We start from the raw sequence: 144,179 nt of genomic DNA on the forward strand, positions 1-144,179 counted from the left end.
TTCTCACTGCTGCATTTGTATGTTATACGGATACTAATGGGGCAGATTCTTTGCAGAGACTTAACATGTGTAAAAATGTCAAAATAATAAAGTATAAGAAAGTATATTGCATTACACTGCTGCCTTTTTTGTTGCATAATTTAGTCAACACTGCTGCATCATTTTGTCCCCCATTGCTGCATATTTCCAGTGGCTCCAGAGCAGGTAGCACATGTTAAAAGTGCTTGTGCATGAAGCAGAGAGACTGTGAAGTTTGCAAACTTAGTTTGGTGTGCATGCAAATCCTGCATTGCCGATCCTTAGTGGGTTGCAGCTACTACTGCTGAAACAAGGCCAATGGAGGTACCAATGGGTAAGGCGGACTGGCCTCGATGGCAGGGCCGGCTTTACTGCTGCTGGCGCCCTATGCAACAATGTTGTTTGCTGGTGCCCCCAATGATCACCTACGCCTCGGGGATGTATGACGGTACCACGCGTACTTTTACAATGCGTACCGTTACCACGCTACTTTTACCACGCAAGTCGTTACAACGACTTGCGTGGAGGGGCGCTGGATAGTAAATTATTTAATTTACTATTCCAACTCCAGTCCCCGTGGACTCTAGGGAAAGGAGTTGGATAGTAAATTAAAGTATTTACTATCCTGGAGCGCCCCCCAGCGCATTTCGTTGTAACGACCTGCGTGGTAAAAGTAGCGTGGTAACGGTACCGCGTTGTAAAAAATGCGTGGTAACCGTTGTATACTACGCCTCGGACTCCCTCACTACCACCCTTTAACAGTCCCCCTCAAGTCTCCATACCTACACTCTTTCTCAGATGCATTTAATTTGATTCACAGCGCCACTCATACTAGTGTACGGTGTCAGAGCACTTTACATCACACACTACACAGAGACAATCATTTATACGGGTGTAATTTACTGTATTGGAAATAAGACAAAGGACTACAAGGTGTAGAAGCCACATGACAACCATACTAGTAGGTAGTATAGTTTAATAGCTCACTGTTCAACGTTAGGATTTTAACTTATAAACTGCAAGTAACAAAAGCATCTCTCTGACAAAAGCAGTAACCTACTAACCTAGTTAACATTATGTGCACTTTGTAATCTGCATGGAACATGTTCTTTGCAGCAGGCACATTAACCCTCTGTGCTACCTTTCCAGGAGTCATTTCTTCCACTAGACAAAACTCGGATCTCTCTCCAGGAAGAACATTAATCACCGAAGTTACCATGACATTTGTATTGTTGCTGAAAATTGCTGGAGGCCAGCAAGGAGGCTGCAAGTTTTTGTTAAACCATAATATACTTGCAAACTCTACGCACTCACTCAAAATAGGTACCCAGTGCAGCCACACCGTTCACATCACCCTAACCTGCTCAAGGTTTGGAGGCGGAGCTTGACACGCTGCGAGATGGCGGTATACTAGAAGAGCTCCTCGCAGTAAGCTCGAAATAATGCATCAAAATCCTGAATTTTGAAACTAAACTCTGCCACTGAAACGGGGTCTACCGCTGATAAATGCCCAGTGCCCGTGCCTCAGTAAATTGAGCTTAAATACGCTCAAAATGAGAGGTGCCTAACTCGTCCCGTGTGCAGCCTAGTGAGCAGAAATCGAAATTGAGGTCGGGGACCTGTGATGAGTGCTGTGGCCGCGACGCAAGGCATGCACGCCGGCCTCGCTTGGAGCCTGGGGTCCGCTTGGCCGGGGGTTCGGCGCGGGAGTGAGGTGGGCTCCAGTCGGGACTTAGCCGATAACGAGGCCGGGGAGGGGCCGGTAGAGGACCTTCCATCCTTGGAGCGGGCACTGCCTCTGAAGCCGTACGCTGGTCGGAGCCCTCCAGAAGAACTGCCGAGGTCCCACGCGGGCGCCGGGAGGCTGCCGGGAAGGCGTAGGCGACAGGCCTGACCCCCAGACAGGCGAGGGGGACCTGTGCAGTGGCCCGTACCGGGGCCTGGCGAGACTACGTGGCCCCCATCCTGTGGTGCGACTGAGCGGGTCCCACCCCGCCTCCCTGCCCATCCACGGAGCGATGAGAGGAGGTTGGCAGGGCTCGGCAGGGAAACGGGTGCCCAGCTTCACGGTGGAGAGGATTGCTGGAAAGGCCCGGGGGGACAGCAACTGGTGAGCTCACCTTGCACATCGCCTCTGCCAGGACCATACACACGGTACTACAGGTGAGAAGTGAAGCTGCAGCCCTAGCAGATACATGTGGTGTGGGTGACGGAGGCGAACAACTTGCGCGCAGGATAGAGGACGAGCTCACAACTGCAAACGCGACACGCAGGCGGCCCTCTGAAAGCGCAATTAATAAGTGCAGCTGGACACGGAGCCTGGGTAGACGCCCTTGTGCCATATTATGATCGCGCAGGGACAAAATAGCGACGATAAGGAGGAACGAATCACCTACCAACCTTGGGAATCCAGCGGGCCCAGATAGCCGCCATCATAAATACAGCTTGGCGAGAGGGCCAAAGTTAATCTGAGCATTTTTCATCAAACAACTGCGTCCCGGCCCTGACCGTGGCCAACGATGGGCAAGCCGGATAGAAACCAACCTAAAATTAACTTTGATACTGCTAAAAAACCTTCAGAACAGAATACTGAAGAACAACAACCAGTACAAGGGCACTCGGGCGCGACTAGTGGAGTTCCAACTGGAGACGTGCAGGTAATGTTTGCTACAATCCAAGCGGCACTGACGAATATTGATGGAAAAATAGACTCTCTCACTTATAGGGTCGATAGGATGTCGAAGCGCCTGGTCAAATACACGGAGAGGCTGGATATGGCGGAGCGTCGCATATCCGAGACAGAGGATGCGCACGTATAGATGGATTCCAAACAGGTGCGAATGGATAAGCAGATGGCTGACCTCGCAGCGAAGGCAGAGGATTTGGAAGCGAGGTCACAGAGAAACATTATACGCCTGATGGGTATTTCCGAGACGACGAACACAGGACCCATGGAGAGGTATGTAGAAGAGCTGCTAATCTCGCTGTTTGGAAGAGACGAGTTCCCAGAAGTTTTTATAGTGGAAAGGGCGCATAGATCTCTTGCGCCAAAACCCCTAACTGGTTCGCGTCCGAGCCCGATTATAGCCCGCAAACTCAACTATAGAGATAGAGACGCCGCTCTCCGGAAGGCCCGTGAGAAGCAGAAGTTAACTCATCAAGGCATGGATATATCCATATACCCGGACTTTACGGTGGCGTCCCAAGAGGCCCGGAAGAAATTCCTCACATTGAAACAGAAACTGAGAGAATTAAATGTACCATACGCCATGCTGTACCCTGCACGGCTCAAGATCACGGAGGATGGGAAATCTAAAATCTTCAACGAGCCTAAAGACGTGATGAAATTCATTCAGCAAAGACACAGTGGAGGCCGGAGACGAAAATCCCCGAGGACCGACCAGGATGACCAGGCTGCAACATCGGACACAGCTGAGTGATGGCTGGATCATTGGAGACCCTTTTTCTATATTGGGACGTACACTGAACACGTGAATAGATAAATGTGCGGAAAACCTGAAGACCCTGGAGGCAGTGCGGCAAGACTTTGGACACCGATGAAAGGAATGGATTGATCAAATTCCTGTGAGTTTTTTGAACTAAGAACACACTGGTGCCGCAGTGGCTTCAAGAGAGGAAAAAGCTAAGCAGGGCTCTGAGCAGAAGTGCTCGGAGGCTGAATATCCTCTCCAGATAAGTGTCATTATGGCTGTGGACGGGATGTACAAATGTTTTATGGCCGAAAGGCCACAGACTGTAAAGTTATTCATCTAAATTACTGTTGTCATTTCACTTACACGTGGTAGTCTTGCTCATGTACTTATCAATGCAAGCAGGAGTTTATAGTTTCTAAATATGTTGTGGTTAGTAGGGCATAGGCCTATGTGGTTGGGATCCACAGGAAATGGGCTGGCAGCTCCTGCCCCTTGGTGTGCACCACTTATGCTCTTTCTGTATATGTTTGTTGGGGCTGTTTTGGATACTTATGCGGGGTGGAAGGAAGGGAGAAGAGGGGGAATGGGAATGCTATTTTTGGGAAAGTCTCCGTCTTTAGCAGAGTGGGAGGAGGTGGGACTTAGTTCGGGGTATTCAGAAAATGTCTGGTTGACAAGAGTGGTGATTGGTATAGTGCTTACATCGAACTTGAAGTTAAGCAAACCGGGAGGATTCTCGGTGGACACAGACGCACAGGGGTATGGCTGACTGTTCAACTAGGAAACTGACCTTTATCACATGGAATGTACGGGGGCTACATAACCCACAGAAAGTGCGTAAGGTATTTGCATACTTGGATAGGCATGGGATAGACGTAGCGTGTATACAAGAAACCCACCTTACCCCCAACACAGACATGCGTATAAGCGCCCGATGGGCGGCATACCGAATGGCATCCTCCTATTCCACTTACGCCAGAGGGGTGTTACTGCTGGTTAGATGCAATGTCCCTTTTCAGCTCATACGTGAACTACGAGATGACCAGGGCAGATACGTTATAATACAGGCGAACTTTGAGGGCACAAAATTGACAGTAGTAACCTCGTATGGACCTAATATGGACAACCCTGACTTCTACACAGACGTATGGATGAAACTTAGAGATTTTCCCAGTGCACCTATATTATGGGGAGGGGATTTTAACACCTGCGTAGACCCAACCCTTGATAGATCCATGGGTAATGAGCGTTATGGAAAGCGAGCAGCTAAAGTTCTAAAAGAGGGCATGGAATTGTGGGGAATGACAGATGTATGGAGAATGAGACACAGTGGTAGCAGAGAGGGCACATGGACGTCAACCACGCACAACACGTGGTCAAGAATAGACTACTGGCTACTCACAGCAGAGGCATGCACTTGGACCCCATCGATCACACATTTACCCAAAACCTTATTTGATCACTCTCCGGTATGTATTGCGTTGGAGATCCCCACCCACATCCCTAAACAATTCACATGGCGGTTACAGGGGAGTACCCTGCTGGACCAGGTATTTCACACAGAGCTCCGTCAGGCAATAACAGACTATTTTGATTTGAATGCAGGATCAGTGTCAAGTGCTGGTACTTTATGGGAAGCATTCAAGGTCACTATCAGAGGTCACTGCATTAGTAAACACGCTGGGATTCTAAAAGACATACAACAACAATTGACAATTATAGAAAAAGACATTGGAATGTTAGAGGCGGAACGTACGCAAACCGGTGACCCTACTTTATTAGGAAGAATTAGGGAAAAGATGGATGACTATTCTACATGTGCAAAGGATGAGATAAAATACAAATCAAAGAGATACACAGCACGAAACTATGGTGAGGGTAGACGACCAGGGCGGGCTTTGTCCAGCAAGATCAAACCATCATACACGACTACATACATAACACAAATTAGAGACGATCTAGGTAACACGCAGTATGACACACCTGCCATTCTGGCCCACTTTGTGGAATACTACTCACAACTATATGACACACAAACATGCACTCCTGCAGCAGATATTGATTCCTACTTAGAAGATGTAGCACTGGCCTGGCTATCGGACACTCATAGGAAGTTCTTAAGCCACCACATTACTAAGGACAAACTTAGTGATGCAATCAAGTCATTACCAAACAACAAGGCCCCTGGGGTGAACAGACTCCCAGGTGAGTTCTATAAAACATACCAATACCTCTTGCTGCCACACCTAGCTGCAGTGTATTAAGAGGCCTATGAGACAGGTAAACTCCCTGCTTCACTTAGGGAGGCACTGTTAGTCGCACTTCCTAACCCTGATAAGGACCTAACGAACTGCGACTCTTACCGGCCCCTATCCCTCTTTAATATAGATGTGAAAATCTTGGCGAAGGTGATAGCCACTAGAATACAGCTACTACAAGAAATATTGATTCTGCCTGACCAGGCAGGATTTGTACCAAACAGATCCACTACGTAAAACTTAAGAACCATTTTTGCCCTCTATCACCACTTGGATCCGGAGTTGCCGGCAGCGGCAGTCCTGTTGGATGCTGCAAAAGCCTTTGATTCGGTGGAATGGGAATACATGTTTGTGGTGCTGCGTAGGATGGGCTTCCCGGAGGGCTTTGTAAGATGGATAGCCATCCTGTATACAGACCCGACTGCTAGGATTAGAATCAATGGACAGACATCTGACCCAATACGCATAGGTAGAGGAACGAGACAGGGATGCCCGCTATCACCTATACTATTCACACTGATACTAGAGCCCCTCGCCTGCAAGATTCGCCAACACCTCTCCGAAGTTGCCCTACAGTTGGAACTGTGTCCTCTTAATATATCTCTGTACGCAGACCACATGGTACTGTTCATGCGTGACCCGAATACATACCTGGACGGCATGATCAGGGAATATATTAGCTTTGAACGCTATGCAGGTCTGCGTATAAATCGGTGTTAATTCCTCTAACGCAGTGCACCACACAACCAACGCTGAATTACCCTCTAAAATGGCACACCGACCCGGTCAAGTACCTGGGTGTCTGGATACATAGGGACCCAGACCAAGTATTGAAAGAAAACTATGGTAAAGCGCTAACTAAACTAGATGAGCAGATTACAAGATGGACTAAGCTACCCTTGTCGCTGGCAGATAGGATTGCGCAGCAAAAGATGATAGTACGTCCTAGATTTCTATATCTGTTTATTAACATCCCAATCTGGCTGACGCAGGCATTTTTTTATACTCTACGAAATATGTTACAACAACCCACGTGGGCGGGAAAACAAGCTAGAGTAAGCTGGAAAGTGTTAACGAAACCGTACCACCAGGGAGGTTTTGGTGCACCTGACATGCAATTGTATTTTTATTGCGCGCAGGCGCAGCACGCACATTACTGGAAGACACGTCATGCGTACATCCCACACGCAGAGGTGGAAACTGATAGTGTTCATCCTACTCCACTGATGGCTTTTATATCCAACCCTACAACTTATATACACACAGACACAATCCAACCGGTGCGCTGTACTTCAAAAGCATGGCACACACTAGCGAACAGAGCAGACAAACTACCTATTTAGGCCCAGGCACTTCCTATAGTAAATCACCCAAGACTATCAGTGACGCAAGAGAAACGCATGTCATCGCTATTAGGGGACATGAAGTTGCACACAATGAAAGATATTTTCCAACATGGCAGGTTCAAACAACGGAATGATCCATCACTAAGCATACACAATACCCAATGAAAATATTTGCTCATATGCGCTTACAAATGGCGATAAAGGACATGTACACCACCTACCCGGAGGAGCCGCCGACACTACTTGCATTACAATCATTATTACAAGCACCGACCAAACGGAAGCTAATAACACGTCTATACACTGCCTCGCAATCAGAACAAACAGAGGCTAGCAACACAGCACTAGTTAGATGGGAAGCATTGCTGGGTGAAACTATTGAGGTGCACGCAACTGCAAATATTAACATCAAACTGCAATTTGCTCATTATTAATTTCAAATTTCTGCACCAAATTTACTATTCTCCGACTCAACTACACAGATATGGGCTCAGACCACACGACAAATGTTACAGATGCGACGCTGATCACGCCGATTTTTTGCATATAGCATGAGCGTTTACTGCACTTTCACAAATGCTAGCCGAACAAATACTGAATGCTCCTCTGATATGCCTGCTAGGGATGCCTAAAACAAAATCAGCAAAGAGAAGGAAGTTCCTTGCGGTGTCCCTGTTGCTAGCAAAAAGGAGAGTAGCTATCAGGTGGGGTAGCAGGCGTCCCCCTAGATTTAAGGACTGGCTGGTGGACATGTCCTATTGTAGAGAAACTATGGAGGTTTATGCAGAGGAACTGCTGCGAGCATCGAGACCCAAAGATTTCTGGGAACCGCTAAAACAATATCTTTTAAGCATAGTAACTGAGGATTAAAACAAGGGAATAACGAGTGGTAATGGTTGGAAAAGGCTAACTGGGGGGTGTGTATCTGAGAGGGGGAACAAAATGTACAATGTATATGCTGTGTTGGTCTATGTCTATGTATGCCGGATTAACCTAAAGGGGTAAGATGAGATGTATATACCATAGAGAACCCTAATGTACATTAACGATAATCATTACACCACTGTATATGTGTCCACCGGGAAATGCCTGATGTATAATGTAAAGATCAATTATCTATTTATGTAACATACAATGTAACTCTTTGAAATGTCACTGCGAAATAACATGTCAACCGGACGAAATAAATAAATTTACAAAAAAACCTGCTCAAGATTCATGTGACTTCAGTGATAGAGTCACAGTGACTGGATCACTGTTGCTCTAGGCTAGGGTGTGCTGCTTCATAGGCCTGCCCGCAAAACTGGAGATGAACGTCAGTATGGATTGTGATGGACAGGCCTTCAAGGTTAACCCACATTTGACACCACTAGGTTACACCTGAATGTGCTAAGACATCAGGCCTTCTAAGGTCTAGTGGGGCCTTTTAAGGTCTAGCATGGGAATATGCTCCCACAGTAGAGTGGTCTGGTGGACTGGTCATGAAGGCTGAACCCGGTTCCCCAATTCCAAATTAGACAGCTCTGGCCATAGTGCCACATCCTCTCCGCCAGTGAACACCATACTGCCCCACTGAGAGAAACTCGCACTGCCTTCAGCTACAATCCAATTGTGCCCGCTATAAACACTTGGATGTGGCTCATTCAAATTATGCACTTGATAAGTGTAATATGCTGGCTTAAAAAAATGTAAAATCAAACACTCATAGGGAATGCAAGATTAAGTAAAGCATTTGAAATGTAAGCAAAAACAACATGGTTACCTTTACGATCTCTCACTCACTATTCAGAAATAAGCAAGTGGTTTTTCCTGAAATTAAGGGCATGACTACAGGGCCCTGAAGGGAACCGTTTCAAGGTCCATTGCTTATATCCTTACAAAACGTAAGCAGTATGGTTTAAAAAGACCACATCCGTAAGCACAGAGCCTTCGTACACATTTTGTTTTCAAATCCACCCATAAACCAGGTATTGCAATACATCCAGGAATGCTGTTCAAAGAAAGACGAGAAAACAAAAGTAGTGCTTCACTGCAAAGTCTGTAAAGTGAGGCTGATGTGTTTGGATGTGAATAAAACCAATCTGGCCACTTTGCAACCACTCTGTCTTGCGTTATTTAGTTATGTATTTATTTTTCATATGAAAAACCTTTTATTTTTCTCCATCCCAAGGCTGCACTTTGGAATAGAAACATTTCAGAAATAGGTCTTTTCCTGCAAAAGTATTTTTCTTTTTTATATCCATTTCACAGGAAAGCAACTAAATGAAAGAAGGAAAGAGAGGTTGTAAACAGTTTCTTTAAGTCACAGTTTTCATTAAATGAGGAGCAAGACAGAAAGAGAGGTGGGGGGTGGGGCAGCTGCCAGCACAGAAAAAAAGAGGACATTGTCTGTGTCTTCTCTGGGCAGTAAGGAAGAGACAGAGTAATTTTCCTTCTCTGCCCGTCCCCGAATGCCCACGAAAGCAAGCCGAGCCTTATCTGAATGCCTTTGCTATTTCTGCCGTCCTGGGACACAGTTTTGAAAAGAAAATTAGGGGAACAGAATCTTTTTAATAAAAGAAGTAGGGGCACACCATGCCCTTCTAATCCCGCCCACTTCGAGCACTGATTGGTCCTCCTGGGATTTCTGTCCTTCGCCTACCCGCCAGGTGGGCACACTGAGCACAGCTGGGGTGCAAGGATGGCTGAGCGACCTCCCCAAACACAAAAAGCAGAGACCAGATGGGTTTTTGTCATCTCCCCTCCCTGCTGGGCTGGTTCATTAGTGACCAAGTCAGGCAGTGCGGCCAGACTATGGGCCCGATTCACAGAACTAACTTAAGACAAAATCCTAAACTTACTACTTTTGGTATTCACAGAAGTTAGTATTTTGTCTTAAGACAGACTTAAGACAGACTTAAGACAAAATCCTAACTTAAGTCTGTCTTAAGACAAACTTAAGACAAAATCCTAACTTCTGTGAATACCAAAAGTAGTAAGTTTAGGATTGTGTCTTAAGTTAGTTCTGTGGATCAGGCTCCATGTCCTTACTTCCTTCTTTTTCATGGGCAGACCACTGGACCAGGCTGAAACATGAGCCCACACGGAACAGATGTGGGACGTTATTTTAGCTTTGTTTTATCTGTACTCTGTGTTTAAAGCAGGGACGTAGCTACCAGAGGTGCAGCTGGTTCACAGGGTAAGGGGGAGGGGCAGCCTACTCTGCAGTTACCTCTAATGCTGCTCACTCAGGTATTTATTTGCGAGCTCTCAGCCTGAGGCCTGGCTTAATATTCACTCTTCCTGTGTGAGGAGGAGGTTCCAGGAGGGCTTGAGAGGCCTCAGGCAGGCAGCCTTTCTGAAGACACTAACCCGTCAGTCATCCAATTATAAAGTGCCCTCTACTGGAGCACACTGATCTTAAATGAAGCAAGGCAGAGCAGAGCGGCCTGTGTGCTGCTGTGCTGAGATTGTTTGCAGGCGGGACACGTACTGCACCTGTCCTGAGGCAGATACTGCGGAAAGGACGGTTTAATACTGTGACTAAGAAGCACAGACAATCTTTATCCCATGCCATCACTTGCAGCAGGAGTGACATATTTTTAGGGTATTCACACGACATAAATGTATAGACAGTAAGTGTAAATGGAACTAATTTAAAACATTATTGTTTATGCTGAAAATCTGGTGCATGCCTTGGACATCGCTTACTCACAAAGACATACTCTGAACTAAGGCTACATTCCAGTGCTTCATTTGTAAAATAATAAGTGCCAGGGTTCTGTCAGGAGTTCACTTCCTCCCTGCAGCGCTCATTTCCGGTATCAGCACTGCCAATTACAGTTTCAACACAATTACTAACCCTCACACTTCTACAAGTGTGACAAATCTGACTATTCCAGACCCCCAAAGCTATAAGAATGGCTTTGGCATCGGGTATTAGTCACTTTTAATGTATATGGAATTAATAAACAGCTGTTGTTGTGTTTGGCTCTTAATAAGACTAACATTGCCACCATGTGGCAGCCTGTCATAAGTGCTGATGGTGACAATTACGTGCCCGTGCTGAGCTCAAATTAAGCACTGCTTCATTCTATCTATAAGACTCTTTTCTAAGCCCCTTCCATCAGCAAATTCTTCCCTCTCCTGCGTTCCAAAAATGCCCCAATCACAAGTCTGGGCCTGAATTCAGAAAATATCAGAATTTAGATTTTCACAGCAAACACTTCACCCTCCCAACCCAAAAACTGTACTGGGGTAAATTTTGACGGAGAAAACCTGACCAAATATACCCGGGGAGAAAATGTATTGTTGATTTTAATACTTGGGGAATTGGTGATCTCCACATGAATTTTGCATGCAATTCCCCATTTTTGTGTGCTATACTCGGAGTATAAGTATACGGCGCTTACCACAACCAGTAAACACCTCCCCTTGGGATAATGATATTTAATGAGTTCGGCAAATACCCATCACTATTTTTGGGACTCATAATCTGGGACTAACAGGTTTGTATTCCAACCAGAACTGAACTCTAGGCCAATTGTTTTGTATCAAAATATATAGTTGTTTTATTTTAGAACCAACAAGGTATAAAAATATACTTTCTCAGAATGAGTTACTTTAGTTAAATAATTTCCAAATAGGCAATAGACTTTTTGATTACAATAGTTACAGTTGTTGCAATAGGCAACACAATTTCAAACACAAGGCAACATTGAGCTCAATGGGAATTTCTAGTTAACTCTTTCGCTGCGGCGGCTATTCCGCCGCAGTGCTAACGGGCGCGCGGGTGAGGTCCGCGGGTGACAGAACCGTTCCGTCAAGGCTCGCGGGTGAGCTGTGCTCATGACGAAACGGTTCCGTCACGGCCCCGCCCGCTCAATTTAACGCGCCGCGCAGGCGCGGCGGCCGGGCCGTGACGGAACAGTTCCGTCATGAGCACAGCTCACCCGCGAGCCGTGACGGAACGGTTCCGTCAATAGCCTGGAAGGGGTTAAATGCAACTAGTTACTTTGTAGATTACTTTTCTAATCACAGGACTGGATCCTAGATTCATTCCTGGGACATTTCCTGTAAACAGTTAAGTAAAAGCGTTTTGGTTACAGTAGTGATTTTTAAGAATATTATTGTATTTTAAAAGTTGACAGAAACTTTTTCACATAGAATCACCAATGTTATCCTATGGGAGGAAATTCACTTAGCAGGTAAGTAATGTTCTCGTTACTTTTTCTTACTCCGTGTTGGATCCTAGATCCAGCACTGGTGTATCTCCTGTAAACAATTTAAAGAATGCTTTTAAGTCATACAGGCGATTTTTAAGGAATATTTGTAGTTTTTTAATATATATTGCAGAGACGTGTAAAGAGGCCACGCCCCTTTTTACACCTATCGGCAACGCAGACCCCTGGCGCATACTGGAGGTTCCTAGTGGGCTAGTTGGCCCCCAGGGACCCCTAGTATTCAAGGGGAATTAGTTCCCCCTCTGCAAATGTGCCAGGGGGCTGCCTTGCAGAGACGTGTAAAGAGGCCATGCCCCTTTTTACACCTATCGGCAACGCAGCCCCCTGGCGCATACTGGAGGTTCCTAGTGGGCTAGTTGGCCCCTATGGACCCCCAGTATGCAAGGGGAATTAGTTCCCCCTCTGCAAACGCTCCAGGGGGCTGCGTTGCAGAGAGGTGTAAAAAGGGGTGTGGCCTCAGAACACCTCTCTGCAACGCAGCCCCCTGGTGCATACTGGAGGTTCCTGGTGGGCTAGTTGGCCCCCAGGGACCCCCAGTATGCAAGGGGAATTAGTTCCCCCTCTGCAAACGCACCAGGGGGCTGCCTTGCAGATAGGTGTAAAAAGGGGTGTGGCCTCATTACACCTCTCTGCAACGCAGCCCCCTGGCGCATACTGGAGGTTCCTGGTTGGCTAATTGGCCTCCAGGGACCACCAGTCTGCAAGGGCAATTAGTTCCCCCTCTGCAAACGGCCAGGGGACTGCGTTGCAGAGAGGTGTAAAAAGGGGTGGGGCCTCATTACACCTCTCTACAACACAGCCCCCTGGTGCATACTGGAGGTTCTTGTTGGGCTAGTTGGCCCCCAGGGACCCCTAGTATGCAAGGGGAATTAGTTCCCCCTCTGCAAACGCGCCAGGGGGCAGCGTTGCAGAGAGATGTATTGAGGTCACGCCCCTTTTTACACCTCTCTGCAAAGCAGCCCCCTGGCACATACTTGAGGTTCCTGGTGGGCTAGTTGGCCCCCAGGGACCCCCAGTATGCAAGGGGAATTAGTTCACCCTCTGCAAACGCGCCAGGGGGCTGCGTTGCAGAGAGGTGTAATGAGGCCACGCCCCTTTTTACACCTCTCTGCAACGCAGCATCCTGGCGCATATTGAAAGTTCCTGGTGGGCTAGTGGGCCCCCAGGGACCCCCAGTATGCAAGGAGACTTAATCCCCCAACTTAGAACGTGCTATGGGGCGGGTTTGCACAGTAGTGAAGGTAGGGGGCGGGGCTTGAGGTGATATGTGTGCAAACATGTCCTGTGGCGCCTTTTAAGTTGGGGAATTAATTCCTCTTCAATCCAGAGGTCCCCTAGGGGCCAACTAGTCCAACAGGTACCTCCAGTAAGCGCCACGGAGCTCCCTGGCGCATACTGGAGGTACCTGATGAGCTAGTTGGCTCACAGGGGTCCTCAGGATTGAAGAGGAATTAATTCCCCAAACTAAAACGCGCCTCAGGGCGTGTTTGCACTCATGTCAACTCAAGCCCCGCCCCCTTCCTTCACTATTGAGCACATCACGTGTTATCACAAGAGACGTCAGTGCTGCATCTTTGAACCCAGTACGGACCTTGAAAAGTAAATCTAAGCGTACTTACCAGTAACTTGTATTTCCTTCCATAGGAATCTATTGTGTGGTTTTCACCAGAAAAGTTTTTAAGTGTCTATTTTTGAAATGTACAAATATTCCTGTAAAATCAGCCGAACTACGAATTCCTATTTACTCACCTGTTATCAGGAGAGACCTCAGTGCTGCATCAACCCACTACTGATCCTGAAAAGTAATTATAACCATACTTACAGTAACTTGAATTTCATTCCATAGGCTAATATTGACTAGTTTCACTTGGAAATTCTTCCAAGTGTGGAGTTTTGGAACTTTAAAAAATCCCTCTAAAATCTGCCGAACTACGAATTCCGATTTACTCACCTGTTATCAGGAGAGACCTCAGTGCTGCATCTTTCAGCCCACTACTGATCATGAAAAGTAATTCTAACCATACTTACAGTAACTTGAATTTCCTTCCATGGGCTAACATTTACTGTTTTCACTTGGAAATTCTTCTAAGTGTGGAATTTTGGAACTTTAAAAAATTCCTCTAAAATCAGCCGAACTACGAATTCCGATTTACTCACCTGTTATCAGGAGATACCTCAGTGCTGCATCTTTCAGCCCACTACTGATCATGAAAAGTAATTCTAACCATACTTACAGTAACTTGAATTTCCTTCCATGGGCTAACATTTACTGTTTTCACTTGGAAATTCTTCTAAGTGTGGAATTTTGGAACTTTAAAAAATTCCTCTAAAATCAGTCGAACAACGAATTCTGATTTACTCACCTGTTATCAGGAGAGACCTCAGTGCTGCATCTTTCAGCTCACTACTGTCTCTGAAAAGTAATTTTAACCGTACTTACCAGTAACTTGAATTTCCTTCCATAGGATATCATTGCCTGCTATATAAAATATATATACATATATATATAAAAAAAAGAATTACAATTTCAATATTTTTAAAAACATTTTTTTTCAATTTATATTAAAAATATGTAATGTAATCAAAACAAATTAAATATCTAAAAATAAATACTTTAAAACAATGTAGTAAATCAGTATAAAAAATATATAACAATTAATACATTTAAAAATTGTCATTTACAAAACCTTTGAAATTCACTGAAAAAAACATAGGTTTCAGCCACGTTATAGTTGGGAATTAGCATTTAAAAAACCTTAGAAATTCACTGAAAAAACCATAGGTTTCAGCCACATTATAGTTAGGAATTAGCATATAAAAACCCTAGAAATTCACTGAAAAAAAACATAGGTTTCGCACATGTTATATCTAGATGGACATTTCACTCCTACAAAACCATTGAAATTCCCCCGTTATAGTTAGTTCAGCTAACTATAACTCGCGCGCCCGCAATGCACTGCTGATTACGTCACATATTACATCACTCATGACATGGTCAGTGACATCACTCATGACATCACTGATGACATCTCAATTGGCATCACTGATGACATCACTGATGACATCCTCCAGTGAATGTGTGTCTTTCGGAAAAATATATTTTTTTTATATATGTATATCTAAAGGTCGATGGAAGAATAAATGGGTAAATAAGTGTCTAAATTGATGTTTTTTTATAAAAATGATATGTATATATATATATATCCTACTGGCAGGTGCCAGGAGATAGTTATAGTTAGGACTTAGTTTCCATAGGAAAACCTTTTTTTAGGTTGCCTATAATTTTGGAGCCTTTTGACAAATCTTCACAAAATTTCTACAAAAAAAAGTGTGCGGCTGATTCCAGTTGCACATAGAACGTTTCGTGGGTGCTCTGTCAAGCGGGGGCCAAGAAAAAGGGGATTTTAAAAAAAATGTGTTTCCCATGTTAATTCCAGTAGACATTTTAGACACGACTAGAGCCCGAACCGCTGGATGGAATCACATCAAATTTGGCAGAAGGGTAGCTCTTTGTCCAGAAAGCGCCTTTTTAGGTCTCACCTTGGCAGCGCATGCGCTGCATGTGCTGTCTCAATGAGACTTAAAGTAATCTGTATGTTGGCTGAAACTCCATGTAATTTGTCATGCCGCTTGCGATTGGTTTAACTCTGGCATTGCTGTTGTTATCTTGCTTTCTGTTGGCTGTTGATACCATAAAAAACTTCTGTGTAGTCTGGAAGCAGCAGTGCCTAACTACAGTTTTCGTCCACAGCGCCGGTCTGTGGGGCGCAGGGGGAACTTTCTTTTTAAGGCACCTTGTGGCTTGTAAGGCGGGCGTGCTCTTCCTCCTCACTGCAACGCGTGGAGATCAATCTGCTGCCCTTTTCTTTGGCTTCCCCAGCCCCTACTTAAGGCGAGGAGAATCTCACGCCACAGCTTGTTCTTTTTGTTTAACCAAACTATCACTATGTACTGCTGACGGACAGCCGCAGCTCCCCCGCACTCCCCCTACTGGCAGGGAAACAGATGGAAGGATTGCTCGTGCAAACAGGGAGCAGCATATTAAGCAGATCCATGCATGTGGGAGCAATGCCAGGGACCAGGGGCATTGAGGATCCCTCCAGTTCCCAACCTTCCATACGGGTGCCCTGGGTGGGCTCCAGAGCACCCAGGAGGGCTGGACCCTAGGTGATGGGGTCCTTGGGGCCGAACTCGGTGCAGGGAGGGGGGAGTGCATGGCCCTTATTAAGTTTTGCCTGGGCCGTTCTGACTCTGATGCCTACTTCTCAAAAATTAAACCTGAAAGAGTCACTTACAAATATACGCATAACAGTTTTGTGAAGAACAAAATATACTAACTTCCTGGGTTTGATAAAGACAAAGCAAGTGTGCACTCTCTGCAATGTCACATTGAAAAAATATCTGAAATCCTTGGTGAAGGTGAATATCATGTAGATATATTGGAGTGCAATCTGTAGTTACTGTGACAAATAGGTTATTTTTTGGCCTCTCGGTGAGAGTAGAGTCTATGGTCCTCCCTTTCAATGACTACAAGTTTTCAAGTGTGAAAAATCACCTTAATCTCTGCCCGTTTGGCCCAACGCCCTTCACCTTAGTAGTATACAGTGGTCTTCCCACCGATTGTCAGGATGATGCACACCTAACCAAAAGGCCCACAGCATGTTTCCCACAGATTTTGGGGATGCCTGCTTGATACTGTAGAAAATGAAGACATCTCCACCAAAGAAAGAAGCACTTGCTTTATACACTTAAGAAGAAGTACCCTTGTTTGTTGGAGAGTCACCTCATTGTAGTCTTGTTGTCTTCTATATAGGAGAATTCATGTTATCATAGTTTTCTGGATGAAGACGCACAAGTAACAAACACATTGCAAAATGTACACACGGTTGCTGGAAACATTTCCTCCTGATACATTATGCAGCTGTAGTGTAGAAAATGCACTAGACATTTCCCCAACTAGGTAGCACTTACTAATTAACCAGTAGAAAGTACTCCTGTTGGACAGACTTCTTCTGCGAAACTGTGAACTCTAGTTAAATAAAGGGGAAGGTGATGTTCCGTTCTCGCGCAGTAGCTCACAGTGCTACTGACACACTCACATTGACACTCACATACAGACTGACATACCCATTTAGCCACTCTCACATACACTCATAACCCAAAACACAGGCACTCACACACCAACTCAAACACCCATAGTCCTTAACACACTCACTCACAGACCCACACAGCCACTCACACACCCAAAGAGGCACTCACACACACACTCACATGGACACTTACACACCCACATAACCACTCACACACCCACTCACAGACCCATACAGCCACTCAAACACACACTCATAGACCCAGAAACCTACTCAGCCACTCACAAACCCATACAGCTACTCATATAATCACTTGCAGATCCATATAGCCACTCACAGACCTATACAGCCACTCATACACCCATTTACTGACCTATACAGCCACTCTCACACCCACCAAAACACCCAGTCTCACCCTCAGACCCATACAGCCACTTACAGATCCCCTCACTGACCTATACAGCCATTCACACATCCAATCCTCTTTCAAAGGTTACAGGTTAAAGTTAGGAAATAACATTTTTTTTAACTGTGAAATTTACTAGAAAAAACAAAGGTTAAAGGGATGTTACAGTTAGGAAATAACATTAAAAGACATTAGAAATTCACAAAAACACCAAAGATTATAGAGGCGTTATAGTTAGGCTCAGATTTAACTCCTACAAAACCAGTGAAATACTAGCAGTTATATTTACTTGAGCTAACTATAACTCACGCCCCCGCAATGCACTGCTTATGACCTCACCTATTACATCACTCATGACATGGTCAGTGACATCACTCATGAAATCTCAAATTACATCATGTTACCTTTATATAAAAATGTATATGTGGAGGGAGACTCCCCAATTACTCTGCGGCATGATATATAAAAAAAATGTTTAACCTTAACTCTTCCAAAATGACTGAACGGATTTACACTGGAAAACAATAATCACTCTTTCTGCTCCAAGATCTAGCTTTGTGCCTGATTTGGTGTAAATCCTTAGTGCGGTTTGAGCTGTGGCTGTGTCTAAACTTCCTTGGGAAAATGTGTTTTGGGAACCCTCCACGTTCTATGCTCCTGCTTGACGGATCGCCCCAAAACTTTCCATGTGCAAACTAGTCAAGCAACCAGGGGTATGTGGACATCACTGGATGAGTAAATGGGTCACTTTGAGCCCCCGTGAAGGAACCAAAGGAGGGCGGTAGCCCATTAGGCACACTCCTGCTGACCAAGGTATAACCACAAGCAAAAGCTCTCCATGTGCACTTTCTCTTCTTTCCGTTTCTTGCTCTTTCTTTCACCCCCCACTTTCTATCATTCCTATAGTAGGCCAGGTGTAAGGGGGACATCCGATGATGTAGACAACTTACCTGTATAGTGTCACGAAAAGCAAGATTGTGATGTAACCCCGCGAAGGGAAAGCAATTGTAATTGTATGTGTATAATTTCTTAATAAAATACTTTGAAATTAAAAAAAAAAGTTTTGTGGCGATTTGTCAAATTACGCCAAAGTTAACACAAAAAGGGCATTTCCTATGGAAACACAATCCTAACTATAACTACCCAGAGACAACCACTGTCATTGGATAATAAAATATTCACTGTGAAAACCAAAGGTTAAAGTAACATTAAAGTTATTTGAATATGATAGTGATAACATTAACTTTTTGAACAAAAAAAAACACAGAAATTCACCAGTTATAGTTAGTAGCGCCAACAATAAATTGCGCCTAACCATGCACTGCTTATGACCTCACAACTGGATGACTAATAACTGTCTCCAGTTAAATCCGGGCAAGACGGAAGTCATGCTTCTTGGGAAGGCCGCAGCAGCCTGGTCTAATGACTGGTGGCCAATACAGCTGGGTACCCCCCTGTTCCTAAACAGTGGGTTAACAATCTAGGCATTAAGATAAATCAATCCCTTTCTATGCAGGACAACGTAGCATCCATCTCAGGGGCATGCTACTTTAGGCTAAGACTACTTCGGAAAATGTTCCCATTTATTCCTACAGAGCACCGAAGAACACTGACCCAAGCCATGGTAATCAGTCGCTTGGATTACAGGAACGCCCTACTAGCGGAGGTTGGGATGACATTTCTAAACAAACTGCAGGTCATCCAAAATACAGCCGCCAGGATGATCCTGAACATGCCGGCGGGCTCTGCATCATTGCCGTTGCTGAGAAACCTACATTAGTTACCCATAAAAAAAGATCTTTTATTAAGGTCTGCTGCTTGACTTTTAATGCTCTACAGGGTCAGGGTCCGAAGTATAAGTATTTACAAAAGAAATTGCATAAACATATCCCTGGCCCTCCGCTGAGGTCAAGCTCTTGTCAGTTGCTTCATATACCTTGCATCAGACTCAAACGGTCAGGAGGTATGGCTTTTTCTTACTTGGCCCCTGAATACTGGATTAGCCTGCCAAAAACTCTGCGAGATATTCCATCTCATTCAGGAAACATTTAAAGGCATTTTTGTACTAGGGCTCCCTTTTTCCCGGCTGCCATCTTTGCTGTTGTTAGCTGAGCAGGGCCGAGATGCCCCAGGGTGATTCGAACGCTATATAAGAACGTCTAACATAACATAACATAACAACATATGACTCACTAATAACATGATCTATGACATAATTTATGACATCTCAAATGACATTATTGATGACATCACTGATGGCATCATCAAATGACTGTGTTAATTTATTTTATAGTTTACATAGTTGTAGGTAAGTCCCATATTACTTGTCTACCTAATTTTGTACAGCAAGGGGCCAGCTAATGGCTGTAAGTGTTTACAAAACACATGTGCCCCTAATGCACTATAGGTGTGTAGAGATATTGAACACATTGAACATCTTTGTATTCTGGTGTGTGCAGGTGACAGTTTGTAGGAAGGTGGATATCTGACTATGGTTGCCCCCAACTTTTTGCCTGGTGTTTTGCTGGTTTTTCGACTTAGTTGACCTGGGACCCTGCTATTCAGGGCCCCAGGCCTACTGCTCTCTTTGTAAAATGGATTCCATGTACCGTAGGTGCATATCTAATTGGATACTGAGTCACCTTATCAGTCCCTGTACAGTGTACCTTAGGTATCCAGGGCCTAGGTGTACCCAGGGCCTACCACGGGCTGCAGCATGTATTATGCCACCCTGGCTGGCCATCCAAATCTGCCACAACTGGCTGCACGACAGCTGGGGCAAGGTGGTGTAATCACCCTTTGCTTTAGATATAGTATCTCTATATCTAACCCTAAAATGGACACATATATTCCTATCAGTCACTCCTATGGCAGGCCTTAACAATCCTGAAGGCAGAGTGCTTGGAATTATGTGAGATGGTGCTCTGGCGTGAGCTGAGCCCGTTTGCAGCTTGCGGAACCAAGTCCTAATAGCTGTTCCATGATAACGTGTACCATATACTCTTAAGTGCATTATAATCCTCGCGGTTATTTGCTAACTTTGGTATTGCATTATCAAAACATGTCGAGTAAGGTGTCATACGAATTGGAATACTAATCCCTCGCCAATTCTGGTGACGGGGTTAGCATTCCACCCTTCTAGAGGGACATGACATGTATGTAACTGTGAACCCCGGTTAAAGTTAACTCCAGCCTCAGCATCACAAAATGGATGCTGCCACCACAGACACAAGTCTGACCTCCTTCTGCTGGGAGTCCTTCCAGCGAGGGAGGCTTGGACAAAGGGTTTCCTGCCTCGGGAGGTGCTAGCACCACCCCAGACAGGATTTTGTGTATTAGGTAAGACAGGGCTGAAAGGAATGAGACATGCCTGGGGCACACAAGGTGTCCCTGTGCATATGCCGGTCCAAACCAGTTCCTGGGGCACTCCAGCCCCAGAGCTGGCACAGGACCGGACAAAGGAAAGGGGGTGTAACCACCCCCTTCCTGGTCCCACCCAGGGGAGGGACCTAGTCGCAGTGCAGCCCCCTTTAGCTGAATAAAGGTAGGAGCTGGTCCCATTCCAAATAAGATTATCCTGATCAACTTCACAAGAAGAAACTCTGCACCTCGACGTTCTGCTCCACAGAAGACAGAAGGAATCTCCCTTGTGGGCAAGGAGTGTCCACCCTGCATCTGCAGGCACCATCAGCGTACCGCGACTTCCCTTTGTCGTCTTCCTGCAAAGGATCCAGACTTCAGAGCCCGACGAGACCCGGATTCCCAGACCTCTCCGACCTCAACCCACATCTGAAGCCGAGCTGAGACCTGTGGGTGCGACGAGACACGTGAGACCGGCCATCTTGGAAGAAGCAGCACTTCGCTCCAGCACGACTTCCGAGGCCTCCTCATTCAAGTGCTTTGGGGACTGAGAAGCCCCGACCCAGAGCAGCTCCTGCATCGAAGATCAGCCCTCCAGCATCCACGAGATCTGCGTGGGGCCCTTCTGCCTGTTTGCTGCTCGACGCGTTGTCTGGTCACTTACCGGCTGGCTAGTGACCTCCTAGACGACGAACACCGACAACTTTGCTGCTGGTCTGGTTGCTCCAGACTGGCCCTTGCTCCCTTCCAAAAGAGGTGCACCCCGGACCCTCCTGGTCCACTCCAGATGCCGTTTCCACTCACCGCGTGGGTTGCCTTTGCCAAGGCCTGTTGAACCCGAATCCGGAGACGACACCGCCGACAGCGAGAGCCTGCGTAGGACAGCTCGTGTCTCCATCCTGGTCATCGAAGACACCACCTGGTCCATGTGGCTGCAGAGACAAGCGTCCACCTTCACCTGATCGCAACGACGACATCTGGTTCCACTCCTGGTTCCACTCCAGTCACTGGCTAGTGACTTTGAACATTGTCCCCTCTGCTTTCAGGTTCCTCTCTTCACCAATCCACCCTTGGATTGCACCGGACATCTTCCTTCTGGTCGCCTGCAGCATCTTTCTTCAAGGCTCCATAGACTTCGACGCGGAAACCCGACACGACTTCGCACCTATGCACCCGCAGCCTGTGGGTGAGGTAACACGAGCATTTCGGTGCTCAAGGGTAGCTTGACTATCCTAGTGTCCAGTTCCACTGTCATTTCAGTCCTATCTAGTCAGGAACGTCCATACTCACCTTTTCTTTAAACTGTACTGTCCATAGACGTTTGTACGCATCTCGCGTGTGAGTTCACACTCTGCACACGAGTTCCGTGGGCCTCCTATTACCTACCTCGAGTTAGTATAGCGTGGTCCCAGCGATCCTACAACCTCTGGACAGCTCCATTCTTTTAATTGACTTTCACATTCCACTTACTTAGTATATGGTTTGTCGTGCCCCTAGGGCACCATTGTAAATCGTGCAACTTAAACATATTTTTCCTAAGAGTTTGTCATGTGCTTAGCCCTCTGACCTCATAAAGAGTTCAGAGGTGTATGTTAGTTAATAAATAACTGTTTATTTTCATAACTACCTGTGTGGTGTCCTTTTCATTTGGTATTCAAAGGTTATATGTGGTGAAACAGCTGGCTTCACATGCCATAAAGAGTTTAGCTTAAAGACTGCTTTTGTCCACGCTACTAGGATAGCTGGTCTATAAGGTTGACTTACAACCAATCACCATAAGGGTTGTTTGGACTGATACAAGGTGGTCACTAGAACTAGTGAACATCATATATCAGGCCAACTTCTCACATTGGTGTGCAGCGGTTGGGATTTGAGTTTGCTGTTTTTTTTACCAAATATAATCTTGAGATATCATCTGAAAGATCACAAAAGGTACCATAGGTACATATAACAAGCTTAGAAATACTCTGAGTTCTACTGAACCAGCTGTTGTAGTAGAAAGGGAGTAGCACACCCTGACTACAACTCTTAGCAAGGGATCAGTAGGTAAACCCATAGTGTAGGTAAGTGCACCACTTACATCTCACTAGAAAAGCATGTCTGACACAGGAGAGAACTCAGTGGCTTCCCTTGTGTCAGTTGACCCTCCACAGGTCACGTCAAGATAAGCAGCTCTTAGCTTCCAGGAGATGAGACAATTGTGTACCTCCAGGAAACTAAAACAGGGTTCTAACCCTACCACTCCTTTTCTGATAGGTCTCTTAGGGACATATGATGCCAGAAGGGCTTCTAACACAGGCCCCTCTAATCCAGATGGGAACATGCCCCCCTTAGAGGGGACCTTGGGTGATCCTGACCTTAACCTCCATGAAACAGAAAGTGAAGGGGAGGAAGAGGAAAAGGAGTTATCTGGGATGAGGCAGACAAAGGTCCAGTAGTAGTCAGTAGGCTCACCAGGGCCAACTTAAGCATCCATGAGAATGGAACTGGGGGACCCCCAGGCCCACTCTCAGGCAGGCTTAACATTGGGAATAGACGAGTTAGGTCTCACTCCAGAGGCTCTAACAGATCTGTTCATACCCATGTCTCTCAGGCATCTTCTCAGAGAGGGATGACATCCCCTCAGAGAAGAGAGCATGAAGCCAAGATGAGGGAAGTCAATCTGAGGATTGAGAGGGAAGAACTTGCCCTTGCCAAAGAAAGACTTGCATTTGCCAGAGAGCAGAAATTGAGTGGGGCAGACCCCACTGGTGGCAGCATTATCCCTAGAGATAAAGACAGGAGTTTTGATACTAGACACCTGAGTAAAATAGTGCCCCCCTTTAAACAAGGGGATGACATCCACAAATGGATGACTGCTTTGGAGAGGGCCTGCACTGTCCAGTGCATCACCCAAAGTCAGTGGGCAGCTATACTGTGGCTCTCCTTTGAAGGTAAAGGTAGAGATAAGCTCCTCACTACTAGAGCTGAGGATGCTAACAATTACCAAGTCCTGAAGAATACACTGGTTGATGGCTTTGGCTTAACAACTGAGCAGTACAGGTTGCTGTTCAGAGACACCCAGAAAACTCAGTCTCAGGATTGGGCTGACTTTGTTGATTGTGCCACTAAGGCTCTAGAAGGCTGGCTATTGGGTAGTAAAGTTACTGACTTCACAGGATTGTATAATCTTATTATGAGAGAGCAAGTCTTAAATAATTGTCAGAACGAGTTATTACACCAGCACCTGGTAGACTCTGATCTGACCTCTCCACAAGAATTGGGTAAGCGGGCAGACAAATGGGTCAGAACCAGGATTAGGCCTAAGAACCAGGGTGGTGACCAAAAGAAAGAATCAACCAAGCCTCAAGAGAAGGGTGGGAATAAATCTTCTGATCAAACCACAGGGCCCCAAAAATCCTCTGAAAAGAGTGGGTCTCAGAATCCTTCCAATACCCAAAAGAAACCTTATTGCCATACCTGCAAACAGGTAGGCCACTTGAAAACTGACAGCAGTTGCCCAAGGGCCAACAACAATAAGGAATACATACCCCCAAGTAACACTTCCAAACCTCCTGTTACTACTAGTAGTAATCACCCAGGTGGTGGGAGTGCCCCCAAGAATTTGGGTGCATTTACTTTGGGAGTTCCTGGGGACTCTGGCCTAACCAGGTCCCCTGACTTAGATACTCTTGTCTGTGAGACTGGCATGGGGTTTGCCAACTTCACAGCTTGTCCAAACACTTTGGGCAAGTACAGACAGGAGCCCCTCATCAATGGTTCAAAAGTTGAGGCCTATAGAGATACAGGGGCTAGCATCACCATGGTGACTGAGAGCCTAGTCCCCTCAAGGCAACTTATACCTGGAGCCACATACCAGGTGACCAACATTGATGGAGTGCAGAGAGATCATCCCATAGCAGTGGTCAATCTCAGCTGGGGAGGTGTCACTGGCCCCAAGAGAGTGGCAGTGTCATCAAACTTGCCTGTAGATTGCCTACTGGGGAATGATTTAGAAATCTCAGCCTGGGCTGAGGTAGAGCAAGAAACCCATTTTAAAATGGTAAACCTCCATGGTAAGGTTAGTGGGGCAGTGATAGCCACAGCCCCAGTCCAAGATGTCCTCCCTGAACAGGTCAGGAGGGCTGTGCCAGTCACAGCCCAATCTCAGACAGATTCCTTCCCTGAACAGGTTGGCAAGGCTGTGATGGTCACAGCCCATACCCAAACTGAGTCCCTTCCTGAAAAGGTTGGTGGAGTTGTGATGGCCACAGCTCAAACTCAGACAGATAATAGTGTTGTGAAGCCTGAAACTATGGATCACTCCACTCAGACAGAGAGCATTGAGGAGGAAGAGAAATCTCCCTCCCACCAGACTTTAGGAAAGGATCAGCCTCCTCAGGGAACTGATCTGACCCCTTGTGAAGGAACTGCCCCAGAGGTAGTCAGGCCTAGCCTGGCAGAGCCCCTGATGTCAGTGGACCCTTCCAAGGTGGGACCCAGTCTGGAGCTGGTAACCTGCCCCTCTCTACCCTACCTCAGTCAGCCCAGGGCTGTAGAGGTCAGGGAGGCCAGTGGTGGACCCCAAAGGGCCCCCTGTCCAAAAGAACTCCCCAATCAGCAGATTAAGGGCACTGAAGCTAGTAGTCCTAGCCAAGTGACAATAAAACAAACTCCTGACGGATCCCCCCTTAAATTTAGTTAGGGACCTCCCACAGATGGACACTGTTGGGCACAGCCAAACCTGGGACCTAAAAACCCCAAACCTGACCTGTCCCTCCAGTAAGCCAAACAGAGGGACTCAGCCTCCAGCTTTAGGTAGCCAGAGGTTGACCCTGAGAGCTCACAGCAACTCAGTCCTGAAAAGAAAGGCACATATGGTGGATAGTGATTGGAGGAAGTTGAGCAGAACATTAGTGGAGTCTCACTTCATTACTCCATCTCAGCACCAGCCTTTTACTTTGCCAAAACACACCACAGGTAGAGATTCCCTATGGTGGAGACCCTCAGATACCCTTAGGGTGAGGGATTGCTTAGTGGACCATGATATAGGGGGTAACCATGCCAGTGGATATACCACCTCATATGGCCACTCAGGCAATATAGGCTTACCTGGTCAAGGATAGCCTTATCTCCTTTCGTTTGGGGGGGGGGGGGGGGGGGTTATGTAGGAAGGTGGATATCTGACTATGGTTGCACCCAACTGTTTGCCTGGTGTTTTGCTTGTTTTTCGACTTAGTTGACCTGGGACCCTGCTATTCAGGGCCCCAGGCCTACTGCTCTCTTTGTAAAATGGATTCCATGTACCTTAGGTGCATATCTAATTGGATACTGAGTCACCTTATCAGTCCCTGTACAGTGTACCTTAGGTATCCAGGGCCTAGGTGTACCCAGGGCCTACCAGGGGCTGCAGCATGTATTATGCCACCCTGGCTGGCCATCCAAATCTGACACAACTGGCTGCACGACAGCTGGGGCAAGGTGGTGTAATCACCCTTTGCTTTAGATATAGTATCTCTATATCTAACCCTAAAATGGACACATATATTCCTATCAGTCACTCCTATGGCAGGCCTTAACAATCCTGAAGGCAGAGTGCTTGGAATTATGTGAGATGGTGCTCTGGCATGAGCTGAGCCCGTTTGCAGCTTGCGGAACCAAGTCCTAATAGCTGTTCCATGATAATGCGTACCATATACTCTTAAGTGCATTATAATCCTGGCGGTTATTTGCTAACTTTGGTATCGCATTATCAAAACATGTCGAGTAAGGTGTCATACGAATTGGAATAGTAACCCCTCGCCAATTCTGGCGACGGGGTTAGCATTCCACCCTTCTAGAGGGACACAACATGTATGTAAATGTGAACCCCGGTTAAAGTTAACTCCAGCCTCAGCATCACAAAATGGATGCTGCCACTACAGACACAAGTCTGACCTCCTGCTGCTGGGAGTCCTTCCAGCGAGGGAGGCTTGGACAAAGGGTTTCCTGCCTTGGGAGGTGCTAGCACCACCCCAGACAGGATTTTGTGTATGAGGTAGGACAGGGCTGAAAGGAATGAGACATGCCTGGGGCACACAAGGTGTCCCTGTGCATATGCCGGTCCAAACCAGTTCCTGGGGCACTCCAGCCCCAGAGCTGGCACAGGACCGGACAAAGGAAAGGGGGTGTAACCACCCCCCTTCCTGGTCCCACCCAGGGGAGGGACCTAGTCGCAGTGCAGCCCCCTTTAGCTGAATAAAGGTAGGAGCTGGTCCCATTCCAAATTAGATTATCCTGATCAACTTCACAAGAAGAAACTCTGGACCTCGACGTTCTGCTCCACAGAAGACAGAAGGAATCTCCCTTGTGGGCAAGGAGTGTCCACCCTGCATCTGAAGGCACCATCAGCGTACTGCGACTTCCCTTTGTCGTCTTCCTGCAAAGGATCCAGACTTCAGAGCCCGACGAGACCCGGATTCCCAGACCTCTCCGACTTCAACCCACATCTGCAGCCGAGCTGAGACCTGTGGGTGCGACGAGACACGTGGGACCGGCCATCTTGGAAGAAGCAGCACTTCGCTCCAGCACGACTTCCGAGGCCTCCTCGTTCAAGTGCTTTGGGGACTGAGAAGCCCCGACCCAGAGCAGCTCCTGCATCAAAGATCAGCCCTCCAGCATCCACGAGATCTGCGTGGGGCCCTTCTGCCTGTTTGCTGCTCGACGCGTTGTCTGGTCACTTGCCCGCTGGCTAGTGACCTCCTAGATGACGAACACCGACAACTTTGCTGCTGGTCTGGTTGCTCCAGACTGGCCCTTGCTCCCTTCCAAAAGAGGAGCACCCCGGACCCTCCTGGTCCACTCCAGATGCCGTTTCCACTCACCGCGTGGGTTGCCTTTGCCAAGGCCTGTTGAACCCGAATCCGGAGACGACACCGCCGACAGCGAGAGCCTGCGTGGGATAGCTCGTGCCTCCATCCTGGTCGTCGAAGACACCACCTGGTCCATGTGGCTGCAGAGACAAGCATCCACCTTCACCTGATCGCGACGACGACATCTGGTTCCACTCCTGGTTCCACTCCAGTCACTGGCTAGTGACTTTGAACATTGTCCCCTCTGCTTTCAGGTTCCTCTCTTCACCAATCCACCCTTGGATTGCACCGGACATCTTCCTCCTGGTCGCCTGCAGCATCTTTCTTCAAGGCTCCATAGACTTCGACGCGGAAACCCGACACGACTTCGCACCTATGCACCCGCAGCCTGTGGGTGAGGTAACACGAGCATTTCGGTGCTCAATGGTAGCTTGACTATCCTAGTGTCCAATTCCACTGTCATTTCAGTCCTATCTAGTCAGGAACGTCCGTACTCACCTTTTCTTTAAACTGTACTGTCAATAGACGTTTGTACGCATCTCGCGTGTGAGTTCACACTCTGCACACGCGCTCAGTGGGCCTCCTATTACCTACCTCGAGTTAGTATAGCGTGGTCCCAGCGATCCTACAACCTCTGGACAGCTCCATTCTTTTAATTGACTTTCACATTCCACTTACTTAGTATATGGTTTGTCGTGCCCCTAGGGCACCATTGTAAATCGTGCAACTTAAACATATTTTTCCTAAGAGTTTGTCATGTGCTTAGCCCTCTGACCTCATAAAGAGTTTAGAGGTGTATGTTAGTTAATAAATAACTGTTTATTTTCATAACTACCTGTGTGGTGTCCTTTTCATTTGGTATTCAAAGGTTATATGTGGTGAAACAGCTGGCTTCACATGCCATAAAGAGTTTAGCCTAAAGACTGCTTTTGTCCACGCTACTAGGATAGCTGGTCTATAAGGTTGACTTACAACCAATCACCATAAGGGTTGTTTGGACTGATACAAGGTGGTCACTAGAACTAGTGAACATCATATATCAGGCCAACTTCTCACACAGTTGACAACTTGTGCTCATTAAAGGGGTGATTAGGATGGCGGGCGGACTTTAGTCCGCCTGCCATCCTAGTGGAACCGGGACCGGCCGCCAGAGATGCGGCGGTCCCGCAGCCCTGATTAGGATGCGCCAGCCACCCTGGCGGTCGCTTCCTGCATATTTGACACTGCGCCGGGTGCTGCATATAGCAGCACCCGCTGCAATGCCAAAATGGCATGTTGTGCATGGAAATGGAGGGGGTACCATGGGTAGCCCCAAAGTGCACCCCCCACCCCCCTGGGGCCTGCAGATGGACCCCACAGAACATCCACTCCAGCCTGAAAAGGTCTTCACAAAACACCATCCTAATATGGATGGCGGTGCCTGCTAGGCACCGCCACTATATTAGGAGCCAATTCCGCCCGGCCGGCAATCAGAACGATTGCTGACCGGCGGCAAAAGCGACGGGAGCACTTTGCACCTGCCGCGAAACCGCCGCCATTGAAATATGGTGTGGTTTTACTCGTTACGATATTGTGGCGGTCACCACCACCGGATCGGCGGTGGCAAATGTCATGACATCATAATGAGCCCCTATGTTCCACACACATTTTTGGGTACTGCAGATAAAGGGGCAGATTTAGAAGAAACGTACGCATCTGTAGAGATGCGTCATTTTCCCTGCACTAAGCCTGCGATACACTTGCGCCACCATGGAAGTCCAGTATTTACAATGCGGCGCTCCATGGCGCAAGGATTGACAGATGCATGGTGCAAAAGCCACACATTGCTGGAGTCGTGTCGCAAGCACGACGCAACTCAAGCAATTCATGGGGAGGCCTACACATATTGTACTGAGTCACTCCTTACGCCTGCTTCAAGCAGGCGTAAGGTTTTGACGCAGTGGCGTCCCAGAAGTGGCACAGTGAAATCTTGTAGATTTCACTGCGTCACTTCTACAAGGCTTTCCAGGCGTGGGAATGCCCACCCTGCATACATTATACCTGACGCAGGCATAATGTGACTTAGGGTTTTACAAGGTGACGGATCTCCCTAGATGCATCACATTATAAATTGGCCCCATTTTTTACACTGTCAATGCTTCACAAAATTGACGCAATAGCGGCGCAAAAGTGTCTCATGGGGCTTGTAAATCTGCCCCACAGTTTTTAACAGAAGTAAGATTCAACGTAGTAGATACAAACTTTTGTAAGCAGCCTTGAGTTAGACAGAATTGTGTCAGGCTGGCAGTTTCTACATAACTTAGAAGACTGTGCACCAGGTACTAACCTGCAGCCAGGTTCTGCAGCCAAGAATCCCATGCTGCGCGTGGCCAAAGACCTTGGGCAGTAGGGGCTTGGCCTGAGGACCTGGCCCTGGGGAACCCATCCACCAGGACCATAATTTTTTAATTAAGGGGGAGGAGAGCTGAATGCCCCCCTTCCTGAGTCGTTATTGGCCCAGGGGACCCCATCTCTTGAGGCCACTTTGGCACTGGGAGCTCCATCCCCCAAGTTCACTCTTTGAAATAAAGGTGGCCCCCCTCCCTAAGCCGATTTTGGCCCTGAGGATCCCATCCCCCAGATTTGTATATGGAGGGGGGAATAACTTACCTCCTGGGTGCATTTTGGCCCAGGGAACACCATCCCTAGGGGCCTGGCGCGTTTTATAGGGAGAGGAGGGGTCACGTTCCCACTCCCTGGGCTGATTTTGGCCCGGGGACCCCATCCGACAAATGTCAAAAACGTTTCCCCTTTTGGGCAAATTTATAACACAACAACAGTTATTACCACACCATTTCATACACAATCTAGATTTTTTTAAACAGCTGACAAGAATATAGAAGGAATATAGGTGAACGGTTTTACTAAAAAATGTACATTTTATTACAGGTCATTAAAAACAATAATACATCAAATAAAATACACAGTTAATATATATCAAATCATTACAAGCAGTGGGAAATACACATAAAAGAAAATGGTTCCAATTAAAAGAGTGATGAAAAACGCTGGTTAGAAGAAAAAGAATTAGACTCCAATTCGTACTATTATCGCAAAAGGAGTAGTTGTGTCCATTGACTTAGCGTATCAGAACTCAACATTAGCATCAACGCTTTTCGGTTATGGCGATTGTATTCTATAGCCAACACCTTCTTCAGGATTAAAAATAATTTCCCACACAAATACAGTATATCTTATCAGGGGTTACACACAACCCTCCGAGTATTTCTTGGCTAGATCAGAATGCGATCCCATATAATATGGTTTGAAGGGATGGGCTCATTTATGAAGGTTCAGTGACCATACATATTTCTCAGTTTTCTGATAATCGTTAAAACCGTGCATAAAAATATGCTAAGTGGTTATCAGAAAGAGTCACAAACGTGCTTCTTTACTCAATCCAGTGCGGAACTCTTATCATTGCCCCCTTCCAGCTAGACCGCCCGCAGCCTGCTGTGCAATCAGATCCCGTCAAAGTCTCTCGTACAGGCCTTCTTTCAGTTGCTAATAGATGTATTTATGTGTTGACCTTGGATCAGTGTTTACATGTGTAAAAATGCAAAATAGTGAAGCATTACTACATCAAAATGGGCTACATTATGACACATAATGTGCTTTCTCCTGCCACATAATTTAGTGATCTCTGCCATGTATTTTGGTCCTTCACTGCTGCATAATTCTGGTGGTCTTGCCTCTGACTCTTCATAGCGCATTCTGTCAACTGAGTCATCACGTTTGGGTGAGTTCAGGTTGTTGGTGGGTATTCAAGACAGGGCACGATTCACAGCTCTAGAGATGAGTGGGACGGCAGAGCATATTTTTCGCAGTACTTGTCAGTGGATCATAAATGTCTACACACATCCAATTATTGGCCTCTCTGCTGAGAGCACAGAGCAATACTGAATATTTGTCAATCGTAATTACCATTTTAGGTGAAAGTGCATAAAGTTGGTACACAAATACTGCTGTCAAAACATTAGCACCGAAGGAAAAGAAATACAACATTTCTGTGTATGTGTGGGGAGGAGACGGTAGGGGGAAGCGGAGATGACACAAAGTATGCAGAAGGACTGGGCTTTAAGTGGGCCGGGTCTCACCGGTGCTGAGCACCGGGAGTGTTTTAAATGGGGCCTCGAAACGGGTCTCTATTGGGCTCTGTTTCGTGCCCTGGCACAGGCGGTCTGTTTTTTTCCGGACTGCAGTGACAGAAGGCACATTGATGTGCGCATGCTCACACTGCTCACTTCTCACTAGTGGAGAAGTTATAGCATGACGTCATGCCAGGTGAGCATTGTAGGAGAAGGGAAATCCTTTAAAGAAAGTCATTTTCTCTCTGGATTTCTCTTCTCTTTTTGAGACTCAGGCGCAGCAACATTGTTGTGGTGTCTCCAGGGCTTTAAGTGGAAGCTTTTTCAGTATAATATACAAGCCATAGTTGCAGTTTATTTTTCTTAAACAACTGACAACCATTGACAAAGACAATAGTCCTAGCCTGTTGTAGGTATGATGTTACTTGTTGTATCATATATCTGGATGCAATGACAGAAACCACAAAATACAAGTTGGGCCGCACACTATCCTAAGCACAGATTTTTAGATTATGTATTTTTAAGCCACACTCTAACACCTTCCATGCTTATGACGAGCTCAGCTCGTCATGAGCCACGGTGCTCGTGTGCTCATGACGTCCGGGGCTCTGCGCGCGCCCCCCCTCCCCCGAGCACAGCGGGGGAATATTCCCCGCAGGGAAGGGGCTAATTATATTGGACAAACCCCTTGGAGAGAGCCCCCCCTCCCCCGTTTTTTCATCCCACTTAAAGCCCTGCAGAAGGAGAAAGTGAAAAGAAAGGGCAGACGATTAAGAGTGAGACATGTAGATGGAGATAGACTTCAGAAGGAGATTTGATAGGAAAAAAGTTTAAGTTACTAACACAGAGAGGGAGAGTGGAGCTGAAAGAGATGTGATGGAAAGAATACTACTTTATATGATATTGAATAAAAGTCAGTGCTAACAAACACTGGTACGTCAGGTGGCTTGACTTGATTTATGTGTTCCTTCTGGCATGTACTTGGACTCACTAACAGCAGAGACATTCAAATACTGCATAGGTGACTCACCTTGAAAGCACATGATCTAAGCTCACGTTTTAGGCCACGCCCATAGTTACATTAACTTTTCTCTTGAAAGATTCCAAGTTACATTTCTTTGGCCACAATCAATGTAGAGACCCCAACCATCTCTTTCATCTCACTTAGAGCAATAGTTGAAAGTGAAATGGCCTCTTTAAAAATAATACTATTTTGAACTTTATCATGCGGCACACGTATCTGCTATCAAACTATCTGTCAGTAGGGCCAAGAGATAGAACCTGATCATACTGGGTATTGGCAGTTTATTCTTTTACAATATAAATCTTCAACAATCAACCCTGTGACACTCACAAATAAATGTTTTGTGAAAGGATGCAAACGGTGGATGGAGGACACTTTTTCGGGGTACCCGGGCCTATTTTCAATCCCAATCCGACCCTGGAGCTGGGGGTAGGGCAGGCAGGCACTGCGCTGAAGCAATGTGTTGCCTGTGAGATGGCCTCTGGGGGGGGCACAGTTTAAGAGTAGGGTGGAGTATACCTTAAAGGAGAAGCATTTTTGGTGGAGGCGTTAGCACAGGCAGGTGTGTAGGGTGACCATACCTGTGGGGCAGAGATACGTGAAGAGGAGATATAGACCGACGCAAGGGGTGAGAGAGAGGGGAAGTGACTTGGAAAGGGTTGGGTATTGTTTCCAGAGAGAGAACGAGAGTAGTAAAAGGAGTAGTGTCTCGCAGGGCAGCTGCTCAGCACCTGGAACCACTGGTGGTGCACTACAGAAAAAGCAGCAGCGGTGAATCGTAAACCCAGACGTATTTTGCCTGCGTGATTGAGGACAGCGCTGGCGCGCGCTACACTTTAATTATACCATGCTCTGCCTCTTGTACCCACAGCAGCGACTCTCCTCACATTCGAGGAGGCTCTCTCTCCGTCTGAAGTCTGGCCCTGGAGTGCAAGCCGCCCCGTCGCCTCGTTTCTCTTTCATCCGTGCACAGCGCGAGACCGCCTCCTCCATCAGGCCTCTCACCCTGAGGACTCTCTGGCACCTGCACTAATCGGGGTATCTTTCCGCAGTCCCGCCTCATTCATCACCCAGCCATCCGCAGCACCCCCTCGCCTGCGGAGCACTCTTAACTGAGTCATCTCTTCGCAGACATCTCCGACGGCAGCTTTCCAAGGGGTTTTGGGAGGGGGGAAGGGGTGTCAGGGAATACTTGGGACTGACGGCGACATCCGTCAAGGCGCAGATACGCACTCCCCTCCCGTCGCCCTCGGTGAAAGCGGCCTAATCTGTCTTCATCCACACGTCAATAAGTCATCAGAGAAGGCGCGAGGGGCTGAAGGGTTCGCACATTAATTCTGAGCATCCCTGACTCTGGCCACGTGCGCGGCGGAATGACGCGCTCATGATACAGAGTTATCGGAAGCGCCATCAACTGTCCTGGGTGACGTGTACTGGGGACAGGCCAGCGAAGCTGTGGTCTGTGGACCGAGCGATGTGTTTATCACCGGTCCTAGGATGCTTGTTTCCAGTCCAGGGAGGACCTGGCCTGGCATTTCGGGCTAGACTGTTCCCATTGGGCGCAGGGCCAAGACTGATTTGCATGTGGCTGGGTCCAAACTGGAATGGCAAGGTGAGCAAAAAAAACATGGATTTAGACCCAGATCTCCTTACTGGGGAGAATGTATGATATTGTTCTGCATTCTGTCCAATTGTTGTTTTTCCATAGATCACGGAGTAGAACTATGCCCCCCCCCCCCCCCCCCACTATCAGTGGCTATTATGTAAGGGGAGTCTCCTGGACTTGGAACAATGGGGGTTTGGGAGCAGCCTACTAGGAGGAGATGGGGGGCAGGGGGGGGGGGCTGTCCCCTTGGACAATTTTATGGAGCAGTCCTAACGTCTGCCCTAATATTTGGGCTTCGCTGGGCTATGGTTGGGCTACTATGTAGCCCAGGTATAAAAAGGAGACATCTTGGGTGTCCAGACACCATTTTAACTTGGTACATGGGGGCTAGTACCAGGGTTTAGAGACCTTTTGCTTTTGTTCCTTTGGTAGTGTTCTTTGTGGTAGGCGCTTGCCTTCATTCGGTTTTGTGCACATGGTGATAGCTGAAGATAAAATTGCCCAGGCGCTCTGTACAGCGAGAATGGTAATGAGTTAGGGGAGAAGATGGGAGTATTCAGAGATCTGAGGGCTAAGGTACCATTCATATTTCTGGCCATTCTGAAAGTGATGTGGAGGAATGAGATGTACAACTTAAGGACAAAAGAGGAGGCTGAGGATTCAGTTCATGGAATGCGGGCAGCTTTTAGTGGTTCCAAAGGTGCTTTGTTTTCAATAACTCACAGTCCTAGGAGCTACTCCGACTAATGTCTTGTGGTTGGAGATCTTGGCTGGCCATTGTCTCCTAATTCCTCAGTTTGTTTCCCTTGTGTGCTTAGTTTTCTTTTTTAGGTTTCGTAACCTGGCGAGGGGCGAAGCCCCTCCCAGATCGAAATCTGTTGTTATTAATAGTGAGGTTAGGACAGCCTCTGTTTCCAATTGGATAGCTCCATAAATGGAGACTAGCCATTGGGAGACAGAGGCTGTCAATCGCGCTTTCTCTCGAAAACGCGATTCGGGGGCGTTCCTGGTGCTTTTTTTAAGCCCCGCCCCTTTGTCCCGGGCCGCGCTGCGATTGGCTGCCGGCCCGGGACACCCCGTGACGTCATTCCCGGGCCGCGCTGTGATTGGCTGCCGGCCGGGAAACCCCCGTGACGTCAGCCAATCACAGCGCGGCCCGGGACCTGACTTGTTTTTTTTGGGGGGGACGGTGCGTTGTGATCATTTGTTCGTGGCTGACGAACATCCCTCTATCCTCTATCCCCTTCTCCTGGCATTGTCTGATTGTGTTCGATTGTGTTCGTGAACTGTTTTCAAATCCGACCTCGGTTTCCGTTCCGTTCCCGCCCCCCCTCCTCCCGTTGACGGTGCGCCGTTCCCGGCCCCCCCCTCCCCCCCCCCTCCCGCTGTCCGTGAGTCTAACTGGGATATGCTCTTTTAAGGGAGGCTTTAGTTGTGTTAATAACCAGCAGATGTTAGCTGGAAGGGCGGGGTGTTCCGTGCTTGAAATATGACTTTAATCCCTACTTGTTTGTGTATGCAGCAGCAGTATTCGTTTGAGCCTCGACTTTGTGCACGAGAAACAATCCCAGCTGAGTTGGGCAGCAATATTCCATAGCAGCCACTAGAGGGAGCCCTTGCCCTGACTGTTTTAGAGGCACTTGTAAAAGCCGCGGCCGTGCCAGAGGAGGGGACAAGATGCCTCGGGAAAAGGCGAGCCTGTCTGCACGCTGGCATCGGAAAATCACGACACCTTGGGTGGAACTGGTCTTTGAAATGTAATTTGACTGCGTCATTGTATGTGCTGAAAACTGCAAGTACCAGACTGCCTCACGATGTGACGTAAAGCCCAGAGTTATCTGACATGTAAATAGCGCCAGGCTAGGCATCTAACGTGCACCGTCTGCAACGAGGAGATGTGTCCCTTATCTGGAAAATGCTTCTTACATTCTGGATCGCGTCTAACAGCAAAATATCACAAATAGCAGCTCCCCGGTTCAAATCTCCGGAATTCGCTTTGCCAGATACACACCGACTGCCTCAAATGTCCGTCTTCAACTCAAGCAGGACTCGTTTAACATCGCTATGGATGCGGTGGGACCCACCACCACCACCCGACGCCGTTACCCTCTTAAGGTGGAGTTCTTGTTTGGGTTTGAATGCAGGGGGTGGCAGGTACTTAGTGTGTGTCATGTGGGGGGTGTCAAGCATTCCTCCGCAAGCCTAGACTGAAGATTCCACAGTAAGGTTGGGCAGGGGTGTCCCCGAAATGGGTTGCTCGGTCCGGACCACGCAAATGGAGTGTACATTAACGGGTAGGAGGGCTGCTCTCGATGACGATAATGAGCACATTTATTATCGAGTATGACGGAAGCGGTGCAGTGTGCCATCATGCATATAGCGCTTAATGTACGGGTTCTAAACGCAGCACTAACAAGTGTATGTGTCACTGATCTCGATTGAGCACATTGTATCTACCTAAGAAGGGGCGGAGCATCGCCTTGGGGGTCCTAGCCTTTGATCTGCAGTTTGTACACAGACGTACTTTTAAGTCGAGAGCTGCGTCTCCCACGGAGAATCGATATGTTTGCATACAGGAGCAGCTTGACACCACGGTAGGACAGAGGCAGAAAAATTGGACCGGGTCCCAGAATAAAAGTGGCCTCTATTAGCACGTAGTTTCAAAAATTGGCTCACATTTGAAAATTCAGGGCAGTTTGGAACTTGTAAATACACGCTGCCCAGGTGTTTTGCAAGGTGTGGAAGACTGCATGTGTCTGTGCTTGCTGCAGGAAAGGTTGGTGGTAATAGGGAAACCCACATTAAAATTGAATCACAGACCATAAAACAAGCCCAAAAAGTGGCCCACACACTGTCATGTCAGATCAGCCCTCCGGCCGGATTCCCACACAGGCCTGCCCGACACTGTCTCACCTGAGTGTATTGTGTTCTAGGATGTGATAAGTGATACCTCCCTTGAGGCTTCAGGGACGGCGTGTCTCCTCTCTAGCATAAGAGCATGGCAAATGTGAAGATGGCATTCCGTCACGAGGAACTAAACCACCCCACATGGGGGCGGATGCACAGAGGCATAAAAGCAGCAGGGGTCTGACCGTGAACTACGTGTTATAAAGTCTCCGTGACCTCACAGGAGGTGGGGGCTCCTGGGATATCGGCGCAGACTCGTTAGCCCTGATTTCACCTGAGCCTCTCGGGTAGGCCGTTAGTCCAGAGCTCTGTCTTCCTGAACTCTCACGAGTCTCACTGCTTGGCAGAAAGATCCATGTCTCTTCCCTATTGGCACAGTCCGTCCAGATCGGTACACAGTCAGTCCTCCCTGACTAGTTACTATTGCCCAAACCTCAATGGATAGACGTCGGCAGGATGAAATGCTGAGTTGTGGTGCGGTTTGAGCCTGTCACTGCAGGGAGTTTACAGATTTCAACAGAGATCGTTCAGTTCACAATGTTTCTTCAAATACCATATTGACGTCTATTACTCGATTTTCTGCAGAGCAATTGAATGTTCTGCTGTTTTAATTGAATGTTCTGCAGCGCGCACTGGAGAGGGGTAGGTAAGATAACTTAACTCTTCACGGCCAGAGCTGCTCTGCTGCTCGTATCTTTAGTCTGAAACTGACTCCCCCCCCCCCCCCCCCCCACCCTGTATCACTTGAGGGAAGTGTTAACGCATGCCCGAAAGCATCAGAGCCTCGGTGCCAACGGGGCACACGTGTGTACACCACAAGGCAACTTCTTCATGAAATTGTGAAAATTAGCCATTTCAGAGCTGTGACGCTGTGCAATCCCGCATTGCAAGACATCCGAATTGCAAAGCACGCACCCCCTTTACAAAATAAAGATACGAGAAAATGGACCAGCTGTGCACAGCTGCCCAATGCCAAGGCATGTATTACTTTAAAATGTGTTAATGCAGTTGCTGAAAGCGCATGTACAAGCCAGGCGCTTTATCACCGAAGCCCGTTGCAATGCAAGACGTGCAAGCTATTCTCCAGTGTTACAACTGTGCACATCTGGGGCGCCAGGCACTAGCTCCTAGGTGCTTTATCACCGAAGTACGTTGCAATGCAAGACGTGCAAGCTATTCTCCAGTGTTACAACTGTGCACATCTGGGGCGCCAGGCACTAGCTCCTAGGTGCTTTATCACCGAAGTACGTTGCAATGCAAGACGTGCAAGCTATTCTCCAGTGTTACAACTGTGCACATCTGGGGCGCCAGGCACTAGCTCCTAGGTGCTTTATCACCGAAGTACGTTGCAATGCAAGACGTGCAAGCTATTCTCCAGTGTTACAACTGTGCACATCTGGGGCGCCAGGCACTAGCTCCTAGGTGCTTTATCACCGAAGCCCGTTGCAATGCAAGACGTGCAAGCTATTCTCCAGTGTTACAACTGTGCACATCTGGGGCGCCAGGCACTAGCTCCTAGGTGCTTTATCACCGAAGCCCGTTGCAATGCAAGACATGCAAGATATTCTCCAGTGTTACAACTGTGCACATCTGGGGCGCCAGGCACTAGCTCCTAGGTGCTTTATCACCGAAGTACGTTGCAATGCAAGACGTGCAAGCTATTCTCCAGTGTTACAACTGTGCACATCTGGGGCGCCAGGCACTACCTTCTAGGCGCATTGTCACCGAAGCCCGTTGCAATGCAAGACATGCAAGCTATTCTCCAGTGTTACAACTGTGCACATCTGGGGCGCCAGGCACTAGCTCCTAGGTGCTTTATCAACGAAGTCCGTTGCAATGCAAGACGTGCAAGCCTTGCTCAAGTAGGAGCCTTTTCCTGCCAAATTAAATGGTTTACATCTGTGCACATCTGGGGAGCACAATCAGTGCAGGCCTCTGGGACACAAATGCACCCTGCACTCCGAAGCTGTGCGCGCGGCCGCACGCTGCACGTCCACCCGAGAGAAAGGTGAACTTTAAAAGGGAAACGTGTGAGAAGGGTACCTGCGCCTCGCGTTGGTCTCTCCGAGAAGGCGTAGTACACAACTGAGACAAGCCCTACCTCCCTTACCTTTTTACGTGTTGTCATATTTGTAGGCGCATATCACGCTTGCGTTCTTGTCCCAGAAAGCATTCATAGAGGCTAGATGGTGATGTTTATTTTCGTTATTTAAAAAAATTTACTTGTCAGCGTTGACGATTGGAAATAGGAGGGAATGGGTCTGATACTCTCCGTCATGTGCTTTATACAAACGTGTTTTATAAGTAACCTTGCCTGCGGGGCTTATGTGGTTTCTATTTGGTGGTGGCCATCATGAGGTCAGTCAAAATGTCTCGGGATGCTCATATAGGTTGATCGCTACAGAATCAGATCGTATAAAAACTGACTGACCGAAGGTGACCATAGCTGGTGAAGCCATCAATCTGGTCTTATAATAAACTCGGTATCTTGAAGACATACTGGCACCACTGCCAAAATGAAAGATGCTGGCTGTGATAACATGGAAAGGGAACCCAGGGAAGTCCAATGCACAGCGCAAAAAAAATTACCATCTTGAAAATGTGGTTGTAACCCGCAAGTTCCGCCATGAAGAATATACATTTCTGCGATTGGCATGTTTGTGTAATAACGAAACTTGGTTTAAAAAATGTGTACTAAAATTAGTATTTACAGTTTTTTCTCATATCTATAAACAAGCGCTCGTCAAAACAACCTCTAAGTACTATTTAGTTAACAGTGGAGCATTGCAGCAGCGCGGCTACTGTAGAGAGACGGGAGTCCTATTTGTCCACTTCAGAGCCGGATGTGTAGTCTGTAATCTGAAAATTTAAATAGCAGAACAGCAAAGCAGTGTACTCATTTAGCTGCCCGCGCGCCGCGCTTCCTCTCAGAGCTGCAATTCGGGTCCGTATTTGTTTATATTAATTAAGTTAATTGGAAAGTGATGTGCTTCACATGTGGTGAATTGCGAAACATCCAGCCTGTGAATTGGAGCCTGCTGGCTCGTTTCCCAGTGATATCCGTTCATCCCTGGGTGCTGCAACCAGACTAGTCACGGGCCAATCATTTCTTTTTCTGGTACATTGAGCAACAAAACATCCCTGGCAAAAACAGTACACCTTCTGGAAGCATCAAGGGAGGAATTAACGAGGAAAGTAGATGTATGCAGGTTTGGAGTATGAGTGTTCAGTGGAAAGGATTTTACTTTTTCAATAAACCAAACTTCCTCTATGTATGAAGGTTTTGCTTTTAGCAGAAATGCCAGGATGATACTAAATTATAGATATTTTATATCGGCTGTGGTATTCCTTTCTTCAACCCTTAGAAGGATGAATAGCGGCGTTGGCCCTACTGGGCCACGATTCTGTGCTCCGATATTGCACACTGACCTCCATAGCGCGCCCTCTCAACCCACTGAGCCTCTTGCTAGAAAATCGGGTCCCATCGTCTTTTTGCTGCTACAACCCGTTCTCCAGGGATTGTGCATGAGTTTGTGAAGCGTAATGAAAAATAAACGATAATCAGTTACTTGATAGACTCAAACTAATGTTTTATTCAAAGGCAGGGTGGAAAAATGAAATGAAATGACATGAAGTGAAATTTAACAAATGTGAACTTCTGACTGCAGTTAGTGATATTACGCGAACCTTTGGCTGATCACCGATGCAGAGATAATATTGTGCACTGTACGTCTAGGGTCTTGCGAGACATTAAGCTATTGGCATTGTAAATGACAATGCCATTTATTTATCGGTTTTCAAAAACAACACATAAATGAAAAATTTGTCATTTACAATGCCAATAGCTCTAACTTTTACAAAGGCGAAACCGTTGCATTGTAAATGCTTGTTTTAAATTATTTTTCACTTGTTTCATTGTAGGGTCGAGTGGTGGCACAGGGGTATGGGAACAGCTGTCTGAGTTTACTCAGAACTTGAAGCCACTGCGAGGGAATGCTTTGAAGGCAAGAAGATGGTGCAATATAATCTTAGGGATGGTTCCTTAGGATGGTGCACAGAGGGGGGGGGGAGCAGTTGGGAGAAAAGCAAAAAAAATGGCCATAGCTGTGGTTTTTTCTAAGGCAAGGAAAGGAAGAGAGGGTGTTTGGGTCCTTACAAATTCTAGATGGCCACTGCAATGAAAGTATTTATGTGGAATATGAATGGCCTAAAATGGGAGGAAACGTAAGTTTGTGTGTCAAAGAGGCTCAGATTATTGTTTTACAGGAGACACACTTAGCGGAGCAGGAATGGAAAACTGCCTTCAAGAGGTGCTATTGGGCTCATTTAACAAGTTTTCTATTCAGCAGAATCAGGGAGCACCAGGGAATTTGCCATACCTAAAAAAAAATGAACACTGTGATCAGGGCAGGAAAGGTTATAACTGATAATTCAGGGAGATGGCTAATGGTGGTCCTGTGTATAGGGTCTCTTGATTTCACTTGAGTAGGATATTAGAATCCAAATTTCGACCGCCCCACTTTTAGGGCCTCTGCAGATGCAGTTAGTGGAATGCCCTTTGCCCTGGTTAGTTGGGGGGGATTTTAATATTATCTTGAATAAAGATGGGGATAGGACTTCTAGATCCCCTCACGTGGGAATGGGTAAGGTCAGAACAATATTGAAAGATATGATATAATCATGGAATGGCCAGCACGGCTATGGTGTGGGATACATACATGGCCTACATTAGAAGCTGCATTTTGAAGCTCTCACATGCCCAGGGTAGGAAGAACTCGGAGTTGCAGAAGGGCCTGTTGGCAAAGATCACACAGAAGGAAACAGAACTGCATGCTCAGGCAAGGCAGAGCTCTAACCCCAACTTTCACTCCTCCTTGAGAGGGGACCTGGAGGGGTTGCATTTGTAGTTTAAGATTCAGCTGGAAAAAGGGTTACAAGTCAAGTGGGAGGCCAGCTGGTTTCTAAAACTTTGAGTATGGAAAGAATAATGGTGCTTTACTAACTTGGAAAATTCGATCAGATTTTGGAAGGAACACCATCGAGGCACTGGTCCAGTCATGAACAGGCAGAGTGCTGAGTTGGATGGAGGAGATTAAAAGAGATGTTGCATAGTTTTACCGAAATATATAGGGAATATTTACCCCCCCCAACCTAGTGATTAAAAACTGGCTACGTGATAGAAATCTACCATGCCGTACGGAAGAGCAGAGTGATGGCCTTCGGGCTGAGATCATGGAAGGGGAGATTAGGGATCAAGTCAAGATTAGGTGATGGGAAAGCAGCAGGCCCAGATGGGATCCCTGCTGAATTTTATAAACACATGCTTAACACATGCTTAATGCACTGAATTCCTTTTGGAGGTTGCTGTTCAATGAGGTGTATCTTGCTAGCTGGGAAATCCCACCTTCATAGTACGATGCACCAGTGGTTATGATTTTGAAACCAGGCAAGGATCCCAAGTCAGCGGATTCTTACAGGACTATATCGCTGTTGAATTGCGATTATACATTATTTGCATGGATTTTGACAAAAGGTTTTGCTGCTCTTGCTCCAACATTAAATTAAATTACCCTGATCAAAAGGGGTTTGTTCCTGGTAGACAGCTGCATGAACTAACACATCGTCTGATCACCGCAGGTGATATACTGGAGCCTTCAAGCTCCCTTTGACAATTACGAAGATTGATGCCGCTAAGGCATTTGATAGGGTCAACTGGGTTTATCTTTTGGAGATCCTAGTGGATTCTGGTTTCAACAGCAAGGGGGTCAGGATAATACAAATTCTATATAAGGCCCGTTAGCTAAAATATTGGTCAATGGCGATCTTACGGCCTCCTTTTAAATCTCTCGAGGTATAAGGAAGAGATGTCCCTCTTGCCTATTATTTTTGATTTGTACATAGAGCCCTTTGCCTAGCTGATCCGCCAAGCTATGACCATCATCCCCTTTGAAGTTGCAGGGCTATCAACTAAAATAGCATTGAATGCTGAAAATGTTGTCTTATACACTACAAACACAGAGTTTGCCATTCCTAGGTTTGAAATGCATACCGAAAACTTTGGGAGCATGTCTGGCAATCTGGTCATGGCATGGGCTTTGGAGAAGGTGGGGCTTCTGGTCAAAAGCCAAATAAGATATTTAGGAGTTATGGTAACAAAGAGTTTGGCGGATATACCGGAAGTAATTCTGGCCAAGGTGTGTAGGAAGATTGATGTTCTCCTTAGAAAGTGGAGTTATTTGCCGCTTGGTATATATGAGAGAGTGAATGTCATTAAGATGTGGATGCTTCCTTAGCTAACCTTCTTCCTTCTTGTTTAACACCATACCGCTCTTGTTTCCATGGAAACTCCTTCAGAAACTACAAGGGAAGGTCGGTAGCTTTCTATGAGCATTGAAGAGACCTAGGATCTCTTGTAAAAAAACTAAGGAGGGAGGTAAAAAAGGAGGGCCGGTCCTTCCTAACTTCCAAGTGTATTACTACGCTTTCCAGTTTAAGAACTTAAGGCTTCTACCTGGTAATTTGGATAACAGCTAAATAGGGCAACACTATAGAGCCATGTTGCACGGTATACCCAAATACTTTAAGCGGGTGTGACTGAAGGTCCTTTTAGCTGCTTAGAGGGTGTGGGTTTACATTAGGAAAGCCCAGGGGATAGATTATATGCAGACCCGGCACCAATCTGGATTTTATCAGGCACTCCTGAGTGGCTCAAGAGTAAGTTGGGTAATCCCTCTACGTGGCGGTTGTAGTACTTGGGGTGATTTTAGACAAGACAACTTTGATTACATGGCAGGAGTTCTCAGATGGGTCGATGGGGAGAGTCTCAAAATTTAAATACTAGCAGTTAGTCTCATGGTGGGCATCTTGCAGTTAGTCTCATGGTGGGCATACCGAAAGCTTTTGGAGGCTGGTTGTCCAGCCCAGGCAATTTTTTTTAAAAGAATGCGAGCTATGCAACAATGCAAGAAAGAGGTCTCCCAGTGGTATTGGACAATCATTGCAGCACTAGAGGAGAAAAGGGGTCCTCCATATCAGCATTGGGAGAAAGACCTACGAGAGTTGATTGATGAACAGCTATGGTTAAAACGACCCACCTGCTTACATTTCATAGAGCTTATTGGTCCTCAGCGAGGCTCGCCAAGTTTATGGCTGAGATGTCGGACTGTAATAAGTGCGGAGATAAACATATGTTGATAGAATGCCTGGCTTTGACCTCCTTTTGGAAGGATGTAAGTGTGACTCTTGGAGAACTCATGGACAGAGAGATAAAGGTCAGCCTCCTTTTAATTATGTTTAGACTTGACAGTCTCCGCTTTTGTTGGCAGATCAAAGAGCAAGTCTCACTTATATTTTTCTTGATATTACTGGTGAGGAGGGAAATCTGTAAGAAATGGGTTACTTTGGACCCTCCCAATCTTATCCGTTTGGCTTGGATCAGTCAGTTACTTCAGTAGATTTGATCTAGGCCGCAAGGTAATATCAGTTGAGAAGAGGTAGAGACCTTTTGCATCGAATCAGTAGCCGTCTTATGATTAAATCTGTGTTTTGCTATAGAGAATGAGGGTCTTCAGCGTTCTCTTCGTAAATGCGAAACGATGACAGCGAGCGTACAGGCCAGACATGTTGGGCAGTGGCGTCTTGGCGCCAGCTTCTACAGCTGAGTGGTGATATGAGGACAAATAAACATTTTTAAAAAAAGAATACAAAAGGATGGCTATGACCTGGTTATTCCAGATGTGATCAAACAACAAATGTACACTTTCTCATTTCCAGACTGTGTACAGATACCTACAGGACCCTCTAAAATCACTGAACTGCTAAATCAGCAGAATGTCTTAACAACCGAAAAGATCAGAAAGAATGACATTCCCCTAGAAACTCAACACCCATGAATCTTCCCAAATTAACACATAACAGTATGATCAATGCAAACCTAAATGATTGTCCGCACCTCAAAATCTTGATAGACGCCCTATCAAAACATGCCGCATTACTAACTACCCAAAATTATAAAAACAAGTACAAAGTTAAAAAAGAGTGTCAATAATGTTCAATATCTATGTAAAAATGAGCAGGCTGTATCAACCCATTAAGAGCTAAACAGAACAAATACAACAGAACAACTTATCTAACTTGCCCATAGGTAATCAACTTTAATCCTTTTTCTCCATTCTATACTTACTAATATTGCATCCTTCCTTAACATTCCAAAACACCCTGCATGAAAATAACCTGATTTAAAGTTAGGGTTTATTCTAAAGCCTTTCTGTTGAATGATACTCTTCTTACACTCTATCATTTCCATGCCTTACTAACTCAGAGATTATGCTACACTGCTGCCCTACTCTCTACTAAACTTCAGTAGGATAATTCATACGCCTCATAATAAATAATAGAATTCCTGCCTTGTCAAAACCTTTCTAACCTATCTACTAGTTCTACTAACATAAATCACAATTTCTTATGCTGTTCTAAGTTCTCCTTCCTGTCACACAATATTTAACCTAAACTACCTTTTCTGTATGGCCATCCTGGACATTTCTCTTTTGTTGGACCCTAATTTTGTTTGCTGGCTTTAGATCCCTCTGCACTTTAATTCTGCTAACCAGAAGTGAAATGCCTCTGCTCCCCATTGAAACATTATTGAATTGGCCTATTTCTAATTGGTATATTTAACTTGCCTGTAAGTTCCTAGTAGAGGGTGTAACCCTGGGCCTGGAAGTCCAATATCACCTGTGGACTGTAGCATATATTATGCCACCCACTAGTGTGACAAGGAAACATGGCATCAAGTCTACCATTATAGTCTGCCTCCTCCTGTTCAAATCTGAACTACAACCTATTAAAATAAACCCTGACAAAACTTCCTTTTAAAATATTAGTAAGTCAACCCTATGCTGGCCAAATAACCCAAACATAGGGTGCACGTTATTTAAAAGTGGGACGTGTAAAATATTAATATTACCAAGTCCCTAGTGTCAAGGTCCAAAAACCTATTTTCACTTTGGCAGGCATAGCTGTCCTTTGTAGAAAACCAGAGAGTAGATTAAAATAATACTACTGTTAACTTGGGAAAGGAATCATCTAGAAAAAAAAATTAAACCACTATTTTTAAAACTTTTTAAAAATCCAATTGTGAAGTTGGATTTTTAATAAGTATAAAGAAAAAGTAGTGTTACCCTTTACCTGCCTGAACATTCAGAACGCTAATTATCATAAGCCTCTACCAGCTCTCTGTCTTTGCTCAGCCAAGAAACACGTGTGAAAAAGGTGTCATATTATAGAGTAGCATGCCCCTACCATAAGTCGTTTGTCCCCCAGGGCCCGTATTACAGAAGTGCCATGGGGGTGCAACGTTCATTTGCACCTGCTGTGTACGCCTCCGGGGCATTGGTATTACAGAATGGGCAGCAGATAAGCCCTGGCACACATGTTGCATCAGCGCTACCTCAAGATGCCATTCCCTCATTTTCATGGAAGCGTGGCCCCATGCAAATGAGGTAATCTCTTTACCTCTGCTCCCGCTTCGTATTATGGACACAGACGCAAAGGTAAATAAGCTGTCATGAGGCACACTGACATTGTGCCACAAAAAGGTGATGCACTGTCAGTGCGGCCCCTGATGGTAGCCCTCTGGAGGGGCCCAGATATCCCCTTGCAGGCGGGTGCAGTCACTCACTGCATCCATCTGCAAATATATCTCTCGCCCTCTTTAAAGTTCAGGCTAGTGCCACCTGCGCAGTGAAACACGGAGCGGCTTTGAAGCAGCTGCTCCGTTTTTCATTTGAATTTGTGCTGCCCCCATGGCAGCACAAATTTGTGGCTGTCCTGAGCGCAGCGCATTCAACCTAGTAGGGTGTACTTTCCCTGTTTGCGCCTTCAAAGAGGTGCGCCATGGAACAAACAGGGAAAGTGCACCTTACAGGAGCAAACAATTGGCTGACCTGAATGGGCAGTGATGTCTCCTCTGAACTCTCCCTGAATATGCCAGGTGGGGACTGTGGGCATCCATTTTGACATTATAGTGTCTAATCCTGCACTCTTGAAAGAGAGAAAACAGGATTCCAAGACAATTTTTGTGGATCCCCTGTCTGGTTGCTGAAGGATCTTGCTTTTGTCTTACTTCTGCTTTTGGATTTGTTGTGGGTACAGTGCCTGCCTCAAACTGGGTTTTAGTGATACATGTGGGAGGGCAGCAAGATTACCATATAGTACACTCCGTGCTTACCCACCCAAACCTCAGAGTCTACGTTTAGTGTGGCTGAAGCCTTTTGTCATTTTTAAAATGCCCTGACACATGGCATTGTGGGCCTGTTTACAGTGAGGCAACAAGAACCTACTGCAATAGAAGGTAGATCAGGGTCTGAGGAACCTTTACCCATGGGTTAAGGAGTGGCCAGAAGTCACCCCCATCCACAAGCTAGTGCAAGACATAAATGTGGCATCCCCAGGTATCCTCTTCAAAACACTTTCTGTACTTGTTGAAGATCAGAACAGAACTGGGCCTGCTGTCTGTGACATGACAGGAGCCCTGAAGTACTGGACTTACTCCCACTTGTACCCACTTGTAAAGTCACCACCGACCAACTCCTCACATCGCTCAACATAAACCCACCCGCCCTCTCTTCGGACCCAAACCAAGCGGCCTTCAATTTCAAACAATGGATCACTCACTGCGCTGACGAATTAGCACCCTTGAAAAACCATCACACCAAACAAGACAGCAAAAAGGCCCCCTGGTTCAACGATGACCTTAAGAAATCCAAGAAGCTATGCCGTACTCTCGAGAAAACTTGGAGAAAAAACCCAACCACTGACAACATGACCACCTTCAAGGCAGCCACCCGCAAACACCACCAACTGATTCGATCCACCAAGAAATCAGCTTTCAAGAACCGACTCGACAACAACGCCCATAACAGCAAGGAACTATTCAACATTGTCAAATAATTCACCAACCCCACCGCAGCCTCAAACGACATCACTCCCTCCCAAGACCTCTGCGATTCGCTATCCTCCTTCTACAACAAAATTGCAGACATACATAACAGTTTCGAAAACAGCTCCAACGAACAATCCTCTCCTCCCCCCTCAGAACCCAAACCACCCTCTAACAACCTCAACGCCTGGAACCCAATCACCACTGAAGACACCATCCGCCTAATGAACTCCATCCATTCTGGCTCGCCAACAGACCCTTGCCCCCACCACATCTTCAACAAAGCTGACTCCATCATCTCACCCCATCTCCGTGATGTCATCAACTGCTCCTTCAACTCTGCTACCTTCCCAGAAAGCTGGAAACATGCCGAAGTCAGCGCCCTCCTGAAGATACCCACTGCAGACCCCTCTGAACTTAAAAACTACCGCCCCATATCCCTCTTCCCATTCCCGGCCAAAGTCATTGAGAAAGCCGTCAATAGCCAGCTCGCCGCCTTCCTTGAATCCAACAACTCCCTCGATCCCTCACAATCAGGCTTTCGAGCCAAACACAGCACCGAAACCGCCCTCATCGCAGCAACAGACGACATCCGAACACTACTGGACAACGGAGAAACAGTGGCCCTCATTCTACTCGACCTCTCCGCCGCCTTCGACACTGTCTGTCATAGCACCCTCCTACAATGCCTCAGCAACATCGGCATAAAAGAAAAAGCCTTGGACTGGATCATCTCGTTCCTAGCTGGGAGAACTCAGAGAGTCCGACTTCCCCCGTTCAAATCAGAAGCCACCGAAGTCATCTGCGGTGTACCACAAGGATCATCACTCAGCCCCACCCTCTTCAATGTTTACATGAGTCCACTCGCTTCCATCGCACGTCAACATAACCTTAACATCATCTCCTACGCTGACGACACCCAGCTGATCCTTTCCCTCACCAAAGACCCCAACACCGCCAAAAGGAATCTTCACGAAGGCATGAAAGAAGTAGCCGTATGGATGAAAAACAGCCGCCTAAAACTTAACTCAGACAAAACGGAAGTGCTCATCCTAGGTTCATCCCCCTCTGCCTGGGACGACTCATGGTGGCCTTCGGATCTGGGCTCAGCACCCATTCCCACAGACCACGCACGTAACCTTGGCTTCATCCTAGACTCCTCACTCTCGATGACCAAACAAGTCAACGCCATCTCATCCTCCTGCTTCAACGTACTTCGTATGCTCAAAAAAAACTTCCATTGGATCCCCGCCGAAACAAGAAAGACGATCACCCACGCACTGGTCACCAGCCGACTGGACTATGGAAACACCCTCTACGCCGGAATCACAGCCAAATTACAGAAAAAACTTCAACCCATCCAAAACGCATCAGCGAGACTCATTTTGGACATCCCTCGCCAAGATCACATTACCGGCCACCTGAAAGACCTCCACTGGCTTCCCGTCAACAAGAGAATAACATTCCGTCTCCTCACCCACGCACACAAGGCCCTCTACAAACTAGGACCCGAATGCCTCAACACTCGACTATCCTTCTACACACCCACCCGCCAACTAAGATCCTCCATTCAAGGCCTCGCCGCAGTTCCGCGTATCCAAAGATCCACGATGGGAGGTAGATCCTTCTCCTACTTGGCGGCCAAGACCTGGAACTCACTCCCCACTCACCTCCGCCTTACACAGAACCACATCTCCTTCAGAAAAGAACTTAAAACCTGGCTATTCGATAAATAATAATCCCCCCCCCCAGTGCCTTGAGACCCTCCGGGTAAGTAGTGCGCTATATAAATTCTTGAACTTGAACTTGAACTACCCAGGACAAAGAAGTGGACTCAAAGTGTCAGTTAGCTGACCTCCTGTGTAGCTACAAGGAGACAACAAGCTGCAAGAGGGCTTTTTCTGGAAATACCTAGCTGGCTGGTGGCAACTGGAACCTGCTGCCTGCCTCTGCCTGACACCCTATGAGTCACCAAGTGCCCCCCTGAGGTTCTTGGGGGCTTTAGAAGTGTATATCTGTGGTTGATTGGAGCTTCAGAGGATAAGGGACTGATTTATATCTTGGCGGATAGAGTAATTACAGTCGCCTTGGCAGAATACTTTATTCCCGCCATGGCAAGGGGTATCCGTCCACAAGTATTTAGAGACATTTGCTGTACCTATGGAAATCTTTCATTTTCAGGAACCGCCATTTCTGGCGGTTCCAGGAAATGCTTGACGTGCATCCCTCACAGTTTCCTATGTGGAATTTTTTTTTTTTAATTAAAAACATTGACCATCTCGGCATGGGAGCATTCTCCCATGGTGAGGGAGTCATATAAAAGTTTTTACTGCCCCTTTCCACCACATTTTTCATGGCGGTTATGGGCAGTTAAAACTGCCCATGTGTCTGCCCACTCTAAATAGGGCAAACCTCTGACGGCTCTTACACTGTTGGACCGTCGGGCTATGTGTTGGTGGCAGCGAGCGAGTAGTTGCCGCTATCTACACACTGAAGGTTCATCTGACTCTAAATGAGGCAGGTGGACCTTCAGATTTGATGAAAGGGTACTCCGTCGCCAAAATCTAAATCAGTCCCGAAGTAAGAAGAAAAAATCTTTGACCTGGACAAACCTTGGTAGTTTGTACGACCCGTGTTCCATCACAGTCAGCCTGAAATTGCTTATAGGTTCCTGTTCTACTACAACCATAGACTATGCTTTGTGGCGCTATTTTCTGTTAAATCTTTACAAATACATAGTTCCAGTTTTTCTTATCGGATTTTTTGGAGTTTGGTGTCATTTCGTTTATAACATTTTATTCTATTTTTCTAATTCAGCTGGGGATTTTTATTGTTATGCATTTTGACTTTATTACTGTTTTGGTACTGCATAAATACTTGACACATTGCCCTAAGTTAAGTCAGTCTACTCTGTGCCATAACTACCAAAGGATTGCGCTAAGGTTAATTTAGTGGCTTAGAGGATTCACCTGGACAACTATTGTGATTGCTTCTTCAAGTGGGGAGTCACCCACCCCAAATAATCTGATTTCTTACATCTGACTTTTAGCTGGCTTTCAACTAAATGCTAGCTGTACCCAACTGATTCTTTTTGTCCCAACTGAGTCCTTTTGTAAACTGAGCTTTTAGTTGAGTCCTTTACCGGATTGTGCAGTGAGCATAGTCAGGGCCAATGCATAACTACAAAGTGAATCCTAGGCCAGGCCCTGTAATGACTGCAGTGTGAGGGTGAAGGTGAAACACATACCTAACTGCTGCCTCAGCAGACATGTAAGCCATGTATCTAGGTGTACTTGAATGCATATCCTGTACAGAGACGCTTTAAGGCATGGCCAAAGTGGCCAATCGGCTATGGCCTCCACTTTTGAAGGACTCCTCAGGAAAGTGAACTTTTTATTTGGCCTCTGTCGCTTATCTCTATCTAAACCTCTCTCCCTCTCTACCTCTCTTCTTCTGACTTTGACTCTCTACCCAGTGTCATCTTTAGGGTTTTTGGGGTCTCGAGCAAGATCTATTTAAAAAAAATTCGGTGACCCTGTTAAAGTTTAATATATACTTTAGCACTGTTTGGCATCGTGCTGGCTTGAATTAGCTGGAAATGGGTAATTAAAAATAAAATGTGTTCTATTTCTAAAATATGTCTTGTCCGTGGGCCCCAAAATCCTTAAGATGGCAGTGGTCCTGTATCAATCCCTGAATAGGGTCCTTAGTCTTGTGTTTTCCCGAAGATGATTCCTACATCTGGATGTACATGAAGGAGAGTACTATACCCTACTTTGTACTAAAGCTGCAAGGCCTATGCCTAGCCATGCACAACAGTGAGCCCTGTACCTGACTGTACATGAAGGGCACTCACAACTCGCTACAGACTGGACACGAGAGAGACGTATACCTGAGTATAGGGCACAGGGGTGGCTCCTCCATGTGGGCGGAGGAGCGTCGCCCCACTGCTTTCTCGCAGTGCGCGAAGCAGTAACATAGAATGGTGTAAATACCATTTTATGTTACTGCTTCTCGCACTGCGAGAAAGTCGAAGGGTCTGGTTGGGGGCAAGCGGTCCTGCAACAGGGCTGGGGAGGAGTAGCTAGCCCAATGTTGCGGCCCCGACTGTTTGGTCAGCCCTCTGGGGCCGACCAAACCAGTCATGCGCAATCTGCCATTTTCTACATGTAGGCTGCATGCAGACTACATGGAGGAAATGGCCTCCCCTTAGGCGCCTGGCTGGACGCCGTCCCCACCAATCACAACGCTGCCATTGCAGCGTTGTGATTGGCTTAGGGAAGGGGAGGGCGGCTGCCTGCTTCCTGCAAGGAGCAGAGAAGCAGAGTCGACTCAGAACCGGATTGGGCCGCTCAAAGTAAGGTTTTTTTTCGTAATTAAAATTAAACCTCCCCCTGCGTGACCCCTTACCCGCGCGACCCCCCCCCCCCACCCGTGAGTCATGCCGGCCACGACTGATAGGACATGAAGGAGACATCACCATGCTTACAACTCGTTGAGAGAGAGCCCCACGCCCTAGTAAACACAGTGTGTGATTGATTCATACAGCTGAGTACAGACAGGATGCAAGCGAGCCCTATACCTGAGTTCCGACTTAGTGTGATTGAGGACCATAACTAGCATTAAAAAGTGTGAGCGTGAACCCCACACCTACCTACACACTGAGTGTTAGGGAACTACACAACTTAACACAGACTGGGTGCAAGGATGCCCTACATTTGACAGCATACTTGGTGCGAGGGTGGCCTATACGTGAGTGCAGACTGGATATGAGGGAACTTTGAAGTCACGGCTATTTGCCAAAGCATACCTGTAGTTTTGCCTTTGCCTTTTATGATTTATTTTATAGGTGCCTTGATGCCTTCGGGTTTTAGTTGCGCGATATAAATTTTCTTTCATTCATTCATTCACTACACCTGCCTGCAGACTGGAAACAAGTGAGGCCTACAACTGAGTGCAGATTTGGTGCAAAGGAACTCCACATGCAACTGCAAACTGGACGAGAGAGAGGAGGCTCCCCACACTCAAGTACACACTGGGTTCAGGGGGCAGCATTACATCCTAGTAAAGACTGCGGGGGAGGGAACCCCTATATCTCACTGCAGATGGAAGACACAGAGCCCTACGTCTGAGTCCATACTGGGTGTGTGAACGCCTTCACCCGAGTGCAGGAAGTTCTACTACTAACTGCAAAATGAGTTCATGGGCGAGAGTGAGCCCTGCACCTGAGTACAGGCTAAGTGTGAGAGATTACTAAACCTTATTACAGACTGGGTGTGAAGGAGCCCTCAACTGTGGGAAACCGGGTAGAAGGGAGCTCTACAACAAACTGGAGACTGCACAGGAGGAAGCCAAACACCAGACTATAAACGGTGTGTGAAGGTACCCTACACCCTGAGTACAGACTGAGTAAGAAGAAGTCCTAGACATGAGTGCAGCCTGTGTGTGAATGAGCCCTACATTTGAGTACACACTAAGTAAGAGGAAGCCCTACACTGGAGTCCCGTCTCTATGTGAATGAACGAGCCTCACAAATGAGCACAGACAACGTGAAAGGAAGCCCTACACCTGACTTCAGACTGAGTGCGAGTGAGCCCTACACGTGATCGCGCAATGGGCGCATGGGAGCTCAACATCAAAGTGCAGGGTGTGTGTAGGTAAGAAATACACGCCCACCTGAGTGCAAACTGGGCAGGAGGAAAGTTTACATGTGACTTCAGATTGGGAGGTCAGAAGAAGCCCTACCCTTTGACTGGGAGGGCAGACAGAGCCCTAAAATGTGAGTGCTCCGAGCAAGGAAAGCCCACGTCTGAGTGCAGACTGGATGCAAGATAGCCTCGCATCTGAGTGTAAACTGGATACAAAGTAGCCCTATCTAAGAGTTCAGACTGAGTGTGAGGAAGCGCCACTTTCAAGTACAAACTCATACATGCCAATAGACCCAATTCAGGCAGCTCTTGATCTTTAAAGCCAAAAATTGCTTTATTTTAGCGGCCTTCCACCTAGAATTGCCTCTCTTTTAATGTTAATCAATGGGGAAAATAAATTGCCCCCGGCCCCATTTTTTTCACTATCTCCCTCTTTCCTGTTTGGAAAGTCTGGCATGTATGCAGACTGGATATGAAGACGTCCAACCCTCAACTGCAGACAGGGCGGAGCAGTACATTCGAGTACTGGGTGCGGGGAGGCATAAATCTTAGTGCAGATTTGGCGCTAGGGAGCAGTACACAGGAATGCAAATTGGTCGGCCACGGCTAGATTGCAGCAATAGATCTAAACACGCTTCTGCACTGATGGCCTTCACGTCCTGCTAAGGAGCACCGAACTCGTGTACTCAGTCTAACGGGGAATCGCCAATGAAGCCGTCTAACCCCTTCCTAGGCCCAGAGTAATAACAAGCATTTACAATGCAATGGTTTCGCCTTTGTTAAAGTTAGAGCGATTGGCATTGCTCTTGACATTATTTTTATTTATGTTTTTTTTTAACATAAATAAATGGCATTGTCATTTACAATGCCACTAGCTTTATCTCTTGCAAATGACACACACCAACACCCACAGAGAGCCCCCCCAACACACACAAACCCCCCCCCACACACACACACCCACACAGAGCCCCCCCACACACAGCCACACAAAGCCCCCCACACACACCCACACAGAGCCCCCCCACACACACACCCACACAGAGCCCCCCACACACTGCGAGCCCCACCCCACACACTGTGGGCTCGCTGCGAGCCCCCCCGCAGGCAACAGAGGCACGAAAACAGGGTCACAAGCAAGCAACAGGGTCACAAGCAAGCAACAGGGTCCCAAGCAAGCAACAGGGTCACAAGCAGGCAACAGAGGCACGAAAACAATCTTGAAGTTGCCTATACAAGTTGTATTTCCATGGATACCCAAGTCAGCTAAAAGTAGCACTAGGCAAGAAGTGAGACTCATCAAGTCAATGGGTAGGAACAAAGCTGGTTTAATCTTTTCAGACCTGTGATGTGACCCTTCAGTCTTTTCAACGAGTCAAACAGCCAGTAATAGTTTTCTTGGGAACATGGCCCTTATTAGTGGGCGTAAGATGCGATAAAGAGTATTAGAGGGTTTCCACTGATGCTGCTGCATCGCTGTCTGCTTCTAGTATTACACCAGTGTAAAAATATGTAATCTTTTTTTTGTTTAATTAATTTGTCACCCGATAAGGAAAGGGCTCTATTTTAACTTTTAGCTGGTAGACGGAGACCTGGAAGAGGCTAACCTGGCATTATACACCATCAAAAGCGAGGGGCCAGGTGGAAGGTGGTGTGAAAAAAAACAAGGGGGGTATTGGAGCGCTTTACCTGGGCACCGTAATGACCTTACGCCTTCAGGCGCGGGGAGATTAAGTGCTTAGCCCAGAATCACCTAATGACTTTCATTCTGAAAGCATCTAGGTTCTTGCCTGTCGCCTCATGGGCTTTTATAACATGTTTCATTTTCACTGTCTTATTGCCGTAAAATGCATGCCCAGGCATACTGGGGACACTCTCCCGCTCTGGACCTGCTTAGGGCAAGCCCCCACCCCGCGTCTCCCAGTGTAATGGCCGTCTGGGCGGCAGGCACAAGTGCTCCTCTGCTCAAGTTCCCGAAAAACTTTCACTTCCAGCCCTGCATTTTATCGCACACAAAGAGGTCGGGGGAAGGCCAGCAGACAAATATATCCTGAGCTGGAAAACTATCCGCCACTAATCTGGTTGTCCTACAGCAAACTAAGACTCTATACAGCTGACCCTCGACCACCGAATCAGATTGCCCTGCTGCCGGTATGCTGTCGCTAATCTTGTAATTGCGCAGTTCTCAGCTTGCATTCTGAAGGTTTTGGCTTCTTCTCTGAGCCAAACTGGATTCTTGTGCGCAGCTGGGCCAGCACGCAAGGGCTCGGTATCTGTGTCTATTCAGCCGATGCAGCATGGGGGTGTGGTGCGAGGAGTGTTTCTCAAAACACAAGCACGTTTGAGGCGATGGTAGCGCCAGTTTCTAATCCTCATTTCCTGCATGGAAGCGCCCGGGGCATGTATCGTGTAGCATAGTCCTCCGTCTATTGTTAACTACTTTATTTACGCTATTTCCCTGGTGTCTCTTTGCTGAGATCCCATGTTGGCACGAGTGTCTGATGTAAAAGCAGCGCGGAACTGCTCTAAGGCTCTACCCTGACCTCCCCGCCAGGGTCGGCAGCCGCAGCGTGAGATAACCCGACCGGCCTGTGCCAACGGCTACTCTTGCCATTTTTTTTTTTTTTTTTTTTTTTACTCGCGCCCTTAGGTGGCCCGCCGCCATACTGCGATGTGAGAAACCCTGCCTGAGGTAACATTGCAAACATGTCCTTCTGCGGGTGCGCCGCCATAAGTGCTGCAACATCGATCTCTAGCCTATCGAGGCTGCTAGGTATCGGGCGCATTTTACCTCCCTATTTCCCTGTACCTTGCCTTGCCTTGTCTCTTACCTCCTTTGATGGCTGTGGGGGCACTGTCGCCCGCCCCGGCCTATGTCCTCTCGGGGGCACCACCGCCCGCGCCGACCGCCGCCTGGTACCGACCTGGCTGCTGTGCCTTAGTTGTCCCAGCTGCTTGTGCCACAATCTGCCAGCTGCCCTGGATCGCTTCTTTGTGAGCACCGCCGTTCTGGCCTAAGGTGCATTCGGGTCGCCGTTCTGGCACCCTGCTCCGCCTCGGTCGCCTTCCGACAGCTGGTGGTTGATCACGAACTCCTGCACCCCGGTTTCCGCGAGGTGCCGCCTAGCTCTGTTGTCGTCCTGCTGCTTGCTCTGTCCTGCGAGTCGGAGGGGGTACCTTCGCTTCTGGCTCTTGCTCGGTCGGTTCCTGCGAGTCCCTTCCTCCTTGGAGGCTGCCTGGCGAGGCTGCTGGGCCGTGGGGGACTCGAAATCCGTCGGGTCGTTGCTCCTGGATGAACCCACCCCCGGGGTGCATGGTGCTGCAGAGGAGGCTCCCGCTCGCAGCTGGGCAGCCCAGACAGAGCGGCAGGTTGGAGAGGCACTTCTCCGCTCTCCCCGCGGGCGCCGCCATAGTGCTTTCCGTCTTGCTCTCCTTCTTCCCCGGGCTGCGGGGGGCGGGCACTTCCGGCCGGCCGCGCTAGGATTGGCCGGCCGGCCAGTCACGGGGCGGGAAACGGGAAGAAGAGACGCAGTAGTGCCGGCAATGCCGGACCAGACACGGGGGCGTTCCCGGCGTCCCGTGACGTCGGCAAAAGCCAAAGAATGTCGGGAACGCCCCCGTGTCTGGTCCGGCATTGACGGACAGGCCCCTCGTCCAATGGCAAGGCTCCGTTTACGGAGCCAGCCAATCAAGGACGAGGGCCGAACAAAAGCCACACTACTCTTCTCAACAGGATTTCGCCTGCGCGGAAAAGCTGCGCAGAGCGCAGCTTCCGCTAGGCGAAACCTAAAAACTGACACCGGCTGCATTATGGAGTGCGCCAGCGCGTCTAGGCAGGCGGCGGTTACAGAGGACACCGTTCCCACCTTCTGGCATGTTATTACCGTTATTAATCGGAGCCAGCTCTCGGGGCAGCTCCATGAACAATCCCATTTGTATCCGTTCCCACCTCAACGCCCATCTCCCCCCTCACCCTCCTGAAGTTCGAGACCTGAGCAAGGTGCCCCCTGCAGCGGGCCTCCGCCTGGCCGCGCGCAGGAAGCTGAGCGCAGAGGTATGCGGCGCACCGAAGCGTCACGGCGTCAGCAGCGCGCATCAGGAACACCTGTGCGTCAGCACAGCAAGTGGCATAACACAAATGTATGCCCCCCCTCCCCTCCTCGCAGAATGTGACGACGGGACACTGAGTCTCCCATGTCTCACATACATTAATTGGCCTTGAGCTGAATGGAGGCTCCTCGAAGGTTTGGTGCCCCCCTGAAGGTTTGAGAGGGGCCTTGTGCCATGGAGGCTGCAGGGTCCTGCGTTATGCCAAACTGATTGTGTATGTGTAGGACATTTACCTTCTTCTTACTAGAGTTGGAGAAGTGGTCCAAAAACTCGCATAGAATCTCACCAGTGGAACCTCATATTATATTAAGTTGTTCCACCTTATCTTGTATGTTTTTGTTTAGATTTTACAGCCATTTGTATGGTCCCTTCCACCTTAGAACGGTGCTATTTATGGTTCCAGAGTGACCGGAGACAGACAAGTATCAAATACACTGAGCACCACAGTGTGAAGCCAATACATCCACAATACAAAACAACGCTTCATGAGCCTAGCAATAGCACAAGCACATAGACCCTAAGATAATAGATACATCACCTGCCGATAGTAAGATAGCTATCTGAACCCATCAATGAAACAGTCACACCTACAGTATCACTACTTACCAAAAATGCAGCAGTACAACTAAAAAGCGACTGAAGAAAGCTAGTCAATAGGAAAGGCAGATCACTTCTCTCAACAGTGACACACATTTCATATTTAGCATTATGAAAACAGGCCATTGACTGTAATAATGTGTATTTACTGTTCTAACTCCATTCGTGCTTTGATACTGGGAAGAGGACTGAGGCAAATATAGCTGCGCTTTTTAGTTTTTTTGAGTCTCTTTCTCGAAAATAACTAAAAACATTGTGAGGACCGGCCCTCACAACACACCAGTCCTCACAAGAGTAGTGCTAGCTTGGTTTTGTAAATGCTTATCAATACTATGAGGACCAATCCGGCCCTCACATTCTGGGTTATACACACACACAGACACGCGCACGCACACACACTCACACACACACACCACTGACCAAGCAGCTCACAACTCAATGCTCAAGGACACAAAGTGGCACAAAAGTGTCAGCATTGTTATCCTCATACTATGAGTTATATCAATGCCTTGTTTGCAGTTGCCATCTGCCTTTAAGCAGATCTTCTGTTTTATGGGATAGGAACAGTAAGTTCATAATGGCTGTACATTATTGATGCTTTTGGTCCTTTTGATTTTCTCAGGTGGGTGCAGTGGAAAGTAGTGGAACCATGATTAGGTGGTGTATCACTTGCAGAAGAGAAGGAAGAAGTCACTAGTATATACATCAGGACCTGGCTGGATCTTGGGAGATCTGCATAAGTTTGGACGCGGCATCAGAACCGGTGTTCCTGACATTTGGACATATTTATAAATGTCCTAGAATTGTGGGCATGTTCTAATTCGCAATCTAGCAATCCTAGAAGTGCTCAATACAAATTATTTTCAAAACGAAGTTATGCATGTTGGCAGCGTATTTTTCAATGGGTGTCAACCATTTTTTTGCCATTCTTAACTAGGAAAAATTCTTTGTAGTTGTGATAGTATTAGACAGAATAAAGGATACTGTAAGTGGTGGCATACTGTATTACTGTACAATGGTGGTCTACATCAGCTTAAATATCACACAGTACTTCACCTAGCAAAACCACAAGAAGTCCTTCATTTAATAAGAAACATGTAGTCTTGGAAGCTCTGCCTTTGTGCTCTTCATGCCAGCCACATTTAAGAATGAACAACATTAGCTACACCATTCCAAGAAACATGGGCCGTGGGAGAAGAATCCACTGGCCAGGTTCTTGGCTCTGAGACTCTTGTGACTGGCTCACTGACCTCCGCCGGCTGCACAAACCTTGATTCGGGAGCTGCCCATTCGGGATCACTGCTGCATACCTTGGTCTACAGTGGATGAAGGAATTGTCCTGTTATCCTGAAACTTGATCATGGGCAGACTCTTCAAGATCACAACAAGAGCCATGCCTGCACTGGTGACAAGGAAGATGGAAGCAGCCTTACACAGAGCCCAGCGAATTGATACTATTACTGAATCTGTAGCCGATATGTACATTTCATAAAGGCACCCTTCATTCACATTTCTCACACTGTCCAGCTAGGTGTTCAAGGGAGAGAACCTACAAACACAGTTAAAAGTCTGGGTGTTGAGATCAGGGGCGCAACTAGGTCTTAATTTCGGGGGGGGGGGCTAACATGGCAAATGAAGGGGCGTGGCTAATGTCAAAAAAATGGGGCGGGGCTAAAATGGTAGATAATCGGGATCGATTAATGCTCAGGTCAAGCGGAGAAAACGTGATGAATTCTGCATTTGAAACTGGACAACAATTAGAGCACACATTTGTGTTAATTTGATGCATTTATGTCCTATTGTCTTATGAAAAAGGAACAGAATGTACTGAATTAAAAGACCAATTTAATATATTTTACTACAAAGCACTTTAGGAACACAATATAACCAATTTTCACAATGCCATTTCAAGGCGACGACCCTTTTTCGCCAGTTCGTCAACAATTGCTTCTATAGGAGGACAATGTGCTTGTGAAATGTTTATCATTGCAAGTCCAAAACCCATACCCACCCTGAACCCTAAAATTACCCCTGGTACCCCAAAACCCATACCCACCCTGAACCCCAAAGTTACCCCCTTGGCACACCAAAACCCATACCCGCCCTGAACCCTAAAATTTCCCCAGGTACCCAAAAACCCATACCCACCCTGAACGCTAAAATTACCCCTGGCACCCCAAAACCCATACCCATGCTAAACCCTCATATTACTGCTTGCCCCCCAAAATCCATTACCACCCGAACCTCCAAATTACACCCCTGGCACCCCAAAACCCATAACCACCGAACCCTAAAACTACCCCCTCGCACCCCAAAACCCATTACCACCCTGAACCCTGAAATCATCCCCCTAGAACCCCAACCCCCATACCCGCGCTGATCCCTGAAATTACACCCTTGCCCCCCAAAACCATACCCACCCTAAACCCTAAATTTACCTCTGGCACCCCAAAACCCATACCCGTACTGATCCCTAAAATTACAACCTTGCCCCCTCAAATCCATTACCACCCTGAACCACAAAATTACCCCCTGGCACCGCAAAACCCATGCCCACCCTGAACCCTAAAATCACCCCCCTGGAGCCCCAAAACTCATACCTGCGCTGATCCCTAAAATTACACCCTTGCCCCCCAAAACCCATACCCACCCTGAACCTTAAAATTACCCCTGGCACCCCAAAACCCATACCCATACTGAACATTAAATTCCCCCCTGGCACCCCAAAACCCATACCCACCCTGAACCCTAAAATTACCCCTGGCACACCAAAACACATACCTACGCTGAACCCTAAAATTACCCCCTGGCACCCAAAACCCATTACCACCCTGAACCCTAAAATTACCCCTATGGCACCCCAAAACCCATTATTTCCCTGAACCCTAAAGTTACCCCCTAGCACCCCAAATCCCATACCGACCCCGAACCCTAAAATTACCCCTGGAACCCCAAAAACCATGCCCTCCCTGAACCCTAAAATTACCCCTGGCACCTGAAAACCCATACCCATTCTGTTCCCTAAAATTATCACCGGCACCCCAAAACCCATACCCACCCCAAACCCTAAATTTACCCCCTGGCATCCCAAAACCCATTACCACCCTGAACCCTAAAATCACCACCCTGGAACCTTAAAATTGCCCCTGGCACCCCAAAACCCATACCCACGCTGAACCCTAAAATTAACCCCATGGCACCCCAAAACCCATACCCACCCCGAACCTGAAAATGACCCCTGGCACCCCAAAACCCATACCCATGCTGAACCATAAATTCCCCCCTGGCACCCCATAACCCATACTCATCCTGAACCATAAATTCTCCCCTGGCACCCCATAACCCATACCCACCCTGAACCCAAAATTGCCCCCTGACACCCCAAAACCCATACCTGCCTTGAACCCTAAAATTACCCCTGGCACACCAAAACACATACCCACGCTGAACCCTATAATTACCGCCTGGCACCCCAAAACCCATACCCGCCCTGATCCCTAAAATTACCCCCCTGGAACCCCAAAACCCATACCCACTCAGAACCCTAAAATTACCCACTAGCACCCCGATCTGTAACCCACTCTGAACCCTAAAATTGCCCCCTGGCACACTAAAACCCACACCCACCCTGAACCCTAAAGTTACCCACTAGCACCCCAAAAAATGAACACTACAAACTTACACTACATGTGCATAATGCAAGCCGAGCAATGTAAGCAGCTTTTCTGTTAAGAGTCTGTGACACTACTTTGTAGTGATTGCCACTTCTTCCTCGATAAGTGGGTCCTCATCTTCCTGTCAGTGAACTTTTGTGGAGAGTCGAGGGCTCCTGTCTATTTATTAGGATCTGAGGAGACCAGGTCAGAAAGATAACTTTGAGAGCGTACACTTCTTCAAGGCTCCTCTTTAATTCTATACACCAAGGGGCTTACTCTTGTAGTACTCCTGGCAAAAGTAGGACAGCAATACTTCTTGCTCACATTTGGGATGTAGGAGTACGTAAACGAGAAAGTCACATGTACACGTAGCAAAATCTTTATGAATTGAGTCCTACATTACCACTGCCACCACGACAGCAAAAATAAAGTTGTTTTCTAATTAACTCTAGAAAAGCACTTGCAAGTAATCCTTCGAGTGACATATTTATTGATAATATTAGATTATGTTTTTGCTATGTAAATTACATTTATTGAGCTAAATGCATACGTTCGTAGTGGGCTTTATTCTACGAAATTCAGGGAATCATTCACTTTCTCTTGATAGCTTGGTTCATATTACTGTCACCTGAAATAAACTTCTGATTTACAAGATATTTTAAGGCTGTCCATTAGAGGAGTGCAACCCAAAGTTTTCAACGCTCAAAGAGGGAAAAAACAACCGTTATTTGATTGTGCATTTAAAAAATGCTCCTGAGGAGAAAATCAAAAATTGGCACCCTTGCCCCCAATTTCTGCTGGCATCATAGCCCAGGGTTTTGCTGTCTGTCCACTTGTATGGAATACACATGTATACAAGTGCGCAGACAGCACACCCTGGGCTATGATGCCAGCAGGAATTCCTTTACAAAAGAAAAGCGTCACCTGCACTGGCCAGCCCTTTCCCCCTGCTGTGCACATCTTCACACCCCATGCTGAACACATCAAGTGCTTAGGTGAAATCCCTGCCTTCAGGCAAGGATTTCACCTCAGCGCCACTCTGAAGGAAAACAAGAGGTGGGGGTGGGGGTTCACTCAGTGAAACTGTTTGAGGCTGGCTGTCTGGCTCGGGCTGCTGGGCCTCTCAGAAGGCATAATAAATATCATTCTCGGATCGGATGCGCAGCCTTCTTGCATTGTTTGCGTGTCATCTTAGCCCGGGCAGAGGAGGCGACGGGGGGGGGGGGGGGGGGGGGGGCTGAAGCCCGGTGAGCCCAATGGGTGTTGCGCGCCTGGTTGAGATTGACTCTCAACTTCCATCATCTAACCAGGTTTCAATCATGGTCTTAGCGGGTAGCTATCAAGTAAAAATTCCAGGAAAGTTCTTCCACATCACTCCTTTTGGGGAAGGTGTATGATAGTGATCATCTTGTAGATCCATGACTGGATTATGCAGATTCTCTGCATTTGGAATTGCTTTTTACCTTAATCATACATTTCAGGTTACATACAACTCTGAGGCACACTTAGTCTCCGGTGTTCTATCCACTCCCCATGCTAGACCCATTCTGCAACAATGACATTGGCTGCCTATCAAAGAAAGGATCTTTTTTCAATGTTCTGTGCCTGGTGCACAAGCATCGCTATGGGGAGGCTCCTACCTTCATTAACCAATGCATTCAGAGACAGTGGTCTCAGGGAGTGCCCTGCTCTCTTTTTTTAAACCTTTTAATGGTTTCTAGAGTCTTGGACGAGTACATCAGAAGGTCATTGCTTTTCTTTTTGTGCACTGAAAACGTGGAGATGTTGACCCACTCAGTTACTCTCAGAAGCTTCACTCATCAGGTTGGGACAAATCTTGGAACTCGACAGCAGGATACCTCATTAGAGACGCTTCGAAGCCCATGGTGATGGTTCACATTACAAAGGCAATATAACATAAGAATACCTGATTATGTTCAGACTCCAGGCCTGGTAGATTGAGCAACAAATATTATAAGTGTCCGGTGATCTTAGTGGGAGAATACTACTGACTTCAGTGGAATTGTCGTCTTTTAAACATTTCCACCTTGGAAGTCTCACCAATCCATAAGAAGAGGAAGAGTAATAATGTGCTTACTTTGGAAGTCTCTTCTTAGATAAAGGAAAGCATGCCCATCTTATCTTTGTGATAACTACCCCCATGGCAAGATCCTATACGTTTACTAGCCAGAAGAGAGAACTAAGTGGCCCAGCCTCCCAGGCAAAGTAGGATAAAATGACTACTAGCAAGAGGGATACAACCATTGGCATGACTATCTTTGGGGAGAAAGGGGGGAAACGGCCTTTAAAATGCAGGCTGAGCCATGCGTGCCCTTTCCCCGCAAGTGTAACAACGCTTGCCTGAGCCACGCATCTGCCTTAACCATGCATATGCATAGTTAAGGTAGATAGTGGTCCAGTGTCCGGATGGGCGGGAGAGGAAGAGGAAGCATCAGAACAGGAAGCTCCGGACTCAGACAGGTAAGTGGGGCTGGAGAGGGTTAGGGGTAGTGTCTAGGGGTGGGGCAATTTTAGGCTTTAGGGCGGGGGGTTCAGGGTAGTTTTTTAAAGGGGCCGGATTTTAGGCCTCTGGGTGGGGGTAGGGGTTGTTTTAAGGGTAGCTTGGGGTACGTTTTAGGACTCAGGGTGGGAGGCTGGGGTCAGGGTAGTTTTTGGTAGGGGGAGGGTTGTTAGGCCTCAGGGCAGGGGTAGGGGTCATTTTAAGGGTAGCGTGGGGGTTGGTTTTAGGGCTCAGGGCAGGGGTGTTGGGGTAGTTTTTGGGAGGGGCAAGGTTTTAGGGCTCAGGGCGGAGGGGAGGGATAGGGGTCGTTTTAAGGGTAGCGTGGTGGTCGGTTTTAGGGCTCAGGGGGGGGGGCCGGGGTCAGGGTCGTTTTTGGTGAAGGTCAGAGTTTTAGGCTGCAGGGAAGGGGTAGGGGTTGGTTTTAGGGCTCAGGGTGGGAGCTGGGGTCAGGGTCGTTTTTGGTAAAGGGCAGGGTTTTAGGCTGTAGGGCGGGGGTAGGGGTCGTTTTAAGGGTAGCGTGGGGGTCGGTTTTAGGGTTCACGGTGGGGGGAGGGCCGGTGTAGTTTTAAGGGCTGGGGATGGGTTTGGGGGAGCAGTTTTTAGGGGTGGGGCTCGGTTTTAGGGCTGGGGTCAGGGTAGATTTTGGTAGGAGGCAGGGTTTTAGGGCTCCGAGCGGGGGTAGGGGTAGTTTTAAGGAAAGGTTGGGGTTGGTTTTAGGACTCAGGTTTGAAGAAAGAGGTAGTGGGATAGGATTTTAGGGCTTAAGGCAGAGAGGAGGGGGTCGTGGTAGTGGCAATTTACCACGGATATTGGCTTAACAAAGATGCCTTCACAACGAAAAGCATCTGTGGTAAAGAAATGCATTATTAAGGCAAATTTGTTGTTGGGACCACGTTGTAGAGGCACCCATGGTTCAGCCAAGTGTGCTTCAGCCATACAACCTCTCTGGGTAAGCAAAATATTAAATTCCTTTGTGGACATTTTGGGAAAGATGTCCTAGGATTGAACAGCATGTGCTGATTGACTCTGGAAATACAATTATCAAGTCAAGGTTGTCTGAAAGGCGAACAAGAATTGCCTCTCTATTTAGGAACCCACAAAGAAAAGGAGTACATGTGAAAGTCCTTTACAAAGGGGAAAATGGGACATCCACCAGAAAGAAGGATATTCAAAGCTGCACAACTATTGAGCAAGCTTAGTGCTATTTATAGGCCACATCTGGTCCAAGGAACAAACTGAATGGTCCCCACACAACACACCTACACCACTAACCAATACCTTTGGGTCAAGTTCGCTCTCTATAAAAAAACACAAAGAAGTGGAAACAAAATCTTTACATAAAAAGGAAAGACAAGTAGACACCGATTCATTGGCTGGTTTGTACAAGCATGGATGGCTTCCCCGCTTAAATTGTGTGATCTTAGGCAAACATTTTATTTACCTAAAATTCCTACTTCTTCATTATCGCCCATGAAAGCACTTTCAAATATGAAAGTTCAGATTAGCAGTTGTACAAAAACATATAATGTTGCTCTATAAAAATCTGGCCCACGTACAGGGTTTACATGACGACTGTCTTGCTTCTTAGTTCACTAGTGGTTCCAGTTTATAAACGATAACTTTTTTTGGTGTCAAATCTTTTTTTATTGTTATTTAAGAGTCACGGATTGCATTATAAACTTCACTCATAGAAATTTGATGGCAGACATACAACTTTCATAGGTACATTAGCATTTGACATATTGTGAAACAAGTATACCAGCTTTGTATTAGATGATACATCAGAAGTTTGTTTAGAGTAGTCTGAACTACAGCTCGCCTCCCGGTGGTAAGACTCGGAATGCAGGCCGCTCAATGGTCCGTACAGTTCAGGGCTGGCCTGTCATCTTGAGCTTGGAAACAGATGTTATATATATGAAATGGTAAACATTAACTTGGCAGCGGAAACCTCACAAAGACTCCAATTCCCTATCTGTTCCCCCCTCCCACTTCCCCGCCCCCGACCCTCTGCCCCCGTCCATTTTTGCGAACGCTCCTCAATTACAGCTACCCTGGTCTGCCTATCTTTATGTCTCAGAGGAGCAGGAATTTAACATGCCAGAGTATCGCGTTAGGACAACTTCTTGTGGCATGCATCCACCCTCACATGTGTTTTCCATCCCTTCCACATCTCCTGCGTTCCCCTCCCTGTCAGTTTGTTGTAATGCACCAAGCATGCACTCCCAATGTGCCGGTATGGGTTCCTTCCTGAGCCCCATCATTTCCTCCCTGCGTATGGCGGTCCACTCTGCCCTGGCCCACGCCTGAAATGAGGAAATCCATGCCCGTGCATATGGCGGGTCGTGTGCCTTCCACCTCCTTGTGAGGAGGCGTTTTGCCACTACCAGCCCCAGGTCTATAAAGCGGGATGCCACCTTGTCTTTGGGGGATCTCTTGAAGTGATGGATAATGTACTCAGGCCATTCAAAGGGTATGGTTCGACCTGTGCAGTTCCGCCACATCTCGATGACTGCTCGCCAATAGGTACCCAGTACCCAGCAACTCCAGACCATGTGTAAGAATCCCGCCCCCTGCTCACCACACCTAGGGCAAAGTGCGTCTGCACAACAGAAGTACTTGTTGATCAACTCAGGCATGAGGTAGGCTCTATGGACAATGAAGAGCTGACTCTGGCGGAATCGCATGTTTCTCGGGATTCAGACTGGGCTTTTAAGCACCCTTTCCCATTCCTTATCCGTTAGTGACCGCCCTAGATCTTGCTCCCACTTGCCTCTAACGGGGTGTAGGAAGGGGGAGGCTCTAGTTGGCGCAGTGCAACACTAGCGACAAGCAGGGACTCTCTCTTCCTCGTCAGGGCTGAGGGTTACCTTCCAGACAACCTCTGCTTACCCTCTAGGTAGTGTGGCTTAAGCAGTCGTAGGCTAATCTTTGGGGCACATAGGGTTAAACACTTGCAACAGTACACCTTTACAACCAACCCACCACACAACGAGACCAGACTGTATTCTTGTAAAAATATATATCTTTATATAGATTTTAAGCAGGCTTGTGAATACAGTCAATAACTTTATGAAGACGGTTGCAAGTTACGTAATTCGGGTTACCACAGTTCTTATGGAAGTTCTCTTGAGGCCCGTAGGCCGGTGTTATTCAAAGTTCTTGTGGAGCCGGCGGCTTCCAAGGGATCTGTCCCACGTCGCGTTGCCTTCCCGGGGTCGCTGATCGTTGCGGCTCTTCGGCCGAGCAGGTCACTGATCGTCCGGGGCAGCGGTGTTCTGTGGCGGCAGGGTCCCTTTCCTCGTCGTCCGCTCCGACCCTGGAGGCGGCGGCTGTGCGGCGGTGGCAAGTGGCAGTACGGTCCCCAAGTGCAGGACGTACCCAGCCAAATGTCGGTGCAGCTGTGGGCTCACAGCTGGGCTGTCGGGCAGGCTTACCGACCTTGCGGATTCTCGTAGGGCAACTGTCCATCCTTGCAGGTGAGTGACTGCTCGCTATGCAGTCACCTCGATAGCTCGGACCGGACGGGTCCTCCTTTGCTTTGCTCTCGGGCTCCCGGTGCAGTTGCGGTCACGGTGTTCGGGCCAGCGGCGGCTGGTCCTCACTTTGCTTCTGCTGTTGCTTTGGGCCCCGGTCACGGTGGTCGGGAGGATGTTGATGCCTTAGAGGAGATTCCTCCGTCAGTGCTGCGGCGATGGTCAGCACCCGCAGTCGCTTTCCAAGGGGGTAGCGTCCACTGGTCCTGGGACGCTGGTCAGGGGGCAAGTTCAGTTGCAAGCCCTTGGAGATCTCTTTGCAGAGTTTGGCACAAGTAGCACAATAGTCTTTTCGTAGTCTTATTGTCTTCCTCTCCTTCAGCAGCAAGGCACCAGACACAGGCAAGAGTCAGCACCCTTCCTTGTCTCTCACGGTCCTTCTCGTAGGGCAGAGTCTTTCTGTGGCCCAAACCGGATCTAATTTTCAAGGAGCAGGGCTCCGTCTTTTATAGGCCAATTCTTTTGTTCTCGCAGGCCAGGGGGGCCTTTGCATAGCCACTCTCAGTTCTGGAGTACCCCCGCGGGTGTACTCCGGCTTCTGCTTTCAGTGTGAGGGGCAGGCGCATCAGACGCCCCACAGGGGGTGGAGCCAGCATTGTCCGGACAGGAGTGGCCAGAGTACCTTGTTGATGGGAGCTTCGCCCTTCCTGGGCCAGGTGCCGGCAGAGTCATCCGCCGCTCCCCAGGAGGGTGGAGCCAGCATTGTGGAGGTCGAGCACAGTGACAGCTCGAGTCAAGAGGCACTCCTACCTCCCACTAAGGTGTAATCTGCGCATTCACCACCTGTCATCCCTCCAGCCCTGTCACTCACACATCCCAGACAGTCAGATACACACCAGCAGAGGCGGCTGAAATGGTTAAGCAAGCAAATGCTAACTTTCTAAAAGTAGCATTTGCAAACCCAGGGTACTGAAATAAACTTGACTACAAGAAATATCTCCTTATCCTGAGTTCAGGCATACTAAACATGACTCACTACCATGCTCCTTGAGCCTGCGGGGATTATAGGGTGTAATAACCCTCGCAGCTCAGTCTGGCCTAATGGAGCAGGTAGCCTTCAGTAGTGAAATACGGTCTTCGTTGTAAGTCACTACCAGGACATGCCACGCACATCAGGGCTTGTCCTACCTTGCACCTACAACGCACCCGGCCCGTAGGCCTACCATAGGGGTGACTAATATGTAGTCAAGGGAAGGGTCGGTGCTGGCAAGTGGGGACACTTGCCCAGCTAGCGTGACAGTACGAGACCGCACGCGGGTTCTGCGGTCGCAGTTCCCAGACACATCTTTACGGCTGCTTCGGTGGGTGGCGCAACCAGCGCTGCAGGCCCACCAGCAGTATTGGCATCTACAAGCCCCGGCACTCTCTCGTGCGCTTTACTAGGGACTAACAGTAAATCCAATGCACCAATCATGGATACCAACCGTATGTACAATTTACAGTAGGGAGCACTTGCACTGCGGCACGGATCAGCCGTGGCGCAGTGCCCTGAGTATCGGAAAACCAGCAAAACATCGGAGGCACATCAGCAAAAAGTGGAAGGGAGACTCACGCCAAGGTGCCAGGTCTAACATGTGTCCCCTCCAGCTGAAATGTGGTGGGAACTACCCTTCCCCAGGGAGTTCCACATCACTAAGGCGGAAAAATCTGGACAGACCGTCAGCGTTGGCGTGATCGGTGCCAGGGCGGTGTTCCACCGTAAAGTCCATACTCTGTAGAGAAATGGACCACCTCAACAGCTTCGGGTTCTCACCCCTCATTTGCATCAACCATCTGAGGGGCCTGTGGTCCGTCTGAACTCGGAAGTGAGACCCAAACAAGTAGGGTCTTAGCTGCTTCAGCGCCCAGACCACAGCAAATGCTTCACGCTCTATTGCACTCCACCTACTTTCCCGTGGAAGTAACCTCCGACTTATGAAGGCTACGGGTTGGTCAAAGCCCTCCTCAGTCATCTGTGAAAGAACAGCCCCTACACCATGCTCTGAAGCGTCTGTTTGCACAATGAACTCCTTGGAGAAATCTGGGGCCAGGAGCACGGGCGCCGTGCACATGGCAGTCTTCAGGGTGTCGAAAGCTTTCTGACAGGTGTCAGTCCAAATCACATTCCTGGGCTGCTTTTTCGAAGTCAGCTCTGTCAAGGGGGTCACGATCGTGCCATAGCCCTTGACAAACCTCCTGTAATACCCAGTGAGCCCCAGGAAGGCTCTCACTGCAGTCTGGGTCTTGGGGGGTTCCCAAGCCAGGATGGTTTCGATTTTGGGCTGCAAGGGGGCTACCTTGCCACTCCCAACTTGGTGTCCCAAGTACACCACTGAACCCTGCCCAATCTGGCACTTGCTTGCCTTGATTGTGAGGCCTGCTCTGCGCAGGGCCATCAACACTTCCCAGAGGTGTCGCAGGTGTTCGGGCCAGGTGCCGCTGAACACCGCGATGTCATCCAGGTAGGCGGCACTGAACTCGTCCAGTCCAGCCAACACCTGGTTGACCAATCTCTGAAAGGTGGCAGGGGCATTCTTCATTCCAAATGGCATAACCCGGAACTGGAAATGCCCATCTGGTGTAGAGAATGCCGACCTCTCCTTTGCCCCATCGGTCAAGGCGATCTGCCAGTACCCAGACGTCAAATCAAACGTGCTGAGAAACCGGGCAGCCCCTAGCCGATCAATGAGCTCGTCAGCTCTGGGGATGGGGTGCGCGTCAGTCTTCGTGACTGAATTGAGTCCTCTGTAGTCCACACAGAACCGGAGTTCGGGTGTGGCTCCCGGCGCAGCAGCCTTCGGAACCAAGACCACGGGGCTGGACCAAGGACTGCTGGAAGACTCAACCACCCCGAGGGCAAGCATCTTGGAGACCTCCTCCTTGATGCAGGCCCGTACCCTGTCAGTTACCCTGTAAGCCTTATGCTTCACCGGTAAGCTGTCTCCAGTGTCCACATCATGGACGCACCAATCTGTGACACTCAGAACCAGGGAGAACAGGTCTGGAAACTGTCCCAGCAACTGGCGGCAGTCCTCCTGTTGTTCGGCGGTCAGGGAGGGTGAGAGGTTAACTCCATCCACTGACCCATCCTTCTCACAGGCCACCAAGAGGTCAGGAAGAGGCTCCGACTCCTCCTCCATCCCGTCATCGGTGGCCAACAACATGCCCACTTCGGACCTTCGCAAGTGGGGCTTGAGGCGGTTGACATGTAGGACCCGTAAAGGGTTCCTAGGCGTCTTCATGTCCACCAAGTATGTCACGGGGCTCTTGCGCTCCACAACCTCAAATGGTCCTGTCCACTTATCTTGAAGGGCACAGGGCTCCACTGGGGCCAAGACATACACCTCCTGTCCAGGCTGAAGCTCGACCAGAGTGGCATTCTGATCGTACCACCGCTTCATTTCTTCCTGGCTCGCTTCCAGATTTGCCTCGGCAAGTTGTCTGAAGCGTCTGGTCTGGTTTCTGAAGGCCAGCATGTAGCTATATACATTCTGGGGAGGTTTCCTGGGAGATTGCTCCCAGCCTTCCTTTACCAAACTCAGTGGTCCTCTCACGGGGTGACCGTACAGCAGTTCAAAGGGGCTGAACCCTAGGGACTTCTGTGGTACCTCGCGATATGCAAACAGCAGGCATGGCAAGAGGACGTCCCACTTACGCCTCATCGGACCTTCCAGGCCCATTATCATGCCTTTGAGGGTTCGGTTGAATCTTTCAACCAACCCGTTACCTTGGGGATGGTAGGGTGTGGTGAACTTGTACGTTACGCCACACTCCTGCCAAAGGGACTTCATATATTTCGATATGAAATTGGTCCCCCTGTCGCTCACCACCTCTAGAGGGAATCCTACTCGTGAGAAAATTCCCATCAGTACACGCCCCACCACGGGAGCCGTCACTGTCCTCAGAGGGATGGCTTCAGGGTACCGGGTGGCATGGTCCACCAAGACCAGGATGAACCTGTTGCCCATGGCTGTCTTGGGGTCCAGAGGCCCAACGATGTCAATACCCACTCGCTGGAATGGCGTACCGACCACAGGGAAGGGTTGGAGGGGAGCCTTGTTCTTCCCTCCCGTCTTCCCACTTGCCTGGCAAGTCGGACAGGTTCTGCAATAAGCGTCTGAGCTTTTATGCATTTGGGGCCAGTAGAAGTGGGTGACAAGCCTGTCATAGGTCTTGTCCATCCCCAAATGTCCTGCTAAAGGCACATCATGAGCCAGCCCCAGTAGGAAGGCTCTGAATTTCTGGGGTACCACCAGCACACGGGCTGACCCAGGTTCAGCAGCCTTAGGCTCCGAATACAGGAGGTCGTTCTCCCAGTACACGTAATGTGTTTTGGCCTGAACACCATTGGCCTGGTCTGCAGCCTGCTGCCGCATACCCACGAGAGAAGGGCATTCTTTCTGCTCCCCGCAGAATTCCTCCCTGGAGGGTCCTCCTTCTTGCTGCCAATGGGTCAGCTCAGGCAGGTCCCCCAGTTCGGCGATCTGTTCCCCTGTAGGCTCCAGGGCATCCCCCTCAAGGTCTGCTTCCTCCTGGACCGTAGGAACTTCAGGGGCCGGTTTCCCGCGCCCCCTGCGCCTTCTCCCTAAAGCCGGTTCCTGGGCCTCTCCATCAGGCCCCAGGACCTCTCGATCACCCTTACTGGCGGCCATCGACCGGGTGGTCACGCACGCCCAGTCAGGCAGGCCCACCATCCGCAGGTGAGTCGCTTTCTCCACCTTTTCCCAAGGGGAGTGCTCCAAGTCGTTCCCTAGCAAACAGTCAACAGGCATGGTTTTTCTCACACAGACCTGCAGAGTACCAGAGACCCCCCCCCACTCGAAGGGAACTTGAGCCATCGGACACTGGCTCTCAGAATTATCAGCATTGATAACCCTACAGTAGGCATGGGGTACAACCTGCTCTTGAGACACCAGGTGCTGCCTCACTGCAGTCACACTGGCTCCTGTGTCTCTAAGAGCCTCAGCTTCCTTGCCATTGATGATCACCACCTGCCCATATTTCTTAGTGTTAGAGGGCAGGTAGTTCGTCGGGATCATCTCACTGTCTCCTAGCGAGACCAGGGTCATGTGAACGGGATCTCCACCCCCCGGGACCATCATTTCTTCTCCCAGGTGAACGCTAGTCACTTGTCGGGGCGGAGCACCAGTGGGTGCAGGTTTTCCAAATAGGCGACACTTGGGGTCACTGGATATGTGCCCAGGCTCGCCACATTTGAAACAATTGAAGGGCCCCTTTGGAACAGGTTTACCTGTCGGGGCCCCATTCTGCTTCGGGGGTGGGGGAGGCTGAGAACCCTGCTGCGGATTCCCTTGGGAACTACTTTGGGGGCCTTTTTGGAACCCTTTCTGTTTTCCCCCTTTGTCCCCCCCACTCTTCTGCTGGGGACCCTGCCCACTCTTGGCGGAATCTCCCACGGGACCCTTGTGGACCCTGGTGCTGAGCCAGCGGTCCGCCTCCTCAGCAAGCTTCCTCGGGTTGGACAGCTTGCTATCGATCAGGTGTTGGCGTAACTCAGGAAAACAGTGATCAGCCAAGTGCTCCCATGCAATTAAATCAAAGAGACCTTGAAAATCATTAACTTTGTTAACTTTCACCCAACCATCCAGTGCTCTGCAAAAGTAAGTCACATACTCCACATACGTATTCCCAGGCCGCTTAGTACATCCCCTAAACTTCTGTCTATACATTTCAGGGGTAAGCCCGTACCTGTTTAATAAAGCTTCTTTCATGTGGGCATAGGATCTCTGATTCTCAACGGGCAAATCTAGCAAGGTATCTCTCCCTTCGCTAAGGAACCTTCCCCACAACCTCGCTCCCCAATCCTTGTCAGGGACCCGGTGGGAGGACATGGCTACCTCGTATGCCCTAAACCACTGTCCTATGTCATCCCCCTTAAAGAACTCCTTAACTACGTCCTTCGGGATGTGCACTCTTGACTCTACCTGCACTGGCGATGTGCTGCCACCAAAGGGAGGCCGATCCAAGTCTCTCTCCTTGAGACTTATCTCCCTCATCTTGATTTCATAATCCATCTGGTGCTTTCGCTCTTCCAGCGCCATTCTTTTGGTTTCCAGCTCCAGCTGGATTTTCAATTCTGCCAACTTTCTTTCGTGATTCCGGGTTTCCTTCCTGTCCGCCAGCTCCTCTGGCGACAGGCCTTTACCAAAGCTGTGCTCGCTGTCTTGCCTCTCGAGATCGATCAGATCCCCAGGTGCATTCTGCTCCGGCGTTGCATTCTGCTCGGCGAGGACGTCTTGCTCCTCCGGGGTCTTTCTGGACTCCACCCAGGCTTTCAGGGCCTTGTAGAGCTCTGGCTTGTTTTTGCAGCCAGCGTGCGGAACTTTGAGTTTCCTACAGAAAAACTTCAGTTCAACTCTGGTGTACTTATCCAGCTTTGCGGCGTCCAACTCCACCTCCAACACCTCAGAGGTCGTGGACTCCGCTCCATCCAGGCTCTTTGTGCCCGGCATGGTTTCGGCACGCGGAATCTTCTTTCAAAAAGCAAAGTCTGTGGTTTAGTAACTGTACCGTAATCCTTGTGTAGTGGTCAGAAGCTCAGGTATAACTATCGCAAGTGTAAATTCGAAATCCTCACCGCTGCGTCCAATGTAGGAAGGGGGAGGCTCTAGTTGGCGCAGTGCAACACTAGCGACAAGCAGGGACTCTCTCTTCCTCGTCAGGGCTGAGGGTTACCTTCCAGACAACCTCTGCTTACCCTCTAGGTAGTGTGGCTTAAGCAGTCGTAGGCTAATCTTTGGGGCACATAGGGTTAAACACTTGCAACAGTACACCTTTACAACCAACCCACCACACAACGAGACCAGACTGTATTCTTGTAAAAATATATATCTTTATATAGATTTTAAGCAGGCTTGTGAATACAGTCAATAACTTTATGAAGACGGTTGCAAGTTACTTAATTCGGGTTACCACAGTTCTTATGGAAGTTCTCTTGAGGCCCGTAGGCCGGTGTTATTCAAAGTTCTTGTGGAGCCGGCGGCTTCCAAGGGATCTGTCCCACGTCGCGTTGCCTTCCCGGGGTCGCTGATCGTTGCGGCTCTTCGGCCGAGCAGGTCACTGATCGTCCGGGGCAGCGGTGTTCTGTGGCGGCAGGGTCCCTTTCCTCGTCGTCCGCTCCGACCCTGGAGGCGGCGGCTGTGCGGCGGTGGCAAGTGGCAGTACGGTCCCCAAGTGCAGGACGTACCCAGCCAAATGTCGGTGCAGCTGTGGGCTCACAGCTGGGCTGTCGGGCAGGCTTACCGACCTTGCGGATTCTCGTAGGGCAACTGTCCGTCCTTGCAGGTGAGTGACTGCTCGCTATGCAGTCACCTCGATAGCTCGGACCGGACGGGTCCTCCTTTGCTTTGCTCTCGGGCTCCCGGTGCAGTTGCGGTCACGGTGTTCGGGCCAGCGGCGGCTGGTCCTCACTTTGCTTCTGCTGTTGCTTTGGGCCCCGGTCACGGTGGTCGGGAGGATGTTGATGCCTTAGAGGAGATTCCTCCGTCAGTGCTGCGGCGATGGTCAGCACCCGCAGTCGCTTTCCAAGGGGGTAGCGTCCACTGGTCCTGGGACGCTGGTCAGGGGGCAAGTTCAGTTGCAAGCCCTTGGAGATCTCTTTGCAGAGTTTGGCACAAGTAGCACAATAGTCTTTTCGTAGTCTTATTGTCTTCCTCTCCTTCAGCAGCAAGGCACCAGACACAGGCAAGAGTCAGCACCCTTCCTTGTCTCTCACGGTCCTTCTCGTAGGGCAGAGTCTTTCTGTGGCCCAAACCGGATCTAATTTTCAAGGAGCAGGGCTCCGTCTTTTATAGGCCAATTCTTTTGTTCTCGCAGGCCAGGGGGGCCTTTGCATAGCCACTCTCAGTTCTGGAGTACCCGCGCGGGTGTACTCCGGCTTCTGCTTTCAGTGTGAGGGGCAGGCGCATCAGACGCCCCACAGGGGGTGGAGCCAGCATTGTCCGGACAGGAGTGGCCAGAGTACCTTGTTGATGGGAGCTTCGCCCTTCCTGGGCCAGGTGCCGGCAGAGTCATCCGCCGCTCCCCAGGAGGGTGGAGCCAGCATTGTGGAGGTCGAGCACAGTGACAGCTCGAGTCAAGAGGCACTCCTACCTCCCACTAAGGTGTAATCTGCGCATTCACCACCTGTCATCCCTCCAGCCCTGTCACTCACACATCCCAGACAGTCAGATACACACCAGCAGAGGCGGCTGAAATGGTTAAGCAAGCAAATGCTAACTTTCTAAAAGTAGCATTTGCAAACCCAGGGTACTGAAATAAACTTGACTACAAGAAATATCTCCTTATCCTGAGTTCAGGCATACTAAACATGACTCACTACCATGCTCCTTGAGCCTGCGGGGATTATAGGGTGTAATAACCCTCGCAGCTCAGTCTGGCCTAATGGAGCAGGTAGCCTTCAGTAGTGAAATACGGTCTTCGTTGTAAGTCACTACCAGGACATGCCACGCACATCAGGGCTTGTCCTACCTTGCACCTACAACGCACCCGGCCCGTAGGCCTACCATAGGGGTGACTAATATGTAGTCAAGGGAAGGGTCGGTGCTGGCAAGTGGGGACACTTGCCCAGCTAGCGTGACAGTACGAGACCGCACGCGGGTTCTGCGGTCGCAGTTCCCAGACACATCTTTACGGCTGCTTCGGTGGGTGGCGCAACCAGCGCTGCAGGCCCACCAGCAGTATTGGCATCTACAAGCCCCGGCACTCTCTCGTGCGCTTTACTAGGGACTAACAGTAAATCCAATGCACCAATCATGGATACCAATCGTATGTACAATTTACAGTAGGGAGCACTTGCACTGCGGCACGGATCAGCCGTGGCGCAGTGCCCTGAGTATCGGAAAACCAGCAAAACATCGGAGGCACATCAGCAAAAAGTGGAAGGGAGACTCACGCCAAGGTGCCAAGTCTAACACGGGGTCTAGACTAAGTGCTGCATGCTCCCGTAGTAACGCCGCAAACCATCGGACCAGATGTCTGCCCCTCCCCATGTTGTGGAGGTACTGCATTGTTAAATGCTGCCGGGGCTCCGTAGGTAAATCACCCCATCTAGCCGCCAGTTGTGCTATCATATGCATATGCCGTGAGCTCCCCGTCCCTGTATAAGTAGACAAGCGTGTGAATGTCGGCCTCCCGCCACTCCGTGAGCATGGAGGACGTGAGCACCCACTCACCACTAGGCGAGCCTTCCAAGGGTATGGTGGGCGCATAAGGGACCGTGCCGCGGGTAAGTTATAAGGCTCTTCGATAGCACCTGCACGCCACTTCCAAGAGGAGCGGGCCCTGGCGTTCGACCTTTGCCATGGGGTGAAAGAGTTTGGTGATACACTCTATTGAGTATGGCGGCATTGCCGTGGCCGTGTCTTCTCTACCTCTATCCACCAGCCAATGAGCAACCCATTGCAACTGTGCTGCCAGATAGTAGAGCTCAAAACAAGGGGCTGCCAAACCCCCCCAATCCGTCAGCAAGAACAACTTCGCCAGCGCCAGTCGATGCCTAGAGGTGCCTCAGATGAAGTCCCGCAATAACTTGTTGAGCATGGCAAAGAAGGAAGCCGGAATAAATAACGGTAGGTTGACAAAGTAGTACAGGAGGCGGGGAAGCATGACCATTTTAGCAAGTGCCACTCTACCAGTGGTGGTCAACGGGAGCGTACTCCAGAAGCATACCTGCTATCTAATGGCTGCAACCGCCCTCCCAAGGTTCCCGTCGAACAAGTCAGCTGGGCTACGGTAAATTTGTATCTCCAGATAACAAAAGGTGTCCTCTTTCCATTTGACCCTTGTACCCTCCAGATGGTATCCCGGGTCTTCAGTTCCCTCCCTGAAAGCATAAAGGCAGGATTTACCCACATTAACACGGAGCCCCGAGACGTCAGCGAAGGTGTGCAGTAGCTGTGCCAGCTGCATGGGTAAGCGTCTCACGTCCCGCACAAACACCAACAACTCGTCAGCATAGAGCGACACCTGGTGGGTTGCGTCTCCCATCGGCATACCATCGCCCAGGGCCTCGCGAATAGCTACAGCCAGGGGCTCGATTGCAAGCGCGAACAATAGTGGGGACAGAGGACACCCCTGCCGGGTGCCCCGGCCCACCGCCACCGGCTCTGAAATGTAGGGGCCCAATCGCACCCATACCACGGGGTTCTTGTATAGCAAGCGGACCATGTGCAGGAATCCCATGTCTAGCCCGTATCTCACTAACACCGCCGATAAGTAACCCCATTCTAGGCAATCAAACGCCTTCTCCAGATCTAACATAAGGCAACCTGCCCTGATCCACTCCGGAGCGGCCTCCGCCTCCACTCTAAAGTATCTCCAGAGGTTCAGTGACGTGGACCTCGCTCGGACAAACCTGTTCTGGTCTGTGTGGATTAAATGGGGACCACCTGCGCCAATCTTTCCGCTAGCACATTAGCGAGGACCTTATAGTCCACTTTGAGCATTGCCAGAGGCCTATATGAACCCAGGGCCGTGGGGTCTCTGTCCGGCTTAGGCAGAGAGACCAAGAACGCCTCTAGCATAGAGGGTGGCAGCGACCCTTCCTCCACCGCTGTGGTGTATAACTTATACAGCAATGGCGTCGGAGTTTCCCGGTACGCTTTATAATATTCGGCAGGTAGGTCGTCCGGCCCTGGAGTTTTCCCAGTTGCCATGGACTGGATTGCTTCCCCTACTTCCTCCAGCGAGAGAGGCACATTAACGGTCTCCTTCTGCCCCTCAGAGGCCGTGGGCAATTGGACAGAGTCCAAGAACACCTCTAAGGTATGCCCTGAGCCTATACCCTGAGCCCTGTATAGCTGCGCGTAGTGGTCTGTGCAGGCACGATGTATTTCACGCTGTGTGTAAACCATCTCCCCCCCCCCCCGCTGTGCGGAGAGCTCCTATCGGCCTCCCAGGCCTCACTCCTCACCTTGATGAGCAGACAGTCACATTGGCCGATGAGGTGGGCCCCGCAGCACTTTTCAGGCCTCCGTGCTCAGGCGGACAGGGCCCGATCCGCAGCACCTCCTCCGCTAAGATTTTTTTTTGCGGGGGGGGCTGAATCTGCAATAGGCAGGGTGGAGCTGAAGGGGCTCTTAGAAAGGGTGAAACAAGAGCAAGGCCTCATTAACATGCAAATGGTCTGTTAAAGACCTGTTAAAGACCTGTGAAGTGCTCGGGTGCGTCTGTGTGTGTGCCTGGGAAGCTGTCTCATCCTGGGCTGCCACACACGACGTGAGGGGGTGTGGGGGGGGGGGTTGCAGGGGTGCGGGGGGGCTGTGGGGGCGGGGAGGCTGAAGCCCTTTGAGGCCAATGGGTGTTGCGCACCTGCACGTGGCCAATAAACAAGCTCGCTCCCTCCCTCACACTAAACTTGGCTAATAAACAAGCAAGGTGTCTCCCCTGCTCATTCACACAGGTGACCAAGTAAACAAGCGCGCGCCCTCACACTACACATGACTAATAAACAATCAAGGTGGTCTCGCGCACACACTACTGACCAACAACGAGTTCAGCCCCCTTTGGCTCAGTGAGTTGGCTGAAAGCCGCGCTCACGTGAACCCCTCGACTGCCGCTGCGCTCCTTAGACATATCTACCATTTAATTAACTCGGCAGCTGAGCAGCGGCGAGATGAACATGTTATGGAAGGAAGCCCCGGGGTCTGGCTGATTGTTTTCTCATTGTCTATTTAATTAACATGATAGGTCAGGCAGGAGCCGCTTCTGCCCGGGCCACTGGGGAGGGAACATCTCCTCCCTCTCTACTGGAGAAAGGATGCGTCTGCACATATGAAAGAAACAGGCGACGGACCTCGGTATTGGCGAGACAGCCCCCTCCCTGTCTACTGGAGAGAGGGTGCATTTACAGGGGAGAGGAAGGCCTTGCTGCAAAGAGATCAATCTGAATAGGGGAGGGTTTCACTACACAGGGATAAAGAAGGGCTTCCTTCGCCTCCACTGGAGAGATGGCTCCTCTGCGTTAAAGAGAGGGCCCCCTCCTCTCTGTATAGAGCTGGGTCTCCCTCCCCTCCCCTATAGAGCTGGGCCTGTCTCCCCTCTGCTATGAGAGCCGGGCCTCCTCCCCTCTGCTATGGAGCGGTACCTCTGCACAGGAGAGAGGGCCACCTTTACCTTTGCTATAGAGTGGGTCCATCCGCGCTGTAAAGAGGCTCTATTTACTTTTCTCAGGGCAAAGGAACCCTCCGCACAGAAGAAAGAGAGCTTCTAGAGAGGAGAGAGATTGACCTTCTGCGATGTAAAGGCTCTCCCCTCCTCTCTAATGAAGAGAGGGTCCCTCAGCACTTAAGAGAGGCCTCCATCCTCTGTAGTGGCTACAGGATCCTTCTGCAGAGGAGAGAGATGCTCCCACCATGTCAAGGAGAGAGACACTACAGAGGGGAGCGGTATTTCTTGAGATGGAGAAACGCCGCCTCTGTGCAGAATAAGAGAGAGGCTCCCTCTTCAGTGGGGAGAGGGTCAGACTCTGGACTGTTGCAGACAGATCACAAAACAGAACGGATCACTGGAACCCTCACTGGAACCCTCACTAGAACCCTCACTAGAGCCCTCACTAGAACCCTCACTGGAACTCTCACTAGAACACTCACTAGAACACTCACTAGAACTCTCACTAGAACCCTCACTAGAAGCCCCAGGGGAACCCTCACTAGAACCCTCACTGGAACCCTCACTGGAACCCTCACTGAAACCCTCACTAGAACCCTCACTAGAACTCTCACTAGAACACTCACTAGAACCCTCACTAGAACCCTCACTAGAACACTCACTAGAACACTCATTGGAACCCTCACTAGAAACCTTCATGAAACCCTCACTAGAACACACACTGGAACCCTCACTCGAACCCTCATTGGAACCCTCACTAGAACCCTCACTAAAAACCTTCCTGAGACCCTCACTAGAACACTCACTGGAACCCTCACTAGAACACTCGCTGGAACCCTCACTAGAGCACTTCCTAAAACCCTCACTAGAATCCTCACTAGAACCCTCACTAGAACACTCCCTGAAACCCTCACTAGAACACCCACTGGAACACTCACTGGAACACTCACTGGAACCCTATCTGGCACGCTATTCCAGCCTCGTGCACGTAGGTGGTCGAGGACTGGCTGCCAGAGACACTTGGGCTGTAGAGATTTGGTAAAATTCCCATCAGCCCTCTGCTCTCACCCATTCTGTATTATTTTACCTTGTTTCCATTAAAAAAGTCTTCAACAAATTACACTCCAACATACATTCCTTCTTTGTCGCTCCACAGAAATTGCTGTAGCATAGAAACCTATCACATATTTTGTCTATAATTGTCTTTAGAAATGTAAATAGATATATATTTTTTAATTAGCATACATATTTATAAACTGAAGGGAAACCCTAGTGACATACGCTTCATCTCAGGAATACTTAAATGCAGTTATATTATTTTATAACTTAAAAACAAGGGATGACGTTAAAAAAAATTCTGTTCGGTCACTCACAATAATGAAGCCAGGACTAAAAATACAATAATATACTATCAGTCCTAAAGATGTTTTTATTACACCGAGCAATTACAAGAATAATGACATTTATCCATTTATTGCAATAGAAACAAATGTGGAAGGCAATGTTATCGCTCACTAAGAGTTTTTCAACATGGAGTGTGACTTGACAATAACTACACGTTTTTAGGTTTCGCCTCGTCGAAAGCTGCCGCGCAGCTTTTCGGCGCAGGCGAAATCTTTTGTTTAGAGTATGTTGGCTTAGTCCCGCCTCTGTCTTCCATTGGCTAGCTCCATAAATGGAGGCTAGCCATTGGAAGAGAGAGGCATCCGTCATTCTTTGAGGCGACTCGTGGGCTTTCCGTAGAATTTTTCCCTTTTGCCTACGTCAGTGCGGCGGTGGGCGGGGTTTATTTTTTCCGACGTCGAGGTTTCATTTGGTCATTCCGCGGCGGACCGCCGCCGGAGGAAGTCCAGGTGAGTGCCTTTCTTGCCGTTCCCTCCCCCCTCCCGCTGTTCATGTGCCTGCCCGCCCCCCTCCCGCTGTCTGTGTGCCTGCCCGCCCCCTCTTGCTGTCCGTGTGCCTGCCCGCCCCCCTCTGCTGTCCGTGTGCCTGCCGCCCGCCTTACTGGGGAGCGGAGCTGAGGTACCACCCCTCGCTCGTCCTGGCATAAAGTGGGAGTGTTTTCAAACTGTAAGGAGTGCCTGCCCTTTTCCTTTCGCTAATCTCCAACAGCTGGCCCCTCTGCGGTTCCCCTCAGTGGGTGCTCCTTGGCCTTCTGTAGCCGTTTGGGACTCACCCGGGGATGGGGTAGCGTGTGGCCACCCCCCCCGCCTGCCCTCGTGTCTGGTAACTCTTCATAACTCACTTGTTTGGCTGCAGCACCTTCCATATTCGTGCCGCTCTTCACTATCCTCACTTCTTACCTCTTTCTTTTGATGTCCCCCTGGCTCGGGGGGGGGGGGCAGGGGGCACCGCTGCCCCCTCCTGCCAGCGTTTTCTCGAGTGCACCGCCCACCCATGCGTGGCTCGTAACCCATCGGGTACCGGCCGTTTACAGCCTCCTGTTGCGAGCTTTTGCCCCTTCCGAGTTTAGCTGGCTGCTTGCAAGGGATCCCGGTGCTCTACGCTGCCCCTTCACCTCGCTACCCTCCTGAGGCGCGCTGCAAAGGCGGGAGGCGTAGTGGGCAGCCGGGACCCTCAAGCCTTTAAGAGATTCAGGCTCCCCACCCCGGCTGCTCTTCACGCTGCTTCCTGGGTTTACTCTGCATCGGCGCAGATAGCAGCCCATGTTCCTTACGATGGGATCGCTTCTTTGATCTGGGGCACAGACAGGGGTGGAGGCTCCGGTCTCTCTGCCCCCCATCCCCGCGCCACTCGGCCATCGCCGTTGAAAAGAAAATTAAAGCGCGAAAGTGAATCCAGCTGCTCCTGCAGCCCTTGTTGATACCCCTTGTCCTGCTGCTCCTCGTGGTCCTTTATCGGATGCCGCGTAAGTCATCACGGCATTCTTTGCTGTCCATGGAGGGAGTACGGTGCCGGTAGTCTTACCAGCGGGAAGTGCATACTTATGTACGGGTCCCCGTGTTCAAGGGCAGAAACCGGCTGCGGGGCTCCAGCCCATCCTGTTGCAGCCCTCCGGAGTTCAGCTCGTGTCCCAAAAGCCACTGATACCAGGCCGCAGGGGTTCTCCTGGCGATTCCGATGACCACCGAGTTTGGTGGTGACGCCGATGGCCGGTATTCTCCAGTGCTTTAATCAGTTCTTTATTTACACATGAGCGTAGTAGATTTGTGAATGTCCACGTTATTGAAATTTTTTACGAATAGTTTGGTGCAATTTGTGCTATAAAATGCTACATGAAAAAGCAATTGTTAAACTTGTTCCTAAAACTAACTTAAAAAATCATTCTTCTAAACTATGAAATCCGTGCATCCATGATCACTGTTCACCAGATTTCACATATGTAAGCACATCCGTTCTAGAAATTTAGGTGAAATTGATGAACATAGATCAAATAATCAAAAAATTGTAGCCAAAATATGGTTCCTGTATTCTCTAAGGAAAGTGCAACATAACCGTATCTATGTCATTTTTATTTGGCCACTATGCAAAGGGCGAGGCTAGACGAGCCCGCCTCTAGGGCCCGGCCCCCCGGCCCACGCCGCGCCCTCATTGGAGGAAGCTCCTGGACGGTAGCCCTATGGGCGACCGGCCAGGGGAAGTACTTCCGGGTCTTGCGGGTGACGCACGTCCGGTGGGGGCGTGGGGGCAGAGGCCATGACCTATTTAGGTCAAGACCACGCTGCCCTCGGCCTCTTTCCCCGCCAGCACCGGACCTGCCCACACCCCCGTGACCCATTACTGCCAGTCGCCTGGCGATTAATTTCTTTATTCATTCTCGGCCACGATAGCTTCCCCTCCCCCGTAGTCGCTCCCTTATCGGCGTGTCCCCAGGAGGATCCGGCGGAGATCGGGTGGCTGCAGATCCGGGAAGCAGACGGGTGCTGGTGAACCGCGGTGGACAGAGCAGCGACCAACTCTTCAGGTAGGGTGTCGGGGCCCGCTGTGCTGGGGGCGTGCGCGGGAGTACCGAGACTAGGTTTTCCAGCCTCCTTGTTTGTTTGTCCGTCCTTTGCTTGTTGACCAGGGGGTGTCTCGGGGGCCCGCGTGCGCTTTCAGTGACCTCGAGGGTAAATTGGGACTCCGGCACCCTCACCTGGCGACGCGGTTTAGCGCAGGGCAGGGTAGCAGCAGCGCTCGAGGCGAAGGTAGAGGGAGTGTTAGCTGCGCAGTGGTAGAAATGCCGGCCAGGATCCAGGGACATAAGCGCAAGGATAAGGACCCAGAAATTGCACAGCTTCTTTCCCTTTTACTTGCCAAATTTACCAGGGAAGATGAGAGCAGCGAGGGGGAGGCCGAGGTGCCCCCCTCCGAACCCGAGGAGGAAGCGCCAGTCACCGTGGAACGCCCACGCAGACAGGGGGTTCCCCCCAAGGCGGCCTTCCCGCCCCTAGTGAAAAAGCCGAGAGGGCAATCTCAGGGCGGTCACAGCAGCCGACAGAGGAAGCTCGCAGGGGCCAAGGGCGCTAACGCAGGGCGGCCAATGGGCGTGCCATTAGAGCCCGTGATTTCGATAGTGCCCCCTCCCTTGCCTCGGGTCCCTGTGCCCTTCGAGCCGGAGATCACAGTAGTGCCCCCCCCCATTGCTTCAAGTTCCAGTGGTTCCTCATGGCAGCGCTCCTACCGCCCCAGTTGTGCAACCTGCTGCAGGCGCGTCAGGGGGGATCTTAGAAGAAATCCGAGGGGCCATTGCAGCACTGGGATCAGCCCCGGTGGTGCCGGGTAATACAATGACGACTGTTCCTCCCCCCGCGAGCGTACCCCCACCGGTGCCTCCTACAGAGCCTGAATCAGGGGGTGCCCTGAATGAGATATTGAGCGCGTTAAGGGCTTTGACCCAGGGGCAGCCATCCCAGGGGATCGGTGGGGCAACTAATCCCCCGTGTGTAGCGGTTGCGCCCCCCCTGCCAGCGGTAGCGCCCGTGGCGGCGGCAGTTGCACCTTGGGTCCCAGCAAATGCCGAGGTGGGCCCCCTCTCTGAGATTAGGGAACAGTTAGCTCTGTTGGTTAAGGCGCAGGCATCGAGGGTCCCGGCGGCGCAAGCGGGGGTCTCGGCCCCTTCAAATACTACTAGCCCTTCAGGAGGTAAGCCTGAGAGCGCGAATAAGGAACCCGTTGGGGGTGCCAAGACTGGAGGGGGCCGGGGTTATGTGTTATCTAAACCAGGCCGCTTGGCAACGCACGTATCTCCAGAACTGAAGGAAAAAATTTGGAAAGGGGAATATGTAGATATTTTCTCGTTGATCAGACCCAAGAGAGTGGATGTTGAGAGCAAGGAAAGGGAAGGAAAGGATGGTTACCATAAGGACAGAAGGCCTAGGGTGGAAGAATCTATTACAAACTGGCTTTTTGGATTCCAGGTGTTCATGACTGTGGTTATTGAGAAGAGGCCAGAGCTGGCAGGCTCTTTGATATTTTACATGCACAAGATTTTGAAGGCGCACACGACGCATGGTGGTACGGCATGGTTGGATTATGATAGGGATTTCAGGTGGGAGAAGGTACAGGACCCAGAAATGGGCTGGGATCAGGTAGAAGTCAATGTATGGCTTGAGAGTGTGAATGGCAAGTCAGGCGGGTCACAAGTCAGCAGGCAGCCCTTTCGGACCTCACAGGGAGGGCCTGGAGAAAAGAGGGGGGCCTGTTGGCAATTTAATAGAAAAGTGTGCACATGGTCCGCTGAGAAGTGCAGATACAGACATGTGTGCTCCTTCTGCGGTCATCCATCCCATCCTGAATTCGAATGCATCAAAAAGTCCAAAGAAAAGGGAGGTGGGGGCAGGGAGACTAAACCTGCCCAGCCATAAGCTGCCCACCCCTGTGGATATTGGGAAACTGATTTTTTGGCTGAATCAGTACCCTGACCGACCTGCAGCCAAAATGTTGTACCTTGGTTTCTCTGAAGGGTTTCGTATTCCAACCCAGGGTGTCCCTCCTGTAGGATACTGCAATAATTTATTGTCTGCTAGAACACAGCCAGCGGTAGTGGAGGCTAAGGTAGAGAAGGAGCGCGGGCTGGGGCGCGTGGCGGGCCCTTTCCCGGCCCCACCGCTTCCTGGTTTCGTGTGCTCTCCCCTAGGGATAGTGCCGAAGAAGGAGCCGGGCCAATTTAGGATGATCCACAATTTGTCTGCCCCGAGAGGGGAATCTGTGAATGATGCTATCGACCCGGCTCTGTGTTCGGTGACCTACTCCTCCTTTGATGAAGCGTTGAGGAGGGTAAGGGACTTAGGCCCCCACGCCATCTTGGCCAAGACAGATATTGAGTCAGCATTTCGCCTGTTGCCCGTGCATCCCGAGGACTATCACTTGTTAGGATTTCAGTTGCACCATCAGTTTTACTTTGACAAGTGTATGCCTATGGGGTGCGCCGTTTCGTGCAGGTATTTTGAATCCTTCAGTTGTATGCTCCAATGGTTGTTCACGTTCAGGACAGGGCACAAGGAGGTAGTGCACTATTTGGACGACTTCATGGTAATGGGTCCAGCGGCTTCGACAACTTGCCAATGGGCGTTGGGGCAGCTAGTGGCCATGTTCAGAGAATTCAATATCCCTCTGGCCCCGGGCAAGACGGTGGGCCCGGCGACATGTATGTCCTTCCTTGGGATTGAGATTGACACAGTAGTGGGTGAATGTAGGTTGCCCGCAGACAAAGTGCAGGCTTTTCCCCAGGCGATTGAGGCAGCATTAGCTGGTCCCAAGGTTACCCTGCACCAGTTGCAGGTGTTGGTGGGCCAGTTGAATTTCGCTCTGAGGATAATCCCAATGGGCCGCCCCTTTTCGAGATCAATAGCCAGAGCCATGGTGGGCCTAACACAGAAACACCACCGGGTTCGCCTTAGGGCAGAGGTGAGAGAGGACCTGAGAGTATGGCAAGACTTCCTGGTGAATTTCAATGGCGCGGTGGTTTGGCCTTCCCCCCCAGTGTCCAGCGCGGAATCAGGGTTGTACACAGACGCCGCAGGCAGCATTGGTTTCGGGGCCATCCTGGGACCTCGGTGGTGTGGGGCTGAATGGCCGGACGCGTGGCATGAGTGTGGACTGACAAAAAACATAGCCTTTTTGGAATTGTTTCCAATCCTAGTGGCAGTGACCATATGGGCTGAGCAGTTCAGGAACAGGTCAGTCATTTTTTGGTCGGACAATATGTCCGTAGTTGAGGCCATTAACCGCCAGGGGGCTACCTGTAAGCATGTGTTGAGATTACTGAAGCGCCTGGTGTTGGTATGTTTGAAGTTGAACCTGTTGTTTAGGGCAGCTCACATTCCTGGGGTGGACAATCATGCTGCTGATGCTTTGTCTCGTTCTAAGCTGCAGGATTTCCGGAGGTATCATCCAGAGGCAGAGGACCGGATGACTGTGTCCCCACCATCACTGTGGAAGATTGGAGCCCCGCGTTAGCGGGGCTGGTAGGTGCCTCATTGAGTGATCGCACTCGGAAAGCATATCAGCAGGGTTTTTTGCATTACAGGACACTGGTGCATGAGGCTGGTTTCTCATGTTGGCATACTGATTGGCGATGTTTAATTTTTTACAGCAACTCAGCGACCAGGGCAGGTCCCTCTCGTATGCTAGGGCTCATGTGTCAGCGGTGGGGTTTTTCGCCAGATTAGCGGGAGTTTATGACCCTGGGACATCTTTTGTTGTCAAGCGGGCCTTGTCAGGTTGGGCCAGAAGGGAGGGCCCTAAGCGTGACACGAGAGGGCCTTTAGATGTTAGGACCTTGAGGGACATACTGGGTGTCTTACCTAGCTTGTGCTCCTCTACTTTTGAGGGCACTCTGTTTTCTGCAATTTTTTCCTTGGCCTTTTATGGGGCATTCCGCTTAGGGGAAATTGTGGGGACATCTCGCAGTGACCACTCAGGGGGACTTCAGTTGGGAGACACAAGGGTGGGCTCTGGGGTCCTGGAGGTGATTCTTAGAAAATCAAAGACAGACCAGATGGGGAAAGGGGCAGTGATCCAGCTGTCCTCGGCGCCGGAGACTCTTATTTGCCCGGTTGCATGCATGCAGTCTTACATAGCCATCCGTCCAGGGGGTAAGAGTCAGGCGCTGTTCATTCACGAAGGTGGTGAGTGTGTCTCACAGTACCAATTCAAGGCAGTACTACGGTTGGCCTTAGGAAGTCTAGGACTAGGGGACTCAGGTTACTCGTCCCATTCCTTTAGGATAGGGGCCACTACTTTGGCAGTAGAGGCGGGGCTGTCATCCAATGCTGTGAAAAGAGTGGGCCGCTGGTCATCCAACTGTTATAGGCGTTATGTTAGGCCTGAATTACTTTGACTTCCGCCTGTACCATGCCCATGCTTAACCTTTCTATTTCTTTTCCAATTATTAGTATGCCGAGAAAGGTGGTGTGGGTGTTGGGTCACTCGTTCGTGCGGCGGGCAGCAGTGCCATTGCAACAGCGGCGAGTGCGGAAACCACCTAGTCTGGATGGCATCGAATTCTTGTGGCACGGTGTGGGAGGAATGCGCATCCGGCACCTGCGGCGGCTCGTGGACGACATCCGTGAACGTGAGGGACAGAAGTCCCCTGATTTACTCATCATCCACTTGGGCGGCAATGATATGGTGGACAGAGGACGCCTAGCGGTCAAAGAAGCACTGCTCACTGAATTTGCATGGCTGGGGAGGACCTTCCCGCAGGCCAGGATAGTGTGGTCCTGCATGATCTCACGACAGTGGTGGGGCAAGGATATTCGGGCGAGGACCCTCAATGTGTCAGTACGACGTCTAAATGGGGAGCTGGCAAAGTTGTGCTCAGTGAAGGGCCGCTTGCTACATCTTCCACACAAGATGATCTCAGGACCAATCATGTTTCATCAGGATGGAGTTCACTTATCTGACATTGGCACAGACACTTGGATCAATGGAATATGGTCTTTTGTGCAGAACTTGGCCGGTTGGGGGAAGGGCGACGGACCTTTGGGCCCTAGTCTCCCTTGTGGCGGAGAAGAGACATTAGAACACTAATAGATTGCCAGAATGGACGGGAGTCCGCCTTGCGCACTCCCTATGCCAGCACTGAGGGGAGAGAAGGTAAGCTCTCCGCAGGGGGATGGAGACCACTGGCTGGGGAGGCTAGGGCGACAGGTACGAGCCTCCTACGCAGCCTGGTGGACGAGAGGTGGGGCCCTGGAAATGCCGGACAAGGACCCGAGGGCTGGGGCCCATCGCTCAAGAGACACAGGTGCGCGGCACCTTGTGTGGCCATCCTCCCTGGGGGGAGGCGAACCAGAGGGCCCCTTGGTGCTGGGGGAAAGAAGATGAAGTTATGAGCAATGAGAATTTGAATGATGCTTTAGGCAAGCTGATGAAGATGTTTTAATAAAGTGATAAATGTTGCTCATAATTTGAATAATTTTAATGTTTGAATAATCTTACGTCATGTTTATGAAATGCTATTAAACATGGCCTTTTTTACACCCACCACTTCTCTCAAGGTGAATATTCTTTGGTGGGTGAGCGGGCGTGGAGCATGCTGAGGGATCCGGGTCCTATGCAAAGGGCGAGGCTAGACGAGCCCGCCTCTAGGGCCCGGCCCCCCGGCCCACGCCGCGCCCTCATTGGAGGAAGCTCCTGGACGGTAGCCCTATGGGCGACCGGCCAGGGGAAGTACTTCCGGGTCTTGCGGGTGACGCACGTCCGGTGGGGGCGTGGGGGCAGAGGCCATGACCTATTTAGGTCAAGACCACGCTGCCCTCGGCCTCTTTCCCCGCCAGCACCGGACCTGCCCATACCCCCGCGACCCATTACTGCCAGTCGCCTGGCGATTAATTTCTTTATTCTCCCACCCACCCGTCCCCTTAAGGCAGTAGTTAGAAGGGTGCATTGTGGAGAAGAGACATTAGAACACTAATAGATTGCCAGAATGGACGGGAGTCCGCCTTGCGCACTCCCTATGCCAGCACTGAGGGGAGAGAAGGTAAGCTCTCCGCAGGGGGATGGAGACCACTGGCTGGGGAGGCTAGGGCGACAGGTACGAGCCTCCTACGCAGCCTGGTGGACGAGAGGTGGGGCCCTGGAAATGCCGGACAAGGACCCGAGGGCTGGGGCCCATCGCTCAAGAGACACAGGTGCGCGGCACCTTGTGTGGCCATCCTCCCTGGGGGGAGGCGAACCAGAGGGCCCCTTGGTGCTGGGGGAAAGAAGATGAAGTTATGAGCAATGAGAATTTGAATGATGCTTTAGGCAAGCTGATGAAGATGTTTTAATAAAGTGATAAATGTTGCTCATAATTTGAATAATTTTAATGTTTGAATAATCTTACGTCATGTTTATGAAATGCTATTAAACATGGCCTTTTTTACACCCACCACTTCTCTCAAGGTGAATATTCTTTGGTGGGTGAGCGGGCGTGGAGCATGCTGGGGGATCCGGGTCCTATAATATTTGTGCCTTTAGACATATAGGATATAACAGGCAATTGTGTATTATGTATTCGGGTGATGATGACATGATAATGAACCATGAAGTTTATTTTTGACATTGTTTTGTAAAATGCAGTGTACCATACTTATTTCTCAGCTTATGCTAGTTCCACAATTTGTGGACAATTAATAATTCATATTTAGAGAATTATTTGTGTGAAATACTGCTGCTGCAACACTATGATTATCATCTGAAACTAAAAACACACAGATTGTCTTAAGTTGTAGTTCGCTATGCTACCCTTGCACCCCCTAATTAACTGTTCATGCAGTTCATAAATTCCCTACGGCTAGTGCCCCTGCCTGCAGTAATTGATGGGCTTGGGTATGCCCATCAGGCACTAGACACAGTATCACCTGGGACAATGCCCTGGGTCCAGTACCTCTGCTTAAGAGCCTGCTTTCATTCATGTTAGAAGGCATTGGGCACAGTGCCCTTCTCTGGTGGTGTGAAAGTGTGAAAAAAATTCTGAGACCAGCACAGCTGCTGGGCTGTCAGAAGTAGCAATATGCATATGAAATACTCTATCCATTATTACCAAGGTGATAAAAGTTACTTAACATTATCCTCTTAGACATGCTCAAAATTGGACAGATTGTTTTGTCATCTAAAACAGTGGATTGCCTGAAGCACTGCATGGATATTAGGTCACATATTATGAATCCTTATGACTTAGCCATGTTTCTTCATTCCCTTTCCCGATCCAGAATTCTAGATCCTGGTCTGCTTGGTATGTGAAAGAATTGACTAGCCACAAATTACTTTTGGCTACCCTAAGGTAGTGCTTGCTTCCCTGCCCCCTGGCTGTGCCTGCTTCCCTGCCCCCTCGTTGTGCTTGCTTCCCTGCCCCCTGGCTATGCTTGCTTCCCTGCCCCCTGGCTGTGCTTGCTCCCCTGCCCCCTCACTGTGCTTGCTCCTCTGCCCCCTCGCTGTGCTTGCTTCCCTGCCCCCTTGCTGTGCTTGCTCTCCTGAGTGTGTGTGGCTCTGGGTGGGTGTGTGTGGCTCTGGGTGGGTGTGTGTGGCTCTGGGTGGGTGTGTGTGGCTGTGTGTGTGTGTGGGTGGGTGTGTGGGTATGTGTGGCTGTGTGTGTGTGTGTGTGTGGGTGTGTGTGTGTGTGTGGCTCTGTGTGTGGCTCTGTCTGTGTGTGGCTCTCTCTGTGTGTGGGTCTGTTTGTGTGGGTCTGTGTGTGTGTGTGGGTTTGTGTGTTTTTGTGTGGCATTTGCCAGAGATTAAACTATTGGCATTGTAAATGACAATGCCATTTATTTATCTGTTTTCAAAACCAACACATAAATACAAATTTTCTCATTTACAATGCCAATAGCTCAAACTTTTCAAAAGGCGAAACCATTGCATTGTAAATGCTTGTTCTTCTTGGTGGTTCTACAAAGTCCTAGGAGGCTGTTTTCTGGGCTCTGTGCAGAACCTTCGCTGGCATCCTTCAGTTCTGCCCCGGACGGACCTTACTCTGTTCCTGAAATAACATAGAAAGCAGCGTCCGGGCTGGGCAATTGAGTGGGAGAGTTGGTGCCTTAAATATATATCTCCTCAGAGGCGCTGGAACTAGGGGTGCGGTAGGTGCTGCAGCACCCCAGACCTGGAGGCAGTTCAGAAAGATAATGGAAAACAATGAGGTCCTTCAATCCGTTTCCTTTCCTCACAGCATTAGCCTGTTTGTTCAAATTCAGTAAAAAGTCATTGCTAATTAAGAAGAGTCCACAGCACAACTTTAAACAAACCACTGCACATTTCCGTGTCATGTTTATCTCAGTTTACATTAAGTGGCTTCAAAGACATGGCATTTGCTAACAGACGTTCGCCACTCCTTTGATTGTGTCCAATGAAGGATGAAACAACCAGGCACATCAAGAAACCAAAGTGAAAAATAGCATATGTTTAAAGTATACAAATATTAATAAGCATTGGCCTTGCCAATAGCTCCCACCCACGCTGATCTTGGATCAGATGGATTAAATTGCTATATGAAAACCCCACAGCTAGGGATAAAACAGGGAGGATGATTTCACCAGCCAATCTTCTCCTTCCCAGTTCCTGATTTAGGGTACCATCAATCATTATGTCAGAGTATGATGGGGCCATAATGTCATGGGGCCCAACTTCCACAGACCTTGCAATCATTATTCACGGCAGTCAGTAGTTCCAAACTAACACTTGATTCTCAGCCACGGCCAGTAGTAGGTGTAACTGCAGAGCGGTGACATGGGGAAGGGGGAGCGGCAGGGTGGGGGCTAGTAATGTATGGATTACGGACTTTAACAGGTAAGTAAACATATAAATAAATAAAACGAATTTCGTTGTGTGCGCTGCATCACCAAATTTGTTTTTGTCATTGTTTTTTTCATTTTCAAAAACAAAATCCTGCTTTGGGGTTTTATTTTTAAAATATAAATATGTACTTTGCCCTATGGTTCTGTCATGTTACAATACAGTATCTGGACCCGCCGTGACATCGGTGCCAGGCAATGCTTGAAATGTCTGCCGGCTCAATGGACATGTCAAAATGTGGTTGTCGGGAAATGAATCGGGGAGAAGGAGTAGTTCACTCTATCCCCCTGGCAGAGGACGACCCGACTGCCAAATTATAAATCGGACCCTAGTTTAATATGGAAAACAGACGATGTTAGCTGCCCTAGGTGTAGTCTGGGCAGACAGATTGTTATCATATGGTCTGGATCTGCCTGGAAGGGTAGGTGTTTTGGAGGGGTGGGGGGGAGAGTTAACCATAGCGACTCTCTTGGATAGGAAGGGTTTTCACACTCCAGAAACCTCTGAGATTTTTATTCAAGACCAAAGGCTGAAGGAGCTGCTAACAGATTCTTAAGTCTGGCGTTGACACTGGCCAAGAGATGCATAGCTATGCACTGGAGAGCAGCATCCCCTGTGGTTAAGTGGCACAGTGATATCAATAGAGAAGAGTCACATATATGAGCCAGTAGCCTGCCTGTGGATCGATATATTCTCTAATTTTCAAGCTGCCACTGTGATCCTATGAAATGGGTCCATGTCTGGGAACTTAGGGGCATATGTAGGTAGGCGTTTGCGATTCGCAAACGCCGAATTTCGGTGTTTGCGAATTGCAAACGCCCCTTTGGAATGTAGGTGGCACTTAGCGAAATAAGGAATTACAAAAATTGCGATTCCTTATTTTGCTTATAGCATTTAAGGAATCGCAATTTTACGATTCCTTAAATGCTATGTAGGGGTGCCTTAAAAATTGCGATTTTGGCATAAGGAATCGCAAAATACCACCTACTTCAAGTAGATGGTATTTTGCGATTTCCTTTAAAAATGCATTTTTAAAAAAAAATCAAAGTGCCATGTGGCTCACAGACATGCCCTTACAGGCACATTCCAGGGGTGCAACAGGTGTCCTTTGGACACCCTGGCACCCTTGGAATTGCGATTTTCAAATTGCGATTTTCTCACAGAAAATTGTAATTTGAGAATGTATCCCTATTCATTCCTATGGGCCTTTTGGCCCATAGGAATGAATGGGACACTCATTCCTTAATTGCGATTCGCAATTTGCTAATCACAAATAAGGAATGTTAGAGATTCGCAAAAAAATTGCAAATTATTACCTACATTCCATTTTGCTATTCTCAAATATCGATTCCTTAAAAATCGCAATTTGAGAATCGCAAAATGGAAATTACCTACATATGCCCCATAGTCTTTCCCCGCTTCACCTCTCTTGTGGCAGGGCGTGGCAGAACCAGATACCAGCTCTACTCCCATAAACAACCTGCAATTGTAATTAGTTGTGTTCATCATTTTGTTTAATTAAAGATTCACTTGCAGTACATGAATACTCTGTGACACACTGCCCACCTTCTCTTGTAGCCTCCTGGGATGACTGCTGTTTAATTAAATTGATTCTATCACTTACATGTTGATCTATTTAAAACTGTAGACTCTTGATGCACACTCCTACGGAATTAAAAACAAAGTTGGATGCTCACTGCGAACCAGCGTTGTCCGCCTTATGCAACAACAGATGTCAGACGTTGGATGGCCATGCTGGGCGAGGAATCCCCACACGAAGGTTCCCTACTTCATTCAGTAGTATAACAGAGGTGGGGTACCCATATCGTGCCAGAGGTTTTCAACTTATGCTAGGTATCCACTTCTTATGTCTGTGGTGCCCACCTACTGCTGGGGCTGTCAACCTATTGAGAGGGTTCCCGACTAACATCATTCCAAGGGGGCCACCAGATGCCATTGGTATTGCAGAATGCTATGCAGTTGTATTGGGTAAGGCAAGGGCACCCATTGGAAAAGTTTTAATTTTAAGGTTTGTATGCATTTTAGTCTAGAACAGCCTGAAGATCTTGTCTGCAAGATGATCACATGACATTTAGTTTCAAAAAGGAGAGGAAAAAAGTGTGAAGGTCAAGAGGGCTGAGCAGGACTCACAACACACAAACCCTCAAACTTTAAACCCAGGCCCCTTCATGACAAATGGGAGGGACATAGACAGCCGCGGTCCGTGCAGGTAACAGAAGTGGGGCCAGGTGGGGTGGGGGTTTCGAGAGATGATGCAGAGGGAAAATTAAATAATTAATTAATTTTCCCTCGAAATCTGCCCCACCGCTGCTACATGCACGGACCGCGGCTAGACATAGATGGACATATGGACCTGCCCCGTCCCTTATTCCTGGTTTGAACAAAGTGTCCCCAGCTCCTGCGGTTGATACCTAACTAAGGAATCTCATTTTAGGGTTTACCAGCCGAGGCTAAGGTGTGAGGATCTTGGGATTGTATCCCCTAATGGTGAACTGGGAGACGAGCGATTCAGTATAGTTTTAATTCATATTCCTGTATTCGGAGCACCTCCATCTGCTGGATCACTCCTTATATAAGACACAGGCTTCATTAAGCCTACATTTTTGTAAAGGATTTCAGAGCAGCCAAGCCTCAGAAAGTGACTGAGCATATGAGGAAGCAGTGGGGCTGAGAGCCTGCCCCACATGGGACTGTGGTGGTTAGGGAAGCTTGATATGTCAACGAGGAAGCTTACACAGTGTAGTCACTTATTATATGCTGTATCCTCTATGATGGCCTCATATCTGCACAACATATCACGTAAGATGGCTCTTTATCATACTGCTGCAACGGAGAGCTCGGAGTAGGTTTCATACGGTGACCGTCCCACCTTGAGGTGATCTGGAGCCTACATGCCCAGAGACTCAGCCATTGATCAACTCCCACACAGGGTGTTCATATTTCAAGGGTTTACAACTATCGGCCCTACAGCATTTCACGCATAGGAAGTGTGGAGCCAGCCGGAGCCCTTCCTCTTCTATTGCCTGGTATACCCACAACCATGGGTTCACCGCCAGGCTTACTTTTCACATGTCACCCTATCAAACTGTGCCACTTCTGCGCATTCTCAGCTGCCTGACTCTCTGGATCCTCAATTGCAAGAGTGCGCCATATCTGAACATAGGGCCCCAAAATGTTTACACGAATGGAACAAAAACTCTGGGGATTAGTAGCGCATGCACTCCAGTGAGGGAGCTACTCAACACTAAAGACTCAAGGGTGCCTGTACACAGTTACAAAGTCTGCTTATGTTCCTTGCTAAGTGCCCATTCTTAACTTTTAGTTGGAACAAATATCGTCTATCAGTTTATACATTGAACCATCAGGTTCCAATCACAAATACGTATATATTCTGCATGGGGGATATGCCACCATGTCACTTGTGGCCCATTGCCGCCTATAGTCCTTACCTCTGTAAAGACCTTTTCTTTCCATGTTGTGAGATGCACTCGCCAATCATTCCACATCTGTGAGGGGAACCCTTAGGAAAATCTCCTGGAGACAGTATATTTCCATATGTACCAGTCCAAAATACTCTGAGGATGTTGATCATTCTCTGGGTCATATTTTTCGCATGGTAGGAAGCGCATAATCGCCCCACTGTGGTACCTCTGTTACAATCAATTTCATTTGTTGATTTATGAGGTGGATACAAAGTAGGTAGAGTGATGAGGCCTGGGGGGGAAAAAGCAGCAAGTGAGAAGACACCCATCACTTCAGGCCTGAAGAATGAAGAGGTGTGGCTCAGCGGCCAGAGCGGCTGACTCCGGAGCGCAGGGCTCAGGGTTCGATCCCCAGCACCAGCAGCAGCTCAGCTCAGCATCATGTGGTTCTGGGAAATAGCTCACTTAATCCCACCCCCAGTGCCTGGATACCCTTGGGGGTGATAAGTTTGCGCTTTACAATGTGGAACCTCCCCAGTCGCATACGTAGTGTAGGGAGGAAGGTGTGGTGTGGTGCTAAAGGCTATCAAAGCCCACAGTGATGCATGTCCAAATCACACATGAAGTGCAGCGAAGCAGCAACTTTATAGCTTAATGTGGCTACCCCCTTCCATACCCCACATAGGGTTCAGGGAAGGGCTGGAAAATGAAAATGGGGAGGCGAGGGACATGAATGCACCCAGGGGCCTGGCTCCCAGCCCACACATGTGCCTTGTACAGTGAATAATCGAATCTAAGGTCCCCATAGTCAATTCTCCCCCCCTGCACAAGTGAGTCATAAAAGCATTCAAAGTCAGTGCATCTCGGCAGCTTTAGTCACATTGTGTTGTTTAAAGGCTTTTGTGTGTTTGAATAGGCACCATAAAGGGACGGGGAGCAGGGCTCGGTAGCATTAATCCTCCAGGCAATTACAGTTCACATTAATTCCTCGCGTTCGAGCGGTAATAAACGCCAGAGCTGCTAATGAAATGCGTCCTTCAGCTTGTTCAAATGTAGACGGGGCGAAGTCGGCGTGGAATGTGGACTAATTACTACGCTCCGCCCACCAGCAGCGCTTCCACATTGTTCAGACACCAGAGAAAAGCATTGGCAAAGCCAGTAGGCCTGGTGCTGGCTGTCAGCTTCTTTAGCTGTATCAAGGCATATTTCTTTTTTTTTTAAACTTTTTTTTCAGGAGGAACTGATGGGCCCTCGCTAATATAAAAAAGTGAGCACAGTAAAAATATTGAACCCTGGGCCTCAGTTACTATTATTCCATTCTCAGAAAGCGTTTGCAAATTGTGTGCGGATTTTTTCTGCTTACAAAATAGCATTTTTCCGAACCTACCTAAGTACTATTATGTCAGTTGTCAAAATGCAAAATCGCAGAAAGTCACAGATTGACTTTCCTAACTAATGTTTATTAGGCAGGCTTCAGTTATCGAACCCTGTGATTGGCTGCAATCACAGGGATGGTGGACTAGATTGGACAGCAGACCACCATTCCTATGATAGTATTTTAAATCGGAAAACATGTTTTTATAAGAAGCAGCCCATGTTCCTTAAAGGAGCCAGAGTTGTTTTTTTAATGTTTTTCTTAAACAGATTTATGTATTGTACAACTTAAGACTGAGCAGGCAGTGGTCCCCTAGAAGCACTGTATTATCCCCCAGAGCTGGCCAACAGGTGTAGCTAGAGCTTCTGGCGCCCGGGGCTATCCCTCAGATTGCCGCCCATGGCAGGTAGCGGGTGGGGGTTCTGGGTAAAAAGGACGGCGAGCACTTGAGAGGTCTGAAAGGTGCATCATGAAGTCCCACTGCCCCAGCTGTTGTCCAATACAGTACAGGCTGTGCTGCGCAAAGTGTGCACACTAAGTATATTCTTCAATTTCTACCAAGTTTTGGCTTAAAAAAGATGAAACCATAAACCGAATGATAAGAAAGCAAAATGTAGTAGTTGAGAATTATTTTATCGTCGTTTGTTTTAGGACATTGACCGGGCTGTTTCTCAGCTTTCACTTTTGTCGTTCTTCCAGGTCCCAGTTTGCCCTTGGCGTCCAGGCAGTCGAGCCACTGCCTCTGTCCCAGCGCATATCTCAGTCACTGAGCGGACAGCTGTCAGGCCACACTTAATGACGGACTGCCAGCAGCTGGAGCCGCCCCGGTCTTCCCTCGAGTTACTGGTTGCCCCTTTCGCTTCATCGCGACTGGAAAATGCATCTCCAAGCAACAACAATCAAAGCAGCTCAGCGTGCTGTAGAGCTTCTCACAGGTTTGTAGGAGTTCTACCTGTCCGGCCGCAACTCTGCAAGTGAGGGTGCTGCTAGCTGCTGGCCTCCTCACTCAGCAATTTCAGCAAAGCGTTCAAAACTTCCAATAGCATCCTTATTTTAGCACGGGGCACATTGGGGGGGGTCTCAATAGATCAAGGCGTTATGAGCGGTCACCTCAGCCGACCACCATACTGCTTCCCATGTGGTTGGTTCCTGAGTGTGGCGTACACTCCCCTCAGTACTAACCCAATTTCCCAAACTGGAGAATATCACTCTCATTGTTCCTAAAGGAGGTCTTTCTAGGTCGATATAGAGCTTGCGGCCCCAGACTGGAGACCCGTATAAGGTTGCCGGGCGAATATGGTTCAGAGTATGTCTAGGAAGTAGGCCTCTTTTGGACTCTTTAGTTGTTAAGAAAGCTCTTGATGTGGGTGTAATTCATTTTACTTTCACATGAACCATTTATAAAAATAAAATAGGCTTTGGAAAAAAAAAAGAAAATGCTGCTAACCGCACATAATCATTTGCGGCCCCAAAAAATAAAAAATACACAACTGATCAATCAAAACTCATAGCCATATGATAAAAGTTTAGAGCAAAATATGCTAAGGTGCCATGCAGATGGTAGATTGCAAAATACAAATGCTGATAACATAACATATAGTAAAATAGCATAACAAAGCACAGTATAGAATCACATACCGCAGTGCTCACCGAAAAACATTGCAGATTAATTCCTCTACAAAAACATGTTGAAAGCTCACATTTAATTATAATCACTTCTAATTATTACTCATTAATGTGCAGATGGAGAAATTGCCAAAATCACTGGCAATATCTCACTTATCCATGTGAAACAAAATTGCTACATTGGGGATATACCTTCAAATTTAGCAACAATCTCTACATGATAGTTCAAGCATTGCTACTGCATTGATGCTTTTCTTATATTTTTTCTCCTAGAATTCTTTTGGCTGCTGTGATTGATCTTTCAGTCCTGCTGCCTTACGCAGCCGATTTCCGAGCTTATCAAATCAGAATGGAAAAGTACAGGGGGTGAAGTTGTGGCCAAACGGCAAGAGAGGTAGCTATGCAATCGGGTTTGACACGCAGCAGGAACAGCTCAACATCCGGCGATTCTAGGCAAATCACTTAACAAAATGAATGTATAGTCTGTAACGCAACTGATGCTCGTGTAACTCTTTGATACCTTTGGGTTAAGTTTGTGTTCGGGCAAGTCATCCATTTTCTTTTATCATCAATTGACAAATATTTTTTGTTCAATTACTTCATGAGCACAATCAATCAATATGTGTATTACATGTTAAATTATTCTGACACAATATATGTCCAGGGGCGCAGGAAGAGAGGCTTGAAACGAAAATGGGTATGCTCAGACGTGAGTCCCTTGCTCGCTTTGAGAAATTGGGGCGACAACTCACCCCAATACCGGACGCACAGCGTATTCCTGCGTATTTAACACAAATACCACGGCGTTGTACCAATTTTATCCGTCTTTATTCCAATATAATCCAAAAATGTTTAGTTAATCTTTACACAATGTTCATCCTTTGTCACTTGACAGGCCTCATATGTTATCAATATCCTTAATGCAGGGGAAATGCCATCAGGCCTTATTCCGAAGCATGGAGTAAACATACGTATTCCTCATTAATTCATCTTTAACACCCAATGCATTTCGGGCCTTTCCTGGCCCTTCGTCAGGGGTACTCTATAAATTCAAAACATTACTGTTAGACTGTGTATGTAAACCACTTAAGCATGTAAATTACTGCATTTAAATACAAAAAAGCAATTTTTAAACCAAGCAGTTCACCCCACAATCGGCGTACTCCCGCTAAAAAACGTAGCGCTACACTACTTCTAAGTCGATACTCGAGCCCACCTCTTCCAAAAGACATCCTTTTTTATGGTTCTTACTCCCACATATTTGGCTTCGCTGTTCAGTCCCCTTAGTTATACAAATTAAAATCGTCAATTTACTCTAGTTGTTACCAAACGACAAGTTTAATTTTCACTCGTACCTTCAAAATCTATTGTGGTAGTCACCTTCCAGCCAAGCTGATAACTATCTGAATGTTACATTCTTTCTACGCGCTGCTTCTTAACGGTCTTTGTTGTATCCCCGCCCATATCTGTAACCCTTTCCTGATTGATTGCCATCTACCATTTTGATCTAGTTTACGCACTGTATCTACAGGCACGTTTCCTGCATTGTATTGGTTGCCCAGACTCAAATCTTTACATAAATTCCCTTATTCGTACCCACATTATCACCTCTGATACCATGCTTATAAACCTAAAAATTACTGCGCATGACCCCCTTATTAAGAACCTGATGTTGTCCTATGTAACACTCACTATCCTCCTTTCCTTTAGCTCCACCCATTAAGATTAAGCTCACCCATTCACATAAGCTGCCACAATCTAAGGTACTACAAGTCCCATAGCACATTTCGTTTCCCTTGTCTGCATATCTCAATGTCGAGTTAATCAAACCTTTTTTATTTTCCCTTAACCAGAACAATATTCATCTAATCTCCCTCGTATCGAACTTAAGTTCCCCGCCCACCCTTAGATGTCATCTATAACGTCAATTGTGTGTAAGTCCCGCATTTGCTGATTTCCACACTGTTTTGTAAAAGTTCACAGTAATTTTGTTGACTTGTGCATTACAGTGACCAAACATAATGCTCACTTTGCCACTGGATTCAAGCAAGCCTGGTTGAAGACGGCTGTAATGCCAGAAACCGGTCCTAGGAAGCTTGTTTCCGGTCCAGGGAAGGCATGGCTTGGCAGTTCGGGCTGGACTGTTCCCATGAGGCACAGGGTGAGACTGATTTGCATATGGCCATGTTTGAACTCGGGTGGCAGAGTGGGCTAACGAACGGTGATGGATTAAACCCAGATCTTTTGACTGGGTGTGAGTGTTTGATTGGTTCAGATGCTCCGTCCATCACCACCCCCTTTTGTACCGCTTTGCAACGAAAATGGGCCCCTACATTCTGTCGAGGTAATGAAATACAACAATACTCAGTTTCGGTTGGGCCCATCAGGCTTTTGGATCTTGGTGTAAGCACACCTGCTGCACACTTGATAGCTACACCCCTGTATAGATACACATGAAACGTCTTTCTGTTAGGAGGTATGAAGTTAAGCATAAGGAAAGTCAGGGGACTTCTGTTTTTAATTCAACATGCATACCTATTCCTGACTTTTCAACCAGAACGCTTTCAAGAGAGAGCCCACTGTGAATTACGACATCTACATAGTTAGCAAAACAGAAGGATGTTCGGGCAACTCACAGAGGCTGCTCTCCGATAACCTATTACCTATTGTCAATAAAATGTGGATTGCAGCGCGGGTGCAGAGAGCCACTCACAGTATTACAGCACACCACAAGTTCACACATCATGCCCTCAATTGACCCAGGGCCCACTGTGGCAGTTTGTGTCTTTAAAGCGCATTAGGAATTATAGTACATACCCTCGGTGTATTCCCGCGAAGCTCATGCCGATCTGCACCGTCCATCAGTTCTGCCATCCATCACATAGGAGGGCGAAGTAACCGCTGCCACAGCTGCAGGCGCTTGGGTCACGAGCAGCAGGAATTCATCCTGCGCAGGGATAAACCAGTCTGACGTCGGTGGTGGCGCCTTCTGTGAGCAGAAGCACTTGCTCAAGAGCGGGGCCATTACGAGGAGTTGGGAAGCGGCCCTGTGGCGCACGTGATGCGTCACTGTGGAGTTTTCGGAGCTGGGGCTGGCCAAAAATTAGTCCCAGGGCCGTCATTGGTAGCGGTTTCACGCTACAAGATTGACGGCCCTGGGACAACCCACAAACTCAGTACTTCACCGTGCTCGTGTGGGGGGTGGTGGGTGTACTGCGTACATCGTTCACCTTCGGGACGGCGACCTTGTAACACTGTTGGCCCGTGGCGGCGGCCGCCTTTCTAATATATTTTTATCGATACTAGTGTCAGTGTGAGTGTCCCCAAATACATTATAAAGGCGACCGCCGCCCAAGGCCACAATGTCGCAAGGCCGCCCCCCCCCCCCCCAAGCTAGTGCCGCCTTGGGCGGACCGCCCCCCCCCCCCCCCCTCTTTCCAACGCCGCTGGCCAACACTATTCCCAAAGGGAAAGTGCCCTTCACTCTTTGTGTATTAATTACCACCCCAAGGGTGTTGGTAACTCATTAGTGGTTTCCATCGGCACATGTGGTGTAAACTATTGATACTTTCCTTTCCGAACTGGTAATAAGAAGGGGATGTGCCCTTTCATGTCCCCTCCTATTTGCGATTTGGAAAGGATCACAATAGTCCTTTTGCTAGCTAGAAACAATGTTTCAACTTGTAAAAGGTTTTTGTACATAAAGAAAAGTCCTGTGACCAAATCGCAGGGTTTGCAATCACAACTGGGCTTTGTAAACAAAGCCTTATGGGCACATGTATCAACATTTGTAATAGCGATTACCTAATTGTGATTTTCTATGAAACACAATTGGGTAATCGCTATTACAAATCTATGAAACTCCAAGAGTTTCATATAGCAATTTGTAGGGGGTCACAAACTGACCTACCTCAATATTATTAATGAGGAAGGTTGCAATATGCGACCCCCTAGGAACCACTGAAATCACATGGATGATGGCCTACTGAAGAAGACCACCAAGTCTGTGATTGTTTTAAATAAAGCAATCTGTTTTTTTTTTTAACGCAGCCCTTTTTCCTTAAAGAAAATGGGTTGCGTTTAGAAAAGAAAATTAAAAGTTTTCTTTACATTTTTTAAGAGCAGGGACTGTGGGACCTCTGCCTGCTCTTAAAAAAAAGATTTTGCATACATTGATAAAGCGGTAGGGGTCCTTTGGGGACCCCTTCCCATTTGCAAATGGGTTACCACCTATTTGAAGTAGGTGGTAAAATGGGAATGTTTTGCGACCGCATTTCGGTCACAAAACATTCCTCCATACCGATGCGATTCAGTATTAGGAAGGGACGCCCTAAACACACCCCTTACTTATAGCGAATCACTGACCCATTTTGCGGTTCGGTAATAGGTTCTGCAAATCAGGCAATTTGCGACCTTAAAAAAGGTACATGCATGTGGCCCTAAGTGTAGTCACATTATTCCCTTTGAACAACAGAACAGACAGATTTTTCTCAGGTATGATAAAGTACGAACCGCCCTTTTACTTTACTTTCATTGAACACCTGCAGTCATCAAACTTTTCATATTTATTTCAAATGATAGGTACTCATGGTGAAAAGCAAAAACACAAAAAGAATACGGAACCTTATAAGTAACAATGGCACACATTGAACAAAGAAAGTAATCCACAATGAAGAAGTAGCAGGCATGCGTGTGGGCAACTAAGTGTGGATGTTGAGATGTGGGAAAGGGAGTGAAAGAAGTCTTGTGTTGTAGAAGAGGTCCTTTGGGATTGGAAACACTTTTCATGGTGACTGGTGTGTGCTCACCTGCTAGGGAAGTTCGTCATCTAGGCTAGGAATTTCATTCTGGAAGCAGGTTGCAGCCTCCTCCATGTATGAATCACTTTGACAAAGCTCCTTGAAGATTCCACCTTGGAGGAGGCGGTTCATCAAGAGCTGTGCAAGGTCGTTCTTAGCAGTTGAGTTACAGGGAAGGCGCCTCAGTTAGTTTGCCTCTATTTTCATTTTGATGCTATTATAGTCTATGTTGCTTGCAAATAGGATTTCTGTTGTCTCAGGGAAACTGCAAAACAGTTGCATCATCTTTCTCCGGTGGAACATAGGTTACCCTGATATGTCCTCGAGAACCCAGCCAAATGGCATGAGTCACAAGGATTTTGCTGTAAATTAGTTTTGAAGTACTCCTGGTGTAATGCTGAATTCCAGGAGTAAGCCAAGAGTGAGCCTCAAGTACTACTGGATTACTCCTGGGTTTCAGAAGCATTCCAGGAGTACTAGAAGAGTAGTTACACTTTCTCATAGTAAATTCTTTGCGAATTGGGGCTTTTTTTTCTAACAGCGCTAACCTGGTCCAGGGGCATCAAAGCGCTAGACAAAGGAATCAGAGCATGTCCCATGTTTTTTTTTCGTTTTGGACAAAGGGAGCTTAAGGGCCTTATTTAGAGTTTGGTGGCAGATATTCCAACCACAGAATCAAAAGTGCAGTATAGGTTATGACACATGAAATACAGCTGACACAATGTCCGCCTTGTTTTGATGGAGTATCCCGCCCACCAACCTAAAAAATAAGGGCCCCGAGTGATTTGCCCAGAATCACATGATGTTGAGCCACAGCCAGGATTCAAGTCTGGTTCTCTGGGTTCCAAAGTTAGCAGCTCTAGCCACTAGACCACATCTCCCCCTCTTTCTAACTTCTCATTATTAAACACATTATGCCTTATTCACAAATGTATTTTGAGATAAATGCATGTAGATCCCTGCCCAGCGTAAATGCATTTACTACTTCAGGTTTCTCAGTCATAAGTGCTGAGAAATATGCAGTATGTAACTTCCACTCAAGGCATGAGAAATGCCCATTCCTGGACATGGTGGGAGACTTACTTCAACCAAGGACTGGGGTCACTCCCCTTCCAAGTTGGGAAGGGGAACTGATCACCGCATATTTGTTGGAGGGGGGATGGAAGAGCTTTCTCCGTGAAGAAAAAAAACTTTACTAGTGGGATTTATCTATTACGTGTGCCCAGGAAGCCGCATTTCCCCGTGTGGAAACCTATGTATATTGAATTCTATAGAAGGGAATAGGCCCCCGTGGGGGGAACGTCCTTTACAACGGAACTTTTACAACAAAGTACCGTTACGACGCAGGTTAAACAACGAAAGTCATTACAACGACTTTCGCTGGAGGGCGCTCTAGGATAGGTAATAGTTTAATTTACTATCCAACACATTCCCTACTATCCATGGGGACTGGAGTTGGAATAGTAAATTAAACTATTCACTATCCAGCGCCCCCCAACGCAAGTCGTTGTAACGACTTCCGTTGTAAAACCTGTGTTGTAACGGTACGCGTTGTAAAAGCACGCGTTGTACCGTCATACATCCCCCGTGGGACGTCATAGGCCATTCTCAGCAGTAGGCGTGGGAACTAATGCCTGCTGCAGCTTTCCTGACATACTAGTGGGATTGCTTGTGAATAGGCAAACATTTAACAACGCCTTCAAGGAGAAATGCAAATCTCCGCCTTCATTTTTAAGATGTTCTTTTTAACGAGGGTCATTGTGACTGTAAAAGTCTCTCTCTGATCTCTTAATTGATTCCAAATATCATTTACTTTTGTTTGTAGTTGAAGAGTTGCACAGTATTGACGTTTAAAACTTCCTTTCCTTTTCAGATCAATAAAATCAAAATTCTTCGTATTAATTAGTCAACTCTTGATACATAAGAGGCTGGTAATTTATTGTCTTTTCATAATGATGGTGTATCGTACAGTAAACAAATTAATTTTTCAACTTATGCATAATTCAATTCATGTACTTTAAAACTGGAAATCAATCTTTGATGTATCTTAGTACTCCAATGCATTCTGCAGCTAATTGTTTCTTCTTCAGGATAAGATGGAGTACTTTGTTAAGAAGATTTTAAACAAATGGTCACAGGTCTGTAAAAATAAATCGTAGCTACAATTAAAACTCTCAAAAACGTCACGTGTATGTTAAATCTACTTTTAATTTAGCAGTTTCCAGTACTGTATAAATCATGTGCGATGTTTTAACATTTCAATGTGTGCAAAATTCATAATTAACAGTTTGTAAAAATGCAGAGTTCACAAGTAACACGTGAGTGAGCAATCAATGTACACATCCTATTCATGTTAAAAGAGAAGTATAAATACATCCCTTCTTGCTTCCCATACAAAAATTCTAATTTTAAAGTGTGCCTATTTCCTTCTTTCCATCATCTGGAGTGAATCCGTGTGCATGTACCTGCTCACATTTCTTTAGTTCACATAAACGCTCTGCTTTCAAGAAAAAGGCCAATTCAAATGTTTCTTTAAGACATTTAAGTGCTAAACTGTCTAATCTGTCTCTCTGTCACATTTTTTTGTTGTAATGGTCTTTCTCTGCTACTACCTCGAGAAAACAGCTTTGTGATGTCTACAAGTTGATAACAAATTTGATTAAGTGTGTAACCTGCTCGGTGTGAGGCTCCATAGACACGCGTTCAATGCCAGAGCACTTACATATTACTGAAGAAGGTTTTAAATACCTAGGGCCTCTTATGAGGCTGTGCGTCACTTTGACGCCGCCGGTGCATCACTTGTTGCGCCATATTTACAAAGTGACGCATCTAGGTAGATGCGTCACTTTGTAAACCCCTGCGCCACATTATATCTGCGCCCGGTATAATGTATGCAAGGGGGACGTATTGACGCAAGGAAGGGTCGTAGACATGACGCAGTGAAATCTGAGATTTCACTGCGTCACCTTTAGGACGCTGTTGCGTCAAAATCTTGCGCCTGTCTCACAGCAGGCGTAAGACTGACGCAGGCCCTTTCACATGGGGCTTGCCCCATGTGAAAGGAAGCATTGCTGGAGTTGCATCACTTTTGTGACACACTCCAGCAATGCGTCACTTTAGCGCTTACAGATACGTCAGAAATACTGACGTATCTGTAATTCCTTGCGACATGATGCGTCATACATTAAATATGACGCATCAGGAATGTCGCAAGGAGTGCGCACTAAGAAGTGACGCATCGCTGCTTTCACGCAGCGATGCGTCATTTCTCATAAATGAGGCCCATAGGTCTATACATCTCTACGAATGTAGCAGGCTGCCTCACCCATAACATTAAGCGTGTCCTGGCAGAATTTCGAGAGGATGCGGTCACATGGCGGTGAGAGAGCGCAAAACTGTGTTAGAAGTTGTAGGGGTGCATCATATTCACAAGTAATCCACACCCACATATATATGGGTTTATAATCATGTTTTGAGAATGACACAAAGCTATGAACTCATGTACCAGAATTTTACATAGCTGTAACGTAAAGTGCTTTTGAAATACTAATGCCATGTTAACCTAGAAATGTATTTGTGAAGTAATGCTAATTCAATTAAAGGATGCTTAGATAGGCATTGATGTATTCTAATGCATGTTTAGAAATTTACTATTGTATTTCATGTAATGAGATAGAAGTGTTTGGTTAGAAAATGTATTCTTTACTTTGCTATAATTATGTAGGCCTAATGAACGAAACCGTTTGCCAATGTTAGAGGGTGATATCTCGAAAACGTGCAGAGGCCCAGGTGGGGATAGAGGATTGTGTAGGCCGAGCTAGGAATGTTTCTCTTAACATTAAATCATGAAACTGCCTTTCCCTAGAAGGTTGCCTTAGAGAATTAATTGCAAGTAGCATGTTAATGTGAATCGATTTATGTGCGTTCCTTTGCAGGTGCAAGGTTAACCAAAGATAGTAGAGAAGGGCCCATTGTGTATGAGAGTTAGGATGGTAGTTCCAGACCTGGAGGAGTGGCTGTGGAATTTTAGGGAAGCAACTTCAAGAGGAGACGACTGTGGGACCCAAGGTCATTTTTCAACGAACAAGGATGAAGACATCGTAATGAAGCCATTTTGAAAACTAATACTTTGAGAGGGGCGTCCCTTAGGGCGTGTCATCCGAATTGTGGGTTTCGTATTAGGGACAGCACCCCGGGAGGAGAGCAGAGCAGAAGCGCACGAGGGCGAAGAAAGATGCTGGGTAGGCAGAGAGCTTTACTATGCGAGATGAGTTCAATAGGCTAAGTCCGAATTAAGTGAGTGAACTTCTTCGGAAGTCACCACGGCTGACACCTTTGTTAGGAGAAAACCTGGTTATAGGGATGTCATTTAGTATAGTGTAGGGACAGATTTATCTGGATGTATTTCTTCTTTTCTTCCATGCCTACCAAATCATAGCAATTCTTGCAAGCCTGGTGGTCTTGGAAATCATACTGGTGTTGTTTCTTAGTCGACTGAGACTTTTCCGTAGGATTATGTTTGTATTAGTACCCGTATATTTACTGAATCTCTTACTGAGGTGTTTATATACACAATTGCTTTTGGCTTTATAATAAATTTTCAAACTTGTCTTTTTTGTCAGTGGTTCTTTGGGGAAGGAGATGGAGGTAGTTCGAATTGACTTGTTGAAAAAGATTACCTTCTACACTCTATGACAGGTAAAAAGGTCTAATCGACCTGTGACGGGATTCTAGAGTTCTGATTCTAGATTAAAATGTTCCCGCCTTTCCAGCGGTGTCTCCCCCTGACGCTATTCGGGAAGGCAGCCATGTATAAAATGATAACGCTTCCCAAACTATTTTATATACTCCAGAACACATATTGTAAAATTCCGGAAACGGTTTTTAAGGCTATAAATGAGGAGCTACGCACATTCCTACAGGATGGCACTGCAAACCCTACAGCGCAGTCAGTATAATGGAGGCATAGCTCTGCCAGATATTCAAGCCTATTACCGGGCACCACATCTAATAGTAATTAACGAATGAGGTCATGCTTCGAGAGACCACCCACGTCTTAGAGAGACTCCAATTCCAGAAACACTCCTATCTGCATTACATATATGGGGGAGCTGGGAGGCGAAGCCTGTTGTCAGCGACACAGAGGACGATTGAAGTCTGGAGAGGGGCAGAATGACAAATGAACTGGGATAAAAAATTAACTAGGTCCACATCGCTATGGGAAGGTAAAAGGTTTGACTCCACCCAATGGGCAGGGCAGAAACACCTGATTGTTTGCGTTGCAAAACTGACAGTGGTTCCTAAGTGCATACCTTGTGGGGGTGCCCACTAATAAATAGATATTGGTCACGAATAATACAGGAATTAAATAACATATTAGAAATACAGATCCCAATGGATCCTAAATATATCCTTCTGGGCATCCCCACTGACAATGACATCCACAGATATAAATTACTATTGAGTAATTTAGGTCTTATAGTTGCAAAACCAGACATCGCTAAGTACTGGGGAAGAGCAGACCTACCCACCATGGTAGAATGGCGGGCCAGCATGGGCTTATACATGGGGGCTGAGAAAACAACATATACGGCCAATGAGTTTAGGAACATTTGGCAGCTGTGGTTAAGATATTACTGTTTAGAGATGACAGAGGCTGGGACAAACATGACACAAACCAATACGCAGACTTATAATAGATGGGCAAAGTACCCCAGGCCCTAAGAATGTATGAGGCGATTGAGCCACTTCCGGTGCCATATAGGGGTGGGAGGGAGGGATATGGGAAGAGACACTATAATAATGTATTTTCGGTTGTGTTGGTGATAACAATCAGTGATTATGATGTTGAACCTATCATGTACTAGATGGCCCTGCTGAGGTTTTGGTTGTTCATTAAACAAAACAAAACAAAAACAAAAAAATAGTTTAAAAAAAGTGTGTAACCTGCTCCTTGAAGTGTCAGACGGTAGACAAATCTATAGTCTTCTTTCTGATACTTTTTTGTGTTTTTTCTATCAAACCTTGGCAGAACTTATAGTATCTCATAGGTATAAATTATCATCCAGCCTTTTAAAGATGTACACTGATTAGGAAAACCAACATGTAAAATAATGTTTGATGTGAGGTGCTACTCCTTTTAATGGTTGCGATAGTATCACCTCTTATCATAATTTTATTTATTTATTTAAAAAGTTTTATATAGCATGATCATGACACTTCACCTACAATAAGCCGAAACCCATCAACCACCTCCAACCAACTCTGCAAAGAAACTGGAACAAAATCACCACGGACCAGATCTCCGCATCGCTCCTTCTAAACACCCCAGCCCACTCTTCTAACGCAAACGAAGCCGCCGCCAACCTCACCCTATGGTTATCCAACACCGCCGACACCTTAGCACCACTGAAAAAACGTCAAAGCAAACCTGGCAGCAAAAAGGCCTCATGGTTCAACGATGATCTTAAGAAGTCCAAGAAACTCTGCCGCTCCCTTGAAAAGGCCTGTAAAAAAGACCCAACCACTAGCACCAAGGATGCCTTCAAAAACGCCACCCGCACTCACCACCAACTAATCCGAAAGGCCAAGAAAACAGCATTCAAGGATCGACTTGACAACAACGCCCACAACAGCAAGGAACTTTTCAACATCGTCAAGGAATTTACCAATCCCTCAGCCAACTCCAACGACATCACCCCCTCTCAAGCCCTCTGCGACTCCCTAGCCTCATTCTTCCACAACAAGATTGCAGACATCCACAACAGCTTCGACAACCAACCCGGAGACCAACCCACCCGACCATTTGCTGAACATTCTCCCCCCGTGAACACCCTTAACAACTGGAACCCTATCTCCACTGAGGACACAATCCGCCTGATGAATTCCATCCACTCAGGATCCCCCACAGACCCATGTCCTCACCACATCTTCAACAAAGCAGACTCCATCATAGCACCGCACCTCCGAGACGTCATAAACTGCTCCCTCAACTCCGCCACCTTCCCGGAAGACTGGAAACACGCTGAACTCACCGCCCTTCTGAAAAAACCCACAGCGGACCCCACCGAACTCAAAAATTACCGCCCCATCTCGCTCCTTCCATTCCCGGCCAAAGTCATCGAGAAAGCTGTCAACAACCAGCTCGCCGCCTTCCTCGAAGCCAACAAATCCCTCGACTCCTCACAATCTGGCTTCCGAGCAAAACACAGCACTGAGACCGCCCTCATCGCAGCAACAGACGACATTCGAACTCTACTGGACAATGGAGACACAGTCGCCCTCATCCTCCTCGACCTCTCTGCAGCATTCGACACAGTCTGCCACAGCACCCTTTTACAACGCCTCAATAACATCGGAATCCAAGGAAAAGCACTTGAATGGATCACCTCGTTCCTCACCGGAAGAACCCAGAGAGTCCGCCTCCCACCATTCAAGTCCGAGGCCACTGAAGTCATCTGTGGCGTACCACAAGGATCCTCACTCAGCCCCACCCTCTTCAACGTATACATGAGCCCCCTCGCGGCCATCGCCCGCCAGCACAACCTCAACATCATCTCTTACGCGGATGACACTCAACTAATCCTTTCTCTCACCAATGACCCCAGCACCGCCAAAACTAACCTACACGAAGGAATGAAAGAAGTTGCCAAATGGATGAAACAAAGCCGTCTGAAACTGAACTCAGACAAAACAGAAGTCCTCATCTTAGGGACATCCCCCTCTGCATGGGACGACTCCTGGTGGCCGGAAGCCCTCGGAAAAGCACCCATCCCGACAGACCACGCACGGAACCTAGGCGTCATCCTGGATTCTTCACTCTCAATGAACAGACAAGTCAGCGCCGTATCCTCTTCCTGCTTCAACATTCTTCGCATGCTCAGAAAAACATTTCGCTGGATCCCCACCGAAACAAGGAAAACAGTCACCCATGCTCTGGTCACGAGCCGACTGGACTACGGAAACACCCTCTACGCAGGCACTACCGCTAAACTCCAGAAGAAACTCCAACGAATCCAAAACGCCTCAGCCAGGATCATATTAGACATCCCACGCAACGAACACATCTCTGGTCACCTTAAAGACCTCCACTGGCTACCCGTCAATAAGAGGATCACTTTCCGACCGCTAACCCACGCACACAAATCACTCTACGACATCGGACCAGAATGCCTCACCTCACGACTGTCCTTCTACACCCCCTCCCGCCAACTACGTTCTTCCAGCCAAGCCCTCGCCACCGTACCTCACATCAACAAGACAACCATGGGAGGCAGATCCTTCTCATACCTGGCTGCTAAAACATGGAACTCACTCCCTGCTTACCTTCACCTTACCCAGAACCATCTAGCATTCAGAAAGCAACTTAAAACGGGGATATTTGACAAGTAATCCTCTTCCCCTCCCTAAGCGCCTTGAGACCCTCTGGGTATGTAGTGCGCTATACAAATTCTCTGACTTGACTTGACTTGACTTGACCCATGAGGGTATCAGAGCTTTTTATACATGTTCAGAGAGCAGAGACATATAGAAACCCATAAGGCTCTGAGGTTCCGTGACGGTTCCGTGACGACTTGAACCCGTGTTTTCAAGTTTGTCGGAAATACATAAAATTAGTATCAGCGAACCGCAAATGATCCATTTAGTATATCCTAGTGTTTTCGCTACGCTACGAGCAAGAGCACTCCTTCCACTGACACATTTCTGATATACACACGGCATCCATCTTAGATCGTGGCCGCCATTTTGTGGTTCCTTGCCCTCACATATGCAATAGTGGGCGATAATATAAAGGAAGCGATGGACCTCATTTTGAGTTTTAGGAATGATCCATCTCTTCGTTCGCCGAGAGATTTAGAGAAAGGTAGAATGAAGCTAAGTCGCCAATATCCTATGAGGGAAGTTCCTCCAATTTGGCGCGAAGCAGTACAACGTGATGATAATGCGGGTATTGCAGCTGCTCCAGCACAGTTCCAAAGAGTATGGATACATATTCCGTGGAAGCGAGCAGAAGTGTTAGCAGTGAAACAGGCCTTGCCAGATCCACGTAAGAATCCAGCCGGATATTACAAGGAATTGACACAGACAGTTGAGGCTTGTATAATGAACTTAGCCGACATTGATATGTTGTTTGGTAATGTAGTTCCACAACCAGTGTGGGCTAAAATTCGTAGAGAGGATCATCAGGCTGCTTTAGGTGGTGATTGGGCAGCTATCACTGCAGCAGATAATCAACAAATAGGTGGTGCGAAACCCGAACCTTTGATTGCTAATCTTCCTGGTAGAATAATAGATTTAATGAAGACTCTGATGCCAGCATTGCGTGTTAATTGGGATAAATTATCCGCATGCAAGCAGAAGAAAGACGAAAGTGTCTCCGACTTCTTCACGAGGTTCGAAGAGACTTTTGTAGACCATAGTGGTCAGGACATGAGCACTGAAGGAGGACAGAGATTGTTTGTCGATAAATTTGTGCATAATTTGTTACCTGAATTATGCAATAAATTGAAAGACTCAGAAAGTGCGTGGGCTGTATCTACGACAGCGCAAATACTTGCGACTGCACAGTACTATGAAAATAGGGATAAAGAGGAAAAGGAGAAATCAGAGAAGAAAACGAAAGATTTAAAGACTAAAGTTCTTTTACAGCAGGCGTATCCGCCTCGCACGAATCAGACTAATATGCAACAGAATTCGTATCAAAAGACAGATTATAATTCGACCAGGCCTCAATATCAGTGGAATCAGTGTGCGTACTGTAAGAAAGAGGGTCACTATAAAAATGATTGTCAGATTTTAGCGCAAAATAATGCGGCAGCAGCTCAGAGAGGTCGTGGTGGTTATGCGCAGAATTCTAGAGGACGGGGACGAGGTGCTATGCCTCCACAAACTAATGATCGTCCTTCTAATCACTTTGATCAGCGAAATGTACAGTCAGCTCAACAGAATAGATCTCAGCAATATCTTGTTGAGGATTATTGTGAAGTTGAAGAGGGTTTTCAACAAAATGGGTACTAGGACAGCCATAGACAGAGAGAGGGAGTAGTATCAGTTCCAGTGGATCAGAGTGGGCCTTATGTCGCAGTAGCAACATCAGGTGTAGTCGAACCGTTTCTGTTGGATACTGGTGCCGCAAAAAGTTCTATCATGCATGCGAAACTCCCTGGCGCACCTTTGTCTGGCTCAACAAATGTTTCCGTAGGTTTTTCAGGCGCCCCTGTGTACAACCCGATATCTGGTCCTTTGTCTATTTCTGTTGGACCGTGTCAATTGAAAGCACCCTTAATTTTGACGACAGGTTGTAATGAAAATCTGCTTGGTTTAGATTTGTTAAAACGACTATATGCGACATTGTACTGTTCTCCGGAAGGAGTACAGCTTACTTTGGGTAAAAGACTCACCTCTCCGATGTACTTGTCAATGGACGCACTCCCGCCGGAGCTACGTTCACTCCCTGATTCTCTTTGGGCGACTGGTCCCAATGATGTAGGTCTACTAGAGATTCCACCGTATGTAGTAACTTTGAAAGCGAATGTGAAATTTCCAAGAATTCCCCAGTATAAAATATCGAATGAAGGTGAGCGTGCACTCTTATTGATTGTGCAAGATTTGATTAAAAAAGGTGTGGTTGAAGAAACGCGAGGAAATGTTTGTAATAGTCCTGTATTACCGATTCTGAAGCGAACTGACCCTACAAAACCTCCAGTCTATAGGTTTGTCATAGACCTTAGAGAAGTTAATAAGATTGTAATTCCGCAGTTTCCTGTAGTGCCAGACATTACTGCTTTGTTAACATTGATTCCTGCTACAGCTACATGGTTCTCAGTCATCGACTTGAAGAATGCCTTTTTCAGCATTCCGATAGCCGAGGAAAGCAGAGATATTTTTGGCTTCTGTTTAGGAGGTCGCAGTTTCAGATTTAAACGCGCTCCACAAGGCTACTGTGAAAGTCCATCTATTTACAGTCAAGTTTTAAAAAGCCAGTTAGATTCTTTTGTCCTTCCTCCAGGTTCTGCCCTAGTACAATACGTAGATGATCTTTTGGTGGCTGCCGATGACAAGGAAACTTGCAAAGCAGCTACAATTTCACTATTGCATCATTTGTCTAATTTGAATCATAAGGTGTCACCTTCCAAAATGCAATATTGCTGCCAAGAAGTAACCTACTTAGGTCATCTCTTGTCAAAGGAGGGAAGGAAGTTGACCCCAGAAAGAATAAAAGCAATTACGCAAATGAGTGTTCCACGCACACAGAGGGAAGTACGTGCCTTTCTAGGTATTACCTCTTACTGTAGGCAATGGATCCCAAATTTTTCACTTTTAGCAAAGCCGTTGGTAGCTTTGACTGGGAAAAATGTTCCGAGTCCGGTGCCATGGTCTGATGAATGTCAAGAGAGTTTTGCTGAATTACGAAAAGCTTTGTGTTCAGCTCCTGTATTGGGCACACCTGATTACAGTAAGCCATTCACGCTCTACGTTCACGAAAGAGAAGGTTGCGCGTTGAGTGTCTTGACACAGAAGTTTGGTGATAAACAACGCCCTTGTGCGTATTTCTCATCAACATTAGATCCGGTAGCTAGAGCATTGCCTAGTTGTTTGAGGGCTACAGCGGCAGCTGCAGCTTCCATTCGACAATCTGCTGGTTTGGTGATGAACAATATGCTAGTGGTCATGGTTCCTCATGCAGTGGACACACTCATGAACCGAACGAAGACACAACATCTTACTAGTGCGAGATTATCTGGTTACGAGCTGACGTTATTAGCGAGTCATATTCAGATCAAAAGATGCAATGTATTGAATCCAGCAACATTGTTGCCGACTGATCAAGAGTCGAGTGATTCTGAGCCACATGACTGTTATTTCAAAACGGAGGAAGAGACAAAAGGTCGTATCGACTTGAGAGATACTCCTCTATCCGACCCAGATGGTACGCTGTATGTGGACGGGTCATGTTTTAAATTGGAGAATGGTGATGTGACTGCTGCCTACGCGGTAACGACTTTGAAGACGATTGTGGAGACTGCAAGAGTGAGTCAGAATTCTGCCCAAGCTGCAGAGTTAATAGCTCTTACGAGAGCGTGTGTTTTAGCTGAGGGAAAGAGAGTGAATGTGTTTACAGATAGTCAGTACGCATTTGGCGTGGCCCATAGTTTTGGCCGGTTGTGGAGAGAAAGGGGTTTCATTACGTCCCATGGGACTAAGATTCAACATGGTCAGCTAGTTAACGACTTGTTAGAATCTCTAACCTTGCCGATTGAAGTTGCGATTGTGAAGTGCAGTGCTCATAAAGCAATCACGGATGATGTTGGTCGGGGGAATGCCTTTGCTGATGAAACCGCTAAACAGACAGCTAGAGACATGATGAGTAGAATGTATGTTGCTACGTCTGCAAGATGGATTGCTGAGTCTGGAATGTGTGAGGACACAATGGAAAGTGTGAAAGAGATTCAGAAAGAAGCGACTGAGGAAGAGAAACGCGTATGGAGAGAAAGTACGGGCAAATTGGACTCGAATGGATGTTGGATCGATTTGACAGAACAGCAGCGTTGGATGTTGCCTGATGCGTATGTGCTTGCAGTAGTGACGATGGCGCATGGAGTGGCGCACATAAGTTCTAAAGGGATATGTAAGATGTTAGCTCCGGTTTGGAAGAATGAGGGAATCAGTAAGTGTGCAGAGAGAGTGGTGAAAAATTGTATGGTGTGCTTGATGCATAATCCTGGCAAGGGAACTCCAACTCCAGCTGGTCATTTTGCTCCTCCTTCCTGTCCCTTTGAAGTAATACAGTTAGACTTCATTCACATGGAACGCTGCAACAATTTAAAATACGTCCTGGTGGTAGTTTGTGCTTTTTCCAGGTGGATAGAAGCATACCCACTAAAGGACAACACTGCTTTATCAACTGCCAAAATTCTTCTCAAAGAATTTTTCCCTAGGTTTGGAATGCCACGGATTGTATGGTCAGATAACGGAAGTGAGTTTATAGGGAAAGTTATGCAGAGTGTGTGTGCTGGTTTAGGATTGAAACAAAAATTTCATAGTGCGAACCATCCCCAGTCTGCTGGTTTAGTTGAGGGTTACAATGGCACCCTCAAGCTTAAAATAGCCAAAATTCAAGCATCCACAGGTTTGGCTTGGCCAGACGCACTTCCTTTGGCCTTGTTATCAACGAGAGCAACAGTGCATTCTAGAATAGGGCTTTCTCCATATGAGATTGTATTTGGCCGCCCGGCAAATGTCTGGGGTGTGCCAAGGCCTAAACAATTCTGCTCCATTGAATATCCTATGTTGATAGACTATCTTTACGACTTGACTGCTAAATTAAGTCTTATTCATCAACAGGTCTTTGATGCTTTGCCAAAACCTCCGGAGAGTCCAGGGCATCAGCTGAAACCCGGCGACCACGTGGTGGTCAGAAATTTTGCGAGGACAAAGAATCTTCAGCCTCGCTACATCGGCCCCTTCCAAATCCTGCTGGCGACGAGGACAGCTGTACGTGTTGCTGGTCGCAAGCACTGGATCCACGCTTCTCACGTAAAGCGTGTTCCACTGCCGCTGCCCTACGACGACTGGGTGAAGAAGGGAATTGGTGCCTCCGAAGCTGAAACAACTCCGAAATTTGTCCCTTTCAGCGATGCCGATTTGATTTCTGACACTTTGAAACGTGACTCTCCTCTTGAAAAGACTGCTTTGAACATTGAAAATTTGTCTCCAGCACCAGAAGAAACTTTGCCATCTGCGAACGTAAACTCTGCAACAGCTGCTAGTGATACACTATTTTCCGATCAGACAGTACCAGCGAAGCAGAAATACAACCTTAGAAGCCATAAAAAGGACAAATAAAGCAGGCAACTGCATATTGTGATTTTGATATATATATATTTTTTGAACTTTTGCCTTCAGCCAGGAAGTTTGTTATTGTTTATTGTTTTTAAAATTGCCTTGCCGTCTGGGTAGCCGTAGGGTCGTGGCTGTGTGCCTAGTTTGAATTTGCAGGGGTCTGACACAAGGTCGATCTTTCTGTTGGTTCTGGGAACTCCCAGGGCTGACAGAGGCATTTTCATCTACGTACACATCATCAGTGGTCGCGAGCGGATTGTAGAAGATGGAGCTTCCTGCGCTGCAACGAAAGAATGTGATTTACGTTCGCAGAAACAGACTAAATAGAATTCTTCATAGCAAATGTTTCTTGATGCAATGTGCCATTACATTTTTGATTGTTTTAGCAACACTGGTGGGTGGAATTGTCTTTAGCATAAATTTGATTTTTGTGCCAGTGTCTACAGTACCTCCCCTTGATCCTGCTATTTCTACTGTTTCTTCTATACACTCTTTTCACTCGTTTCCGGAACATGAGCAAGCTCGACGCTCAGAATTCATTAATAATACTTTTGTACAGCTCTTGCATCAACACCAACTGGTAGTTAACACGACAGACTGTTGGGTGTGTGGCTTGATACCTCACACTATGGATAAAGGTATTCCCTATCTGGTTTTGCCTTTCAGCTACAATGGATCATTTCAGGCCCTTCAAACCATCTTTGCTTATGCTCTTGAGACCTATCCTCCACGTCCACCACGTTCCACTAAATATAACTCTGCCAACAAAGCTTTAGTCCAGGGAATTATTGACATGGTCAAAGACGTCAATAATACTCCATCATACCCTAGAGACGAATTGCGAGTATATTTAAGTTGGAATACTTCAGAGTATCGCCTTAGTTTAGGAGAAAGCAAGCGTAAAAGCTCAACTCCAATCTGGGTCGTACCTCACCGAGGTCAGGTCTGTTTGCAAGGTAATGGGAGAAATCCGAGAGCTCAGCTAGGGAGGAGTGAGTGCGTAGAGACTTATGTGTTTCCGGCTAACTCTTCCCCTGCCTTCCTTACTGCTAGGGGTACCTACTTCATTTGTCGAGACAGAGCTTATACATGGTTGCCTGCCGACTTCTCAGGATCATGTTATATTGCTCGATTATTGCCTCCGACATACACTGCTTCACCTGATTACCACAGAACAAGAGTAGCGAGAGGTGTCTTCAGCAAGGAAGATACCGCTGGTCAGGAAGCTGGAGACTTCTTCAAAGGCTTCCTTCCGTTCTGGGGGCCTATGGCCAATAGTAGAAACATACGTCAGCTAACACGGGTAGTTGAATCTACTATTACCGAAACTGCTGGTGCCCTTAGCAATCTGACAGCTGAGCTTCAGGCGGATAGGCTCATGACATTGCAGAACCGTATGGTTCTAGATGTTATACTTGCAGATCGAGGTGGGGTATGCAGAATGATCCAATCGAGCTGCTGTGTCTTTATTCCTAATAATGCTCCAACAGTTTACGAGGCGATCTCTAAGTTGCACAAGATTTCGGACTCCATACATGTAGATGAGGGAAACTGGTCCTTCATGGAGTGGTTTTGGACTCTGATCTCAGCGTGGGGATGGAAGGTTCTAATGGTCATTGGTGTCATCTTAATATTCCTATTCTCATGTTGTCTGATTATCCAGTGTGGTCCTGCTCTGTGTAGTCTTTGTGCTGCAACTTGTCTCAGAAAACCACTTGCGTTTGGAGAAAAGACACGAGAAAGGATGATGATACAACAGCATGTCACTGACCTGATGAGCATAGAACTAGATTCAGACACAGATTGAGTAATTGCCTATGTAAGGGCAAAAGGAGGGTCTGAGGTTCCGTGACGGTTCCGTGACGACTTGAACCCGTGTTTTCAAGTTTGTCGGAAATACATAAAATTAGTATCAGCGAACCGCAAATGATCCATTTAGTATATCCTAGTGTTTTCGCTACGCTACGAGCAAGAGCACTCCTTCCACTGACACATTTCTGATATACACACGGCATCCATCTTAGATCGTGGCCGCCATTTTGTGGTTCCTTGCCCTCACATATGCAATAGCCTCTGATCATTTCATTCACTTCACTTTGATTAAGGACACGTAGCCTTAGCCGGAGATTCACCTCTTACATGACACGTGCACCTTAAACCAGATCACGCTGAAGCTGCATGACTCGACAAAGGCTGCCTCCTCTGCCCGAGGCCAGCCCACCTGAACTGGTTTTCCTGTCCATTGTACCTGATCATGATTAGGCGGCCGAAGCCGGTAGCCTTGCCCATTTACAACCCACAAACATCTCTTATCCCGCTTTTCTATCTTCTGCACCTGGCTCTGCTCCTTTCCTTCTGGGCCTTTATTAGGGGGAGGTAACGAACTTTACGATGAGGCGGTCCGGGTCTTGAATGCAATATTGACAAGGGATTGTGATGGACTAGTGGGAACCCCTCTTCGTGATGTTTGGTATCAGATATTATCGACAGTTCCTGTGTAACGCCAAATATTTATTGTTTAGAGACACAAAGGTTTGGGAATGTACCGACATGTGAAATATTTGCCTAGAGCACAATTTTTAGTATATAAGGAGCAACCCACTTTGTACAAATCGAACAGTCTCCTAGATTCTGCCCGTGTGTAGATTCTGTGACTTCTGTGTCCCTGCAGTAATAAACCTTTGGTCTTTGACGCCACCATCGAGAAGCCCGTGTTTCTGTTCATTTGTGCACCAAGGCAGGTGGAACTCCGGGGTCTTCGGGTGTTGTACCCTGACACCTCTGGACGGAACCAAAAAGTCCAGAACTCCAGCTCCAAAAGATATCACCTCAAAATATCGATACAAATGGATACGGTAGTACAAAAACAATAACCATAAGAAAAACAATGACCAAAACAATAACAGCAAGCAGTAGTCATGAGAGTAATTGGCTAGTCAATAGAGGTACGAGAAAAGTAGATCCTAGTATCTAGAATATTCATTTCTTCATGAGTAATACTTTAACTTCTATCTTGAAAGAAGCAGTTGAGGGAATCAGTCTGGTTTTATGGGGCAGGGAGTTCCACATTCTCAGGGAGATCCCCGAGAAAGCTCTGATGTAGGTTTTCGTTTTAGACAATCTCTGTGGTTTCAGCAGTAAGGTGTTGGAGCTTCTGGAGGATCTGTCGCTACCAGAAAGTTTCAAATCCTGAGCAAGGAATCTCGGGTTATTGAAGTGTAGGGCTTTATGGGTCATGCAGGCAATTTTTTTTATTGAATTCTTGTTTCATAAGGGAGCCAGTTGTGGGCTTTTAAGTGAGGGGTGATATGGTATTTTCCTTTTGATCCCATGATGAGTCTTGCAGCAGAGTTAAGGGAGGGTCTTAGAGGAGCCGTTTCGGATCTGGGCAGGCAGCAGATGGTTGCACTTCCACAGTCTAACCTAGGAATTACTGAGGCTTGCACTGCAGATTTAAAGTCACATAATATTACAGTTGTTATACAGCAAGCTCAGGTATGGTCATTCTACTGTGTACATAATAGTTTCTGCTTTACTTTTTCTTCTCCTCCCATTGTGTCTTTGTGAACAATTGCCTCTTTTAAATGTGTTCCTCACTGATATGAAAACAATGGTGGTTCCCTAAATATTGTTTGTAATGTTTTAGTTGTGACAATAGTCTGAGAGATTATACAATTTGTAAACAACTGTATGATGTTCTTTTCTTACTAATGATTGGCAGGTGTAAGGATGCATGTGAGTGAGTTCATCACTATAGTGTGGTTCTGTGAAAATTGGCCTTGTCTCGCAAGGTTATGGTTCCGTCACGATTTTGGTGATGTCGAACCGTATTTAGTGAGTTCGGCTAATATGGAGTGAATTCGTCACGTTAACTAGCGAGTCCATTACGTATTTGGAGATTTCCTTTCGAACATGGGTTCCTTTTTTGTTTTTGAGTCTCCATTTTGTGTTGCCATCACGCAGGCCGACGAGTGTGGTCAAACGAACAAAGCGGCCTGGCCTTCATGTGTTGGTATACATTAACAGGGCCTTTCTTGACTTCGAGGTGAATTGTAAGGATCTGATTCCTTCACCTGAAGCTGACCCTGGAGAGTCAATTTCCCTGGTTTGATCGTTGTCTGATATTGCCAATCACTGTTCAGGACATCGTTAACTTTTAGTCTCCTTACACATGCCTTATCTTGCTCGCTATCAGTCATTGTTTCCTTTTCTATGCTCTTTTCTACATGCTTTGTGCCATTTAATTATGGGTTTGTCCGGCTTGTGGAGATTGGATTGGGACATTCCCAATGATTAACTTTGGGTTGGGCCGTTGCAAACTGAGCTTTTTGTCATGTGATACTTTGTTTGAGAATGTACCCCATTGGTTAGATTTTTGCGCAGTGGGAGTATGTTCGAAATGTGAATATTGTGTATAAAAGGAGATGTCTTGCTCTACAAATTTGAGCAGTCTCCTGAAATATACCATGCTGTATTTTTAGGATCACTGTTACTGGCTGCAGCTAATAAACCCAGAAGTATTCCGTGTCTCTGTATACCAAGATAGGTGAATTGAAGACTTTGGGTGTGCCCCTGGCGCCGCTGGGTTCTAAAAGCCCGGTTCTTCAACTGGCGCCCAAAGTGGGGCAACTTCAGCGGTACCAGTCCAAGCCCGAAGATTGTGAGGAGCTTCGTGAGGAAATTCTGGAAGAGGGCCCCCACTTCATCGACCCCGGTATGTCGAATGTGGACTGAAGGTTTTTGCTACGAGGCTTCCCCTTTCCGACGGCTACGAAGGACTGCTGCCCTGACTGTCGCCCTGTCTTGGACCCTTTTGTGATGATTTGTAGAGCGAGACGATAGACGGTCTTCTGGTGGCGTGACAAGACATTTTGGTTAAGTATAAGTGGGTTGCTCCCACGACTTGGTTTTGTTTCTTGGGTTCTTTGATTTGGTTTTTGCAAATACCAAAGCCGAGGGGCTCGTACATTTGCGAGTATATCGTGTTAGATAATCCCTTGAAGTTTGAAGCTAGATTAGTTAGCGAAGATGCCTGGTCTTAGCAAACTTAGGAATTTGTTTTGTTGTAGTTGCAACAGGGATTCCCGATTGGAGGACTTGTGTCCGATACCTCCGGTTGGAACTCCAACTTATGAGCTCTATTCAAATCATGGAGTGGGTCCCATTAGGTATAATGAAGTATGGGTCCGCTATACATGAAAAGATGGTGTTTTAAAATGGCCACAACATGGTAGCTTTGAATCAGATGTTTTAGATAATTTGGAAGTTGCGCTATTTAGGAAGAAAGCCTGGCCGGCTATGTTTGACTCTTTCCGCCTCTGGCGTAAGGAAGCCAAACAGCGAGAAATTAAGCAAGCCAAAAGAGATAGGAAAGATAAGAATATGTCGATAATGCAAGCTGCTAGGCAGTTTAAAGAAGATGAAGAAGATGGTGCGATTGAGGTGTCAGATAGACAACATTGTATGGCCATTGATAAATGTTATCCGGTCTTGCCACCTCTTCTCCCGAATGTGACTAAGGACCCTGAAAAGGATCCTTTGATGTCGCATTTGTTGAGATCACCACCCCCTTATGTGCAGAGTGCTACGGCACCTCCGCAACCCCCAGTTGTTCAACCCCCTGCTGTTGTTCAGCCACCAGTTCTTCGACAGTTGGCTCTCCCACCTCTGGCGCAGCCTTCTCTAGGGCCGCCACCTTTGCTTACAGCTTTGCCTCAAACTCCTTTTCCTTCTTCTCCTTTGTCTTTAACTTCCTTTTCTACTGACCCTATGTCTTTGTTGCCTCAAAACACATTGTCTCCTGTCCCCATGTCGACTTCTTCTCCTTCTGCTCGACAACGAATGACTGAGACCCTTACTAGCCTTTTGTCTCCTCTCTTTGGGTCACTGAATATGACTCCAGTTTCTGTAGGGAAACAAACGCGTAGTCAGCTCACTAGTTCAGAGGAGCAGACTGTGTTAGATCTCCTTGCTCCTAGAAGGGTTTTGAATGCCTCCAGGTATGACCTGCAAGCGGTTATGGATGTTTTCCTACAGTGGGAAGCACCAAAGCAAAGGTATGTTTTTGATGTTATGTATACTTTCCTCCGTGAGGAATGGGACGATGCTAAATTGGGTCAGATTCCATCGGAATGACTTAATGTTCAGTCCAACTTTGCTAAAGCGACGATAGTGGGTCCCGATGTTGAGGAAGGGGTAGAGACGCTTCTTGCGTTTAGGTATAGACTTCTTTCTCAGCCGTTGTTTGAACCTGATCCTTCGGTTAGGAGAAAAATGAAGCAGTACCCGATGAGAGAGGTTCCTCCTGTTTGGAGAGAGGAAGTTGTGGCTAATCTCAATCAGGGTATTCAAGGAGTACCAGCTCATTTTCAGCGAGTATGGGTACATGTTCCTTGGAAGAGAGCTGAAGTCTTGGCTCTTAAGCAGACTTTGCCTGACACCCGCAAAAATCCTGCAGGTTATTATAAAGAGTTGTCCCAGACAGTTGCTGCATGTGTGATGAATTTGGCTGACATAGATATGTTGTTGGGGAATGTAGTCCCACAACCTTTATGGGCGAAGATCCGTCACGAGGATCATGCGGTAGAGTTAGGAGATACTTGAGTTAATATTACTGCTGCAGATGGTCGACAGGTAGGAGGGGCTAAACCTGAGCCTTTAGTTGCGGATTTACCGGGTAGGAATATTTATTTAATGAAGACTCTGATGCCTCCTATGAGAGTGAACTGGGATAAGTTAGCAGCATGTAAGCAGAAGAAAGACGAGAGTGTGTCTGATTTCTTCACTAGGTCTGAAGAGACGTTCATCGATCATAGTGGTCAGGATATGAGTACGGAAGGTGGTCAGCGGTTGTTTGTGGATAAGTTTGTTTATAATTTGCTCCCCGAGCTTTGTAATAAGTTAAAGGACTCTGAGAGTTCATGGGCTGTTTCTTCAGCGGCCCAGATATTGGCTACTGCACAATATTATGAGAATCGAGATAAAGATGAGAAAGATAAAGCAGAGAAAAAGACTAAAGAATTAAAGACGAAGGTTGTTTTACAGCAGGTGTATCCGCCTCGCCCTAATCAGCGTCAGTTCCAGCAACCTTCCCAGTTTCAATAACCTCCACAGTTTCAGAGATTGTTGTAGAAGCCCGAGTCTTTTCCTCAGCGACTTACGGTAGGCCCTAATCAGTGTGCTTATTGTAGAGAGGAAGGTCACTTTAAGAACAGTTGTCCAATGCTGCTACAGCGTACGAATGGTGTGTCTGGTATGAGAGGTCGTGGTGTCCAGCAAGTGCCTAGGGGTAGGGGACGTGGTGTGTTCCCCCAGAATGGACGTTCCTTTCCCCCTCAGAATTCGATGAATTGTTTTGATCAACAGAATGTTTTGTCTGGTCAGTCTGCTCAATATTATGCTGATGATTATTATGTTGAAGGTGAGAATGCTGATTTTAATGATAGCTAGGACAGCCATAGGCAAAGAGAGGGAGTAGTGTCAGTTCCAGTAGACCAGAGTGGACCTTATTTTGAAGTGGTAACATCAGGTGTGTCAGAACCTTTTCTTTTGGATACTGGTGCGGCGAAGAGTTCTATCATGCACTCTAAACTCCCTGGCGCACCTTTGTCTGGCTTGATGAATGTTTCGGTAGGTTTTTCTGGCGCCCCAGTTCGTAACCCGGTCTCTTGTCCTTTGTCTCTTTCTGTTGGACCTTGTGAGTTGGAAGCACCTCTTATTCTAACAACAGGTTGCGGTGAGAATCAGTTGGGTTTGGACTTATTGAAGAGATTGCATGCAACATTGTATTGTTCTCCTTCAGGAGTACATCTTACGTTGGGTGAGAAAGTGATTTGTCCGATGTATTTGTCTAAAGATCGGCTTCCACTGGAATTGCGTTCTCTCCCTGATACGCTTTGGGCTACGGGTCCAAACGATGTTGGTCTTTTGCAGATTCCGCCATACTTTGTTACCCTCAAGGCGAATGCTAAGCTACCTCGCATTCCACAATACCGAAACTCTAGTCATGGCGAGAGAGCTCTTTTAGCGATTATCTATGATTTGGTTGAGAAAGATGTGATTGAAGAAACGAGAGGTAATGTGTGTAACAGTCCTGTTTTGCCTGTTCTTAAATGTACTGACTCTTCTCAGCCACCTGTGTATTGGTTTGTGATCGACCTTCGAGAGGTTAACAAGATCGTGGTGCCACAGTTTCCTGTTGTCCCGGACATTACTGCTTTATTGACTATGATCCCTGCTTCGGCTGCTTAGTTTTCTGTAATTGACCTGAAGAATGCTTTCTTTAGTATTCCGATTGCTGAAGAGAGTAGAGATATTTTTGGCTTCTCTTTAGGAGGCCGAAGCTTCCGGTTTAAGCGTGCTCCTCAAGGTTATTGTGAGAGTCCATCCATCTATAGTAAGGCTTTAAAGACTCAGCTTGATTCTTTTGTTTTACCTTTTGGTGCGGCTCTTATCCACTACGTGGATGATCTGTTGGTTGCTGCTAATGATGAAGAGATTTGTAAAGAAGTTACGCTTTCTTTGTTGTGACATTTGTCTGACCTCCATCATAAAGTGTCACTTTCAAAGTTGCAATATTGTCGCCAAGAAGTGACCTACTTAGGTCATCTCTTGTCGAAGGAGGGAAGACGATTGACTCCAGAGCGTATACAAGCGATTGCGCAAATGACTGTACCATCCACACAGAGAGAAGTGCGTGCTTTCTTGGGTATCACTTTGTATTGTAGACAGTGGATTCCGAATTTTTCCTTATTGGCGAAACCTCTGTTGGCACTTACTCTTAAGGATAAACCGAATCCTCTCCCTTGGTCTAACGAATGTCAGAGAAGTTTTTCTGAATTACGCGATGTGTTGTGTTCGGCTCCGGTGTTGGGTGCCCCTGACTACAGTAAGTCTTTTACGCTTTATGTGCACGAGAGAGAAGGATGTACGTTGTCAGTGTTGACACAACAGTTTGGAGACAAGCAACGCCCATGTGCGTATTTCTCGGCTACATTAGATCCGGTAGCTAAAGCGTTGCCGAGTTGTCTGAGAGCTACAGCGGCAGCGGCTGTTTCTATTCGACAGTCTGCTGGTCTGGTATTGGATAATACATTGATTGTGATGATCCCACATGCAGTGGATACCTTATTGAATAAAACAAAGACTCAGCACCTTACTAGTGCACGTTTGTCAGGTTATGAGTTGACACTTTTGGCAAGTCATGTGCACATTAAACGGTGCAATATATTGATCCCAGCTACGTTGTTGCCGATTTCTGTAGAGACAGATGTTCAGGAACAGCATGATTGTCTTCTCCGGACAGAGAAGGAAACAAAGGGTAGAGTTGATCTGAAAGATACTCCTCTTTCGAATTCTGATGGTACTTTATGGGTAGATGGTTCATGCTTTAAGCTTCCGAATGGCGATACGACTGCAGCGTATGCGGTTACGACTTTGCACACAATTGTTTTTTTTTTTTTAAATTTTTAAAACCTTTATTTTCAAACAGTGCACACAGCTATTCAGCCTTACATCCCGGAGGCTAGGCAGCAATTCAAAAAGCAATAAATCAGAGTGCAAGAAGCAAAGTATCAGAACGAATGAAGGTTACGTTTTCAGTTTTTTATGTTATAAGAAAAAGGAAAAGGTACAGAAATAGGCGCCGAAACGAGCGCTAAGAAAAAGGCAATTAACCCAATAAGCAGTGAGGCCTAGTCGAGGAGTCAGCCAAGCCCAATGACAACAAGTATATTCAGAACAACATAAATACGAAGAGACGGTGGGAGGAGGAAACACAGGATAGTTGGGATATATAACCGTCAGTTGGAGTCATGGGCTATGGGGTCAAGTGTTCTTCCAGTGGAACGGATTCCGGTGGTATGCAGATGTCACCCCTATACTCATTCCAAGCCCCCCATAATTTCTGCCATTTTTTGAGTTTACCCCTGGCTACATACACAGTCTTTTCCCGGAACATACACCAATCCATATTGGCCTTCCACTGTACCACTTTCGGGGCTGTTATTGCTCCCCACATCTGTGCGATGTCCCGCTTTGCGACCATATTCCCAAGGGTCACCCACTGGGTCTGAGCAGTGTTGTAGTCCGTTGGGCCCCAGATATTTAAGAGGCATCTCCGGGCCTCTGCGTGTACTTCCACCCCGGTCACCTCACTCATAATCATGTGCACTCGCCTCCAGTAGGAAGCTATCACGTCGCATTCCCAAATGATGTGCATGAAGGTGGCGAGAGCACCACAGCCACGCCGACAGAGGCCGTCATCCGAATGTCCCATATGTATCAGCCTGGGGCCAGTGACATAGACTCTTTGCAGGATCTTAAGTTGCACCAATCGAAGACGGGCGGGGATAGCGACCTCCTTGGGGGATGACACAGCACATTGCCAATCCTCGTCGTCGATCTCGATCCCGTCCCGTACCTACTGATCTCTCACCCCCAGGAGAAGATCCGTGCGGACATTGATCAGTTTCTTATATGTCAAGGAGATAGCGCTGTCCGGCATGTGGCCGTCCAGTACTCGGTCTTCTAAGGGAGAACTTTTGGGAATCACCTCACCCTCCGGGCCAGCGGACAGGAGTGCGTGTCTCAGCTGAGCGTACCGAAAATATTCCGTTCCACCCAGCTGATACTCCGTCTGTAGTTGGGCAAAGGACTTCACCACCCCTCGCAACATCATGTCCTCCACCCTGGAGATCCCGATCATGTCCCACTTATCAAAGCCTTTAGTGTGCCACAGTTTACCCAAAATCTCAGAATCGTAAAGTGGAGTCACCATTGTAAGCTTGTCCTTCCACCCCTGTGCCTTTGTGATCGTTCTCCATATGTGGACAGCAGTTTTCGTTGGCCCAGACATCCACCTATCAAGAGATCTCGTATACAGCGCCCTGTGATATTTTCCGCCATCCAGTAGCCACCGGTCCATGGCATACCCCGGACTGTCCGCAGGGCCGTATAGGCCATGATTAATGGCCGCCAGCTGGGAGGCCCAATAGTATCTTCGCACGTCGGGTAAAGCTATCCCCCCATCGTACCACGGGAGCGTGAGCTTCGTGATAGCAATGCGGGGGCGGCCGTCCCAGAGCAGGGCACGTTGCAAGCTCTCGATTTCACCAAAGTATCGGGCCGGGACCGGGTCCTGAGTATTTTGCAGGGCATACAGGGATCTGGGCAAAGACATCATCTTGAATAACGCCACACGCCCAAGCAGGGAAAGAGGAAGTTTACGCCACCCCTCTACATCACGTCTGAGATGAATAAGAGGAGGAAGCAAATTGTTCTCATAGCGTGCTTTGGGGTCAGTGGAGATGTAAATCCCCAGGTATTTGAATCCCTGTCTCGCCACCTGTATGCCACAACCCCTCGGGAGACGAGGCGTCCCCCCTTTCAGGACGTATAAATGCGACTTTGACCAATTAATAACTAGGCCGGAGTACTGACCAAAGAGTCGAAGCACATCACAGGCCACGATAAGAGACTTGCAAGGGGAAGTGAGATACAGCAGGATGTCATCTGCATATAAGGACACTCGGTCCTCGAATTCAGGGGACCAGCGAATGCCATGTATGTCCGGGTGGTTACGTATCCATGCCGCCAATGGTTCAAGGGCAAGTGCGAACAAAAGGGGCGACAGAGGACAGCCCTGCCTGGTGCCCCTCTGAAGAGCAAAGGACGCCGAAACTCGACCATTGACCGCCACATTAGCCAGCGGGCTAGCATACAGAAGTTTGACCCACCCTATGTATTCCGGACCAAAGCCGAGCTTCGCCAACACTGCCCACAGGTAGCTCCATTCCAGGGAGTCAAAAGCCATCGTGGCATCCAACGACGCCAGAACAGCTGGCTCCTCAAGCATGTGGGCCCTAGCCAGGGCTCCGTGGAGTCTCCGAAGGTTAAGGGCAGTGTTGCGGTGTGGAATAAAGCCCGACTGGTCCGGGTGCACTAAGTCGCTAATTGCACCAATCAATCGGTTGGCAAGCAGTTTGGCTAGAATCTTAGGCTCTGCGTTTAACAGAGAGATGGGACGATACGATCGGCACAAATCTCTTGGCTTCCCTTCCTTATGGATAACCACAATGGTGGCCAGCCTCTGGTCGTGGGGAAGCATGCCCGCCTCCCCCGCCCCCAGGAACATGTTCCGTATGGGCGGACAAACGACATCCGGTTTAATTTTATAAAGTTCCACAGGAATACCATTGGGGCCAGGCGCTTTACCAGACCTTAGGGAGCGAATGGCAAGGGCAATCTCGTCCGCAGTAATGTCCCTGTCTAGGTCATCACGGTCTGTCTCCGACAGGCACGGGAGATCAATATCTGCCAAGAGAGCACAAGAGTCGGCCTCAGACCGGTCCGAGACCGAAGTGTAAATGCCCTGAAAGTAGTCCGAGAACGACTCAACGATTGCCCTCGGATCAGTGACAAGCAAGCCGTCGTCCCCCAACACCTCCGGAACTATGCGGCCGGCTCTCTCCTTCTTGTCAAGCCAAGCTAGGAGTTTGCCCGCCTTGTCACCAACGTCATAGATTCTACCCTGTTGTTCGCTACCCATGACGATGGCAGCGTCGGAGGCAAGGTCGCGATATTCCAGTTGCTTAAGAGAGAGGGTATGGAGCAGCTCAGGCGTCGGGCCCGTCTCCAGTTGGGAGTCCAGGTCCATAATCTCTGCCTCAATGCTCACCATGTCGGCATTTCTATGTCTGCGGACGTCCGCTATGAGGGCAAGGGCCTCACCTCGCAGAACCGTCTTAAACGCCTCCCATAAGGTGGCGGCTGACGTGACCGACCCAGTATTCTCAATAAAATAGAGCTCGATAGCTCTGGCCAGGAGTCCGCGCGTTTTTGGGTTCCGAAAGTACCACAGATTGACCACCACAGGCCGCTCGGTAGCCACAATGTCAAAATCAAAGGACACTCACACCGGGGAGTGGTCCGAGATGCCCCTTGCCAACAAGCGGGCCTCCGAGATCGCCGGCGCATGGGCCGCCAAGGTCAGGACATAATCTATTCTTGAGAGGCTGCCGTGCGCCCCAGAATGAAACGAGTATTGGCTCTGAGTGGGATGCATAAGTCTCTAGCAATCGATCAGACCCATAGTGTCAAGGAAATCGGGCAACCAGGATTGTGAATTACGGAGATCTCTGGGCGGATGCCTGTCCAAGGTCCCGGAGCAGACTGAATTGAAATCACCATCCACAATAAGCAACCCCTCAGGCAGGTTCAAAATGGCGCTTCCAAGGTCCTGAAAAGTGTTGTTTTGTAACCCCGGGGGAACATAAACTGAAACCAGAATCAGGGACCGCCCCTCCCATCTCCCCGTGACGGCAGCGAACCGCCCCCTCTCGTCCACGACAGTGGAGTCAATCTCAAATGGGAGAGATGTACGCACCATAATCCCCGCCCCATGGGACCCCGAGGAGAACCCCGAATGTGTCACCATTTTGAAACCCTTCCTATTGAGCGCACGACACGTATTTCCCACCAAGTGTGTCTCCTGTAACAAAACAACATCGGGCATACTTCTTCTGAACAATTGCAAAACCACCCCTCTCTTAATGCGATCCCCCAAGCCATTAACATTCCAACACAGACCTTTTAATTTCCTACCCCCATCGTCGAAACTCAGGCCTCCGCCGACCCCAGTGGACCTCACAGATACATTGAATGAATTAGAGCATACGTTGCATTGCCTTAGAAAAGGAAAGAAGAAACAAAGAGAGCACACAAAACCAACCCACTCGCCACCCCCCACCCTGCACCCCTGCATCAGACTAAGAAGCCCCCCCAACCAGCAGTGTGCCTGTCGCCCCATGAACTAAACTACAAGAAGACCCTAGAGGAGAAAGGAGATCACGTAGTCCCCCCCCCGCCACCCTCCATGTTAGAAAAAGGATATTCACATTGAAGTGCTACAGTATGGCTTGTAGGTCACAGTCAACAGGAACACCAACTGACAAAGTTAGTGTGATGAATACTACTCCTGATGATCAGGGCCTCCAGAGGCACCCTCCGAATGTTCCTCCTGTTCCTCGCGTCTGTGCGGCAAAGTGTCCAGCCAGTCACTCGCATACTCAGGCATGTCGAAAAACATAGCACGGCCATTGCGCTCAATACGCAGTTTAGCGGGGAACATCATGGAGTATTTCATCCCCAAGTCTCTGAGACGCCGCTTCACTCCCGCAAAACTTTGACGCTGTCTCTGAACAGTCCTAGTAAAGTCCGGGTAGAAGTTGACATCCGCGTTCTGGAACTTGAGGGGCCCATGCCGTCTCGAGGCCTGTAGGATCACATCTAGATCCCTGAAGTTGAACAGACGAGTGATGATGGGTCTCGGTGTGGCGCCCGTCTTTGGTGGTCCACCCGGCATTCTGTGGGCCCGCTCGACCGAAAAGAAATGGCTGAGGCCCGCCGGGGCCAGATGAGTCTTTATCAGATCCGCGACAAAGAGGTCAGTGGCCGAGTCCTCTGCACCCTCCGGTACCCCAATAATGCGCACATTTTGCCGCCTGGCCCGTCCCTCAAAGTCCTCCAGACGCCTTGAGAATAGGTCATTGATCGACCTCAAATTCCGGACCTCCGTCTGCAGGTCCGAGACATCAGTGGTGAGGCTCGCAGTTTTAATATCCAGCGATTTCACTTCGTCATTAGTCTTGCCAAGATCGGCTCTGATCAGGTTGAGGTTGATCGCCAGGGTATCGACTTTGTGCGTCAGGACCTCGTGTTGCTTATGCATCTCCGTTCTGATGCCAGCTATAGCCCCCATGATGTCCCGGAGTGTTGGCTCCGACTCATCCGGCGAGCCCGCCTGTAGAGAGTCTTTTGAGTGAGCGGCCACAGTTGGCGAGGTCCTTTGTTGGGCGTACCGGTCAATCTTGTTGGTCTGAGGTTGGACCGTCTTCCTGCTGACCCGGTTCGCCGTTCTATCAGGGTTGCCCCTGCCCGCCATGTTGGAACCAGGGGCAGAACAAAGGGGTAGCACTCCGAGATCCCTTTGAGTACTCAAGCAAGTGCGGAGCGTAGCAGCAACAGATGTTCAGTCAGCGACAGGCCACTCCGCAGCTCCGCTTACTCCGCCAGCCGGAACAGGAGTCGTGCACTCGGCATATCGATCATGCACTTCGTTGTCGCTGCCGTCGGCCAGCACCGAGACAATGGTGTGCCCCTGGAACGGAACTTCAACACAACGTATCTTCGTCAAGGAGTGCCGGATTTTAAATCGGAAAGCAGATCTCGTCTCTACGACCATTCACCAACTAGAATCCACCACCGTGGATCAGGATTTTGATCAGGATTTATGCGGAGGGTCGGAGGGTCTACGGAGCTCCGAGCTTACGCGGCCATCTTGCTTGCCCGCGAAGCTCCTCTTGCACACGATTGTTGAAACTGCACGTATTCCACAGAATTCAGCTCAAGTAGCAGAGTTGATTGCACTGACGAGAGCGTGTGTGTTGTCGAAAGGAAAGAGAGTGACTGTGTATACCGATAGCCAATATGCGTTTGGTGTTGCTCATAGCTTTGGGCGTTTGTGGAGAGAGAGAGGATTTCTTACTTCTCACGGTACGAAGATTCAGCATGGACAATTGGTGAATGAACTTCTTGAGTCACTTACTTTGCCGATGCAAGTTGCGATTGTGAAATGCAGTGCCCATAGGAAGGTTACGGATGATGTTGGTCATGGTAATGCGTTTGCGGATGAAGTAGGGAGAGAAACGGTGAAAGATGTGACGAGTCGTATGTATGTTGCAGGTCCTGCTAGATGGGTTATGGCAGGAGGTATGTGTGAAGACACAATAGAAAGTGTGAAATCGATTCAGGCTGAAGCTACTGAGAAAGAATTGAGTGTGTGGAGAGAGACTACGGGAATGTTGGATTCGACTGGCTGTTGGATTGAGTTGTCAGAACACCAGCGATGGTTGTTGCCTGATGCGTATGTGCTTCCAGTGGTTACGATGGCACATGGTTTGGCTCACATCAGTTCGAAAGGAATATGTAAGTTGTTGGCTCCAGTCTGGCAGAATGCTGGAATTCCTAAATGTGCTGAGAATCTGGTGAAAAACTGCATGGTTTGCCTGATGCATAATCCTGGTAAGGGAACTCCAACTCCAGCAGGTCATTTTGCTCCTCCAACGTATCCGTTTGAGGTTCTACAGTTGGACTTTATTCATATGGAGAGATGCACCAACCTGAAGTATGTCCTTGTGGTTGTTTGCGCCTTTTCAAGATGGATAGAGGCTTGCCCCCTTAAAGGTAATACTGCCTTATCTAAAGCCAAGGTTTTGTTGAAGGAGTTTTTCCCTAGGTATGGTTTGCGCAGAATGGTATGGAGTGACAACGGAAGTGAATTTGTGGGTCAAATTACGAAGAAAGTGTGTGCAGGTTTGGGAATAAGGCAGAAATTTCATGCTGCGAATCACCCCCAGTCAGCTGGTTGGGTTGAATGCTACAATGGCACCCTTAAGCTTAAATTGGCTAAAATACAAGTGAGCTCTGGCCTAGCATGGCCCGATCCCTTGCCATTGACACTTTTGTCCACAAGAACGACAGTAGATTCTCGTGTGGGACTTGGCCCATACGAAATTGTCTTTGTTCGCCCGGCGAATGTTTGGGGTGTGCCGAGGCCAAAGAAGTACAGTGACATCGAGTACCCTATGTTGGTTGACTATTTACATGATTTGACTTTTAAATTGCGTGTTCTTCACCAACCTTACCTTCAGCTTCTGTGGATGCAGGACACTCGATCCAACCTGGTAATTGGGTCCTGATCAGGAACTTCCAGAGGACGAAGAACCTCGAGCCAAGGTGGAAGGGTCCTTTCCAGGTCCTTTTGGCAACCCGAACGGCCATCAAAGTTTTCGGCAAGAAGAATTGGGTGCATGCCACCTACTTCCCTTGGCATATGACCGATGGATTGCTGATGGTGTTGTCGATTCAGGAAGCGAGAGAGTTGTGGAGTTTGTCCCCTTTAGTGATGCGCATTTGAAATGGACTCAGTCGGAACGTGAGGATGATGAAGTTTTACAAGAAGCTGTGCCTCCACCGTTGAGACTCGATACTACAAATCCAGAGATACTTTTCCAGGATCAGACTGTGTCTGGTAAAGAACGTTATAATCTGATAACCAGATTGGACAAATAAAGATCGCAAATTTTTTGGTGCATTATAATCTGTCAGACAAGAGACTTACCTTTTTTGTCTTTTTTCTTTTTCGAACCGCCATCCGAGTTCAGCTGCAGGGTCACGGTATAAGTTCTTAAGGGGTGACCCGCGTATTGACACAAGGTCTGTGGTTCCGGGAGTGTCTAGGACGCCTGGACGCACACTTGAGTGAAGAGGGAAAATTGCCGTGAGCAGCACGTTAGAGGATGGAGTCTTTTGTAACTGATAGAGTTGTTGAGAAAAGAGATTTTAAGATGAGATTATGTACATTGGTTCGGAACAAATGTTTTATTATATTGTGTTCTTTTGTGTTTTTAAGTATCATATTAGCTTGCGTGGGTTGGATTGTATATGCTACATCACTGATATCTGCACCCACCACTCAACCTATGCTTTCTCCTACTACTATTTCTTTGCACCAATTCTATACATTGCCTGAACACGAACAGATAAGGAGATCAGAATTTTTAAACAACTCATTTATACAGCTGTTGCATCAGCATCAGTTGGTAGTCAATACTACAAATTGTTGGGTATGTGGTCTTATGCCTCATACGACAGATAGAGGTATGTCATATCTGGTTTTGCCTTTTTCTTCCAATGGGTCTGTATGGGCTTTTCAGACTATATTCATCTATGCGAATGAGGTATATCCTTTGCGTTCCATGAGAGATAATCCGAGCAATAGTGCCTTGATAAAGGGAATAGTAGATATGATCCGAGATATTGATGCAGGAATCACTGACAGAATTTCGATTTCACAAAAATCGACCTACTATAACATCGAGTCTCAAACATCGATATCACTAATATCGACACCCTATACTTAACATGAAAACGACAAAAATATCGATCAAACTATATCGATGCACAAAAATATTGTCTACACAAATATCGTTAACATTATTTTCGACTACCATAATATCGACACTCAATACTACATATAGCACACTACAATAATATCGAATACTAAAATTTCTATAGCACTATTTTCGTCTATATAAAAATATCGATTGCTAAATAATACTCAATTTTTAATATATAACACCAATAAATCTATTCTCTTAGTAATACACACATTTTAAAAAACTTCACTAATTTATTTTCAAATTATTAAGTAACATTTACTATAAAAAAATTGTGTTTTCGCGCACTAACGATATTTAGATATAAACTCATTGTAAACATACTTTTTTTATACTTTGTACTCATTGTACATATTCTATATTTATTACAAGAGTTTTTTATTACATAAATATATCATTTCAGTTCCTCTAGATAAACAATATAATAAGATATATCTTAAATGTTTAAGTTAAAAAAAATTCAAACTAACCAATAGTAACTCGTCTTTACATATCTGACCAATCAGATAGCAAACTTAATTACACATAGACTATATAAACCAGTCACAAACAGCCATACGACTTGCAGGGAATATTCTTCGTGACCACATACTGCCAATTTTGGGAGCACCATCTATATTCTTCTGTGCAAGAAAATTCGTCCTGAAACTACAAGTAAGTAATCATATAGATCTGTTAATAATTTCTAATGTTTTTTACTATTACTTATAGACCAAGATTTTTAACCTAAATTGTTGTTTCTTTATGTACTTTGCCTTTAAACAGACTCTACAAACAAATCAAGTTATATGTCAACTTCAAGATACTGGACACTTTAAATTTAAAAAAGGTATCTACATATTTTTAGTATTTACTTAACGTTATTAGACAATTAGTGTCCTAATGTCAAACTCTCTAATTTGTTTCTTCGGCTGTAACTCTTAATACATATTGTGAAGCCAGAATGTTTAGGAAAAAAAACGTTACAATGCTGTGTAAAAAATTATTTATTCCTGTTCTTAAATATGTTTCTTTTGCTTTAACTCATAATACATGTGTCATCCCAGGTTCTTTTCACCAAATAAGTAACAATGCTTTATAACAAGTGTGTATTGTTTATGGAACATATAAACGCATTGGTAATTTTCATAAACGTTCTCTCTAAACAGACCTCAAAGCTACAGAAAACTGATAATTCACATCAAAGAACAAACATTCTGCTACTACTCTAATTCTCTTGGTAAGTTCAGAAATAAAACATAACAAGTCTTTATAAACTCTATAAAATATACTCGAACAAAAAATGACTCTTTTTTTTTTTTTTACTGAAATTTATTTTATTGTTGCATCAAAGTATACAGGTACAGTGTAATTGATCTGCTGACGTGGCCTCAACATTCAGCCACGAACAGCCAAGCGTGCAACGTTTTCTAGTATCTATATAACTGGTGCAAACACACATTTTCTCGAACAGTCAGTGTAGATCGTACAAACATGTCCGCAGGCCGGGAAACAGTAAATCTATATCGCCGATAGGGCGGTGGATAATAGCAAGTATGTAGGATCCCGCCTTGAAAGTGTAGGATCAAGGTCTGTACCGTCCATGCAGTGGTGGCACCTGAGAACCAGGGGGACAAAAACCGTGGGTGGGAAGTATGTGGGCGCTAGCAGGGTCTATACAGGGGGATACTGGCGACGGGTGTCAGGGGGGGGGGCCTCGGGGCTAGGTGGTCTGTGCTCCATGAGAGGAGGGGGGGGGGGGGGGAAAGAGGGGCGAGCAGGGGGCGAGTACCCCCTAGGGATGCGGGCATCGAGGTGGGTGGCATGGCATACGAGAGTTTGATCAGGGCGGAGAGGGTACCGGGAGACGGTCCCGGGGTGTTTGCTACCATGTAGAGGTTATGGATTCTCTTGGGTGGGGGGGAGGGGTGGAGTAGGTTGGTCTTCTGCATATGTGGATTGTCGGAAGCTGTGGAGGAGCATGGCCCATTCCATGGACAAGGGAATTTTGCGCGCGCCCCTGGCTTCTTCCTCTCTAAGGGCATCCTCTTCCGCCGCCGCCCACTTACCGACTGCGCCCTTCCATGCCGCTACAGAGGGACCCTCCGGGGAACGCCAGCGCATGGCTATACACCTGTTTGCCAACAGGAGTGCTAAGGACACGAAGCGTTTGCACACTGGGTCTCCCTTGGGGACATGAAAGATGCCTAGTGCACTGGACTCCCAGGTGGCTAGTGTAGTGAGACCCGTAAGATCCGCCAGTGTGTCGTGTACCGCCCGCCAAAAGGGGTGAAGGCTGGGGCAACTCCAGAACATGTGCCGAAAATCCGCCGTAGGGGAGCTGCATCTGGGGCAGAGGAATGGTGTGGAGGGATAGAACTTCTGTAGTCGCGCTGGGGTGAGGTATGCCCTGTGTAGGATGTAGTATTGGATGTTTTTGAAGCGGGCGTTCCTAGAGACACGTTTTGGGGCCTCCAGGGCTTTAGTCCATTCAGAATCGTGTAGTGCGCGACCTATGTCCTCCTCCCATGTGGCTCTCAAATTCGTAAGGGGAGCATGTGAGAGTTCCCGGATAGATTTATATAACCAAGTAATTAAGTGGCGTCCCACCCCCATGTGTAGGATTGTGTGTATTACTGGATGCGTGTCTGGCTCGCCAGTGCAGAGATTAAAATGGGGCCGGTATCCATCGAGTAGTTGTCTGTATCTGAGGAATTGGCCTGGGGGGAGTCCGTATTCAGCGGTCAGACGGTCCAGCGATTTTAGCTGGCCTTCCTCGAAGAGCGATTCCAGATCCGTGATGCCACAGAGTGACCACTCGGCGAACAGTGGAGCGGTGAAGTAGGAGTCCTGCCTGGGGCTGCCTATCAGTGGTAGTAGCGGGGAGTACGGAGGCCTACGGGGGGACAGCCGGTGGATTCGCATCATGCACCGGCGCGCTATTGCCACTTGAAGGGGGTATGTGCGCCGAGGCTTGGTGCCCGGGAGGAGGAGACGGGTGAGTTCTGGGGTAGCGACTCTGCCGGCCGAAGTGACCGTTTCCTGAGGGTAGCGGTCCGCTGTCCAGTAAGACAGCCATTGGAGTTGTGCCGCGAGGAAATACGCCTCAAAGGATGGAGCCCCGAGTCCACCCTGCGCCGTGGGAAGTTGGAGGGTTTTCAGGGCGACCCGGTGTCGGCCCTCGCCCCAGATAAGGGTACCCAGGAGGGAATCGACAGCGCGGAAGAAGGACCTGGGCGGTATAACCGGTAAGTTTGTGAAGTGGTAAAGGAGCCGGGGCAGCATCACCATTTTAGCAAGGGCTATCCGTCCTATCGGGGCTAGGGGGAGTTTATTCCAGAAGGCGACAGTCGGGCGCAGACTAGCAAGCACTGCGCGGTGATTACCTTCAAACATGGCCGCCGGAGAATGGTACAAGCGGACACCGAGATACCGGGGAGCCTCCGCGGACCACGAGAGTTTGTGCGGACCGAGCTCGACCTCCCGGGGGGGTAGGCTCGGGTGTAAGGGGTAAACTGTGGACTTGTCCCAGTTCACCTGTAGGCCCGAGGCGTCTGCAAAGTCTACCAATGTCGCTCCTATGGGGGCCAGGTCCGCTTCGATGTCCCGGACGTATATGAGGAGATCGTCCGCGTACATGGACACGCAATGCATGTCGTCCGCGAGGGGAATGCCCCAGTCCACCCCCTCCAGGCGCAGCCGAACCGCCAGCGGTTCGACCGCCAATGCGAATAAGAGCGGCGACAGGGGGCACCCTTGTCTTGTGCCCCGCCGAACCCCGAATGCTGGTGATATACGTTTCCCGATCCGAACTCGAGTGGTGAGATCGGTATACAGGAGGCGTGTGTACGCCATGAGCGTCGGGCCGATATTAAGGCGCCACAGGACAGAGAAGAGGTAGGGCCATGTGAGGGTGTCGAATGCCTTTTCCAGGTCCATAATGAGACAGGCGGCGCGAGGAAATCGGTCCCGCACCTGATCCTGAACATGGAAGACTCTACGGAGATTCTGGGAGGTGTTTCTTCCCGGCACGAAGCCGCATTGGTCGGGGTGGACCAAAGGGCGAATGATCTGCGCATACCGGTCCGCCAGGATTTTCCCCAGTATCTTGCAGTCGGCCGACAGGAGCGTGATGGGGCGATACGACCCCATATGGAGTGGGTCTCTGTGGGGCTTGGGAAAGGTGACGATCACGGACTCCCGTAGTGACTGGGGCAGCCTGCCGAGATGAAGAGACGCCCCGAACACCCGTGACAGACGAGGGACCACCAGGGGGGAGAATGTCGAGTAGTATTCTAGTGGGAAGCCGTCCAACCCCGGTGCTTTATTACGAGACATGGCTCGTATTGCCTGGGTGATGTCAGACGGGGCAATCTTGGCGTCGAGGGAGCGTTTATCGGCGTCCGATATTGTGGGTAGGGTCAGAGGGTCTAGAAAATTGTCCACTGAGGCCGGGGAGTACTGGGTCGGGGTCCCGTATACTTGTGTATAATGACGCCGGAACGCTAGGAGAATCTCGGCTTGTGAGCGCACCAGCACACCGTCTGGGTTGATAATATCCGTGATTGGCTTAATTTCAGTGTCCTGCCTCGCCATCCAAGCCAGCAGCGCCCCCGTTTTGTCCCTGTCCTTATGCATCCTAGAGGCGTAAGCCCTAAAGTTATACTTCCGGAGATCAGCGCAGGCGGCCTGGTATTCCGTCTTAGCCTCAGCCGTGAGCACAGCGTGCTCCTCCGAGTCGTCCAGTCGTTTAGTGAGTGCGGCCAAAGTCTGCTCCGAGGTCAGGAGTGACTGCTCTAGGGTGCGGCGAACCCCCACCACCTGCTTGATGCATTCTCCTCTAGCTACCACCTTAAACGCGTCCCACTCCACTAGTACCGACGTCGCCGTGTTCGCATTATGTGTGAAGTAGTCCTGTATGCTAGTTTTATGTGCGTCTCTGAATACTGGGTCGGTCAGGCAATCCCGAGGGAGGCGCCAGGTGGGGACCGGTGGGTGGGGTGGGCGCCAGGTGAGACGTATAATGTGAGCGTCGTGATCCGAGAGGATCCGGCCTAGGTAGTCCGTAGACGTGATCTTAGGGAGAATTGGTGCAGAACAGAGGAAGCGGTCCAGGCGGACCCGGAGGTTGTGTGGGATCGAGTGGAAGGAGTAAATGCGAGCCAGTGGGTGGAGGTGTCGCCATGCGTCAGTGAGCGCCCAGTGTGTGACCCAGGTCCTAAATAGCTCTGCCTGCCGGGGGGCCGGGGAATGTGCGGGAGGAGGATGTGAGCGGTCCAGGGTGGGGTCCAGTGTGCAGTTAAAGTCGCCTCCCAATACCCATGGGACTGTGGTGAACTGGGCCAAAACGCCCGTGAGGTGATCCCAGAACTTATCTTGGTCTGTGTTAGGCGCGTAAATGCTGCCCAGGAGTATACCCTGCCCGTCCAGTATCCCCTCCAGAAGCGCATATCTGCCCTCTTTGTCTACCACCCGTCGGAGCACCCGGAAGGGAGTACCCGGTCTAACCCAGATCAATGCGCCGCGTGCAAACGCTGAGTATTGTGTGGCACAGAGGGTCCCACGCCATTTAGATTGCAGGCGAGTGAGTTCGGTAGCGTTTATGTGAGTCTCCTGTAGGAGTGCAATATTGGCTGACATGCGTCTAATGTAAGCGTACACAGAATATCGTTTGCTGGGCGTGTGCAGGCCTCGTACATTCAATGTGAGGACATTAATGTCTGAGCGTGGGACTGCCATTCCTGGGGTGTCTTGGCAGGGATGAGGGCCCCCCTATAGTACCCGAGGGTCGCCAGCATGTATTTGTCACGTGTGTTCCTGCGCGCCAAGCTTCCACAATCGTAGGGGAGGGACTAGGGGGAGTAACAACTAGTAAAACCTTGGGTGGGCAACAGTCCCAATACTGGGGATATAGCACCGAAGGTGGCATATCCAAACTAGTATCCCACTAGGGGAGAAACACAACAGTGAACTGCGGGGGTGGCAGCATGTGTCGCAGCTGGGCCTGTGCGCGGGTCGGGCTCTTGCAGGAGAAGAGTCCATCGCGCGGGAGCGCATACAATAATCAGGCAAAGCAGTCTAGGCACCTAGACATCGCGCAATACAGCGGGCAATCATTAGAAGGATACAGAAATCGACAGTTCATTGTTCATGAGGAGGTGTTAGGTTGGTCGGCCAGGGTAGCGTCCAGTACAGGTGCCGCCATGAGTGGGGAAGAGATCGGGCCAAATCCCGACATCGTTCCATCGCTGTCACGGTCTTTCTCCGGGGTGAACAGGTGTGGGTGACTCTCCAGGTCCGATGCTGGGGGTGACGTGTGAAGGTCGGCCACCGCTCGCAGGGCATCTCGTCGCTCTTTCATGATCTGCGCGAGGTCAGGCGACCCTGTGGGGGAGGACGCCTGGCTTTTGGGGCGGCCAGACCGGGCACGGCTCGCACCCCGTCTTCTAGATCGTCTGGAGTCGTTGTTGCGGGGCCTCTGGGGTCCAGGTTTAGGAATCAGTGGGCAGTGTAGTTCAGTCCAATCCTGTGCTTCCGCCGCCGTAGTGAAGAAGAGGGCTTTCCCATTGTGCAGCACTTTAAGGCGGGCTGGGAACAGCAAGGAGTACTGCAGGTCGTTAGCACGAAGACGCCTCTTGACCTCCAGAAAGGTGGATCGCCGCTGCTGGACCTCCCTGGCGTAGTCCGGGAACACCATAACATGTTGATCCTCTACCTGCAGGGGGCCCGCTGTCCGGGCCGCTCGGAGTACCGCGTCTCGGTCTCGGAAATGCAGGAATTTAGCTAGCATGGGCCGTGGAGGGAGGCCGGGTTTGGGTTCCCGGGCCGGGACTCTGTGGGCCCTTTCGATGGAGAAGTACGGCGATCTCTCACTCTCCGGGGTGAACGATCTGGTCCAGGATTCCATATAGGTCAGAGGATCCGAATTTTCAATCCCCTCCGGCAGGCCCAGGACGCGGATGTTACATCTTCTCGAGCGTCCCTCTAAGTCCACCGTGCGTTCTTCTAGGGCCTCCACACGACGTAGGATCTCTCTCATGTCTTCCTCCTGCATCTTCACCACGGGTTGTAACTCGGTCACTGTTCGTTCACCCTCCTTCACCCTGTCCGCCAGCTTACGGTGTTCGTCGCGGATCAAGCTGATGTCCGTCGTCAGGACGCCCAACCTTTCCTCCATTGACAGGCGAGACATTTCGATCGCCGCCAACACCTGGTCCAATTTCGCCGACAGTGTAGGGTCCGTTTGCGACGCATTAGCTTGCGTCCACGTCCTGGTGTGTGGCATCTTTTCAATGGCCGTTTCAGGGACAGACGTCGCCTGCGGGGCCTTTGGTTTCCCCATAGGTGTCGTGGAGTGGGCCACCGGGCCTCCGTGCACTCCGGGGACAGCAGACGTAGCTGGGCTAGAGGCAGTCCAGTGCCAGCCGGTCCCCCCCTGTCCCCTCCGGTTTCAAGTCAACTCCCCTCCGTTTCAGGGAGCCTCCACTAGTTCAGGGCGCCAGATGTGGTTCGTGGCTGCTGGGGTCAATAGCCTCGGTGCAGAGGGTCTTGCGGGCCTCCCCCCGGTGTGTGGCGCAGCGTCAATACCGGCTAGGAGGTTCACCCCCACTCCTATAGCGAGGCGCGCGCTGGTCTCGAGGT

The 144,179-nt window shown here is 48.2% G+C and overlaps 1 protein-coding gene across 1 annotated transcript; it reads left to right on the plus strand.

Moving 5' to 3' along the window:
- Nucleotides 1–5,251: 5,251 nt before the first annotated feature.
- On the plus strand, nucleotides 5,252–89,713 carry LOC147710637 (uncharacterized). The gene is made up of 4 exons (XM_086919371.1): nucleotides 5,252–5,657; nucleotides 41,550–41,632; nucleotides 86,098–86,228; nucleotides 89,077–89,713. The coding sequence occupies exons 1-4, from the start codon at nucleotides 5,252–5,254 to the stop codon at nucleotides 89,711–89,713; spliced, it is 1,257 nt and encodes a 418-aa protein (XP_086775497.1).
- Nucleotides 89,714–144,179: the final 54,466 nt, after the last annotated feature.

This window comes from Lissotriton vulgaris, chromosome 5 (genome assembly GCF_964263255.1).
Source record: "Lissotriton vulgaris chromosome 5, aLisVul1.2, whole genome shotgun sequence".
Lineage (NCBI taxonomy): Eukaryota > Metazoa > Chordata > Amphibia > Caudata > Salamandridae > Lissotriton > Lissotriton vulgaris.

Coding starts and splice junctions, on each gene's coding strand:
- LOC147710637 (XM_086919371.1), top strand. CDS start 5,252: ATGGATGACTATTCTACATGTGCAAAGGATGAGATAAAATACAAATCA. Junction 5,658..41,549: donor TGGGGTGAACAGACTCCCAG/GTGAGTTCTATA, acceptor GTTTCATTGTAG/GGTCGAGTGGTGGCACAGGG. Junction 86,229..89,076: donor GATTATGATAGGGATTTCAG/GTGGGAGAAGGT, acceptor TCCAATTATTAG/TATGCCGAGAAAGGTGGTGT.